The 140,088-nt window shown below is 32.0% G+C and overlaps 12 protein-coding genes, 1 long non-coding RNA gene, 2 other non-coding genes and 2 pseudogenes across 18 annotated transcripts; 6 read left to right on the top strand and 11 right to left on the bottom strand.

The window, feature by feature from the left end:
* Positions 1-9,496: 9,496 nt before the first annotated feature.
* On the bottom strand, positions 9,497-16,400 carry LOC112704142 (cullin-1). Its single transcript, XM_025755676.3, has 20 exons — positions 15,951-16,400; positions 15,657-15,834; positions 15,404-15,503; positions 14,002-14,187; positions 13,780-13,827; positions 13,500-13,703; positions 13,333-13,410; positions 12,916-13,005; positions 12,737-12,817; positions 12,559-12,621; positions 12,155-12,190; positions 11,988-12,074; positions 11,760-11,909; positions 11,609-11,664; positions 11,392-11,512; positions 11,152-11,313; positions 10,890-11,033; positions 10,532-10,750; positions 10,251-10,418; positions 9,497-10,166 (listed from the first exon to the last, which is right to left on the bottom strand). Exons 2-20 carry the CDS (start codon positions 15,794-15,796, stop codon positions 10,065-10,067), a joined length of 2,235 nt encoding a protein of 744 aa, XP_025611461.1. The 5' UTR covers positions 15,797-15,834; positions 15,951-16,400; the 3' UTR covers positions 9,497-10,064.
* Positions 16,401-28,892: 12,492 nt separating this feature from the next.
* On the top strand, positions 28,893-32,376 carry LOC112704317 (uncharacterized). Its single transcript, XR_003154959.3, has 4 exons — positions 28,893-29,339; positions 29,443-29,513; positions 29,593-29,711; positions 31,168-32,376. It is a non-coding gene; the product is annotated as an uncharacterized lncRNA (long non-coding RNA).
* A 663-nt stretch (positions 32,377-33,039) lies between these two features.
* LOC112704153 (cullin-like protein 3) lies at positions 33,040-36,159 on the bottom strand. The gene is made up of 6 exons (XM_025755686.3): positions 35,856-36,159; positions 35,531-35,630; positions 35,260-35,445; positions 34,950-35,000; positions 34,639-34,848; positions 33,040-33,664 (listed from the first exon to the last, which is right to left on the bottom strand). Exons 1-6 carry the CDS (start codon positions 36,095-36,097, stop codon positions 33,173-33,175), a joined length of 1,281 nt encoding a protein of 426 aa, XP_025611471.1. The 5' UTR covers positions 36,098-36,159; the 3' UTR covers positions 33,040-33,172.
* A 12,747-nt stretch (positions 36,160-48,906) lies between these two features.
* Positions 48,907-49,296, bottom strand: LOC112704301 (nuclear transcription factor Y subunit B-5-like). The gene has a single exon (XM_025755708.2). The coding sequence runs from the start codon at positions 49,294-49,296 to the stop codon at positions 48,907-48,909; it is 390 nt and encodes a 129-aa protein (XP_025611493.1).
* A 5,975-nt stretch (positions 49,297-55,271) lies between these two features.
* Positions 55,272-59,909, bottom strand: LOC112704187 (cullin-1). The gene is given in 12 exon segments (XM_025755703.3): positions 55,272-56,036; positions 56,121-56,207; positions 56,401-56,424; positions 56,426-56,464; positions 56,556-56,636; positions 56,734-56,823; positions 57,038-57,115; positions 57,205-57,408; positions 57,483-57,530; positions 57,705-57,890; positions 59,037-59,136; positions 59,764-59,909. Coding segments are annotated over 12 exon segments (1,326 nt in total). The 5' UTR covers positions 59,904-59,909; the 3' UTR covers positions 55,272-55,787.
* Positions 59,910-60,652: 743 nt separating this feature from the next.
* Positions 60,653-61,798, bottom strand: LOC112760087 (uncharacterized). The gene has a single exon (XM_025808095.1). It carries the CDS (start codon positions 61,796-61,798, stop codon positions 60,653-60,655), a length of 1,146 nt encoding a protein of 381 aa, XP_025663880.1.
* Positions 61,799-61,912: 114 nt separating this feature from the next.
* On the top strand, positions 61,913-61,985 carry TRNAF-GAA (transfer RNA phenylalanine (anticodon GAA)). The gene has a single exon. It is a non-coding gene; the product is annotated as a tRNA-Phe (tRNA).
* A 779-nt stretch (positions 61,986-62,764) lies between these two features.
* Positions 62,765-66,489, bottom strand: LOC114925068 (cullin-1-like; annotated as a pseudogene).
* Positions 65,084-69,206, bottom strand: LOC114924203 (uncharacterized). The gene is made up of 4 exons (XM_072208082.1): positions 68,098-69,206; positions 67,096-67,276; positions 66,430-66,502; positions 65,084-65,250 (listed from the first exon to the last, which is right to left on the bottom strand). Exons 1-2 carry the CDS (start codon positions 69,204-69,206, stop codon positions 67,225-67,227), a joined length of 1,161 nt encoding a protein of 386 aa, XP_072064183.1. The 3' UTR covers positions 65,084-65,250; positions 66,430-66,502; positions 67,096-67,224.
* Positions 69,207-69,575: 369 nt separating this feature from the next.
* On the bottom strand, positions 69,576-70,419 carry LOC112704285 (cullin-1). The gene is made up of 2 exons (XM_025755707.3): positions 70,285-70,419; positions 69,576-70,202 (listed from the first exon to the last, which is right to left on the bottom strand). The coding sequence occupies exons 1-2, from the start codon at positions 70,417-70,419 to the stop codon at positions 69,849-69,851; spliced, it is 489 nt and encodes a 162-aa protein (XP_025611492.1). The 3' UTR covers positions 69,576-69,848.
* Positions 69,576-75,374, bottom strand: LOC112704269 (cullin-1-like; annotated as a pseudogene).
* Positions 75,375-75,658: 284 nt separating this feature from the next.
* On the bottom strand, positions 75,659-76,969 carry LOC112704166 (uncharacterized). The gene has a single exon (XM_025755695.3). The coding sequence runs from the start codon at positions 76,927-76,929 to the stop codon at positions 75,787-75,789; it is 1,143 nt and encodes a 380-aa protein (XP_025611480.2). The 5' UTR covers positions 76,930-76,969; the 3' UTR covers positions 75,659-75,786.
* Positions 76,970-77,041: 72 nt separating this feature from the next.
* On the top strand, positions 77,042-77,114 carry TRNAF-GAA (transfer RNA phenylalanine (anticodon GAA)). Its single transcript has one exon. It is a non-coding gene; the product is annotated as a tRNA-Phe (tRNA).
* Positions 77,115-77,153: 39 nt separating this feature from the next.
* Positions 77,154-79,943, top strand: LOC112704233 (COMPASS-like H3K4 histone methylase component WDR5A). Of its 3 annotated transcripts, none has more exons than XM_025755705.2 (3): positions 77,154-77,379; positions 77,904-78,622; positions 79,246-79,943. In XM_025755705.2, exons 2-3 carry the CDS (start codon positions 77,951-77,953, stop codon positions 79,537-79,539), a joined length of 966 nt encoding a protein of 321 aa, XP_025611490.1. In that variant the 5' UTR covers positions 77,154-77,379; positions 77,904-77,950; the 3' UTR covers positions 79,540-79,943. The 3 variants fall into 3 exon arrangements, with proteins under 3 accessions (XP_025611490.1, XP_025611489.1, XP_025611491.1); XM_025755704.2 differs by having other exon boundaries at positions 77,779-78,622; XM_025755706.3 differs by having other exon boundaries at positions 77,169-77,379; positions 77,897-78,622.
* Positions 79,944-85,810: 5,867 nt separating this feature from the next.
* LOC112704131 (uncharacterized) lies at positions 85,811-90,674 on the top strand. 2 transcript variants are annotated; one of them, XM_072207825.1, is made up of 5 exons: positions 86,012-86,148; positions 86,374-86,427; positions 86,702-86,784; positions 87,141-87,965; positions 88,279-90,674. In XM_072207825.1, the coding sequence occupies exons 4-5, from the start codon at positions 87,591-87,593 to the stop codon at positions 90,151-90,153; spliced, it is 2,250 nt and encodes a 749-aa protein (XP_072063926.1). In that variant the 5' UTR covers positions 86,012-86,148; positions 86,374-86,427; positions 86,702-86,784; positions 87,141-87,590; the 3' UTR covers positions 90,154-90,674. The 2 variants fall into 2 exon arrangements, with proteins under 2 accessions (XP_025611457.1, XP_072063926.1); XM_025755672.2 differs by lacking the exon at positions 86,702-86,784 and having other exon boundaries at positions 85,811-86,148.
* A 1,161-nt stretch (positions 90,675-91,835) lies between these two features.
* On the top strand, positions 91,836-93,406 carry LOC112704123 (uncharacterized). Its single transcript, XM_025755667.2, has 3 exons — positions 91,836-92,079; positions 92,294-92,418; positions 92,839-93,406. Exons 1-3 carry the CDS (start codon positions 91,929-91,931, stop codon positions 93,127-93,129), a joined length of 567 nt encoding a protein of 188 aa, XP_025611452.1. The 5' UTR covers positions 91,836-91,928; the 3' UTR covers positions 93,130-93,406.
* An 88-nt stretch (positions 93,407-93,494) lies between these two features.
* LOC112704114 (mitochondrial thiamine diphosphate carrier 2) lies at positions 93,495-96,744 on the bottom strand. Its single transcript, XM_025755660.3, has 8 exons — positions 96,499-96,744; positions 96,122-96,286; positions 95,908-96,024; positions 95,698-95,809; positions 95,203-95,330; positions 94,541-94,693; positions 94,293-94,430; positions 93,495-94,079 (listed from the first exon to the last, which is right to left on the bottom strand). Exons 2-8 carry the CDS (start codon positions 96,236-96,238, stop codon positions 93,867-93,869), a joined length of 978 nt encoding a protein of 325 aa, XP_025611445.1. The 5' UTR covers positions 96,239-96,286; positions 96,499-96,744; the 3' UTR covers positions 93,495-93,866.
* Positions 96,745-140,088: the final 43,344 nt, after the last annotated feature.

Raw genomic sequence — 140,088 nt, 5'->3', positions numbered from 1 at the left:
GTTACCCACTGCCTATCAGCAAGGTTGCTGCTGAAATTCCTCCCACAATTATGCTCATTGAACAAAGTTTTTACCTGATAACATCCATGTGCACTATTCCATGATGTCAATATTAGCCATGAACAATTTTCACTTGCACAGGCTGCCCTGACCCTCTGCTTCTCATTCTTCAGATACATAACATCTTTACCCTCATATACAAAATAATCCTTCAGCGCACTCTTGAATGCTTCCATTGTAGTGAAGGTTTGTCCAACTTTAAATTCAACCTCCCCGTACTCAGTTTCTTCATTAAAGGCATCATATGCAGTCCTCCCTTCATCCTCAGATGACACTGGGCTGTTGAAAGCTTCACTTTCATAATCATATGGCTTGTCATAATCCGAATCCAATTCCTCAATAGTTGGCCCAACACTCCCGGATGTGCCACCCAAACTAATTCCAATGCCACTTAAACCACCACCTATAGTGTCATTCTTACTTCCATTATACCTTTCATCTCTCAGAATATGTTTTCTTCTAGTGCCCTTATACTTCTTAGAAGGCCTTTTTTGGACAGAATTTTTCTTAGCTGTGTCCATACTATCCTTTCCACCTGAACCAACCCCAACCTCCACATTTTGGCCAGTCTTATCTTTAACTTTTGGGCCATGTCTAGCTTTCTTTTTAGGTGAAAGTCTCTTCTTCTTCTTCTGAATATTTTTTTCCTTTTCCAAACTCTCATCACTGCTGTCTGTATCCTCAAAATCAGAAGGAGGAGGCTTATAAGGCTCATCTTCTGTGGTCTCGTATCCATCATCTGAAGATGATGATGATTCACTCAGCACAACATTATCACGCTCCACACCATCATCAACAACTTCAGGGACATCTATCGGGTGATCAAAGTAAAGATAAAATTCATTTTTACCCTTATTTCTCTTCTGAGCATTCCTCAGTTCGTTTATCTCAGCATCACCTTTAATAACATGTAGCCCAGTTTCCATGTCATCAGCAGTGTTGTCAAACCAATACATCTCCTTATATGTTGTATACCCTAACTCCTTAAATAAAATTTCTAGATCAAAAAAGTTAATATAGTCTAAATCCATGGGTGGATATTTATGTACTTTTCCATTAACATAACATAATACCCCCTCTGAATTTCTCTTGAAACTTTCTCCATGATAAAATACTGGAACAACCATAAAATCATCCATCTGAGACAAACAAAATAAATGATATTTTATATTACAACCTCTATATAAATAATTGTGATTTTAATTGAGTACATATATATTTTAATTGAGTACATGTAGTTAAAGTAGGTATATATTCTAATGAAGTATTACATATATGGAGACACAAGAAAAAAATTTCAACATCACTACTATGCATGATGTAATATAGTCAAAGTATGTAGGTATATATTTACTGGTTTGTTGTTTCACGAAAAAATCAAATTTTAATAGAGTACATAAACATTTGCTAAGGTATATATTTGCCTTAAACTTTAATAGAAAATTGCTGTGAACTCTTTTATAAACACTAATCATAACAATGTTTATATATATATATAATATTAAAATTTGAATAAAGATAATATATCTGTCAGATTTGTTGTTATATACAGAGTTTGTGATTTTAATACAAGCAAATCGATGCATTTTAAACTCACTTGTAAACTGTATATGAATTCCATTGAACCCTATTTTCTATATGAATTCCATTGCAGGAAGGGAAAACATCTATCTCTCTTGATGGCAAAATCTCCCAAAATTAGCAACATTGAGCCCTAACCAAACTCTATCTTTGTTAGGCGACACCAAGCCAGAAAACAAAAAATGCAAACACTCAAAAACTCAAAACTAATTAAACAATACACAATGTAACTAATATTTTATTTGAATAATCTGTTACTTATCTTGAAGACTTGCACAAGAAAGGTCTGTCAACGTCGTCAGGGAGTCCGTTAGTAGTGCCGTCTGAAGCTTCACTTGGAGCGTTGTCAGCAACACTGTCAGCGTCTTACTCAGCTCCACAGCCAGGTAGAGCGTTGTCGTTTTGTCGTCTTCAGAGAGTCTTCAGAGGGAACATGAAAAGATTGTGGGTTTTCTGTAATTAGGAGAAAGGGAAGAAGGGTTAAATGGAAACCCAAGGCATGTACTCTACGCACCATTTTAATCACCCAACACAAAACGACATCGTATTTGGGAGAAAGAGACAGATCGACCCCTGTCCATTTTTAAATTGACAGCTTGGCACTTCAAGGACACTTGGCAGCCAGCTCATCACCGTTAAGTAACACGTATGCTTATTCCGGTTGTTTTCAACGCCGGAAGGCACAGAAGGACTGCTATGTCTCACGGAATGCAAAGACAGGGACCGGAACGTACCTTTTTTTTGGACAGGGATCGCTTTGTCCTTATGAAAATTGGACAGGGACCGGGTTGGGTGTTTACTCTATGATTAACGACCGTTCAGTTTGATGTTGATATTTCACTTCAAAATTTGCCGACTTATGTAAAGATCGTATCATTGGTACTTAGTAGTATCATATATTCGTAGACTAAATTTTTATAATGGTTCCTCATTTTTATGATTTTTGTTATTTTAGTCCTTAAAATTTAAAATTTATTATATTGGTCTTTCAGATTCAATTTTAAGCACCATATTGGGTTCTAGACGCTTTTCAACATTGAATCAATGAGCTAATTTTGACTTGTTATACTAGATACATAGCTAAATAGCATCTTTTCGTTTCAGCTCTTAAATAAGACGAAAAAAATGTCATTTTGAAAAATAAAGAAAGATATAATAATTTGTACATCATATAAATTCTTTGTCTTTTTTCCATTTTTGTTTTGTTTAAATGCCAAAATAAAACGATGCTGTTTAGCCTTATGTCTAGCATGGCAAGTTAGAGCCAATTCAACACTTAGTTTGCTGATTCAGTACTAGAAAGGGTTTAAGGACTAATATGGTGTCTGTTACCTAGATTATTTTTTTTATTTGTATTTTTTTATATAGTAGGAGTATACATAGTATATAAGGGGTTATAACTCAAATATTTTTTAAGGGATTTTTCATTCTTTTCAAAATGAGAACAACTTATTCTTTTTCCTCTCTCAGTCCCTTCTGGCCATCAACATCACAGCTTGAATAGCTTAGGGCATGAAGTTTTCTTCATGGTGCGGTGAGCGTGGAAAGCAATCAAGCTGTGAATCTAGTTGCCAATTTTGCCATTTTCTTTCTTTTCCTAATTTTTCTTTCGAAATTTTCTTTTCCCTTTTCTTACCTCTTCCTTTAGACTCACCCAATAGAGTTTGATGAGAGGCTATTTCACAAGATTCTTTCTTGTTTGAACATAGCTGTTCCGATCAACGAGTTAAAAGGAAGAAGATCTGGATCCCCATTATTCTGTGATTCATTGATTTCTCAACAATGGCTGACAATCAGAGCAACGCAGTACAGATGGATGTAAACGCATTAGCCAATCTCCTCCATCAACTCACTACTCTTCAGTCTCAGATTTCGAAGAACAACACAAGTCCAATTCAAGATCAATCAAGCCCTTATTTTATCCATCCGGGAGAAAATCCAGGTACACCGATTATTTCAATCGTGTTAACACCTAACAATTATGGTAGTTGGAGTCATGCTATGATTAGAGCACTGAGTTCGAAGAACAAATTGAAATTTATTGATGGTACCATAAGAAAACCTGAGAATAATAATGTTGAATCTGAGGCATGAGAAAGATGCAACAATTTGATTGTTTCTTGGATCAATCTTTCATTAAGTCCTGGAATTCGTGATAGTGTTATGTGGAACAATGTTGCTGTTGATTTGTGGGAGGAACTTAAGCACAGGTACTACCAAGGGGACAGGTTCAGAATTGCAGAACTCCAGGAGGAACTTTTTGCCATCAAGCAAGGTGATCTGACCATCACTGATTATTACACAAGGCTCAAACAGATTTGGGAGGAGCTCAACAATTTCAGATCCATTCCAAACTGTGTCGGATGTGCAGAATCATGCTCTTGCGGACTATCAAAAATAAGAGAATACAGAGATGAAGATCAAGTAGTCAGACTTTTGAGAGGATTGAACGAACAATACTCTACCGTCAGATCACAAATCATGCTCATGTCACCCCTACCAGATCTAAACACAGTATTTTCTATGCTAACACAGCAAGAGAGACAGTTGACCAACATGGACAACAATAAAATTTTGTTCAATTCCACTCAAAATACAACTACATCACAAGTGCTTAATTCCTCATCTAATAAAGGCAGAGGAAGAGGGCGAGGGAGATTAAGTCAAGGTGGTAGAGGGCGTGGAGCTAAGATAGTATGTTCTTATTGCAACAAACTTGGCCACATAGAAGATGTGTGCTATAAGAAACATGGGTACCCCTCCCATTTCCAGCAGCGGCAGCAACATCCCACCACAATTGCTAATGTACTCAATGATAAACACCCCCAGCTCAATTGCCTCCAAGAGAACATTGGAATGTCAAGCTCTGAATTCACTCCAGAACAAAAATCTGCCTTGTTGGAGCTGATCAAAGGCAAAAGTGTGCAGCAACAACCTCATAATGCAAATCAGGTTAATTCTATTCAGACCTCCACTCCAGGTAAAATCATTGTATTACAATTTAATACAAGAATTATGAGTATTATAACTCCAAAATCTGCACTATGGGTCATTGACTCTGGTGCGACAGATCATGTGACTTTTGACTTAAAAGATTTTGCAAGTTTTCAAAATATTGCTCCAATAAATGTGATATTGCCAAATGGAACCAAAACTGTGAGCACCATTGTTGGCACAATCATATTTTCTAAAAAAAATTTTCTCAAAAATGTTTTGTACATTCCCTCCTTTGATTTCAAATTGATTTCTGTGTCAAAATTAACCTCAAATTTACATTGTCAAATGTTAATCAATGATAAGTGTTGTGAGATACAGGATCAATCCACATCGAAGATGATTGGCATTGCTAAGTGCGGAGATGGGCTATATACAATGAGTAGAGAAATAGAATGCTTTCACCTTCAATCCCCTTCAATAAAGCAAGCTTCATTGGCAGCAGCTTCTACCACTACTCATAACATAGCATCTTCACAAACTGAGCATAACAAAATTTGGCATCTTAGATTAGGACATATACCTATGCATAGACTAATTTTAATGAAAAAAGATTATCCTTTTATAGATTGCACTGCTTCAACATTTCCTTGTGACTCATGTCATTTTGCAAAACAAAAGAAGCTATCTTTTGATCTTAGCACAACTGAAATAAAGAATTGTTTTGATTTAGTTCATATGGATATCTGGGGTCCCATTTCTGTCCCTTCCAATGAAGGACATAGATATTTTTTGACTGTGGTGGATGGCAAGAGTAGATTTACTTGGACTTTTTTTATGAAAACAAAATCTGAGGCATCACAATTGGTTATTAACTTTGTAAATTTTGTCAAAGTACAATTTGAAAAACAAGTTAAGTGTATAAGAACTGACAATGGACCAGAATTCACTCTAAAGTCCTATTTTGCATCAACTGGCATTCTACACCAAACTTCTTGTGTAGAAACACCAGAGCAAAATGGAATTGTAGAGAGAAAACACCAGCACATTTTAGGTGTTGCTCGAGCACTGTTATTTCAATCAGGAATTCCACTTTGTTTTTGGCAATACGCAGTTGCTCACGCTATTCACCTAATTAATAGGCTGCCCAGTATTAAATTGGATAATGTCAGTCCTTATAAGGTTTTGTATGGTACATTACCCAATCTTTCAGATTTAAGAGTATTTGGTTCTCTTGCATATGCCTCCACGTTAACAAATTCAAGAACAAAATTGGACCCAAGAGCTAGAAAAGCAGCATTTCTCGGTTTCAAATTTGGAACAAAGGGTTTTCGACTTATTGATTTGAAGTCAAAAGAAATTTTCATATCTAGAAATGTAACTTTCTATGAAACTCATTTTCCATTTTCACATTCCACAAGCACTGAAACTATGACACCCACTCTTCTTCCACAATGCATTGACATTTTTCAATATGATACACCATCCACACATCATTTGCCATCACCTACACATACCAAACTCACAGATTCAACTGTAGATCTCTCAAGCTCAATGCATTCACCTATTTCCTCACATACCATTGCACCCACTAGCACCCCACACACCAACACTGCACCTGCATCACAAAACTACATCATCCCGCATGACTGCATCACTAGAAAATCTGAAAGGGTCAAGAGATCACCTGCTTATTTGAAGGACTACCATTGTATGATAACCCACACAACGCATCCTAGCAACTTTGCCAACTCTAACACTTTATATCCTATCTCACAATATTTATCATATGATAAACTAAACCCAGAATATAAGTCTCTTTCTCTAGCTATCACCTCAAATTCAGAACCTAGCACCTATGAGGAAGCGGCTGCACATGAATGCTGGAGAAAGGCAATACAAGCTGAATTAGCAGCTCTGGATCAGAATAGAACTTGGTGTCTCACTGAACTCCCAAAAGGCAAGAAGGCTGTGGGTTGCAAATGGATTTTTCGGGTGAAATTCAATCCCGATGGCACCATAGAAAGGCACAAAGCCAGGCTAGTTGCAAAAGGATTCACTCAAGTGCAAGGAGTGGATTATGGTGATACATTTAGTCCAGTTGTCAAAATGACTACTCTACGAGTAATATTGGCATTGGCAGCGGCAAAGAAATGGCATTTGAAACAGCTGGACGTCAACACTGCCTTCCTTCATGGAGATTTGGACAAGGAAGTTTACATGCGGATACCACCCGGTTTGGATGTGTCACAACCAGGTTTGGTCTGCAAATTACAAAAGTCTCTATATGGACTTAAGCAAGCTAGCAGGCAATGGAATATTAAGCTCACTCAGACTCTTGTTGATGCTGGTTATAAGCAGTTTTTTTATGATCATTCTCTCTTCATCAAGAAATCTTCTGAAGGCTTCACTGCCATCCTAGTATATGTGGATGATTTGGTTTTAACTGGTGATAACATTGGTGAAATCAATTCCATCAAGCAGATTTTAGATGACAAGTTTAAAATAAAAGACCTTGGTGATCTCAAGTACTTCTTGGGAATGGAAGTCGCACGCTCCAACTCGGGAATTCACATTTATCAACGGAAGTATGCCATGGACCTTCTTAAGGATTTTGGTTATCTGGATTGCAAGCCTCTCTCCACTCCATTTGATTATAGTCAGAAACTCTCGAAGGAGTCGGGTACCATTTTAACAGACAACACTACTTACAGACAACTCATTGGCCGACTCCTTTACCTCACAAACACTAGACCTGATATCTCCTATGCTGTGGGGCGTTTGAGTCAGTTTTTGGACTGTGCAACCACCTCTCACCTGCAGGCTGCTTTCCGTGTGCTCCGATACTTAAAAGGTAGACCTGCAACTGGTTTATTCTTCTCCTCTACTTCTGATATGCATCTCACCGGATTTGCCGATGCTGACTGGGCTACCTGTGCCGATACTCGTCGCTCTGTTTCTGGTTATTGCTTCATGCTTGGAAGCTCTCTTGTCAGTTGGAAGAGTAAGAAACAAACCACTGTTGCCAAGTCCTCTGCAGAAGCTGAATATAGATCTCTTGCAGCTGCCACTTGTGAAGCTAGCTGGTTGTCTTTCTTAATGGATTTTCTTGGTTTGTCGCTTCAAAAATCTATCACCCTATTCTGTGACAACCAGTCAGCTATTCATATTGCCAACAATCCCATCTTCCATGAAAGAACCAAACACATTGAAGTAGACTGCCACATTGTTCGTGAAAAACATCTATCTGGTCTCATTCATCTTATGCCGGTTCGGTCCCAAGACCAACTTGCTGATTTTCTTACCAAAGCTCTACCACCGGGTCCCTTCTCTACTAATGTTTCCAAGCTAGGATTGTTAGATTTATACAATTCTAGCTTGCGGGAGGGTGTTACCTAGATTATTTTTTTTATTTGTATTTTTTTATATAGTAGGAGTACATAAAGAGTACATAGTATATAAGGGGTTATAACTCAAATATTTTTTAAGGGATTTTTCATTCTTTTCAAAATGAGAACAACTTATTCTTTTTCCTCTCTCAGTCCCTTCTGGCCATCAACATCACAGCTTGAATAGCTTAGGGTATGAAGTTTTCTTCAGTGTCCAAAACTAAATTTCAGGGACTAATATAGGTAATTTTAAATTTGAGTCACTGAAATAGTGAAAACTGTTGGACCACTTTAAAAATTTAATCTATATTCATATGTAAAATTTTATAGAAATCTTTGAAGAGATTAGAAGAGTTTTTTCCTAACTCTAACGAAATACTCTTAACACACATAAAGAAAAAGGCCAATTCACGAATCTAAGTGGTTATTATAACTGATGATCTCTTAAATTTCTATGGAGGGAAGCTAAGCCAACAGCAAAGATTCTTTTTGGTAGCCCAGTTTGACGTCAAGTTATGATTCACATTTTGACTAACTAGTAAGCTCATGTATGAGAATCTTAGCAATGCTTGCGTAAACCTCAAGTTGACACCCCCACTATAAAATATAGACAAGAGAAAATCACAAAAATAAGTGAGTAGTGGGTACTTTAGGCAAGTTTCTTTGGTTTCCTGAATTCGAAAGTGCTACTAACATCATCATGCATAATGATGGATATTTCTATATATTTCCAAACACAAACACCCTTTGGAGAAAGTTTGGAATTGCAATGGAGCTTCAAGCAACTAGGAAAGTGCATGGGTCCCTTTCTCTACTAATGATTGATTCATTGTATAAAAATGAACCAAGACATGGAATTTCCACCTTCATAGCACACCAACTTGTTTGATGCTTGTCTTGATGAGGTAGGTTGTAGGTAACAATACAATCGTTATTCATCTCTACATTCACGACTGAGAATGTAAGATCACATTAATTGAATTGGAACAACCCATGTTTCTTGTCACTAAAATGTGATATGACAAGCGCACTAAAAAGTATCACAACTCACAAGTATTGCTATACGAATACAACCAACATTATTTGTCTTAATGTTAAAAGAGACAAAAAAAAATTCAGTCAAACAGTCTAAATTTATTTTATTTAGTATTTATTTATTATAAAATATATTAAATAAAATTAAAAATAAAAAATTTTAACAATTTTTTACTAATATTTTTTTGTTACTAAATATTTCCATTTAACGAAAGACTTAAAATCCCTTGCTGTGACTGTTACTTTCTTTAACAGCAGTTAAAGGCAAAAGTAGTGTGTGTAGTGTTTTTAATTTTAAGTAATATTGCAAGAAATTGGCTAATATATATCCCAAAAACACATGTTAAATTTACCAATCGAAAATTTTTATAAAAAATATATAAAGTTTAAATTTCGAATGCATAACAGTTAGCTAAATCTATGTTGTAATTTCGTAATATCAAACTCCTGAAGAGGGACGATATATTTGGAAATAAATAAAATGCATAGCCTCAAAATTACAAAGGCAGACAATCTTATAACCATTGTGATAACTGATAAAACTACCTTGTCCTCAAACAACAGAGAAATATGAAAGAGATGATTATAGACAATAAACGTTGAGCACCATGAGCTTTCAATTCAAAGACATGCCCATTCACCTGATAATTTCTGAGCCGACAACCAAAATACAGTTTCATTGGGACTACTGTCGTACAATTCCTCCTCCTTTTTTCATAGGGGGGTGGGGAGAACAAAAATAAACGGACGGGCATTAAATAAGTTATGAGATGGAATTGCAGCATTTGCAAGCAAAAAAAAGAAGGCCAAGGTACCAGCAAGCTAGACCTACTTATGGATTTTGATTACATCGTCCCAACATGAGCACACATCTATAGTAGCGATCCATACCTGGCTGGATATGGAGGAAAATGTACAAGCACTCACGGCTCCTCCTCCAAGGAAATATTCGGAGGAGCCCTTTTTTTTCCTGGCACAAAAGTTCAACCACGATCCTCGATTTTTCATCGGCTACATGCAGCAACCAAGGTAACTGCTTCGTTTGCAGAATAGTTTAAGATCAAATCAAGCCAAGTACTTGAACATATTTGGATTTTCTTTGTCTCTTTCCAAGTAGTCCCGAGAAATCAAATCTTCAATCCGCTTTTTAATTGCCTTGACGTCAGGCTGCATAATTGCATTCAATATCAACAATTCAGGATTTCAAAGAGAAATACATACCAATTTGTTAGGGAAGTGTGTAGTACGAACCTTAAACATGCGACCTAACTGCTCAACACATTCCATGACTAACTGTTGGTATCCCAAAACTTTGCGACTCTTCATAATACGCACAATTGAGGCATCAATAGCATATCTTCTATCCTTGTCAACATCCTCAATTACCTTTTTCTTCTCGTCCACAGGAGGGAGAGGAATCTGCAGAAATGCATCACGGTTCAACTCAAAACCCAGTAAATTGAATAAAGATTAAGATGGCCAAAGAAATAGAAAAGACTAGACATTGGAAATTTTTTTAAAGAAAATTCTACCTTGATCCTCCTCATTTTGTCGGTAAATTTTGAATTGAATTCAAATTCATCTGTAGAAGATATCATTTTTGTGTTTGGTTCTTTGTTAAGAATCTTGTACTTTGCACATGACATAGAGTGAAGCAGTCTAGAAACATCATCATCTGATAGGTTTAACTGAGTCATGATCTCCGAATAACTGAGTCTATCCGAGGAATTGAAAAGAAGCAATGCTGAAGCCTATTAAAAGAAGAGACAACATTGATCAGGAAAAAGAAATCCAATACTACATTGTCAAGATCCAAAAAGTGAAACAATGAACCCGTGAGGGGAAAATGGTATTCTTTTACAGATAAGAAGCATGTGATAAGTAATTAACCTGGTAGGTTGTAACAATCAGCTCCACAGTTTTTGGTTCAAATTTCCCACTTATATTACAGGTACCCAAGGAGTAAATCCATGTAAGCTTTCTGTGCTTTGTTTTAGTTTGATAAAATTCCTTGAAAACTTCAACGCACCTGATCTAAAAATATTAAGAGAGGGCAGCTGTTACTTGTAGACCAAAATCTACTTAATCCAAGTGTACCAAGTATTAGGCACCATGTTACATAGGATGCTTATATGAAGAATACGCAGATTACCATTTCCGCTGGAAGATTGAGATCAAAAGATTTGTAACTGGGCCAGAAGCCAGTAGTCAGAACTGTAACTGTCAAGTCTATTCCAGGGTCTGCATTAGGATTATTGCTTAAATACTCCTCAAAGCTAGTTTGATTCTCCTTTGCCAGTGTCAAGTCTGTAACCTGGAGGGAGCAAAAAGCAACAAAATTTTTAGTTGACCAGCCAAAAAGAGATGAACATGGTATAGGTAAAGAACCTACCATTCCTTCCATCTTTGATGTAAACTGTCCACCACATTGTTGCTTCAATTTTGTCAAAATACTTCTCTCATGATCATCGTTGGCACTCTTGTCAAAAAGAAGTCTTCGAGCAAGCTTCTTCCTGAAAGCAGGCAATTATAATGAAACAATTGCTGAAGAAGAGCCACATCAGCCCAAATAATTAACAACTAATTTTCTTCCTAATTATTTCTTTTACCTATAAAATTCAGCAAACAAATCTTTGTCGCTAATGTAGGCAAGTAGCTTGACCACCTGCAAATCGATTAAAACAGGTTGCAAATACAGATGTCAAAACCAAACACATTTAAGTTAATACAAGTATATGGAACATCAAGAATGACACAAACCTTTTCCAGAGTTTCTTCAATTGCTTCGTCACTCAATTTTTCACTGCCACCTTTCTTAAGAATGTTGTCACAGAATGTGGCAAGCAGTTCAGCGCTGGAGCTCCCAGCAACACCTTTATTGCAAAAGACCTCAAAAGCCTCCTTGAGAGCCTATATTTTAAAACTTTCAGATTTATATGCACATATCAATCCAGCATAACAATTGTAAAATCAATCTGTGATCAGTACCTTGTGGAAAAGAGTATGATTCTGGAAACAGTCATTTACATATGCGAGGTACTTGTCGTGCAGCTCAATCACTTTCCGAACAAAAACCTGAAGAATGAGACCGGGTTCAGTTTCCACAAAAGAAAAAATTGCAATTATATTCATAAATTCAAATTTTTTAGACAAACCTGCTCCTGCAGACCAACGATATCCTTTTTATCTGCCTGTAGAGATTTGCATTTAAACAGATAACAAGTCAGTAATGAATACAAATTGTTCAAAAAGTTGCCGCACGGCAGTAATATTCCATGTAAAATGAGGCAATGGATAAATCAAATTTTCAGGAAAGTAACTTTAAAATTGCATCCTACAACCTAATGTAAACCCAGTGTTGAAAATAATCAGTTCATCTTTCATTTTTTAACAAGAGTCAACAATGGACAAAAAACTTTGAACAGACACTTCAATAACAAGGTCATGCATCAAAGCTAATCATACTAATGCATAATAGCCTTCAATGGTTGGAGCAATAGACAAAATAAACTCAACCAGTAAAAAGCAAAACCAAAATATAACAAGTTCAGTAACAGACCCTTTTGGTACTAGCTGCATCTTCAGCCTGCTTAACCAATACCATACCCTCAGTGGTAACATGCTGGAAAGATTAACAGAAAAAGCATTATAAGCAAGTTAGCAAGAAAAGCCCAATTTTTATTTTACATATGGAGAAAAAGAAGGAATAGCATAGTGATAGGTTCACTACCACCAACCTGCTTAAATATACTGGAAACAGGATCTAAGCCTTTAGGTATTTTAGAAAATAGCCTGAACATCCGTGACAGATCTTCAACCTACACATTTAAAGAAAAATATGAAAACAATATACTCACAGATTAAAGTATTAAAAGAAAAATTGTAACCATAAAAAGCAAAAAGAATTCATGAGTACCTTGTCATCTCTAAGCAAAGCATGACATCCAGAGTGCTCTTTCTCGAGGAGTTGGTTTGCGTACACAGATAACAGCTCATGTTGAACTTTCTAGAAAGATATTCCAAGAAGGAAAAAATAAAAACAAGAGAAATGTTCCGAAACTACAATAAGTGGATTTTTTGTTATCCTTTTGCCAGCATAACAAATAATATTTTAAGAAAAGGATAAATATGGTCCACTTCTTAAAATGGGAAGCGGATATGAAGGTTTTATAACTTAAAAGGGAAAATGCACAAACAGAAAAATTTCGGGGATGAATAATTATTTTTGTCACCGCCCCGCTCTTTTTTTTTTTTTTAGTTGCCTGGCAATACTACACTCAACATGGGTGAAGACCACATTGCTGAAATAGCATGAAAAAAGTCGAGAATAAACCTCTAACAACTTTGGCTCGCTACTGGAGTGCAAATAATGAGCAACCCTATCTTTCTCCCGTTTTAAGCACTCCTCAGCCTGTTATAAAACACATAACATCAAATACAGGTCAGGCAGTAACGTAAATGAGAAACCATGTTACTGCAAGGACAACTGAGAAACCACACCTTGAGCATGTAATCAGGACAAGAATCTTCTAGGATCCAATTAGAAGCCTTCCGAGAGTAATAAGCAGAAGTGTCCTTAAGCATTGCAGTTTCAAAATCATTCTCATAGTGATCCATTTGCCCCATCCCAATTTCAACAAATATATCTAATACATTCTTTAATAAAGCCCGATCAATCTGCTCTCCTTCACGTTCTTGATCAATCTTTAAAACAGATAAGGGTTAGTTATCTAAATTTGTAAGCACTGAAAATCTAGCATAACAAGGAAGAAAAACCTACAAGAGAAATAACTGCATCTCTAACTTTCCCATTTAGCTCCTTGTAAACCTGTAAATAATAAACACACAATTTATTACTTTAGGCAAAAAATGGAATGGCAATAATAGGAAAAACGTCTAATATATAGTAGCACCACAGAACTTGTCTATATTGGTAACATGGAGAAGAGTAGCTAATTGAAAGAATTAACATAACACTATGTAAGGTTCGTCGTAACATTACCAAATCACGGAAGCAAGTTAAGCCAACTTCATTAAGGGGTGGGAGTGACCTCCGGGCAATAAAGTAGCGATCCAAATAATGAAAGAAACGAGAAAGCCACCTAACCATAATTTTATGGTTTGCCCACCTCTTTACAAGTTCTCTCAACATAAATTCATCATGCTTCTCTCTCAAAGAAGGTAATACCTGAACCAATGTGGAAAGAAGTAGCTTAATTGAAGAGAAGCACGGAAAAAAATATTAATACAAGATACAACCATCATAAGTATTGAAATCGTGTGGACATATTTATAGTTGAAATGTACAAGATGAGTCAGGTTTTATACCCCAACTATCAAAAAAGGAAACTTAATCACTATAAATCATATCACCTATCTTGAGAAACCCCATCCATAAAAAAAGATTAGTAGGTTATACAACAAAAAAGAAATCCAGCTTTGAGAAACCTGTCAGCAGTATTGGTCATGAGTTGCAAAATAAATTGAAAGAAGGCACTCATTATTGGCGATGGACAGCTAAAGATGATGCAATCATAGGCCAAATAAGCCGCATCTTTCTTTTCTTTTATGGGTTATTTCTTAGAAACCAATACCAACAGGTTCCAGTGTGGGCATCACACCCCCCTACCACATATACACACCCATCTTGGTTACGAGAGAATGAACTAATTGTAATTTTCTTTACACCTGCCTCAAGAAGAACAAGTAAATCGATCTCTTGTTCAGTTTATGAAATTTTAAGACCTTAGCATTTACCTTATAATAAGTTACGTGGATAAGTTACCCTAGTTACCAATTACGGACCTTACGTTCCTCGTTCCTCTCATTGATCAAACAAAACAAGAGGTAGGCAAAAATTCTTTTTCCAGTCCATCTCTTTGGTTCCTATCAATCTTTTTAATATGTGAAATTTAAGCATTAACTTCATTCCATGTATTTCCTTCTTCACAATGCTTTCACTCATCTCTCTAGCCTAGTATATATCATCCTCTGTATTTGCCCACTGCCGCATCACTGCTGCTACCCACCACTTGTTCTTGGGCAAGATACGTGAGCAGATGCCACTCAACGGCATCCTCTCACTCTCAGCTTATTACCCTCCATTATCTGGCTATAATATGTGATTTGCATTGTGGATGCTGTGGCCAAAGCAGCCTCGCCAACATTTGCTTCCTAGAATCAATAACAATGACCAAACCACTTATCTTAGAGCTACCATGAGACCTATGTCTACATGATACAAATTCTCCATCAGTCCCTAGAGCTTTAGACAGAGACTAAACCATTCAAATTACGCTTATGCTCGCGACCAATGCCAATATACAGCACCTAACCCTAATAAGCAATCAATGATGACCAACCGGAAACAATCTCAAATGACAATGTTATACAGTTATACTCACCGTTGATTGGATGTACTCTTCAAATGCCTCCTTGTACTTGTCATAGAGTTGTTGGGAATAGTCATGAGGAGGCTTTTGGGTGCACATGTTATAGATGGTTCTGCATATCATTATACAAGAATGGAAAAAAAAATAAGTGTCCAAAAGGAAATAAATACACAGAGCCAAATCAACCATGGATGAAATTGAAAAAAAATTAAAAAATTAAAAAAGGCAAAAGATATGCATAAAGAAGAGGGAATGGATGGTTTACGTGTAAAGCATCATGTAGTCCTCGGAGCTGAACTGAGGTTCAGGCAAGCCTTCTAGAATGTTCTTGAGCTTGGTGATGCCCTTCTGCATGAAATCCCATCCCTGCTCCAGGTCGATGGTCTTCCGCTCACTCATCGACATGATGATGAAGATGGCAAGCTTCGAATTTGAAACAAAACCTGAAAACAACAAATGGCGAGGGCAATTGTGCAATGAAATTCCATTCGGTAGAAAATTAGAAATCGGGGAAGGTTGATGCAATCGTGCCATCGGGAGCATGAGAGAAAGAGCAAACCTTGATATGAATCGAAGGGAAACCCTAGGAATCGATGAGAAGGGGGAAAAGGGAGATGATGATGATGATGATGATGATGATGAAGGTGAAGATGACGGAAGAAGATGAAGGAAGAGGAGATTAACTCCGACAGGGCATTGATGAGAAAAATTAACGGAACGGAGCACACTCTCTCGCCCACAATTAACTTATAATTTCTGCTATATTTATACAACTTATAAATATAAATAATAGATAATAAATAATCGTAATCTATTTAGACCTCGATATGAATAAGATTTGATATCAATTAAGATTGGATATATAGAAATCATAGAATCCGTTTTATATGTGTTATTTAATTTTACTCAAACTTATCTTCTTGACTATAAATAAGTCAGGTGTTTACTAACAGGCTACGAATCACCACGAACATTTTGTTAAATTGTTTGTGTCAAATATATTTTGAATATAATATTTGTCCACATTCGATGAATTTACGTATTACGATATTTAATTCTGTCTTAACAAAAAATTAAAAAAACAAATAAATTTAGATATATTTAAATATTATTATGTATCAACGTGTTTAATTTTATCTTTAATATATATTTTTAAATTAAATTTTGAAAATAGTATATATTATTATTTATTAAAATAAAAATATTTTAAAATTTTTATATAATTAAAATAAAATATTAAAAAATTAATTTATACTTTATATATATATATATATATATACGTGTTTCGATTTTCGTATCATGTAGTGTTTGATGTATCAGCGTCTATCTATCATAGCTAATAGGGATATTTAAATTCAAATTGATTTAAATTAAATCGTTCATTCAATTCAATTCACATTGAAAATCAATTAAAACCTTATTAATTTGAATTTAATTAGATTTTGTTTTTTTGTAAATCGCATGAATCAGATCGGATTTCGAATTTACTTTTAAAAACCAATCTAATCCAATTCAAATTGCACAATGTATTATAATATTATTATTTTATTATTATATTTATAATTTTACTTATAATATGTTTAATTTGTTACATATTTTTATATTATTCATATATTATTTTTATTTAATAAATATTTTATGTTCAAAATAAGATTTATTTATTTATTTTAACTAACCTATCATTTTATTTCTGTTTTTATGTTATTGTTGATTTTTCAAAATATTGTTAAGACTTGTTATGTCATGACCAGTTATTTAAAATTTGATATTTAGACTTATTATGTATATTTAACTTTCGTAATTTACAAAATCGCAAATTCAATCTAATTCATCTGCTTAAAATTTGATCGGATTCTTTTTAAAAAATCATCCAATCCAAACTGTATCACAAGTAAAATTAGTGTTCGGATTAAATAATGTTTTCATTGTTTTGACTCAAAATCAATCCAAATCGTACCGCAAACATTTCTAGATACTAATGAGATTCAAGCAAATATCACGTATGTATATTAAAATTAGTTATCAAATTTAATTATTATTATAAAATATATTTTAAAATATTAGAATATATATTAAAAATATATTAAGTTATAGATGTATTTATACATACATAAATATATTATATTGATAGTTGATATATTTTTAAATGATATTTTAATAGTAAATTTTGTTTGTATATTTTATTTTTTTATCTATTTTATTATGTTCATTCATAGTAGTTGTACACTAAAAATTAGTTATTAAATTAGTAATTATATAGAATATATATTGAAATATAAAATATATATTAAAAATAAATTAAAATGATATATATTGATATATAAATATATAATGAATGATTTAGTATTTGATTTTTTGTGTGATATAGTATTTATATACTCTATTAATGTTGGTTATAGTATTTTACATAATTATTGAATGACAATTTTATTCAAGTTAATATATTTTTAAATATTGATTTAAAGATTAACCTAATAATAATTTTTTACTGCATTATTGTCTTAAAAATAAAAAAATATTTTGTTTTCAATTAATTGCATTGGATTTGGATTTGACCAAGAGATTTGTTAAATGGTAAGGGTGAGACCGTGAGAGACTAATTTGGAAGAAAACAATCTTTCAAAATAGCAATCTAAATAAATAATCTGAATGTCTTCTAATCTTGCTAAATAATTAATTTTTTATAAAAAATATAATATATATATATATATATATATATATATATATATAAAACCAGTCATTATATACTTATATATAAATATATATTATTTAATTCAATTTTATTATATATATTATATTTTATTATATATTTTATATAAATAATTAATTTAATAATTGATTATATATATATAACATAATTGGTAAAAATTGTAACCGTAAAAAAAATAATAAAGTGAAATATAAAACCTTAAAATTAAATGAAAAGTGGGCAAAATACTTTACTTTTAAACCAAAATTTAAATAATCATGCATACGGGAAAAAATAAATTAATTAGTTAGTTACTTAATGGGATAGATTTGGTCCTAGTGCATCAAAATTTGAATTTATTAAAAAAAATATTAAATAATTAATTTAAACTACGATAATATTAAAAAGATAAAAAAATTAAAATTTATTTTATTTAATATTTATTAATTATTAAGATAAAATTTAACTAATTTTAATTAAATTTTTGTAGTTACTAAATATTTTGGTTTGAATTAAAGTATACAACAATTTATTAACTAATAATAAACGTTAACTCTTAAATGAGTTGAGATTTACTCGACACACTCTCATGGCACAGGATTCAGTGGTCCAAGAACCTTTGGACCACTTAGTGATCTAAATAGAAAATATGTTTTTAGAGTTTTTTTATCAATTGTTACGTAGTTCTTGAACTAATTTTAATTACAAATCAACTCCATATATTTTATTTAATTATAAAAATAGTTTTTTATTTTATAAATTATTATTTTATCAATTATCAATTATATTTATTAACAATCAAATACAAAAATAACAACCAATTATATTCTCCATTCATCCTAATAATTCCAATTGATTAAAAAATTAACTTTGATCTCGTTACGTTCGTCCATGGCTTCCAAATCGTGTTTCCTTGAAATTCAATCGATTAGTTTTTCAAAACAATCGATTGAATGATAACTCAATCGATTGGTTTACACTATATCACAAAACAATCGATTGAAAGTTGTAAGGTAGAATGGTAAAAAGCTTATACCAATCGATTGTTTATACTTTCCAATCGAATGAATGCCTCAAAACAATCGATTGTTGTTGTTACTCAATCGATTGAATTCACGAAAATAACATGGATTTGCCAAATACAATCGATTGGAAAGTGATGACATTGAAGTTTTAGCCAAATTCAATCGATTGGTATTGTAATCCAATCGATTGGAAGGTGATGAAGTTGAATGTTTTGCCAATTTCAATCGATTGGTAATGGTACATAAAATTTATAAAACGTCAATGATATTTTCTTTTAAATTAATTTATAAAAATTTTTAGATTTGTATCGTATGAAAAGTAAAAAAAAATTATAGTAGAGTAAAACTTAGCTGAAACCAAATAACATAGTGTAACACACATCTTTGATCAATATTAAAAAAAAATTAGCCTAATTATGTACATAAAATCTTAAAAAATACAGTTCTATCTTTTTTAATTAAGTTAGCTTTAAAATACCAATAATGCTTTTTTATGTGCTGCTTTTAATCTAAAATCTTAGAAAAAAATTGATTTAAAATATTATAATGTTATTATATTAGCACAACACTTTATTTTTGTATGATAAATATAAGTACATTTTTATATAAAGTATTTAAAGTATATAAAAATGTACTCCTATTATAAAAAAACATTTAAAAAGTCATTAAATTTTTATATGTTATTAAAATTTAATAAATACAACTACATTTTTATATGTTATTTTTAATTCAATGTACTAATAGGAGTTAAAATTAATTTATATTTAATAATTTTATACTAAAATTAATTTACTATAATTTTGTTTTATACTTCTTTTAGTATATTTTTTTATATTATATAATATTTTTTCTAGTATCTTATTGTACAATGTGTAATTCGAATTACCATTTGATTCGAAATGTGAGTAATTCGAATCAATTTGATTCGAACTTCCTCTACTCACGTGTTCCTACTAATTCGAATTGATACAATTACTTGTATGCAATGGTTGGGAATAATTGGAGCTGTATTGATTCGAATTATTAAGGAATGTAATTCGAATAAAGTTGTTTCAAATTACATTAAAGTGTGCTTTGGTGAATTCTTGTATCAGATTCTTGTTTGGCTTATATGCGTAATAAACTTCTCTCCTTGGCTTAAATACATTTTTTACCCTCAGTTTTATATTAACTCTAAATATATTAAAAGAATTTACTCAATATATTCTAACATTTAACTAATTGCAAACACTTATCCCAAAACATATTTACAAAAATTAGAGCACTGGTTACTAATATTTTAACAAAACTAAATTTGTGCATAACACAAATAAATAAATTAAACATACTTACTACTTGATACGCTGCTACCTTATCAATATCATATACTTTTTGTATTTTTTACTTTGCCTTACTTGAATAAAAGCAAAAGGTACTATTGATCGGCAAAATTAATTTTATAAATTACCAATCTATAAATTAATTTTATGTACTATTATCAATCGATTGAAATTGGCAAAACATTCAACTTCATCACCTTCTATTGGATTATATTACCAATCGATTGAATTTGGCTAAAACTTCAATGTTATCACTTTCCAATCGATTGTATTTGGCAAATCCATGTTATTTTCGTGAATTCAATCGATTGTTTTGAGGCATTTATTCGATTGGAAAGTATAAACAATCGATTAGTATAAGCTTTTTACCATTCTATCTTACAACTTTCAATCGATTGTTTTGTGATATAGTGTAAACCAATCGATTGAGTTATCATTCAATCGATTGTTTTGAAAAACCAATCGATTGAATTTTAGGGAAACACGATTTGGAAGTCATGGACGAACGTAACGAGATCAAAGTTAATTTTTTAATCAATTGGAATTATTAGGATGAATGGAGGATATAATTGGTTGTTATTTTTGTATTTGATTGTTAATAAATATAATAGATAATTGATAAAATAATAATTTATAAAATAAAAAACTATTTTTATAATTAAATAAAATATATGGAGTTGATTTGTAATTAAAATTAGTTCAAAGACTACGTAACAATTGATAAAAAACTCTAAAAACATGTTTTCTACTTGGACCACTAAGTGGTCCAAAGGTTCCTGAACCACCGAATCCTGTGCCCACTCTCATTAGTTACCACAACCCTACCATTGCCACCTCTCTCACCTATGACCACCACCATCAATATCGACGGCAACAACCATCGCTCCTTTCCTCTCACTCTATGCCTGCTACCCCGACACTTGTACCGTTATTGTTGTTGTTTTTGTTTTTCTTTGTCTTTGCCACCTCTTTCACCCTCGTCAATGCACACCACTTCTGTTGCATTACTATCTCCGTCTTTTCTCTTGTTCTCCTACAATTTCAACCAACACTTAAATTCCAATACACACCGTTTTAAGATAAAATTAAAATTTATTTAAAATATAAGAATAAAACTAAATTAAATTACGCTTGTTTCAGAAATATAAATAAATCAAATAAAAAAAATAAATACATATTTTTATTTTTTAGAATAATCTTTCACCCTAAAAAAAGGAAATAAAAGGGGCTCAAGCTCAAACATATCACATTATAGGACAAAATATCCTAATCGTTTGAATATATATATATATATATATATATATATATATATATATATATATATATATATATATATATTATTTATATAAAAATTGATACATATACTTTTTTACAATTAAAGATTGACATCTTATATATCATTCTATTATTATATAAACTTTTTTTTTAGGTTATAAATTTTATAAACTTTTTTTTTCTATTGTATGTCTATATTTAATAATCTTCACTAATATTATCATCTAATTAATATATATTAAGAGTATATATTTAAATAGATCCTGAAAAATTTTGCATTGAATATTTTTATTTTCAAAAAAATTTGACTACATTAAAATACTGAACTTTATAAAAACAATTATTCTTTACACTTACCATAGAAGTCTATACAAGTTATTTTCCTCTAAATTACTATCATGCACACGTCTTACCCACGCACATTTCACGCGCCTCTTAATTTAACAGATTTCAATCAACGCTTGCACGTTCTTCTTCATGCCGTTATTGCATGTTCTCTTTCGTTATCGTCGTCACCAACACCACCATCACCACCTCCTCCTCCTCTTCCTCTTCCTCTTCTTCCTTCTTTTTTCATTGGAATTTCTTCTCCTCCTTCCTTTTCCTCCTTATCTCGTTGTTGAAGATAATGAATAATTCAAGTTCAGATTATCAATTGAACTAAAACGAAATAGATTATTATTTTGAATCCAATCAAGTGCTGAACTGTAGTTAAATTCTAGTTAACTTTTTTGTTAGTAACTTATGATTTTGTAGGTGAATAATATTTTATCGTTGATGGTTTGAATTGAATGTAATGTAAAAGTTATGCATTAAAGAAAATATTTTTCTATATTTGCAGCAAATTTGAGTGTAACATAAAGATATTTGGGTGTAACATAAAGATATTTGGGTGTAACACGAAGATATTTGGGTATATTCTTTAAGAATTTTTGGTGTATGTGTGCTGATAAATTCTACATAATTCAAAACTCTTCTTTTCTTTCCTCCTCATTTTCTGCTGCTTCTTCTTCTTCTTTTTTTATCATCATCATCTTCTTCTTCTTTTTTTTCTTATTCATCTGTTTTTTTTATTTTAACTTCTCAAGTTTCTTCTTCTTTTACTCTTTAAACAATAATAAAAACATAAAAAAAAATCAAACAAAGAAGAAGAAGAAATACATAATGGTACAAAATTACTTGGAAGAGGATGAACTTACATTCATTCAACTAAAAGAAAGAAAGAAATAAGGAAAAGAAGAAGAAAAAAAAAATGCAACCTTAGAGGAAACACTTTTTATGTATTTGCAGCAAATTTGGGTGTAACACAAAGATATTTGGGTGTATTCTTTAAGAATTTTTAGTGTATGTGTGCTGATAAGTTTTGCATAATTCAAAACTCTTCTTCTTCCTCCTTCTCATCTTCTGCTTCTTCTTCTTCTTCTTTTTCATCTTTTGCATAATTCAAAACTCTTATTCTTTAAGAATTTTTAGTGTATGTGTGCTGATAAGTTTTGCATAATTCAAAACTCTTCTTCTTCCTCCTTCTCATCTTCTGCTTCTTCTTCTTCTTCTTTTTCATCATCATTATCATCTTCTTCTTTTTTTCTTATTTTATCTTCTCAAATTTTTCTTGTTTTACTCATTTAACAAGAATGAAAACAAAAAAAATCAAATAAAGAAGAAGAAAAAACACATAATGATACAAAATTATTTGAAAGATGATGAACTTACATTCGTTTAACTAAAAGAAAGAAAGAAATAAAAAAGAAGAAGAAGAAGAAGAAGAAAAATGCAGCATTATTAGAAGAAACACTTTTCTGTATTTGCAGCAAATTTGGGTGTAACACGAAGATATTTGGGTGTATTCTTAAGAATTTTTGGTGTATATGTGCTGATAAGTTCTGCATAATTCAAAACTCTTCCTCTTTCTCCTCCTCATCTTTTGCTACTTCTTTTTCTTCATCTTCTTATTTCATATTTTCATAATTCTTTTTGGGAGAAAAAAATCAAATAAAGAAGAAACGCAAAGAAGAAGGAGAAGAAGAAGTAAGAGGAGGAGAAGGAGAAGAAGTAAGAGGAGGAGAAGGAGGAGAAACGCAAAGCGCGCTTTGAAAACCGCTGAGTAGCGCGTGTTAACACGCTCGTATGGGTGAATATCTTTTTGTTGGGTTTGGCCCAACTTGTATGATTTGTAAACCAAAATGACTTATATATGTAGCACTTCTCTTATAAAAATAAGACATATAAGTCGTTATATTAGTTAAATCTGTTATTTTTATTTGAACAAATTGTTCTTTAAAAAATGTGATGTAAGGACCTATATATCTTATTTTTAAAAAATTCAACTACGTCAACGTAATAAATTTTTTTGGGAGACGAAAATGTCCGATAAAATTTTTTTTAGATACCTATTTAAAAATATATTTTAATTTAATAATAAATTTAAGCAATAATTTTACTAGTATTATCTTCTAATTAATAAATTTATAATAATAATTAAGTTATCTTTTTAAGAAAAAATTATCCTATTATTTTATTATTTTATGTTACATATCAAATAATATATATACATATATATTTGAATTTTTGGAATAAAATTATAAGTTGTAAAGTTATTTGATATTCAACAATATTAAAGGAAATTCATTCAAAAAATACTTAGATTTATTTTAATTTTTTATAATTTTATTTTCTTTAACTTATTATATAAACGATTTTAGAATTTTATTCGACGACAAAAAATATTTTTAGTGAAGTAGAATTTATATGAGGAGAAATGTTATAAGACCAGTAAAATTTATTGTTTTTGGTTAGCAATTAGTCATTAATATTTAAAAGTGTGAAATAAAAATATATTGTTAGATTATTAAGTTAAAATAATTAAACTGATAGTTAAAAATGTTGGATAAAAATAATAAATTTTGTTGGTCTTTGAATTTTTTTTCTTTATATGAGTCAAGTTTTGTTTAAATATTAACAAATATATGAATTTTGTATTTAATTATCAATTTTTTTGTTTAAATTTAATTTATGTATCAAAATCAAATAGAAAACATTTTTCGGTTCTCTTTTTTATATTTTATAAAAAATTCAACTTAAAAAAAATATTTTAATATATATAATAAATTGTCAGAATTAATTTTTATAATATTATACGATAAAATTTATTATAACATAATTTTTTATTTTAACAGTTATATATTATTTTAAAATTAATTATAAAATCAAAACTCTTTTATTATTATTTTAATTATTTAAAAATTGTGTACAAATTTTTTATGGCATTAGTTTTTTGTGTGTATTGTCTATTACACGAGTCTAACTATAGTTGAAATAAAGAAGTGAAGGAAGTTCCTTTGGGAGAATAGTAGAAGACTAGCAGCAGAATGAGTGGGATCATTTATGAGTTCCTACAACGGCAATAATGGAAGATAAATTTTATTATAGATAATGTCTGATACGTAGACATTGAATTCCGACGTTTCTCAGTGTCAAAGTCACAGATTCAATGAGTGTCGGCCACCGCAATAATAATGCCCCAAATTTTTATGGACAATTTGATGAAAAGAAAGTATAGGGAGCACCGCTTTTCCTTTTTTTTTTTAAAATAACTTAGATAATGAATTAAAAAAAGTTAATTTTAATTTTAAAATTTAAATGTTAAATTAATTAAATATAATTTTTATTTTGAATTTGGCTTTTAACCTCTACAAACTCTTCCTCTCACACCTGCCTTGTGTCCTTGCTTCCCACAATCTCCCGGCATCTCTCACGAATCACCGCAAGTGTTTTGGCTTCTTCATGCACCCGCAACTGCCGCACGTATCTGTACTTCATCGCGCCTCTCCAATTGCCGCACGCAGTCCACCAGTCTCGTCACACTTTTATTCTATTCGTCGTTGGAGGCAGCTCAGTCTCATCATGTCGCTGTAAGCAGCCCAACTTTGTCTTCAATCGCGCCACGGTGACTGCCGCACGCAGCCTAGCCTCGTCACACCTCCATCGTGCAAATTTAATACTTGAAATTCAACTAAGTCGGGATTTTTTTCTTTTTTTTTGTTTTCTTGTGAAAATTCTGGTAGAAATAACTATTTTACCAAGCAGACAAAGGACCGTGATTTTTTATTTCTCCAGCTATTTTAGTTGTATAAGTTTTGTATGAGTCTTTTTATTTCTATTTACATTACGGTGAAATTCTTGAAGATTGACTTGCTATTTTTTATTTATTATATACGTCGTTGTAAGCAGCCCAGCTTCGTCCTCCATCGCGCCGCGGTGACTGCCTTTGCCCCCCACCTCCATTGCGCTGATGCAAGCAGCCCAGTTTCTTCCTGCGCATGCAGATGTTTAGTTTTCATGCAAATGGGATATTTATTTTTCATGCAAATAAGATGTTTGTTCTTAATGCGAATGAGATGTTTGTTCGTAATACGGAACGACTCACTTGCACTCGGAGTTGGTGATGGCGGGAGACGCGAGCTCGGGAGCGTTCTCGCTGACGAAGGGGATTGCGTTTATTTTTAATGTGAATGAAATGTTTGTTCTTCATAAAAATGTGATCTTTGTTCTTAATACGGAACGATTCACTTGCACTTGGGGTTGGTGACGACGGAAATTGGGAGCTTTCTCGCCAGAGAGAGGGACTGCGTGCTGGCATAGGTGACGGATGTCTGATTACGGTGAAAAGGAATTTTGGGTTAGAAGAGGGTGTAGAGGGTGTACTTAGTTCAAAGTGAAATTAGGTAAGAGTGGTGGGGTTGGGGTGAAAGTGAAATTGGATGGTAATTGTAAGACCTAGACTTTTGAAAATTTTATTATAAACCAATTTCAAATTCAATTATTTATTTATAACTTTAATCTCAGAAATTTCTTTATTAAAGATAATTAAAGCAAGTTTCGAGTAATTGAATTTGAAAGAAACTAAGATTCTCATCCAATTTTATAATTATTGAGTTATTTTCTAAATTTAAAGATATAACGTAGTAATTATGAAATAATAAAATTTTATATGATTTAATTTAAATAGTTGATATTCTTTATAATTCAATACTTTAAGTTTTAGAAATAAAGAAAATTAATCTTAATATCTTATAATTTTAATTAAAGTATTTGATTTTAAATTAATTAATATTTTGGTACAACAAATAATATTTTAAAATAATTTTTAAGAATTTAATTAGATTTCAAATTAATACGCTATGTCCTAATTTTATAAAATTCTAATTTTGAAGTGAATTCTAATATATATATATATATATATATATATATATATATATATATATTGAAAAGGATAAATAGGTTTTTGATCTTTTGTCCCATGGACATTTATATTTTTGAGGATTTAAAAATACATTTAAGTCCTTCTATCTAATTTGATCCATTTTAAAAACAATCCTACATGTACATTCGTATATCAGTCAGGTCAGTACAACAAAAGTCATGTTTAATATTTTTGTTAGATCTGCCAGACCCAAGTGAATAGTGACCTTAAATAATTTAACCATGTTTTGTGGATATTATTTATTACCTACTTTGTTGATTTTTTTCGATAATGTTAGACAGAAAAAATGTAATAATAGTTTTTGCTCTTTTAAAATATATCATCAGATTTTATTAAGGTTTAAGTACTTTTTTTGTCCCTAAGGTATTGAGTCAAAATCAAAATTATTTTCGATCTTTTTTTTTTATTAAAATCATCCTCAACGTTACAAAACGTTATAAAATCATTCTTTTGTCCAAAAATAATATTTTTCGATAATTTTACCCTTAGACAAAAATTAAAAAATCCTCTATCCTTCACCACTAACCTCTGCATCATCATTACCATGGCCACTGTCACCAGAATAATCATACTTTCTTTTTTTCTATTATCAGTTCTTCATCCTAAATCAGTACCACCTAGCCACTACCTCCAATCCTTTTCTTTTCACCAGAACAACAACAATTTAATAATAATCACCACTTTTTTTCTTTGTGCAACAATTTAACAACAACAACTACTACAAAATAAAATCAATAAAAATTTTATATTAAACAACAATTCAATAATTATTAAGAACAATTTTAAATCCAAAATCAACAACAAAATAAAAAAAGAAAAAAATAAACGAAGATGAAAATAAGAACAACGAAAAAAAAGAGCGCAAGGGAAGAAAATAGCAACAAAAAACTCAAAATCGAAGTGTCTCTTCTGCCCATTTTAAAACTGTTCTACAGCCACAAGCCCATAAATTTCTTCTGTCTTCGATACTCTTGGTGAATTGGGTGAATAAACAAACGTTTCAATTGAAAAATTTATTGACCTATATCGAAATTCAACTTTAAACTGATATCTTTGGGCTTGACATTGAAGAAGGAGACTGAAACTGGAAGGCGAGGCAGACGTCAATAGAGAAAAGGTTGAGGCTGGTGATAGAGAGGGAGAAGAATGTGGAAAAGGAGGCAGGATAGAGGTGGTGGGATGGCAGAAAGGGAAAAAAGAGAAGAGTAAGAAATAAGAAGGAAGAAGGGGGGCATGAGAGGAGTTGGAAGAGAGAGTTGGTAAGAGGAAGGGAATGGTGAGGAAAGACTAGAGGAAAGCGAAGAGATAAGGGGTTGGGAAAGGTTTATTTTATTTTTTAATATTATTTTTAATTAAGGGTAAAATTGTCCGAAAAATATTTTTTATTGACAAAAGAACGATTTTATAACATTCTATAATGTTGAGAATGATTTTAATAAAAAAAGATCGGGGACGATTTTGATTTTGATTTTGACCCAAAATTTCAGTATTTCAGTACCTACGAAAAGTAAGGACACAGGGGACTGAAATTCTTAGAGACGGATACTGAAACTTTAATAACATTTTATAGCTAAAATACCCTCATTTCAATGAATTAATTCCAATTTTATCTTTTGTGCAAATTAAATTAGAGTTTTATTCTTGTTTCAATTTCTGTCTCTCACTTTGCACCAAACAAAATACTGAAATTTATTTCAATCTCTGTCTCTCAATCTCAGTCTTTCGGTCTCTGTCTCTTTATCAAACGCTATCTTAGGGGCGAAAAAATTACTTAACCCTTTTATTAAAATTACCCTACTCTAATTAAACCCAAAATCTCCAAATCAAAACCCTAATTTTTGACTTAACCCGAATCCTAGCCAGTAGCTACCCAACCCCCACACACTCACACAACATACTACCTACACACGCACAGACTCACAACGCATACACTCCACACAAAAGCACACACACACCCCTGAAGAAGAGAGGGAGAGGATCAAAGAAGACAGAGTGCGGGAGGGAAAAGCAGACCTCCTAGCTTGCGATCGCATCGCTGTTCGTGCCATTCCCGAAGAGACCGCGCGAGAGAGAGAGAGTGAGATGCAAAGGAGAGAAGGCCGTGGGTCGCCGTCCATGAAGTCGTTGTCGCCTGTCCATCCACGAGCCACCGCAAAGAGAAAGAGTTGTGTTGCCCAGCCGCGTCGCCATCCAAGAAGTTCGCCTCCGCTACTGTTGTCCGTGCCGCCGTCTGGGTCGCATAGAGGAGGGAGGAGGCGCGCGTATGGTCGCTGCCACGTTTTGTTCCGTCATTGCCTTCGCAGAGGTCTAAGTCGCCGGAGTTTCACGCTGCCTCTGTCGCCCGAAACCCCGTTGCCGTCGCCAAAAAACACTGTCGGTAAGGGGTTTTAAGTTTGGTTTCTATTCTTTTGGGTTCCGGGAATGTTATTGATGCTGCGTGATTCTTACAGTCGCTTTCACTGGGTTTTTGCTCACTGTAGTCGCTTGAAGTTATTGTCGGAGCTACTGCCAGGTCGATTCGGAGTCGCAGCTGATTTGTTTTGTTATTTCAGTAAGTAATTATGTTTTGAAAACCCTTGTGTTAGTATTCTGTTCTGTTTGGTTAATAAATATGAGGTTTGGTAACGTAGGGTCGAGTTCTGGTGGTTACATGTCGCTTTTACGTTATTGAAGGTTGCGGTTGTTGCTGATTTCGGGTTAAGAGAAAAGGTTTTGTTGGCACATTTGGGATATAGTTTCGACAATCGAGGTAGGGACTTTTTCTAAACTCAATTTTATAGTTTGAAATTGTTATAAATGGATATCAATGTGAGAAATACACTTTTAGTGATTATATAAGTCTTTATATTGTGTGGCTGTTTTGGATGAATATGATTATATATTTGATTGGATTATATTTTGGTTTTGATAAATGGACTGTTGTTGAATTGTCTCTTTAAGATTTTGGAAATGAGTTTGACAAGTTGATAATAATTTTATTTTGAATCGGTTTCCTTGAGATATGAAAATGATATGAATGTTTGGATTTATCTTGCTTTTGAACTGATTTGGTTTTAGATGTAAGGTCCTACATCGGTTGGGGAGGAGAACGAAGCATGCCTTATAAGGGTGTGGATACCTCTCCATAGCATGACGCGTTTTGACGAGTGAGTGTGGGGGACTTTGATTATCATGCCTATCGTCAAAGACAAAACCGTGAGGCATTGTGTACCAAAGCGGACAATATCGTGTTAGCGGGTGGTCTGGGCTCTTACAGATGATATCAGAGCCGGAGCCTGGATCGATGTGCTAGCGAGGGCGCTGGGCTCCCTTAGGGGGGTGGATTGTAAGGTCCCACATCGGTTAGGGAGGGGAACGAAGCATGCCTTATAAAGGTGTGGATACCTTTTCCTAGCATGACGCATTTTGACGAGTGAGTGTGGGGGGCTTCGGCTATCATCCCTATCGTCGAAGGCAAAATCGTGAGACCTTGTGTGCCAAAACGGATAATATCGTGCTAGTGGGTGGTCTGGGCTATTACATTAGACCAGTTAAAAAGGGTTGCTGAATGGTTTGGTTGGGACCCGAAAAGGATGACAAAGTCCAAGTTTTAGGAGAGATATTATCGAAATTTTTATAAAAATCTGAGAATATGTTTAAAAGGTTATTTAGAAAGGTTTGGATTTGAGAAATCGTATTATTTGATTTATTAAGAAAATAGTTATGTTTTTTTAGTTTAATTTATTTAAGAAAAGAATTACTTTACGATTTTAAATAACTGAAAAAAAGTATTATGTTCTAATATCGATTTTAAATATAAAAAAGGGCTTATGTTTTTAGTTGGACTTAAGGATTTTGTTCAAAGGAGCTTTTAATGATTTTAAAGGAAATTGGACTTTTGTTTTGATTTAGGAACCTTATTTAGTCGATTTAGTATAGGAAGCAATGATTTTTACGGATCTGTAATGAATTTAAGAAATTAAAATTTGGTGGGTTCCTCCTTAAAATCTTGAGACTTTGCTACGATGGTTAATTTATAAGAGTGAATGATTTTTGAGTCTTTTCAAAAAAAATTCCAATTTGGTATGACTTTGAAGTTGCTGACATTTTCGGAGATTGTTAACAAAAAGAATGGATTTTGATTTTAAAGAAAATTATTTTGAGAAATTAAAAATTGATTATGAGTTTAAGTATGTGGTTGTGAAATGCATTGTTCACCATTGTAGAAATTGTGGCAGTCTCCTGCTTACGTTCGGATGTGAGGGTTGTGGCAGTCTTCCTCTCACGTGACAAGCATTGATTCGAAAAGTTGCTATGTGCCTTCGGCAAGGGCTGTGGCAGTCTTCTGTTTGTCGAGTTAGTGGTGCCAGAGTAGGGGTCGAGGCAGTCTCCCACCTACGTTGAGATGTGAGGGTTGTGGCAGTCTCCCGCTCACATAACCTTTCTGCCGCAAGAGTGAACTCGGTCACTATAACCTGAAGAAAGAGTGTGATGGGCACTATATCTACGGGTAAATAGTGTGCAGGACACTATATCCTTGGTGTAGCAGATTTTCTGTTGCATGAGTGTGCAGGGCACTATATCCCTAGTATGGCAGAAAGGCAACATTCCCGAAGATGTGTTGGGTTGGCATTTTGAACCGACAAGTGATATCACGAGCCAATAGGATAGACATTCATCATATGCATCTATGTGACATTGTTTGGGTGTGCATATTGTAATTTGTTTGCTTATGTGAATAATTATGTTTAACTGCTAATTGTTATACTTGATGTAACTGCTTTGTTTGTATTTGAACTTCTCTACTTGTGTTTGTAACTGAAATTAGTTGGATTGTGGTGAATTGGATGTTGATTGAGTTGTTTGGGTCTGAGGGCGTGATTGATTATGTGATAGACCAGAGATCGTGATTGGTTTGAGTTTTCGGTTTAGTAAAGTATGAAAAATCAAACTGGTTTAGTATAGACTTAATGAACCTATACTTGGAACAGTTTGGTCATTCATACTGTCTAGGAAAACTTTTAATATTTGATACAAAATGTTTTGGGTTTTGAAGAATAAATGAATTTCTCTTTTAAAAAGTATTTCAGATTTTTAAATGTAAACCTTTGGTTTTTGAAACGATATATAAGGCGACAATGGTCACTGTACTCTGAAAACAGTTTTATTTTACGTATCTTATTATAACGATTCTGTAACCCTATAGTGAGAACCAGCGAGAACGATGTTCTCATTCCTTTACAGGTGTTTCTTTTTTGGGATATGGACGAAGAAGTCACGAAGAGTTTATTTCGTTTCTGTTTATATGATGTATTGTATTGTTTTAGATATTATGTTTTTTCCCCGCCTTTATCTTTACACATTTTGTAAAAGGGATAGGATTTGTATTATGTAATGCTTGTGAGTCAATATTATATAATTTTTTATTTATTAATTATATTTTTTGTATAATAATATAAAATATTTATTTATTTCTTATGTAAAATTATTTTTAAAATAATTTAAAAAATATAATTTATAACTTAAAAAAAATATTTTTATTTTATTATTAAAAATTTAATAAACACACTAAAAAATATCTATTTTATTAATAACATCCAAACAAATTTAAAGTGATAAAATAAAAAATTAATTATTTTTAAATTAAGTTAATAAGACTTATATATAATAGAGTTATAAATTAAATAATAATTAATTTATTATTTTATTATTTTATTAACTTTTTTATTTTAAATTATCTAAATTTGTTAGAGAAAAATTCAGTTTGGATAAGTTAATAAATAGTTTTTTTTAACTTATGAAAAGTTATAAAATTTATGTTTGGTGTAAATTTTTAAAATTAAATTATAATTTTTAAAAAAGTTATTTAAGTGTTGATAGAAAAATTTAAAAAATAACTTATGTTATAATAAAAGATTTATTATTTTTTTTAATTAAATATTTTTTAAATTAAAAAATCAAACACAAAATAACATATTTATAAATTATTTTTAATACAAATATTTATTGTTTTATCTTTTTTAAATAAATTAATTAAATTATTTACCCAAATTAAATCTTACTCTACTTACTTGGCCAAGTTTTCACTTCTTTAATGATTTGATTCTGAATTTAATTTTGATATATTAAAATCACATGAAAATCTAATTATATAATTATCTTTTATATTGATAACATAAATAATTATTTAAAATAAACTTTTGCGCTGCGAATGGAAATTAAACTATAGTATTAATATTGGAATGCTTGGGCATGCTCGTTCTTTATCTCTTGTTCCTCTTGAGGGGTTAGTTCTTGCTTAATGTTGAAGATCTTGCGGATTTCACTTTGACTCTTGCCTTTTATCATGTCCCCTATTTTATTGGTTGTGAGATCCAGAAGACTCTTGATGTTTAAGTAGTTTGAAGCCAAAACCAGGTCAAACAGTTTTTCTGGTTGGTCAACCTTCAAGAATTCATCATCCCACTTGGAAGAAGATTCAGATTCAGATTCAGATTCAGTAGTGTGCTTCTTGCAATATTCAATCACCTTCTTCAGTGTTCTGCTATTCACTAAAGAAATTGAAATTTCATCACTAGCAGCAGCAGGATTAGCCTTGATGACATCTTCAATTGTTTGTGACATAACTGCAACTTTATAGTCCACTTCAAACACATCTCCATCAGAACTCACCAATTTTATTCTCTTTGATGAAACTATTGGATTCTCATGTAATTTCTCTTCCTGTATAACCAATTGGATGCATCATTATTCAGTGATTGATTTGATTATGCTTATACAAATATTTTCATTCACTTATTTAGGTTGTGTTTGGAATTAATTATTTTGTTACTTCTTATAGTTTATCAAATTTACAATTAGCTCTTTATATTTTTTTTCTTTTCAATTAAGTTCTTACACCGTTTTTAATTTTGTAATTAGGTCCTTATTAGTGCAAAGACGGTTGGAGTTAACTAAATATTTGTTTCGAAAATTGAATGTATCTACAATTAAAAACTTAATTAGATTTTTGACCATATATGTTTTGGAAAAAATACTTCGTTAATTTTAATGTTTTTGATATGAAAAGAACCTAATTGTAAAATTAAAAATAGCGTAGAGACTCAATTGAAAAAAATAAAAATAAAACTAATTATAAATTTAGTAAAATTATAGAAACCAAACATAGTAATTAAATCTTATGTTTTGACACTATCTATTTGTTTAGTTTTGAAAATAAATATAAAAGATTTGGATCTTCTAAATTTTAGATTTTACTTGAGAGGGTAACGTGATCTCTCACCATTTATTTCATAGGTGAGATCAAGAGAAAATATAAGAAAAAAAAAGTCAAGGATGACAGATCACACTTAACCCAATGAATATCCAACTCGACCCCTGACAATTACTTAGAAAGGACTATGAGGCTCCCAAATAAAAAAAATACCCAACCCAACCTCTGATTTTTACTTTATAGGACTGACTAGCCCCTGTGTAAAAAAAAAAAACATTGACACAAGGGCTAATCAGTCCTATAAAAGTAAAGCTCAGGAGTCGGGTTGATTTTTTTTGTTAAGAGTCTCATTGTCTTTTTCGAGGTAATTGTCATGACCCTTTATGGTTTTTTAAGTGAAAATCTAAAATTTAGATGATCCATATTCAAAATAAAGACACAAGTTTTCTATCTCAAATACCTAAAATTTTGGAAAGAAGGTCACCTTTGGTGTGTGATCCTTAAACTTAAAGGAAGAGCTTGCTATCCAATTTGAAGCTACATCAGAATAGAATGCAACATTGTCTTTAACAAGTCTTTCTACAAAGCCTTGTGCATGGTTTTTGGTTGATCTATCTCCAATCTCTGGGTGGATAGCCACAATGTTGTTAATCAATTTCCAATCCACCTTCTCTCCTGCACTTTCCTCATGAATCTGCATTTGTATAAAATAACCATCATTTGGAACGTTACAATAAGGTTTTAGTGTAGCTATGTGTCTCTATATACATTTGAAAATAGAAAACATAATTATACCATGGATAATATAGCATCCCCTACTTGTTGATTCATCTCATCATCAAATACCTGAGGCACATAAATGAAACATTGGTAATAAAATTGGGAAAGAGCAAAACCAATTTATATAACGAAATCACAAATTTAATTTTCATACACCGTCAGCATAAAAATTTTTCATACAATTAACTAATCGTGTATTGTCACATTATTACTTAAAAAAATTATCTAAACTCATGAATCTGATCAAATAATTGTATACTTTTTACACTATCAATGCATCAAAATTAAACTTTATATATAACATGAGAAAATCATATATTATTACCAAGTCATAGAAAGACAACAAACTTGTTTCTTCAGTAGAAGGGTGCCCAAATCTGGGGAGATAGTATCTGTCAAGATAATGAAAGAATCTTAAGAGCCAGTAAGTCAAAGTTTTGTGATTGGACCATCTTGTGAGTAGTTCTCTCAACAGAATGTCATCTTTCTTTCCTCTCAAAGATGGAAGAACCTAGTGAAAAAAAATAATACAAAAAAACCATTAATTCCAATAATATCAATTATCATGATGCCAACAACAAAAAATTAGACATAACCTTGGAACTAATGTAATCTTCAATGGCCTTCTTGTATTGGAAATAGAGCAGCTTGGCATTCTCTTCTCCAAGTTTCTCAGTACACAATTCATAAACAATTCTAGGCACAAAAATTAAGGACCACCCATACATTATCTTAGAATATCATCAAATTAAAAAATGTAGCATAGTTAAAAAAGAAATTAATTTTGATGCACTCTGACTGTAAATAGCCATCCAAAAGAACGGATATAATTGCACGATTGTATAAAATATTTTACACTATCAGTGCATCAAAATTAAACTCTAAAACAAATTGAGCAGTGAATTAAATTTGGAAGGATGCGTATAATAGGAGATGTAATCTTTGCTTGTGAAAGAATCAAGCCCTTCTGCTACACTGATGGTTCTGTTTATAGCTTTCTGAAGTAAAGACCATGTTTCCTCAAAACTCTTGCTGGAGCTTTTGCATTCTTCCATGGTGGAACTCATAGGTTCAGAATCAGCAGCAACAAAGAGATTGGAAGAGGGAAATAATAATAGGGAAAGAGAAAGAGTTAAGTGCAAAAGGAGATGATGATAGTTCATTTTGACTTTGGTTAAAGAAAATAAATATTAAGAGTTGACTAAACCATTTGATTTATATCTACATTCTACACATCATATATTGCAAGGAAATATCTACGCTCATTAATTTCTTAGCCGCCATGTTTGAAAATTCTAAATAAATATGTTCGTTTATTTTTTTATTCTGGGGTGCTAAAGAATTAGTCCTAGCATAACTTTGAAGTGTTAAAAAATATTTTAACAACAATAAAAGTATTTCGGCAAATAATAACGTGGTAGAAAATAACATAGAGAATACAACACTCTTTAAAAGATAATTTTAAATTTTGCTTTTTTAAGCATATAATTAACCTGATTAACCAGTTGTCGGTGCAAAGTGCAAACACTAACGTTTTTTATTTTGTGTGTGTGTGTGTTATGAAGATAAAAATATTGATGGTGAGTATGGGCCTTACTATAAACCTTTAAGATTTAAGCTGTCTAATACCGTAGGTCATTTTATTTCAAAAGCCCAAAATGTCTTCAAACATATTTATTATTATTGATTTTTATTAGTGACCTTTTGGTTAAATGGTTCGCATAATTGATATACAAATAAAGGTAGAGACTTTTGTGCCCTTTCTATTCGGCATTTATGTATGTATCCAATAATCACGGGACTTGGAAAACCTACAGAACAAAAAGCAATAAAAATTAGTGCTGCCTAACCAAGGAATAACTAATAAGTATTTAGCGGCAAACCCTTAAATGGAGCTCAGTACCGCGACGGATTAGTCCTTGACCTGCCGGGTTGGGGGATACCGTGGGAAACCAAAAAAAAAAAAAAAAAACTAATAAGTATTTAAACGGAGTTCAATATCAAGGCATATTCATTTTTGACCTGGTAAGTTGGAAAATATGGTGAAAAAAAAAATATAAGGGTTGCTGTATAGTTTGGTAGCTTGTTAATTATGTGAACTTTTAATTAAAATATGGTTTAATTATTCTATAAATCTTTATAATTTTATCGAATTTTTAATTAGATCTCTATATTATTTTTTTTAATTAAATCTCTACTGCTACTGTTATAAAAACGTTTAAAATAACAAAATATTCTATTAAAAATTAAAATATTCTAAAGTTAAGGATTCTAAACCTAATTGAAGATACTTAAATATTTTTTAAATTTCAAAATTATCCTTTTCATTTCGATCTTCAATAATTCTACAGGAATTCTTCTCTTAGTACTGAGTAGTGCTTCTTCTTCTCGTCCATCATTGTTCTGCCCTCTGTGTTTAGTGTCATTGTTCCGTCTTCCACCGTTGTGAGACTGTAGCGATCCCACTCAGACTTGTAATGAAGCTTTTGTTCTGTGTTGTCATTGAATTCTTTATTGCGAGCGTTGCACGTTAATTCCGGCATCATTTTGAAAGCGATTCTGTTTATTAGTTGAATGATTTAGATGAAGTTCAATTGGGATGGTTTGTTCAAAGAAGAAGAAAGGATTGTATTTGGATAGAAGTCAAAGAAGGTGAAAAGTGAAGGTTCGTTTTCTTGTCGGCGAAATGGAATGAAAAAGAAAAACGATAAAGAAAGGGTACTCACTTGTGCTTGTGCAATAGCTTTTGTCATTCTTCTTTTTTTTAATATATATTTTTTTATTGTTTGAAACTGAATCTGAACCTGTACTTTTTTGCTCTTTGACCCGCTTTCTGAAAGAGCCTAGTAGCGGAAACAACACAAATATCCAACACAAGAACAATAAGGAAGCACTTACAATACAATATCGCAGTAACTATAACAAGCAAATATAGCAAATAAAACAATAACAAAAACACACCGAGATTTTAACGTGGAAAACCCCTCAATGTGAGAGGTAAAAATCACGGGTCGTCCAGACCAATGAAATAGCTCCACTATAATCAAATGAGGTACAAGAGAGTCTCAAACAAAGCACAAAAACGTGCATATAACCAGCCAAAATATCAAAGCACCAAAGCTCACAAATAAGAAGCAAGAAGATGAAATATACCAAAAAAATAGAGCTACTGTCGAAGCCAATTTCTCCCTCTGTAGACCTCCAATTAAAATCTCCACCGTTCAGAATGAAGAACAAGATGCGAAGAATCTACAGTCTAAATTTCACGTCAATCCAACGGTGAAAAAATGAGAAATTTTTGTTCCAAGATTGCTGCTCTGTATAAAAATAGGAAACCTAATTTCTCTCTTGTGAAACCAATTTCTCTCACTGCAAATCTTCAATCAACATCTTCACCAACCAAAATGAAGAATAAGATGATAGGAACACGTAGTTTAAATTTCAAGCCGATTCAACGATGAACAACTGAGAAACTACCATTTGAAATTTACTGTTTTGGACAAAAATGAAAATTATGTTTTTCCCTTCTTTCTCTCTTTTGGTGGATACTCTCTTTTTCTCAAAAATGACTCTCAAAATGTTGGGCTTGGACCTCACAAAGGAGAGAAAAAATCCAACACTTTCTCCGCATAGATCTGCATCTTCATTGATGCCGCTTGCAATCGCCGCACCAGTCATCTTGCGCACCTTCGTCTTCACCTTTCCCTTCACAACAGCGTCATCGTCGGCGTCGTATCTAGTCGTGCATCGTGCGCCATCATCGCATTGGGTGGTTCTACTGATATGGACGTCGTCGTCTTCTTTAGCCGATTCTGTTCCCCACAATGTATGATATGGAATTGTTGTTTGTGATTTGAATTTGTCATGGTTTTGTTACTAAACTTGGAATTTGGAATTTGTATAATTAAATTGTTGATTCTTGATCGGGAATTGTTGACTGTAATTGTGTTGATAATTTTTTTAAATATAAATTTGTTGTTGTCGACGAGTTTCTCCCTTCCCATCCATTGTTGGTGTCCATTGCTCGTCGCCTCAGATTCTATCTCTGTTCTACTTCATTTTTCTGCTTAATTCTACTTTTGTTTCAGCTTCTGTTTCATTCTGTTTCTACTTTTACTTCTGTTATTGTGTTAAAAATTTTTTATTATAAATTCTGATTATGTGCTTTGTTTGTAATTAACTGATTATGTTATGGTAAAAATTCTGATTTTGATTATGCTAATTTCTGAATTTGTGTTGATTATAGCAAAAATTTTACAATAATGGTAAAAAAGGAGTTTATTGGTAGAGGGAGAGTGGTAACAGAGGAAGAGAATAAGGAGATGGTGAATAAGGTGGAGAACAGCGAAAGTGAAAATTATAAATGTAGAATATGAGTAAATAAACAAATTTACACTTCACTAATATTTTTTAGATGTTTACTGTCAACAGGACTTAATTAAAAAAAAATATAAACACTTAATTAAAAAAATATATAGAAATTTAATTAAAAATTCGATAAAATTATAAAAATTAGAATAATTAAATCTTAAAATATTGAATGATTGAATTTCACTTCGAATAAAGTAGTATCTTACAATGGAAATGAATTCTCTCAATTGTTGAAAAAAATTAAGAGAGTAAAGTGTGATTTATAACCTTTTAACACACACTTTTATATTTTTTCTTAGTTTCACTTATAATAATTAATGATAAGAGATCACACTTTATTATTTTAATTGTTAAAAAAAATTGAGAAGATCCACTCTCCTCACAACATGTTGTTTATCCTTAAGGGAATGATTTATCGAAGTGAAAAAAAAAAGATATTGTGCTTGAGTGCTTGGCAACGATAGATTCCTTAAAAATCAAAGAAATAAGAATAACATTTGGCCATGAAATATGACCACAATATAATATAAAGCTTAATTATTAAAAATTATTAGATTATAATTTGATTAAATATGTTAAAATATCTAATATTTTTAGTTATTTTCATCCAATAACTGCATTTGAATTTTTATCATAAAATATATTGAATTGTTTCAACAAGCAATAATACCATGCATACCGTATCATTTCTTATTTGAAAAAGTAATTATGCTATATATATTTTAAAATTAGTTATTAATATAAAATATATATTAAAATATAAAATATAAAATATATATTAAAAATGATTTAATTAATATCTATATTTATATATAAATATATGATGACTAAATTTAGTGATTAGCTAGTTTTAATATACAATTAGTAGTTTGGTTTAAAAAATAAATAAATTTATATTTGTTTTTTCTTGCCATCAGCACACTATTAGCTTCATAAGGAGCACTAATAATGCGAGTTCTCAAAGTTAATGGTGCGCATGGTGTTTGTTGTCTTCATTGGAATGCAATATAGCATAAGCATATCACTGGATAGTACTAAATTAACAAAGGTTTACTACTAAATTTGTTGCGTGCGTGTCTCTCTTTATATAGAGTGCAATTAATAATTAAGTTGGATTAGTTTTATAATTAATTTATTAATCTATTTAAATAATTATTGCAATTTTAATAATATTTTGTGCATATAATAAATTTATTAATTAATGATAAATCTTAAATGAAGTTTTAATCTGTAATTATATAGTCTTTAACTCCTTATGCTACCGACTTAGGAGGTAGTTTGAAAAAAAAAAAAAATAGTGCAACCAATTGCATGCTAGATATCCCATTAACATCAATGAGAGATGATAGAGAATCCAATGGAAAGCGATGCAATCATTTAAAAAATTATTTTCGGGTAAAACATATTTTTTATTTTTGAAATTTATTAAAAATTTAAAAAATATTTTTAAATTTTATTTTATTTTTATTTTAAAAATTTTTAATTTATATTAAAATATTTTTTATAATAAATTTTTTAAAAAAATTTAGAATCAATTTAATAATAATGTATGACAATTATGTCCGAATAACTTATATTAAAGATTATTCTTATAAAATAGTTATTAAATTATTGATTCTAAATTTTTGAAAAATTAACTATCAGTGATATATTTAATACAAGTCGAATTTTAAGACAAATTTAAAACAAAATAAATTTAATAGTATTTTTAAAATTTTAAAAAATTAAAAAATATATATACTTTATTCTTTATTTTTTAAAGAATTTAATATTAAAGTTATACATGAAAAAATTATATAATTATATAATTAAATTTATTTGTTTAAATCATTATTTTAAGTAATAAATTTAAAAATTAATTATTTATATATAAAATTAAATTAGTATATTTTGGTCTCTTTATGTATGTTTTGGCACTGCTTTATATAACAAAAAAAATATTATTTCTGTCTTTAATGTTTGGGATAAATTTTAAAGTTATTTTTAACATTTAATCTTCTTATTGAGACTTCTTCTTTCTCTTCTTTCGTTGTCCTCTTCTGCGTTTGAGTGGCATTGTACGCACGTGATCTTAGCTTGAAGGACACTCCCTTGAATAAGATTCCTTTGCTCTTTGGTTTTCTTCTCTTCCTTCTTCCCCGTCCTTCCTCTCTTTCGCGTGACTCTCGCTCGCTCCTCTAGCTCTTTCGGCTACGACGGTGGCAGCAGCGATGGCAAGCGGTGGATGTTATCTTATTGTTAGTAATCTATTAGTAGAATTAACGGTAGGATAACATTAAGATGATTTTGAAATGTTAGAAATTTAAATAGGACAAAAATGTTAATGACAAAAACGATATATTACTCTTAAAATAATTACTAAATTAGGTAACATGATAGTAAATTTTAATGGAATGAATTGAATTACGAATTCAAAGTTTTTACTAATGCTTATAGAATGATTAATAGATAATTTTTTAAAAAAGAGAAAAAAAAATATGATACATATACAATAAAATATAAATTATACTTTTTTGTCGTTCATATACCCAATTTTTTAATGTTTAGTTTAATTAAATTTTATTTTTAACTTTTACATAAATTTCATTTTTTTCCTTCAAAAATTTTAATTTTTTTATGAATGATAATGATTTAATTTATTTATTTAATTTTATTTTTAATAAAAAATAATTTTACTTAGAACAAAATTAATGTGATTAAGAGTAAAATAAAAAAATAAAATATTTAAAATAAAAATAATGTGATTAAGAATAATTTATTTAGATGTGATTAAAAAATAATTAAATAATTATTTACTATATAAAATTTGATATTGTTAAAGAATAAAATTAAAATTTATTTTAAAATAAAAATAAAGATTAATTAAATTAAATATTAAAATAATTCGATAAATTAAAAACAAAAGTATAATTTATACTTGATTATATATATACCATACTCTTTTTTTTTCCGTAAGGTTATATATGTATTAATTATTTTATAAATATTTATAATGAATAAAAATTTTAAAGAATAAAATTAAAAAAAATTACTTGAAATGAAAAGTAATGTATATGATTAAGAATAATTTATTTATATATATTTAAAAATAATTAAATAATTATGTATTGTAAAAAATTAATATTATTAAAAAATAAAAAATTATTTTATAATAAAATAAAATATATTTAAATTAAATATTTAAAAATTCGATATATTAGAAATAAAAAATATCATTTAATAATATTTTATATATATATATATATATATATGACTATATATTTTTTTTAATTTTATATTTCATTAAATAAATAATAAACACGTGTCGAATAAAATTAACACATGTTCTTGTTCAGTGAACCTAATTGTAATATATATGTTCATTAGGAAACTCTAATTTTTTTTTCTTATTATTCGTCATCATTAGTTGGCCTCGTTGTTTTGGAGTTGTGTTGACTGTTGACATATAATGAATTATCATAATTGTTAATAATGTGGCTCCAAGTCCTTATTAGAATTATCAATTATGGGTTAAAAGTTAATACTGTAAAGTATGAATGTGGTTTGAAGAAAAGCTTGTTAAATTTAAATAGTTGTCTCAATTAATATTTTTATTATGTTGTATAAAAGAAAAGATTGAACTTCTTTTATTTTCTGTGCCTCTTGATGAGTTCATTCAACTTCATATTAGATAAGATCAAAAAAGTATTTATTTTCTAAAAAATATAAGAGTATTTAATTTAATATTTTGTTTTACATTAATGGCCGAAAAAATTAACCGTGAGTAAACAATGAGACTGTTCCTCCAATTTTTAAACTTGAAGTCAAAACTACCATAGCATTGGTAGCTTACTTCTTCCGAATAGTCTGCGACCAACATTTGCCCAGCTATATATCTATCACACAGAAAATGAGATTGATAATCGGATATACATACTTCAATAATTTTTATGCAATCAGTCAAACATTTTAGTTATTTTTTATCTGTGAGAGAAAATAACATAAAATTTATTGTGTTTTTTTTTTGTGCAATTCCAATGAAGATATAAATGAACGGGATAAGAAAATTGTGACAATATTAAGAAATATGCTAGACAAATATAATAGTTTGGCAAAAAAATTTCGCTATGCAAGAAATAGGTACTAACAGGAAAATTGCACAAACATAAAGTTTAAGTTGATTAGTAAAAGAACTACAGATGACAGGACATACAACTTGCCATCTGCATCTGAAGTGGTTGCATTGATTGTTGGCGATGTCGAACAACTAAGCAAACATAGAGATATTATTATAGAGAGTCAAACTAGATTTGCTGAGATATTGTTGGCTGCATTACCTGTGTATTGTGATGAAGGAATTTTTTCTTTGTGTATGATCATAGGGGTACTGAAAAAACATTTCTCTGGAACCTTAGCTTATGCCTGCTAAGATTCGCTCAAGGGTGATATTGTGTTAAACATTGTTTCAAGTGGTATTGTATCTTTACTTCTTCCCAATGAAAGAACGACACACTCAAGGTTTAAGATACTGTTGAATATAATTAAAGATTCTATATGTAACATCAAACCTGGTTCCCCTCAAGCAATGCTGCTGTTGAAAGCCAAACTTATAATTTGGGATGAGGCTCCAATGGTTAGTAGGTACTACTATGAAGTGCTTGATAAATGTTTAGGTGATATCATGAGGTTTTCTCTAACATATAACAAAGATTTTTCCTATGGAGGAAAAGTAGTTGTACTAGGTAGAGATTTTAGACAAATTCTTTCTGTCGTTTCACGAGAATTGAAACAAGATATCGTTCATTCAACTGTGAATTTGTCTTACCTTTGGAAGTTTTGTCAGGTGCTCAAACTAACAAAAAACATGAGACTCTCTGTAAGGACGACTGTTTTAGATCAAGATGAGATAAAGTAATTTGGTGAGTGGTTATTGAAAGTTTGTGATGGTCTAATATGTGACAATATGGATGGTGAATATGAAATATGTCTTCCAGGAGATATTGTTATTCTTTCTTCGGACCAAGCATTTGATGAGTTGGTTCATTTTTTTTATCCAAATATTTTAGATAACATGTCCTCAAAGGATTTTTCAAAACAAGAACTATACTGGCTCCCATGCTGGACATCGTTGAAGAGGTCACCAACCATCTGATGGCTATCATTCCTAGAGGAAAAAAATATATCTTAATTCGGATTTGATTTGTATTGATGAAGAGAATATGGAGGGTCAACTAGATCTTTATGGTCCTAAATTACTAAATAACATAAATTGCTCTGGTTTGCCTCCACATAAATTAATACTCAAAGTTGGTGTTTCGATGATGTTACCGAGAAATATTGACCAATCCAGTGGTCTTTGTAATGGTACAAGGCTAAAAGTTAGGAAGTTTAGAAATCATGTCATAGAATGTGAAGTCTTAACGGGTAATAATGTTGGTCATATTACTTTGATTTCAAGAATGAATATGGTACCAACAAATAAAATCATCCCAGTTAGATTCCAACGAAGACAGTTCCCATAATAGTATCATTTGTCATGATAATTAATAAGTTTCAGGAATAAACTTTATTTTATGTTGGATTGTACTTGTCCAAATCAGTTTTCATATATGGCCAACTATATATGGCACTTTCAAGAGTTAAGATTAAAGAGAGGTTTAAAAATTTTACTTGTGAATTACGTAGAAATGTCTGCAAATTCAACCATTAATATTATTTACAGAAAAGTTTTTGAAAAAATAGAATTCTAATATATAATTATTTTACTTAAAAAAATATAGAATAATTATTATTCACTATTTTTAAGTTAAAATTTGATTTTAATAATAATTTTATAAATTTTTTAATATAATAATTATTTTGTGTTTTTTTTAAAAATCTAAATATATAAAAAAATTTATTTTTATAAATTTTTTTGTGCTAGCTGAACACGGATTCATATACTAATTTCTTTTAATTTTATATCTCATTAAATTGACAATAAACACATGTCGAACAAAATTAACACATGTCCTTGTTCAATGAATCTAATTGTAATATATATGTTCATTAGAAAACTCTAACTTTTTTTTTATTATTCTTCGTCATCATTAGTTGGCCTCATTGTTTTGGAGTTGTGTTGACTGTTGACATATAATGAATGATCATAATTGTTAATAATGTGGCCCCAAGCCCTTATTAGAATTATCAATTATGAGTTCATGAAAGTGTAGCCTACATATATTTTGTGAAGATACTAGGATGGGTTTTATCTTATGTATCGAAACCCTAGCTAGAAACTAGAAAGTGGCTTTATACCCATTTAATTTTATCAGTGACGGCGAATGAGTATATATATACACAGACTCATTCAATAATTATGTTGGGATGATTATGATATTTTAAAAAATATTATTAAAATAAAAAACATATATATATGGTAGATTTTATCTATTTTTTTAAATTAAAGGTAAATTATTTTTTATAATATATTTAATTATTATTGAATAAAATAAATTATATCATCATGATTAATATTAATTTTTAATTTAATTTAAATTTTGATAATTAAACTAATTAAATATAATTAATTTTTTTAATTATAAGAGTTACAAAAGAGATTTTATTTTATAATTTTTTTAAAATTACACATGTATTAATTAGATCTAACAATACAAAAAAAAATAAAAAATAAAAAAACTAAAAAAAATAAATAAAAAGAAAAATCAATAAAAGGCTTCGTCATAAATATAAAGTAAAAGAAATAGATAAGGTATTAATTGGGTAAGAGTGAATTCAATAGTTATTAATGGAGTTGATATATAAATCGTGTGATTTTGTAGGTATAAGGTTTAAGTGATGGTTTATTATAATTAATTAGTTTAGTTGTTAAAATTAAAATTAAATTAAGAGTTAATTTTAATATTTTGATGATATAATTTATTTTATTCAATAACTATTAAATTTATCATAAAATTTATTTTTTATTTAAGAGAGAATTAGATAGAATTATATATATATATATATATATATATATATATATATATATATATATATATATATATATATATATATATATATATATATGAATTAGGTTAGAAGTGAGAATTACTAGAATGAAACTGGCTTGACATTGCTTGAATAAGAGTGAGGAAGAATATTCTTTCATATTCTACAAGTTAATTAAAGGAAAAGTTTATGGGTCAGCAATTTTATTAAATTCTGGCCAGTATATAATCAGTAAAAGAACAGGGATATTACACATCCATGTAACCATGTAATTAAGTTGGCTCAACACAAAAAAAAATCCAATTCCATTAAATGAAACGTGAAATACACGCGCCAAATACACACGAAATCGCCTAACGCTTCTTCTCCTCACGCTTCTTCTTCTTCTTCTTCTTCTTCTTCTTCTTCTTCTTCTTCTTCTTCTTCTTCTTCTTCTTCTTTTCACGCTCTTTTACTCACGGAGCGTCTTTTTCTTCTTCGCCTTCTTCTTCGCGTTCCTCCTTCTCCTCATTCTCCTCCTTTTTCGCGTTCCTTCTTCTTCAAGTGTTTTCTCCTTATCGTCATTCTTTTGTTGTTGTTGATGCTGTATTTTTTTGTTTTTCCTCCTTCTCTCTGGTGAAGAAGCAGCAGAAGGTGAGAAAGAAGAGTTTTGAATAGTGCAGAATAAACCGAACACAGTACTCATGGTGAACCGAACACAGTACTCATGGAAAACCGAACATAGTACTCATGGTAAACCGAAAACAATACAATTGTATAGTATGGAGTGAACGAAACATGCATAATCCATCCATTATATAAAATTAAATTCAAACAGCTTTCTGCAGAATGAACCGAACATAGTACTCATGGTGAACCGAAAATAATACAATTGTATAGTACTGAATGAACAAAATATAATCCATTATATAAAATCAAATTCAAATATCTCTGCATGCAATTTACATATTATCAATTCAATTCAATTCAATTTAGTACACCTCCGTCCATTTAATTCAATCCAAATTAGCAATTGTATTCCATTCAATTCGATCAAAATTGAATAATCCAAACTTTGTCAGTTTGATTCGTTTCAAAAGAGTAATCCAAATCGCTCTCCTATTTACCAAAAAATTATAAACCCCTAAACACTGAACCCTAAATCCTAAACACTAAAACCAGAACCCTGAACCCATAAACCCTAAATCCCTAAAACCCTAAAACCTAAACTCTAAATCCTACACCCTAAAACCTAAACCCTAAACCCTAAACCCTGAACCCAAACCTTGAACACTAAACTCTAAACCCTAAACCCTAAACCCTAAACTCTGAACCCTACTATAAACCCTAAACCCCTAAAACCCTGAACTCTGAACCCTAAATCCTAGACCCCTAAACCCTAAACACTCAATATTGAACACGGTGAACTGAAATTAATACACGGGACGAACCGAAAGTTTGAAACACACTGAACCCCTGTACACTAAACCCTGAACCCAAAAACTTTAGATCCTAAAACCCTAAACTCTAAAACCTATCGTCATTCTTTTGTTGTTGTTGCTGCTGTATCTTTTTGTCTTTTCCTCCTTCTCTCTCTGGTGAAGAAGTAGTAGAAGGTGAGGAAGAAGAGTTTTGAATAGTGCAGAATGAACCGAACACAGTACTCATGGTGAACCGAAATCTTAGTTATGGTGAACCGAAATCTTAATTACGGTGAAACAATTATATAGTGCTTAGGAAAGAAAACAGAACATATTAGTCTAATTTTTGTTAGACTTCTTTCTGTGGACCGAACCGAAAACATGAAAGTGATGAACCACCTCCTTAGTACTTACCGAATCGAAAAGTTACTCACATTTACTCATAGTTACTCACAATTACTGACACTCACAATTACTCACAGTTACATATTATCAATTCAATTGAATTCAATTCAGATATAAATAACCTCAGTCCATTCAATTCACTTCAAATAAAATTAGAAATTTCATTCCATTAAATTCGATTCAGAATTCAATAATTCAAACCTCATCAAATTGATGCATTTGAGAAGAATCATTAAAATCGCACTCATTCAGTTGATTTGAAGTTTATTCATTCATTGTTTCAATTCAAAAGTGCAGATCAAAGAAGAAAACGAAGAAGAAGATGAATGACGAAGATAATTGCGTTGAATCAATCCAGATCCATAATGCAGAGAAGAAAAACACGAAAGAGGAGAACAGCGAATTTAATTAGGTTGAAGAAGAAGAAGAACGTGAAGAGGTTTACGTTGTATGCAAAAGTTTACGTTGAGAAATGTTGATGATGCAAAATAAGGATTCGTTATATAGGTTATAAGAGACGTGTGTAAAACAAGTGGGGGTGTGGGGCGTGGAGTGAAAGTTACATGGATGTAGAGCTTTTCTCGCAAAAGAAAAGTGAGTAATCCTACATTATTGGATGAAATCTCATACCACTAAAAATATTATTAATGATTACTTAATGGCTACAAATCACAAAAGTTGCTAGTCTTCTAGCACTCTTAAGATAGAGGTATGGCATTTCAGAATTGAAGTAATAATATGATGAACATGCAGATCTAAATTAAGCAGTAGCAATCATTAACCTTATTATTATTAACGATCGGATCAAGTAACATAACAATTCGATCTGTCTATTCATCATCATCATCAAAGGTGCTATTCCGTGTATCTCTTTCTTGATTAATACTATTAGTTCTAGTGTGATGATGGTCAAGATCAAGTTCTCTAAATCTCTGCAAATACCTTGTGATAGGATGAGCATAATCATCGAAGCCAAGAGAGGCCAAAGCGAAGCATATGTCATCTCCATTAACCGTCTTCCTCCGCTCCTTCCGGCACTTGTCGGACGCCTCGCTAGTCACGAAGCTGATGAACTCCGACACGCATTCTTGCATGGTTTCTTTGGCTTCCTTGGAAACCTTGGCGTTGTGGGGAAGAATTTGCTTCATGATTCGACCAACGTTCGCTATTGGCACCAACTTCTCTTGTTCCTTTATGCTACTCTCTCCAATCTCATCCATTCTCTCATCATCATCAATTTCTTTCACTTAACTATATATATATATATAGTAATCCCACTACGTTACCAATAATATTTTTGCCAACTTCTACCAACTCTTATTTATAATTGTGTTTAATGAAAGTGTTTTTATGAATGTGTCTACTAAAAATGTCTTTTTTTATAACTCTATTTAATAGAAGTGTCTTTATAGATATATTTTTCAGATATATCTTTATATATATATATATATATATATATATATATATATTTAAAATATAATAATTAATTATTATTGACAATAAATTGATAGATAATATGTTGGTATCCTATACGTTTCCATATAAATATACATGCATCCCCATATACATGTATACATATATGATGATAACTAGTCTTATTTTAATAAAAAATACTAAAAAACTATCAGAATTTGTTGATTTTAGTCATCAATATTTAAAAATATAAAATTAAATATGTTATTAAATTATTAAATTAAAAAAATTGGATTAATGACTAAATGATGGTTAAAAACAACAAATTTTAATAATCTCTTAATATTTTTTTATTTTTATACGTTCTTTTGTGATTGTTTTGATTGTCATGATTGCTTATCATATCCACTACAAATAGTCACAAAAAAAATCACTATAAATAATTTTTTTCAATTTTATTTTACTCTTTAAAAATAAATTTTCTTTTTTTGTTTGGTGGTTAAAAAGTTTGATTCAGATATAAATTTTTTATTGGTTTAAATTTTTTTAAATTATTTAAATTTTCAGAATTTATATGACTAAAATTTTAGAATTCAATTCTTGTTATAAAATTTAGTTAATACAAATAAAAAAATAAAAAATTCACATAAATTTAAAAATTAAATAAAAAATATATTAGAGATATAATAGATTTATATTAATTAAAGAAAAAATTTTAGGAGTCAGCAATTTTTTAAAAAATTAACCATTATTTAATCATAAAAAAAATTAAATAATCTCACACCATTATTAAATTTAATCTTAGACTATTAAAAATATTACTAATAACCAATTAATGATTACAAAATACAAAAATTACTAACTCTAGCACTCCTCTTAATTAAATTGTCTAAGGTGATAATTAATTGAATGCGGTTTTTTAAGATTATTAGTGTACTAAAATTAGTGATATATATGGGAATAATGGTATGGAGAATTGGGTTGGGTAGAATTGAAAGTGTATGTGGGGTATGTGATGATGATGCAGGTCATGATCAGTTCATAATAATTGAATGGAGTACACAGTCATGTTTTTGGTTGCAAAAAGTAGACAAATCCCACCCGGATAACCTTTCTATCTCATTGGCTTCTTATTTTAATTAATGGACGTTGACAAGGCATTTTTTTAACCTTGCCTACCTAGTCAACACTTTTTCTTTTATCAATATATATACTTAATATTTATAGAAGATTTTAAAATATATAATAATTTTTGTACTGTATATCTTTTGTCAATGTATACGTAAATAATTAATGTGAATTTAAATTATATTGATCATGTATATATAATTATATATAGAATAATAGAATGTTAAAATTTTGGTGTGTTCATTGATATTATATTGAAAAGAGTGAAAATGAAAAAAGAAAATAATATTAGCCTTTTGAAAGTTCTAAGATAGGAGGAATAAATCCATGGGTGTTAGTATATTATAAATAAGAATAAAAGAATGGAATTCACTAAATGATAAAAGTATATATATTTTTCAAAGTTACATTTAACAATAAAGGGTTTGTACTTTGTACTTGTTATAAACACTAGTGGGTGTTAATTAAACTATACTCATCGAAATTTTTTAATTAGTGGATTGAATCATTCTCAACTTATTACACACGAAATTATATTCTTTAATTTTCACATTAGTTTCATTGCATGGCTTTTACTTTTATTTTTATGCATGTGGACGTAGTTAATAACTTATATATGTTTGACTTCTAACGTACGGATATATTTTCAATCTATTAGCAAGACTATATGACTACTAACACAATTTATTATTTTTAATTAGTAGTTAATTAATTAATAATATTATTTAAAATTATTAATTAAAAATGATACTAAACTAAAAATATTAAGTTATTAATTAAAAATATCAACGAATATAAATTAAAATTATATGTTTGTTCTTAAACTTTTCTCTTATACTAATACTATTATTGACATAGAATATAAAAATATATCAAATATTCATAAAATGATGCTTAATCATGGGATACAAAATTTGTTTATAGAAAGTAAAGGCGTAAAATGCTCTAAAATAGTTTATTTAAATGAATTATTGGGATGTGGACACAAACTTTTTTGTAACTTGCCTTTTTTTAAATTTCAATTGTTTTAACTTTTGCTTTTTTAATTTGTTGGTAGCAAAAATGTTTTTTAATTTGTTATTTTTTCTTTTTATAGTTTGTGAAAAAATGTTTAAACGTTTTATTTTGCTATTTACAAGTTGTGAAAAGCATATTATCTCTTGCAATAAAATGTATCAAATACATGCCACATTCTTCTTCTTTTTTTTTTTTCCCAGCAGGCTGCAAAAATCATGTTTCAAGATTAAAAAAAAACAATTTATATATGTGTATTACACCTCATTTATTTTTTTGAGGAGTGTTAACTAAGGAGTCAGCAAGTTTTGTGATGTATAGTTATCAATTAGCTATCATTCGTATTTTTAACAGTATGAGATTATAACTAATGGTGTAAGATTATTTATTTTTTTTGCTGTTAAATGTTGATTAAATTTTAATAAAAATGTTTCCTCCTAAACTTTCTCTTTTTTTTTTATTTAAGAATTACGCCATTATATCCCATTTAAGAATTAATTTGTGTTATAAGCATGCTTATTTATTTATTTTGTTTTAGTAAGGTTATCGTCATTCTACTATACGACAGCGGAGTTTTGTTTTACAAGGTTGTCGAAATTCAGTGGGTGGAATCGGAATGTATGATCCGTACGACGACGGACCAACTGTCAATGAGTTCGTTCCAACTTCCAAGGTCGTTGGGAGTTTTCGATTTCCACTTTTGTTGCACCTTCCAAAATAATCCATTTGGCAGTAAAACATATTAGCAAAAATCATTTTTAATATGGAAATAGAGATGATGTTTTGGTTAAATGTTGATATTTGAAGTGTATTATAATATTGTGAAAATTATTCAACACGTTCTTCATGTGTTTTGACACATCTCTTACGTATTAGCCAAGATATTGCCACGTGTCCAACACACCCCCACCTGTTGGCTAGGATATTGTTATGTGTCCAACACGTCCCCACGTATTGCAACACGCCTTAATTTTTTACCTGCAAAATCTACTTATCTGTAATTATACCAAATAATCTAATTTCCAACAAAAAATTAATATTTTTTTCATATTAAAAAAAATCAGCCTATTATTATCACGTATATTTAAGTAAGTGTGGGATTTATTTCGAATCTTATCTTATACATACAGTAATTTATTAATCAATAAAAAATCTTTAAATAGAATTCTAATTCATGATAGATTAATTTTTTATCTATCAGATTAGAAAATACTACAAAAAACAAAAAAAAAATATTAGCACGTATTTCATCATTTAAATTTGTTAAGACAATTGAGTGGGAATAACATAGTTGTAATTTTCTTTCAGAAAAAAGGACATAGTTGTAATTAAATTCAGAGAAAAAATAATATGTGAAAGTCACACAAAATATGCATGTTTCATTGTTTTTTTCCTTTTGTTATTACTTAAAGCTTGATATATCTTGTATTGGCCATTGGGCATATGCACAAAATTCAGGTCAAATGAGATTAAGACTTCTAAAGAGATACCATCAGTTGCATGTTTTTTTAATGGTGCCGGCTACAGTAGTTTTTTTCTTTTTATTTTTTTTTAAGTTCATTGATGAATGTGTAATTTTCAACAACGTGATAAGTTATGACAATCTGAAAAATTTTCTATATATATTTGGTTCCTGTTTAGTAAATATTTATTTTAAAATGAAAATATACACTAAATACACATAAATATTATTTTTAATCTTTATCTTTATTATTCTCAAATTACCGATGAGAAATTCCAAGGGTATATACACTATGTCGCATATGATTTAATAAAGTAATGACTAATTAACATCAAAGAACAAAAAGCTATTGTAAACTGTCAATAAGTTATAACTCAAATGGTATAATCTTCTCTTCTTATTTAAAAGTTTTAGATTCGAGTCTCACTTCTAATTTTAAAAGAAAAAAAAAAGCTATCATGAACTTAATTCATACATTTTTTATATATATCGGTTCAAATTATTACACAGATAAGTGACTAACACTATGTATTCTCTCATTATCAGTCTTTTAATCTTATAATAATCGAAATAAGAAAGAAATTCACTATAATAATAATAATGATGATGGAGCATGCATGCACATACATTATTGCAAAATGCAAAAAAAAAAAGGCCTTGACGAAGCATTCCTTTGACCCACTATATGAATGCTAGCTAGGCGAACAAGATTGGATTATTTGTCTGGTGGAATTTTGTCAAGAGCGACTTTGTTTTATGCCTCGCAACAGCCTATGACCATAGTCCAACTTTCAAAGTATGCTATAGAGCTCATTGATATTCCTTGATGTTATCGATATTAGTTATCAGTTTTTTGCCTAACACAAAATAGTATAATCACTAATGAATAGAGAAGACATGTCATTTAAGAGAATCATTGATGAATGAAAAAGTATACCTATTTAAGAGGATCATTGATGATTGAAAAAGTATACCTAAATAAAGCTTTGGTTTTTGTCAATTTGTTTGCTGTTATACGACAAAGAAACAGACGACGCAATAAAGCTAAACTCTTAAGACACCTTCACTTAGGTAGCGTTTGGAAGAGAGACAGAAATTGAGAGACTAAAACTGAGAGATAAAAACTAAGAAATAGAGACTGAAATAAGTCTTAATATTGTGTTTGGTATAAAATAAGAGATAGAGACTCAAATAAAAATGAAGCTCTAATTTAATTTGTACAAAGAATAAAATTGAAATTAATTAATTGAAATAAAAGTATTTTAGATATAAAATGTTATTAAAGTTTCAGTCTTTGTCCCTAAAAATTTCAGTTCTTGTGTCCCATTTTTTGGAGGTACTGAAATACTGAAATTTTGAGGAAAGAAACTGAAATTTTAGTATTAATCTCTAAACCAACAAACATAATACTAAGTCTCAATCTCCCAATTTTAGCTACTTGAGAGACCTAAATTGAATCAATCTCAACAACAAGTTTCAGTCTTAGACTTGATTGTAATATCATCGGTTTCATATAAGAAAATTCAACTAATCATGATTGGGTCAGTGAATGTGGTACAAGTTAAGCATACTATGTCTATTTAAGCTACAACAACCGAATAGGCCCAACTTTCATATCCTAGCTCACATGTAAACATTCCATTAACGCTTTCTCATATACCAGATTAAGTGCTTGATTGGTTAACCAAGTTGGGTTGGTCTAATAGTTAGTTCACTAGTCAGCTTAAGTAAGTATTGTGGGTTCAAAATCCACCTTGTCCATACAGCGACCAAATGACCAGCGACAAACCCTTAAATGGAGTTCAGTACCGCGGCGGATTAATCCTTGACCTGCTGGATTAGGGGAAATCGTGAAAAACCAAAAAAAAAAAGTGTCTATTTGGTTTGTCGTTCATCCTTTCCCAATATACATTAAGTTTGCCATGAATGATTTTGGACAATTCTTAGTTGATTCAAATGTGGATTGATTTTTTGCTCTAGACGTACTTTTGGTAAAAGTAACAATTTTTTTGCTTTTCCATCCTTGAGAACCACATTGAAATACTGATAAAATGTTAAATATCTATTTTAACCTGTTATATTAAAAAGTGATAAGTTAAATCTTAAGCTTTTACTTCTTTTTTAATAATTTTGCATTTCAGTAAAATTTTAGATAACATCATCCAAAAAGTATTCATGTTTTAGGAATCATGTTTGACAAAATATGTTCAAACACAAACCACATTGACATTAATCTGATTTTAATCAAAAATGATTTTACAAGTATATTCATACCAACATTCATTTGTAAACGTTAATCCAAACATACTAAGCTTCGCATCCATAATTTCTTGTTGGGAACATCCCAAAGTCTCAAGGATATATGACACATATAGGGTAAAAAATGTTTTTTCTTCCTAATGTTTGTGATTTTTTTTAAGAATATCTCTAATGTTTAATTTTATTCAATTTTGTTCGCTGGGGGGACAACATCCCCATGAATGACGAGCTTCCCAGGGTCGAAGCCGGGCACCCGGCAGTTGAATTTGGGCTTTCAAGTTGGCAACCGCTTGGCCAGAACGGCGCCCAAACCAACTTTCTCAAGCTTAAGTTTCTCCTCCCTGAGCTTCTTGACCTCCACCTCCAGCCTTGCTCTTATCAGCCAAGGCCTCCTTCTCCTGGTTAGCCAACTTGACCAGATCCCTCAGTTTCTGGTTATCCGCCTTCGCCGATTCCAGTTTGGCCTCCGTGGTGAGCTCGGCGTTGGCAGTCTCGGCAGAGTTGACTTTGGCATCCCTCAAAGAACAATACCCTAATTGGTTCACTTCCACTTCCTTCGCAATCTTTTAAACAAGACCTACTAGCTATAAGAATGTTGGCATCAGAGAATGTGGCAAGCAGTTCAGTGCTCCAGCTCCCAGCAACAACTTTATTGCAAAAGACCTCAAAAGACTCCTTCAGAGCCTATATATTTTAAAACTTTCAGATTTATATGCACATATCAATCCACCATAACAATTGTAAGTAAAGTCAATCTCTGATCAATACCCTGTGGAAGAGAGTATGATTCTGGAAACAGTCATTTACATATGACAGGTACTTGTCATGCAGCTCAATCACTTTCTGGACAAAATCCTGAACAACCAGACCAGCTTTAGTTTCCACAATTGCAATTATATTCATAAATTCAAACTTTTCAGACAAACAATATCCTTTTTATCTGCCTGTAGAGATTTGCATTTAACAGGATAAGGAAAACAGGCAATAGACAAAATAAATTCAACCAATAATAAGCAAAACCAAAATATTAACAAGTTCAGTAACAGACCATTTTGGTACTAGCTGCATCTTCCAGCCTGCTTAACCAATACGATACCTTCAGTGATAACATGCTGGAAAATGTTACAAGAAAAAGTTTTACAAGCAAGTTAGCAAGATAAGCCCAATTTTGATTGGCATAGTGATAGGTTCACTACCACCAACCTGCTTAAATATACTGGAAACAGGATCTAAGCCTTCAGGTATTTTAGAAAATAGCCTGAACATCCGTGACAGATCTTCAACCTACACATTTAAGGAAAAATATGACAACATTATACTCACATTAAATTACTAAAAGAAAAATCGTAACCATAACAAGTTAGAAGAATTTCAAGAGTACCTTGCCATCTCTAAGCAAAGCATGACATCCAGAGTGCTCTTTCTGGAGGAGTTGGTTTGCGTACACGGATAGCAGCTCATGTTGAACTTTCTAGAATGATATTCCGAGGAGGAAAAAATAAGACCAAGAGAAATGTTCAGAAACTACAATATGTGAAGACCACATTTTATACCGTCATTGCATCAAAAATTAAACTCTATTTTTGTCACCACCCCACTCTTTCTTTTAGTTGCCTGGCAATACTACACTCAACATGGGTGAAGACCACATTGCTGAAATAGCATGAAAAAGGCCAAGAATAAACCTCTAACAACTTTGGCTCGCTACTGGAGTGCAAATATTGAGCAACTCTATCTTTCTCACGTTTTAAGCACTCCTCAACCTGTTATAAAAGACATAACAACAAATGCAGATCAGGCAGTAATGTAAATGAGAAACCAAGTTACTGCAAGGACAACTGAGAAACCACACCTTGAGCATGTAATCAGGACAAGAATCTTCTAGGATCCAATTAGAAGCCTTTTGAGAGTAATAAGCAGAGGTGTCTTTAAGCATTGCAGATTCAAAATCATTCTCATAGTGATCCATTTTCCCCATCCCAATTTCAACAAATATGTCTAATACATTCTTTAATAAAGTCCGATCAATCTGCTCTCCTTCACGTTCTTGATCAATCTTTAAACAGATAAGGGTTAGTTATCTAAATTTGTAAACACTTAAATCTAACATAACAAGGAAGAAAAACCTACAATAGAAATAACTGCATCTCTAACTTTCCCATTTAGCTCCTTGTAAACCTGTAAATAATAAACGCAAAAATTTATTATGTTACGAAAAAATGGAATGACAATAATAGGAAAAACATCTAATCTGTAGTAGCATTACAAAACTTGTCTATATTTTTAACATGGAGAATAATAGTTAATTGAAAGAATTAACATAACACTATGTAAGATTCGCCGTAACATTACCCAATCATAGAAGCAAGTTAAGCCAACTTCATTAAGGGGTGGGAGTGACCTCCGGGCAACAATGGAGGTTTCCAAATAGCGAAAGAAACGACAAAGCCAACCAACCATAATTTTATGGTTTGCCCACCTCTTTACAAGTTCTCTCAACATAAATTCATCATGCTTCTCTCTCAAAGAAGGTAATACCTGAACCAAAGGGGAAAGAAGTTACTTATTTGAAAAGAAGCACGAAAAAAAAAATAGTAATACAAGATACAACCGTCATAAGTACTGAAATCATGTGGACATATTTACAGTTAAAATGTGCAAGATAAGTCAGATTTTACACCCCATCCATCAAAAAAAGGAAACTCAATCACACTATAAAATATATCACGTATCTTGATGAAAGATTAGTAGGTTATACAACAAAAGGAAACAAAATCACTATAAAATATATCACCTTCTGAATTGCGTCGATACTAGTGCATTTTGAGCTGGAAGCTCAGGCAACTACACTAATCCATTTCAAATCCTTACCTCATACACCCCCTACCAAATATACACATCCATCTTGATGACGAGAGGATGAACTAATGGTATTTTTGTTTACACTGGCCTCAAGAAGAATAAGCAAACCGATCTCTTGTTCAGTTTATTAAATTTTAAGACTCTAGCATTTACCTTATAACGAGTTACATTGATAGGTTAAACTAGTTACCAATACAGACCTTACGTTCCCATTTCCTCTCTAATTGATCAACCAAACAAGAGGTAGGCAAAAATTATTTTTCCAATCCATCTCTTTGGTTCCTATCATATCTTTTTAATAATGTGAAATTTAAGCATTAACTTCATTCCATGTATTTCCTTCTTTGCAATGCTTTCACTCGTCTCTCTAGCCTAGTATATATCATACTCTCTATTTTCCCGCTGCAGCATCACTTCCGCTACCTACAACTTGTTCTTGGGTAAGATACGTGAGCAGATGCCAGTCAATGGCATCCTCTGACTCTCAGCTTATTACCCTACACTATCTGACTATAATATGTGATTTGTATAGTGGCTGCTGGTGGCCAAAGCATTTGTCACCCAGGTTTGCTTCCAAGAATCAATAACAATGACCAAACCAGTTACTCTTAGAACTACCATGAGACCTATGTCTACATGATACAAATTCTCCATCAGTCCCTGGAGCTTTAGAGTTTAGACAGAGACTAAACCATTCAAATTATGCTGGTGATCACAATCAATACCAATATACAGCACCTAGTCACCTACCTAACCCTTATAAGCAATTAATGATGACCAACCGGAAACAATCTCAAATGACAATTTTATAGTTATACTCACCGTTGATTGGATGTACTCTTCAAATACCTCCTTGTACTTGTCATAGAGTTGTTGGGAATAGTTATGAGGAGGCTTTTGGGTGCACATGGTATAGATGGTTCTGCATATCATTATACAAAAATGGTAAAAATAAGTGTTTTGTTGGATTAGCTTTTCTTGTTAAAAAAAAATTCTTTCTTTTTGAACAAAGTACTGTTATTAAGTTTTAAACATGTTAAGATACATCTTAAAAAAAGTTTTTAATTATTTTCTTTTCCAAAAATATCCTTTACCATAATTAATACTATATTAACTTCTAATTTTCCCTCCAAATCCTAAATTTCTCCTTCGAATCCTAATTTCCCTCTACATCTTTATTTATATTTTCCCTCAAAGTTTTCTACACTCATCATCAATTCAATTTAGGACAAAAGAACTTTCTAAAGTACCTTCAATCTCATACAGAAAAAAAGTTGCTTTCATAATTTTCCATACACAAATTTAATCTTGGTTCACTTGCTCTTCTTCAACATCACGTATCTTCTTTTTCATGAATTTTTTTAAAGTTTCAGTTTAAAAATAGGGTCTTTTTTATTGTTTTAAATGTCCAAGGGCTATGCATTCTTCTACTTTCTTTATTTTTTTTTTTTATTCGCCATTTGAAACAAATACACAGAACCAAATCCACCGTGGATGAAATTGAAAAAAGTGAAAGATATGCATCAAGAAGAGGGAATCGATGGTTTACGTGTAAAGCATGATGTAGTCCTCGGAGCTGAAGTGAGGTTCAGGCAAGCCTTCTAGAATATTCTTGAGCTTGGTGATGCCCTTCTGCATGAAGTCCCATCCCTGCTCCAGGTCGATGATCTTCCGCTCACTCGTCGACATGAAGATGAAGATGGCAAGCTGTGGATTTGAAACAAAAGCTGCAAAGAACAAATGGTGAGGGCAATTGCTCAATGCAATTCCATTTGGTACAAAATAGAAATCGGGGAAGGTTGATGCAATTGTGGATTGGGAGCATGAGAGAAAGAGCAAACCTTGATATGGAGTCACAGGGCACACACTCACAACACTCACCTTGAAATTAATCAGAGTTGACTGAAGTCTTTAATTTATATCCACACACCATATTGCAAGGAAACACCTACGCTCAATAATTTCTTAGCTACCACCTGCCAGGTTTGAAATTTCTATAAATCTGTTCCTATATGTTTTTACTTTTTTGAGGGGAGAGAGGGGTCAGGGCCATGTCAATTTACTATGGCTAAAACAAACTGCTTGCTCTGGTTTTGTACAGGCAAATTTTGTTAGGAATTCAAACAAGATTCAATTCCGTAATTCCTTTGAACAAGTCCACTTCTTTGAACAAGAATACACAACAAAACCAACAAACAAGCATGGTGTACAAAGTTATCTCTGAACACAAAATCATTTATACCCCTTGATCAATTACTTATGAACAATCAAGTAACTGATTCGGGTAAGATCTATGTGTAAAATCTAAAATGCTTTCAGCCAAGCAAATGAGACGGTTCAATCAAATTAGTATCCAATCATAGACTAAAGTGACATGAAGAAACAAAAGATTGCTTAACACAAAATTTGGGATCAAGAGTTGACTAACTCAAAAAATGCTAACACCCTCCCTGATATAGTGTTAATAGGCGAGACCTATCTTTCTCCTCAAAACATGTGATACACCTCTTGAGGAACAGCTCCTCAGTCAAAGAAAACGGTGTGATTATGCTAGCATTCTTCTTCATTAAACCATTGGAGAGAAGATATTTGACAACCTTAGCTCTAGGAATAAGCCTCTTCTCCAAACTGTATCCAAAAAGCATCGGTCTAATGCGAAATGCCGAAGAATCCCAGCCGAGATTACTGATCCAAAAGCTCATCACTGCATTGAGTTTGTCCTCGGAACATAGCATAAAATGAGGGTGCCTCCTAAAGGCCTCCGAAAAATCTTGTTCAGACCAGCCCCATTTCTTAAGGACATCAACTTTAGCATCCCATTGGGACTTAGTTACGGACTTTTTGGCCAGCAACACCACACTGAAATTACACTGTGAAGGATCAAACCCCAATTGCTTCACTTCCTCAACTGTTTTCTTCAAATCAGCAGAGGACAGCACAGAAGGCCTAGTTCTAAGCAAATGGTGAATGTTGGCATTGGTCAACCCTTCATCAAGCAGCATTTTCACATTTTGAGGCACACGAACATCAGGAATGGATGATGGGCATCCAGTTAGATAAGCAATGGCTTTAAGATCAGAGGGAGAGAACCTCCTTACCAATTCGTAGAAGGATACTATATGGTTAAGGCTTCGAAGCAAGAAGTTGGGACTCTTTGTGGTCATGAGTACAATGTCAGAGGGAGAAGCACCTTTGGATGCCAAAAATTGAAACTTTGGCAAGATCGCTTTGGTAGGGTCATATGTGAGCACCACGGGAATCTTGCACATGATGGTGGTGGTTTGGGAGAGTGAGAAACCGTGGGCTTTGAAGAAGGAGATGACGGAATCTGGCTTGACGGGGGTGTCAAAGCGAACGCGCTTGTTTGCTCTGAGAGCGTCTTCATGGGAGAAGCCGCACTTGGTGGTGAGGTAGGAGACAGTGAAAGAGTGGTGGTCATCGGAAGTGGAGGTGGTTGAGTGGCGGCTTTTTTGTGGCCGAAGAAGAAGAAGGTAAGATTTTGTGGATGGCGATGGAAGAGGGGGGTTGTGGCTGAGGATGAAGAGAAGAGCTCTTCTAAGAGAGTCATGCTTTGAGTGAAACATCACAATGGAGATTATGTGCGGCAGCTCCTTGGTCAGGTTCGTGTATTTTAAAATTTAAATAAAAACTTAATTTTATGTATTACTATTCTTTTTAATAAAAACTTAATTACCAAAGCGGGGATAGCTCAGTTGGGAGAGCGTCAGACTGAAGATCTGAAGGTCGCGTGTTCGATCCACGCTCACCGCATTATTAATTATCATTGATATTCAAATATTGATCTGAACATGTTTGTTATCAATTTTCAGTTTTTTGGTACACAATGAAAATTACAACCTAACACAAAATAGTATAATGACTAATGAATAGCAAAGACATGCCATTAAAAAGGATCATTCATGAATGAAAAAGTATACCTAAATAAATCTTTGGACTTTGTCAATTTGTTTGCCATTATACGACAAAGAAACAGACGACGCAATAAAGCTAAAATCTGAGAGACAACTTCACTTAACTACTTGAGAGACCTGAATTGAATCAGTCTCAACAGCAAGTTCCAGTCTTGGACATGATTGTAATATCATGGGTCTCATATAAGAAAATTCAACTAATCATGATTGGGTCAGTGAAAGTGGTACAAGTTGGGCCTATTATGTCTATTCAAGCTACAACAACCGAATAGGCTCAACTTTAATATCCTAGCTCACATGTAAACATTCGATTAACCCTTTCTCATATGCCAGATTGAGTGTGTTTGGACCATTTTTAGTTAACTCAATGTGGATTGATTTTTTGCTCTAGGCATACTTTTGTTGAAAGTAACAATTTTTTTGCTTTTCCATCCTTGAGGATTACATTGAAATATTAATAAAATGTTAAATATCTATTTTAACCTGTTATATTGAAAAGTGATCAGTTAAATCTTAAGCTTTTACTTCTTTTTTAGTAATTTTGCATTTCAGTGAAATTTTAGATAACATCATTCAAAAAGTATTCATGTTTTAAAAATCATGTTTGACAATAAAATGTTCAAATACAAACCACATTGACATTAATTTGATTTTAATCAAAAATAATTTTATAAGAAGTACATTCATACTAACATTCCTTTGCAAACTTTAATCCAAACATACTAAGCTTTGCATCCATAACTTCTTGTTGGGATCATCCCAAAGTCTTAAGGATATATGACACACAAAGGGTAAAATATGTTTTTTCTTCCTAATGTTTGTGATTTTTTTTAAGAATACTTCTAACGTTTAATTTCATTCAATTTTGTCCCTAACATTTTTTATTTGGGTCAAAACTACACCTAAAATTACTCAACCTAAAATTTGAGAGACAAAATTGAAAACGTACAGAGATAGTTTTGACACAAAAAAACGTTAAGGACAAAAATTAAATAAAATTAAACATAAAGGATATTTCAAAAAAAAAATTGCAAACGTGAAGTTAAAAAAAAAAACATACTTTACCTGACAAATAAATAAGCAAGAATAAAGAAAACTAAGCAGGTGGAGCATGAGCCGGGGCATCCTCTGGGGGGTCAACATCCCCACGAATGATGAGCTTCCCAGGGTCGAAGCCGTGCACCGGCAGCTGAATTTGGCTTTCAAGTTGGCAACCGGTTGGCCAGAAGGGTGCCCAAATCTTTAAGAATGTTGTCATCAGAGAATGTGGCAAGCAGTTCAGTGCTGGAGCTCCCAGCAACACCTTTATTGCAAAAGACCTCAAAAGACTCCAGAGCCTATATTTTAAAACTTTCAGATTTATATGCACATATCAATCCACCATAACAACTGTAAGTAAAGTCAATTTCTGAGCAATACCCTTTGGAAGAGAGTATGATTCTGGAAACAGTCATTTACATATGACAGGTACTTGTCACGCAGTTCAATCACTTTCCGGTCAAAATCCTGAACAACCAGACCAGATTCAGTTTTCTCTGCCTGTAGAGATTTGCATTTAACAGGATAAGGAAAACAGGCAATAGACAAAATAAACTCAACCAGTAAAAAGCAAAACCAAAATATTAACAACTTCAGTAACAGATCCTTTTAGTACTAGCTGCATCTTCAGCCTGCTTAACCAATACCATACCTTCAGTGATAATATGCTGGAAAATGTTACAAGAAAAAGTTTTATAAGCAAGTTAGCAAGAAAAGCTCAATTTTGATTGGCATAGTGATAGATTCACTACCACCAACCTGCTTAAATACACTGGAAACAAGATCTAAGCCTTCAAGTATTTTAGATAATAGCCTGAACATCCGTGACAGATCTTCAACCAACACATTTAAGGAAAAATATGACAACATTATACTCACATTAAATTACTAAAAGAAAAATCGTAACCATAACAAGTTAGAAGAATTTCAAGAGTACCTTGCCATCTCTAAGCAAAGCATGACATCCAGAGTGCTCTTTCTGGAGGAGTTGGTTTGCGTACACGGATAGCAGCTCATGTTGAACTTTCTAGAATGATATTCCGAGGAGGAAAAAATAAGACCAAGAGAAATGTTCAGAAACTACAATATGTGAAGACCACATTTTATACCGTCATTGCATCAAAAATTAAACTCTATTTTTGTCACCACCCCACTCTTTCTTTTAGTTGCCTGGCAATACTACACTCAACATGGGTGAAGACCACATTGCTGAAATAGCATGAAAAAGGCCAAGAATAAACCTCTAACAACTTTGGCTCGCTACTGGAGTGCAAATAATGAGCAACCCTATCTTTCTCCTGGTTTAAGCACTCCTCAGCCTGTTATAAAAGTCAAATATAGGTCAGGCAGTAATGTAAATGAGAAACCAAGTTACTGCAAGGACAACTGAGAAACCACACCTTGAACATGTAATCAGGACAAGAATCTTCTAGGATCCACTTAGAAGCCTTTTGAGAATAATAAGCAGAGGTGTTTTTAAGCATTGCAGATTCAAAATCATTCTCATAGTGATCCATTTTCCCATCCCAATTTCAACAAATATGTCTAATACATTCTTTAATAAAGTCCGATCAATCTGCTCTCCTTCACGTTCTTGATCAATCTTTAAACAGATAAGGGTTAGTTATCTAAATTTGTAAACACTTAAATCTAACATAACAAGGAAGAAAAACCTACAATAGAAATAACTGCATCTCTAACTTTCCCATCTAGCTCCTTGTAAACCTGTAAATAATAAATGCAAAAATTTATTACGTAATGAAAAAATGGAACGACAACAATAGGAAAAACATCTAATCTGTAGTAGTATTACAAAACTTGTCTATGTTTGTAACATGGAGAAGAGTAGCTAATTCAAAGAATTAACATAACACTATGTAAGGTTTGCTGTAACATTACCCGATCACGGAAGCAAGTTAAGCCAACTTCCTTAAGGGGTGGGAGTGACCTCCGGACAACAAAGTAGCGATCCAAATAGTGAAAGAAACAACAAAGCCACGTAACCATAATTTTATGGTTTGCCCACCTCTGTACAAGTTCTCTCAACATAAATTCATCATGCTTCTCTGTCAAAGAAGGTAATACCCGAACCAAAGGGGAAAGAAGCACGAAAAAAAAAAATATTAATACAAGATACAACCATCATAAGCACTGAGTTCATGTGGACATATTTACAGTTAAAATATACAAGATAAGTCAGGTTTTACACCCCATCCATCAAAAAAGGAAACTCAACCACACTATAAAATATATCACCTATCTTGATGAAAGATTAGTAGGTTATACAACAAAAGGAAACAAAATCACTATAAAATATATCACCTTCTGAATTGCGTCGATACTAGTGCATTTTGAGCTAGAAGCTCAGGCAACTACATTAATCCATATTCAAATCCTTACCTCATACACCCCCTACAAAATATACACACCCATCTTGATGACGAGAGGATGAACTAATGGTAATTTTGTTTAAACTGGCCGCAAGAAGAATAAGTAAACCGATCTCTTGTTCAGTTTATTAAATTTTAAGACTTTAGCATTTACCTCATATGAGTTACCTTGATAGGTTAAACTAGTTACCAATTACAGACCTTACGTTCCCCTTTCCGCTCTCATTGATCAACCAAACAAGAGGTAGGCAAAAATTATTTTTCCATTCCATCTCTTTGGTGCCATATCTTTTTAATATTGTGAAATTTAAGCATTAACTTCATTCCATGTATTTCCTTCTTTGCAATGCTCTCACTCATCTCTCTAGCCTAGTATATATCATCCTCTGTATTTGCCCACTGCAGCATCACTTCCGCTACCTACAACTTGTTCTTGGGCAAGATACGTGAGCAGATGCCAGTCAAGGGCATCCTCTCACTCTTAGCTTATTACCCTCCACTATCTGACTATAATATGTGATTTATATTGTGGCTGCTGTGGCCAAAGCATTTGTCACCCAGGATTGCTTCCTAGAATCAATAACAATGACCAAACCACTTACTCTTAGAACTACCATGAGACCTATGTCTACATGATACAAATTTTCCATCAGTCCCAGGAGCTTTAGAGTTTACACAGAGACTAAAGTACTAAACCATTCAAATTATGCTTGTGATCACAATCAATGCCAATATACAGCACCTAGTCACCTACCTAACCCTTATAGGCAATTAATGATGACCAACCGGAAACAATCTCAAATGACAATGTTATACAGTTATACTCAGCGTTGATTGGATGTACTCTTCAAATACCTCCTTGTACTTGTCATAGAGTTGTTGGGAATAGTCATGAGGAGGCTTTTGGGTGCACATGGTATAGATGGTTCTGCATATCAAGAATGGTAAAAATAAGTGTTTTGTTGGATTAGCTTTTCTTGTTAAAAAAAATAATTCTTTCTTTTTGAACAAAGTACTTTTATTAAGTTTTAAACATGTTAAGATACATCTTAAAAAATTTTTTTAATTATTTTCTTTACCAAAAATATCCTTTACCATAATTAATAATTACAATTTATATTAAATCCTAATTTTCCCTCCAAATCCTAATTTCTTATTTCTCCTTTGAATCCTAAGTTTTCTACACTCATCATCAATTCAATTTAGGACAAAAGAACTTTCTAAAGTACCTTCAATCACATCCAGAAAAAAAGTTGCTTTCATAATTTTCCATACACAAATTTAATCTTGGTTCACTTGCTCTTCTTCAACATCACGTATCTTCTTTTTTATGAATTTTTTTTAAGTTTCATTTTAAAAATAGCGTCTTTTTTATTGTTTTAAATGTCCAAGGGCTATGCATTTTTCTACTTCTTTTTTTTTTATTAGCCATTTGAAATAAATACACAGAGCCAAATCCACCGTGGATGAAATTGAAAAAAGTGAAAGATATGCAAAAAAAAGAGGGAATAGATGGTTTACGCGTAAAGCATCCGGTTGTCCTCGGAGTTGAAGAAAGGTTCAGGCAAGCCTTCTTCTAGAATTATCTTGAGCTTGGTGATGCCCTGCTGAATGAAATCCCATCCCTGCTCCAGGTGGATGATCTTCCGCTCACTCGTCGACATGAAGATGAAGATGGCAAGCTGCGAATCTGAAACAAAACCTGCAAAGAACAAATGCTGAGGGCAATTGCTCAATGAAATTCCATCTGGTATTAAATAGAAAAAGCAAACCTTGATATGAAGGAAGTTAGAGAAAGAAGAGAAGAGTAACTCCGACAGGGGCCCTGTCGAAGTCACAGGGCACACACTCACAACACTCACCTTGACCTTAATCAGAGTTGACTTAAGTCTTTGATTTATATCCACACACCATATTACAAGACTCAGAGTTGACTAAAATCTTTGGACTTTGATTTGTGTCCACACACCATATTGCAAGGAAACACCTACGCTCAATAACTTCTTAGCTCTCACCTGCCAGGTTTGAAATTTCTATAAATATGTTCCTAAATGTTTTTACTTTTTTGAGGGGGGAGGGGCGTGGGGGCCATGTCAATTTACTATGGCTGAAACAAACAGCTTGCTCAGGTTTTGTACAGGCAAATTTTGTTAGGAATTCAAACAACATTCAATTCCATAATTCCTTCAATATATGAACCAGTCCACTTCTTCGAACAAGAATACAAAACAAAACCAACAAACAAGCATGGTGCACAAAGTTATCTCTGAGCACAAAACCATTTATACCCCTTGAGCAACTACTTATGAACAATCAAGTAACTGATTCAGGTAAGATCTATGAGTAAAATCTAAAAAGCTTTCTGCCAAGCAAATGAGACGGTTCAATCAAATTAGTAGAAATTCAATCATAGACTAAAGTGACATGAAGAAACAAAAGATTGCTTAACATAAAATTTGGCATCAAGAGTTGACTAACGCAAAATCCTAACATCCTCCCTGATATAGTGTTAATAGGCGAGACCTATCTTTCTCCTCAAAACATGTGATACACTTCTCGAGGAACAGCTTCTCAGTCAAAGAAAATGGTGTGATTATGCTAGCATTCTTCTTCATCAAACCATTGGAGAGAAGATATTTGATAACCTTAGCTCTAGGAATAAGCCTCTTCTCCAAACTGTATCCAAAAAGCACCGGTCTAATGCGAAACGCTGAAGAATCCCAGCCGAGATTACTGATCCAAAAGCTCATCACTGCATTGAGTTTGTCCTCGGAACGTAGCATAAACTGAGGGTGCCTCCTATAGGCCTCTGAAAAATCTTGTTCGGACCAGCCCCATTTCTTAAGGACATGAACTTTAGCATCCCATCGGGACTTAGTTACGGCCCTTTTGGTGAGCAACACCACACTGAAATAAGACTGTGAAGGATCAAACCCCAATTGCTTCACTTCCTCAACTGTTTTCTTCAAATCAGCAGAAGACAGCACAGAAGGCCTAGTTCTAAGCAAATGGTGAATGTTGGCATTGGTCAACCCTTCATCAAGCAGCATTTTCACATTTTGAGCCACACGAACATCAGCAATGGATGATGGGCATCCAGTTAGATAAGCAATGGCTTTAAGATCAGAGGGAGAGAACCTCCTTACCAATTCGTAGAAGGATACTATATGGTTAAGGCTTCGAAGCAGGAAGTTGGGACTCCTTGTGGTCATGAGTACAATGTCAGAGGGAGAAGCACCTTTGGATGCCAAAAATTGAAACTTTGGCAAGATCGCTTTGGTAGGGTCATATGTGAGCACCACGGGAATCTTGCACATGATGGTGGCGATTTGGGAGAGGGAGAAACCATGGGCTTTGAAGAAGGAGATGACGGAATCTGGCTTGACGGGGGTGTCAAAGCGAACGCGCTTGTTTGCTCTGAGAGCGTCTTCATGGGAGAAGCCGCACTTGGTGGTGAGGTAGGAGACAGTGAAAGAGTGGTGGTAATCGGAAGTGGAGGTGGTTGAGTGGCGGCGTGTTTGTGGCCGAAGAAGAAGAAGGTAAGATTTTGTGGATGGCGATGGAAGAGGGGGGTTGTGGCTGAGGATGAAGAGAAGGGCTCTTGTAAGAGAGTGATGCTTTGAGTGAAACATGACGATGGAGATTGTGTGCGGCAGGCGGCAGCTCCGTGGTCAGGTTCATGTATTTTAAAATTTAAATAAAAGCTTAATTGTATGTATTATTATTTGTTTTGTTAAAATGTTTAACTACAAATGCGGGGATACCTCAGTTGGGAGAGCGTTAGACTGAAAAGTGATCAGTTAAATCTTAAGCTTTTACTTCCTTTTTAGTAATTTTGCATTTAAGTGAAATTTTAGATAACATCATCCAAAAAGTATTCATGTTTTAAAAATCATGTTTGACAAAAAATGTTTAAGTACAAACCACATTGACATTAATCTGATTTTAGTCAAAAATAATTTTACAAGAAGTACATTCATATTAACATTCAGTTGCAAACGTTAATCCAAACATACTAAGCTTTGCATTCATAATTTCTTGTTGGGATCATCCCAAAGTCTTAAGGATATATGACACACAAAGGGTAAAATATATTTTTTTCTACTTAATGTTTGTGATTTTCTTTAAGAATACCTCTAACGTTTAATTTCATTCAATTTTGTCCGCTGAATGACAAGCTTCCCAGGGTCGAAGTCGGACACCAGCAGTTGAATTTGGGCTTTCAAGTTGGCAACTGCTTGGCCGGAAGGGCACCCAAACCAACTTTCTCAAGCTTAAGTTTCTGCTCCCTGAGCGTCTTGACCTCCAACTCCAGCCTTGCTCTTATCTGCCAAGGCCTCCTCCTGGTTGGCCAACTTGACCAGATCCCTCAGTTTCTGGTTATCCGCCTTCACTGATTCCAGTTTGGCCTCCGTGGTGAGCTCGGCGTTGGCAGTCTCGGCAGAGTTGGCTTTGGCATCCCTCAAAGAACAATACCCTAATTGGTTCACTTCCACTTCCTTCACAATCTTTAAACAAGACCTACTAGCTCTAAGAATGTTGTCATCAGAGAATGTGGCAAGCAGTTCAGCGCTCCAGCTCCCACCAACACCTTTATTGTGAAAGACCTCAAAAGACTCCATCAGAGCCTATATTTTAACACTTCCAGATTTATATGCACATATCAATCTACCATAACAATTGTAAGTAAAGTCAATCTCTGATCAATACCCTGTGGAAGAGAGTATGATTCTGGAAACAGTCATTTACATATGACAGGTACTTGTCATGCAGCTCAATCACTTTCCGGACAAAATCCTGAACAACCAGACCAGCTTCAGTTTCCACAATTGCAATTATATTCATAAATTCAAACTTTTCAGACAAACAATATCCTTTTTATCTGCCTGTAGAGATTTGCATTTAACAGGTTAGGAAAACAGGCAATACACAAAATAAACTCAACCAATAACAAGCAAAACCAAAATATTAACAAGTTCAGTAACAGAACCTTTTGGTACTAGCTGCATCTTCAGCCTGCTTAACCAATACCATACCTTCAGTGAAAACATGCTGGAAAATGTAAAACGAAAAAGTTTTATAAGCAAGTTAGCAAGAAAAGCCCAATTTTGATTGGCATAGCAATGCAATAGGTTCACTACCACCAAGTCACCAACCTGCTTAAATATACTGGAAACAGCATCTAAGCCTTCAGGTACTTTAGAAAATAGCCTGAACATCCGTGACAGATCTTCAACCTACACATTTAAGGAAAAATATGACAACATTATACTCGCATAAAATTACTAAAAGAAAAATCGTAACCATAACAAATTAGAAGAATTTCAAGAGTACCTTGCCATCTCTAAGCAAAGCATGACATCCAGAGTGCTCTTTCTGGAGGAGTTGGTTTGCGTACATGGATAGCAGCTCATGTTGAACTTTCTAGAACGATATTCCGAAAAGGAAAAAATAAAACCAAGAGAAATGTTCAGAAACTACAATATGTGAAGACCACATTTTATACTGTGATTGCATCAAAATTAAACTCTTTTTGTCACCACCCACTCTTTCTTTTAGTTGCCTGGCAATACTACACTCAACATGGGTGAAGACCACATTGCTGAAATAGCATGAAAAAGGCCAAGAATAAACCTCTAACAACTTTGGCTCGCTACTGAAGTGCAAATACTGAGCAACTCTATCTTTCTCCCGTTTTAAGCACTCCTCAGCCTGTTATAAAAGACATAACAACAAATGCAGATCAGGCAGTAATGTAAATGAGAAACCAAGTTACTGCAAGAACAACTGAGAAACCACACCTTGAGCATGTAATCAGGACAAGAATCTTCTAGGATCCAATTAGAAGCCTTTTGAGAGTAATAAGCAGAGGTGTCTTTAAGCATTGCAGATTCAAAATCATTCTCATAGTGATCCATTTTCCCCATCCCAATTTCAACAAATACGTATAATACATTCTTTAATAAAGTCCGATCAATCTGCTCTCCTTCACGTTCTTAATCAATCTTTAAACAGATAAGGGTTAGTTATCTAAATTTGTAAACACTTAAATCTAACATAACAAGGAAGAAAAACCTACAATAGAAATAACTGCATCTCTAACTTTCCCATTTAGCTCCTTGTAAACCTGTAAATAATAAACACAAAATTTATTACTTTAGGTAAAAATGGAATGGCAATAATAGGAAAAATGTCTAATATATAGTAGCAATACAGAACTTGTCTATATTAGTAACATGGAGAAGAGTAGCTAATTGAAAGAATTAACATAACACTATGTAAGGTTTGTCGTAACATTACCAAATCACGGAAGCAAGTTAAGCCAACTTCATTAAGGCGTGGGAGTGACCTCCGGGCAATAAAGTGGCAATCCAAAAAATGAAAGAAACGAGAAAGCCACCTAACCATAATTTTATGGTTTGCCCACCTCTTTACAAGTTCTATCAACATAAATTCATCATGCTTCTCTCTCAAAGATGGTAATACCTGAACCAAAGGGGAAAGAAGTTACTTATTTGAAAAGAAGCACGAAAAAAAAAAAAAAGTAATACAAGATACAACCATCATAAATACTGAAATCATGTGGACATATTTACAATTAAAATGTCAGGTTTTACACCCCATCCATCAAAAAAGGAAACTCAATCACACTATAAAATATATCACCTATCTTGATGAAAGATTAGTAGGTTATACAACAAAACGAAACAAAATCACTATAAAATATATCACCTTCTGAATTGCATCGATACTAGTGTATTTTGAGCTGGAAGCTCAGGCAACTACACTAATCCAAATAAAAATCCTTACCTCATACACCCCCTACCAAATATACACACCCATCTTGATGACGAGAGGACAAACTATTGGTATTTTTGTTTACACTGGCCTCAAGAAAAATAAGTGAACCGATCTCTTGTTCAGTTTATTAAATTTTAAGACTTTAGCATTTCCTTATAATCAGTTACAATGATAGGTTAAACTAGTTACCAATTACAGACCTTACATTCCCCTTTCCGCTCTCATTGATCAACCAAACAAGAGGTAGGGAAAAATTATTTTTCCAATCCATCTCTTTGGTTCCATATCTTTTTAATATTGTGAAATTTAAGCATTAACTTCATTCCATGTATTTCCTTCTTTGCAATGCTTTCACTCGTCTCTCTAGCCTAGTATATATCATCCTCGTATTTTCCCACTGCAGCATCACTTGATTCACTTCCGCAGTTCCGCTACCTACAACTTGTTCTTGGGCAAGATTCATGAGCAGATGCCAGTCAATGGCATCCTCTCACTCTCAGCTTATTACCCTCCACTATCTAACTATAATATGTGATTTGTACTGTGGCTGCTGTGGCCAAAGCATTTGTCATCCAGGTTTGCTTCCTAGAATCAATAACAATGACCAAACCACTCACTCTTAGAACTACCATGAGACCTGATGCGTGAGCATCTTTCCTATTTTTCCTAGTGAATTTGCATTTAATTTGTTGAGTTTAATCAAGAATTAAGTATCTTTTAGCCATTATGGATGCTACTTTGATTTGTATGCAATTCTATTTATTTTAGGTAGCATTCGGATGAATTTGATGGAGTTTTCGCAGAAAAAGAGAAGAAGGCAAATGATGCTGTCAATCCTGACCTCTCTGCACTCAAACCTAAATAACTCGAGCTACAGAGGTCAAATGCGAATAATATTTGGATTGAACAGAGAGTTCTGCGGGGGGTGTGCTGGAAGAGTGCCTTGCGCACGAGCAAGCCCACGCGTGCGCGTCACTTGCAGTTTTGGCACCCCACGCGTAAGCATTTAGGACGCGCACGCGTGCATCAGGGAATCGGCGTAAATATGTTTTGAACAGAAAGTTGTGATGACCTGGCGCTGGCATCGTGTGAGAGGCACCAATCGACTCACGCGTACGCATCCTGACGCGTATGTGTCCCTCTCGTTCTCAGACCACACACGCGTGCGCATGCCTGACGCACACGCGTCGCATGCAAATTTTGATTCCTATGCTACGCGCGCACTGCACAACAACAACACACAAGATTGGTTCATGCTGCCAAGCCCAAGTTAGGCGTGGATCCTAGTGAAGCCAAGTGGTCCCCATCCATCAATTGAAGACGTGTTGATTGCTTTAACTAATTCTGATTTAAATTTAAATTTTAAAATAGGAAAAGATATTATTTTAATTTTAGAAATTAGATTTTAAATTAATTAGGATCAGATATAAAAGAGAAAAGAAACTTCTCTTCTAGGATTCGATTCCACTTTTCATTCCACCTCAGCTCAAATTACATGAGACCATGAGACCTATGTCTACATGATACAAATTCTCCATCAGTCCCTGGAGCTTTAGAGTTTAGACAGAGACTAAACCATTCAAATTATGCCGGTGATCACAATCAATACCAATATACAGCACCTAGTCACCTACCTAACCCTTATAAGCAATTAATGATGACCAACCGGAAACAATCTCAAATGACAATGTTATACAGTTATACTCACCGTTGATTGGATGTACTCTTCAAATACCTCCTTGTACTTGTCATAGAGTTGTTGGGAATAGTCATGAGGAGGCCTTTGGGTGCACATGATAATAGATGGTTCTGCATATCATTATACAAGGATGGTAAAAATAAGTGTTTTGTTGGATTAGCTTTTCTTGTTAAAAAAAAAAAATAATTCTTTCTTTTTGAACAAAGTACTTTTATTAAGTTTTAAACATGTTAAGATACATCTTAAAAAAAGTTTTTAATTATTTTCTTTACCAAAAATATCCTATACCATAAGTAATAATTACAATTTATATTAAATCCTAATTTTCCCTCCAAATCCTAATTTCTCCTTCGAATCCTAATTTCCTTCCACATCTATATTTATATTTTCCCTCAAAGTTTTCTACACTCATCATCAATTCAATTTAGGACAAAAGAACTTTCTAAAGTACCTTCAATCTCATACAGAAAAAAAGTTGCTTTCATAATCTTCCATACACAAATTTAATCTTGGTTCACTTGCTCTTCAACTTCACGTATCTTCTTTTTTATGAATTTTTTTAAAGTTTCAGTTTAAAAATAGGGTCTTTTTTATTGTTTTAAATGTCCAAGGGCTATGCATTCTTCTACCTTCTTTATTTTTTTTTATTAAACATTTGAAACAAATACACAGAGCCAAATCCACCGTGGATGAAATTGAAAAAAGTGAAAGATATGCATCAAGAAGAGGGAATAGATGGTTTACGTGTAAAGCATCATGTAGTCCTCGGAGCTGAAGTGAGGTTCAGGCAAGCCTTCTTCTAGAATTATCTTGAGCTTGGTGATGCCCTTCTGCATGAAATCCCATCCCTGCTCCAGGTGGATGATCCTCCACTCACTCGTCGACATGAAGATGAAGATGGCAAGCTGTGAATTTGAAACAAAACCTGCAAAGAACAAATGGTGAGGGCATTTGCTCAATGAAATTCCATTTGGTATTAAATAGAAAGAGCAAACCTTGATATGAAGGAAGAAGATAAAGAAAGACGAGAAGAGTAACTCCGACAGGGCCCTGTCGGAGTCACAGGGCACAGACTCACAACACTCACCTTGACATTAATCAGAGTTGACTTAAGTCTTTGATTTATATCTACACACCATATTGCAAGACTCGGAGTTGACTAAAATCTTTGGACTTTCATTTGTATCCACACACCATATTGCAAGGAAACACCTACGCTCAATAATTTCTTAGCTGCCACCTTCCACCTGCCAGTTTTGAAATTTCTATAAATATGTTCCTAAATGTATTTACTTTTTTGAGGGCGGAAGGGCGTGGGGGCCATGTCAATTTACTATGGCTGAAAAAAACTGCTTGCTCTGGTTTTGTACAGGCAAATTTTGTTAGGAATTCAAACAACATTCAACTCCGTAATTCCTTTGAACAAGTCTACTTCTTTGAACAAGAATACACAACAAAACCAACAAACAAGCATGGTGCACAAAGTTATCTCTGAGCACAAAACCATTTATACCCCTTGAGTAATTACTTATTAACAATCAAGTAACTGATTCAGGTAAGATCTATGAGTAAAATCTAAAAAGCTTTCAGCCAAGCAAATGAGACGGTTCAATCAAATTAGTAGAAATCCAATCATGGACTAAAGTGACATGAAGAAACAAAAGATTGCTTAACACAAAATTTGGCATCAAGAGTTGACTAACTCAAAAATGCTAACATCCTCCCTGATATAGTGTTAATAGGCGAGACCTATCTTTCTCCTCAAAACATGTGACACACTTCTTGAGGAACAGCTCCTCGGTCAAATACAATGGTGTGATTATGCTAGCATTCTTCTTCATCAAACCATTGGAGAGAAGATATTTGATAACCTTAGCTCTAGGAATAAGCCTCTTCTCCAAACTGTATCCAAAAAGCACCGGTCTAATGCGAAGCGCCGAAGAATCCCAGCCGAGATTACTGATCCAAAAGCTCATCACTGCATTGAGTTTGTCCTTGGAACGTAGCATGAATTGAGGGTGCCTCCTATAGGCCTCCGAAAAATCTTGTTCGGACCAGCCCCATTTTTTAAGGACATCAACTTTAGCATCCCACTGGGACTTAGTTATGACCCTTTTGGTCAGCAACACTACACTGAAATAAGACTGTGAAGGATCAAACCCCAATTGCTTCACTTCTTCAACTGTTTTCTTCAAATCAGCAGAGGACAGCAAAGAAGGCCTAGTTCTAAGCAAATGGTGAATGTTGGCATTGGTCAACCCTTCATCAAGCAGCATTTTCACATTTTGAGCCACACGAACATCAGAAAGGGATTGGCATCTAGTTAGATAAGCAGCGGATTTAAGATCAGAGGGAGAGAACCTCCTTACCAATTCGTAGAAGGATACTATATGGTTAAGGCTTCGAAGCAGGAAGCCGGGACTCTTTGTGGTCATGAGTACAATTTCAGAGGGAGAAGCACCTTTGGATGCCAAAAATTGAAACTTTGGCAAGATCGCTTTGATGGGGTCGCGTGTGAGTACCACGGGAATCTTGCACATGATGGTGGTGATTTGGGAGAGGGAGAAACCGTGGGCTTCGAAGAAGGAGATGACGGAATCTGGCTTGACGGGGGTGTCAAAGCGAACGCGCTTGTTCGCTCTGAGAGCATCTTCATGGGAGAAGCCGCACTTGGTGGTGAGGTAGGAGACAGTGAAAGAGTGGTGGTCATCGGGAGTGGAGGTGGTTGAGTGGCGGCGTGCTTGTGGCCGAAGAAGAAGAAGGTAAGATTTTGTGGATGGCGATGGAAGAGGGGGGGTGTGGCCGAGGAAGAAGAGAAGAGCTCTTGTAAGAGAGTGATGCTTAGAATGAAACATTGCAACGGAGATTGTGTGCGGCAGCTCCGTCGTGAGGTTCGTATATTTTAAATAAAAGCTTAATTTTATGTAATATATATTATTATCTGTTGTATTTTTAAAGATATCAAATGCGGGGATAGCTCAGTTGGGAGAGCGTCAGACTGAAGATCTGAAGGTCGCGTGTTCGATCCACGCTCACCGCATTTTTTTATTAGTTAATTTTATTTTATCCTTCAAAAATCAGAATAGAATAGAGAAGATCAAAAGAGAAATCAGAAACCAGTTTCTCCCCCTCTCAGGCTTCCCCTCACTCAGAGCTCTTCCCCATTCTTCCTTGAAAACCCTAGCCTCCACTGCGCCGCTGCTGGTCTCACCGTCGCCGCCAGCTTACCAGTGTTCGCTGCCAGCTTCCCGTCCCCCGTGGTCCGTCGCTCTCCCTCAAATCTCTGGTCACTGCCCTCGCCGAAGGTAATGCCTCGGATGCTCAGTCAGTGCTCGGTGCTTTTTCTTGGTTGATTGGCTCTGCACACTGCTTGATGATAAATTTTAACTCTGTTACTGCCTTGTTCTTGCTTGTTTTGGGCTGATTAACTCTGTTACGGGCTTACTGGTTGATGATAAATTGTTACTGGCTTGTTCTTGCTTTTTTTCCCTTTCCTGTTGTTAGATTTTGTTAAAGTTTCTTGATGATAAATTTTGTGCTCATTGCCTAAATGAATACTTGTAATTTAATCACAAAATGAAACAAATTGTGTATTGAAATATGAACTCGCATAATCATCGTGTTACTGACATTTTCGTAACTATGTCAGAAACCAGGCAATTATCATTTCCGTCTGTGTTAATAGTTAATACCTTTGAATACAGGGAAACACTGAATGATATGTGATTGATCGCTACTACGTCAACTTGAAAGTAATTGTGTGCAAAGTTTAAATGTTGTTAATTTCACTTTATGCTTAATACCAACACGCCTCACTCTTAGAAAACAGAACCCTCAAGTTTTTATTAGAGGAACAATCCACAGACCGAGAGTAAAATGACGACGGAGCCATCGGAATCGTTCAAGCCATACACCCTGTCACAAACCCTAACTGGCCACAAGCGCGCCATCTCCGCCGTCAAGTTCTCCTCCAATGGCCGTCTCCTGGCATCGTCGTCAGCGGACAAGACCCTCCGCACTTACGCCTTCACCAACTCAGACTCTGAGTCCGGCAGCCGCACTCTGTCGCCGATGCAGGAGTATGAGGGCCATGAGCAGGGCGTCTCCGATCTGGCCTTCTCCTCAGACTCTCGATTCTTGGTCTCCGCCTCCGATGACAAGACCCTCCGCCTCTGGGATGTACCCACCGGCTCCCTCATCAAAACCCTCCATGGCCACACCAACTACATCTTCTGTGTTAACTTCAACCCCCAATCGAACATCATTGTTTCTGGTTCCTTCGATGAGACTGTTAGGGTTTGGGACGTTAAGTCCGGTAAGTGTCTTAAGGTCCTTCCAGCACATTCTGACCCTGTCACCGCGGTCGATTTCAACCGCGACGGTTCTCTTATTGTTTCTAGTAGCTACGATGGGCTCTGTAGGATTTGGGATGCCTCCACTGGCCACTGTATGAAGACTCTCATTGACGATGAGAACCCTCCTGTTTCCTTTGTCAAGTTCTCCCCTAATGGCAAGTTCATCCTCGTTGGCACGTTGGACAACACTTTGGTAATTTTCAATTCTGTTCATTCTTTTATTATTTTCCTCAAGATTATAGAAGAATAGTGTTAGTTTTGATCTTGAATGCCGTTGGGTTTTTCAATTTCAGATTTTCAGCCTGAGCTTTTCGAGAATGCTGTGTCTCTTATTGATTAATTGTAGTATGCATATTTGGTCTTAGGAAGAAAAAGCATATATAAAGTTTAACTAGTTTTTTGGGACTTGAGGAATGATGAATGAGATGGTAAGTACTTATGTTTAACTAGTGAATGCACTCATTACTCTAGTCTTTCAAAATTCTAATGGATTGCTTATCATGATAAGTTTCTCTAATGGCTTCTAACTTGTTGCTAATATATATATATATATATATATATATATATGTGTGTGTGTGTGTGTGTGTGTGTGTGTGTGTGTGTGTGTGTGTGTGTGTGTGTGTGTGTGTGTGTGTGTGTGTGTGTGTGTGTAATGGTGTGCCACAAACTTATTAGTTTTTCCTTTTATTTTTCTTCTTCTTAATTGAGGACTAGGTACTAGCCAATGTGCCTTGGATGTTAGCTCAGTTGGCTAAAACTGACTTGTTCAGTTTATTAATCTTTTTTGTGCTTCATTCAATTCTTCTCTCCTTGCAGAGGCTTTGGAACTATTCTACTGGCAAGTTTCTGAAGACCTACACCGGTCATGTTAACTCAAAATATTGCCTTTCATCCGCGTTTTCTATAACAAATGGGAAGTATGTTGTTGGTGGCTCAGAAGATAATTGTATATACTTGTGGGAACTGCAGACAAGGAAAATAGTGCAGAAATTGGAAGGCCATTCTGATACTGTTGTATCCGTCTCGTGTCACCCGATGGAGAACATGATCGCTTCCGGTGCTCTTGGCAATGACAAAACTGTGAAGATCTGGACCCAACAGAAAGACTAATCTTGTGATGAGGACTTCAGGCTATCGTTCAATGGATTAGTGAAAGTTGAGTTTAGGAGAAAGTGACTTGTGATGAAACCCTTAGGTCATGTTGCAGTAGAGTTCACTATTGTATTAAAGAATGATTTCATTTCAAGTTTCAACCATTGTATCGTCACGGAAGTCACTCTTTAAGGGTAATTTGGATGGTAGGTTCAATTAGTTGGGTGTCCCTATCATTTTCTTGTTTATTAAATATGGAAGTTGGGTCTTAAGATAAGTTTCGGATGTAAATAGACAAAACTCGAATGTCTACCCTAATGGATTAATCCCACGGCAGTAGCCACCACTAACTCATTAAGGTTCTTGCAACTTGCTGTTCTGGTGGTGACAATATGAAGAGAAATGAAAAGCTGTTTATCCTACTTTATTAGTTGGGATTATTATGTATGATTCAGTTTTAGAAAATTTAAACAAAAAAAGTGTTTGTGTAAATAAATAAATAAAAATCAAGTTTTCTAAGTTTTACTTCACAATACATTTAACTAAATAGATGTATCTAAGTCAATTGTGATATCCATTGGTTTGAATCAAACAAACATGATACATATACTGTTGCTAAAATGTGCCATTTATAATAGCTTCCATACATTGGTTCTTGATGGTCCCGAATTGGTTTTATTTGATTATTTTTTCTTTTTTTTTAATAATGAAAACACACATACCAAAGCTAAAATCAGTCACAACCTCAGTCTCTTTAGCTCAAAATATTTTATCGCATATTTGTTTTTGTCACGTGCATTTTTTCTTTTTTTATGGAAGTGCATGTTTGATATTATCATTTTTGTTTCTTACATTACAAATTTCATATTGATATCATTATATCAAAGAAATCTGTTTATATCCTTTATGTTTTTGGACCTTATGTTTATTTTTAGAGTAAATGACAAATAGATCCTGACTTTTTATATCAAAGATAAATAAGTGATGGACGAAAAAATTTAAAAGTCTCATATTTTAAAAAGTTAAAAAAAATTGTTTGTTCAATTAATCAGAAACTTATATCTTTAAATTAAAAAATTAAGGACCTATTTTTTTCACTTTTTATTTTTATTATTGAGATTGTGGTGGTGTTTTTAAATAATGTGGAGAAGTGGTGTGTTTTTTTTTGTATAGATAATCACAAAACTGAGGCACAGTTTTGTGTATTTTAATTTTTTTTGTTATACCACAAATCTGACTCATTTTTTTTTTCTACAAAACTGACCCACCAGTTTATTTATCCTTTAAAAAAATTTTCAGCTCATACAAATTTAAGGCTCAAATTTCTCTATTACCCCAAATCTGACCCTAAATTTTGTTTCCAAAAACAAAATTGAGCCTCCGATTTGTAAATTTCAATTTAAAAAAAATTATCTCTATATCTATAAAAAAACACACAATTTTTTTCATAATTGAGCATAACACATTTTAAACTTCCATAACTAAAAAAATTAGCCATTTTTTCCCTTATTTTTATGTCTTTTTGTGTAAAGATTAAACACTAAAGAGAGAGAGAATAGATAGTGTTGGAGGCAGTGATATAAACAAACCGTTCTGTGCATGGATGCCTACCAATGAATGGAGTGGGCCTATTGTTGATTGTACCACTCTGAAAATTACTAAGACTTTTCTTTAGCTGCCAAACCTAACCAAGTTTTGCACAATCATAATGACTACGTTTACATGTCAAAATGTGCCATTTATTTTTCTATTGTACTTGTTAATCAAAGCTTAAGCTAAGAAAACACTTGTACAATTTTAAGACCAAGAAACTTATTTAAATTCATTAAACATTAATGAAAAATAAATAAATTTCAAATAACTCATCATGAAGTAAAAAGAAAAAAGAGTTTGGAGGTACAAATTTTTATACATTAACAGAATAAAAACAACTTCATATTGTTATCCAATAAGTTTTAAAAAATTGCAACATCTTAATAGATAATTACCACTTCTATTATCACTTGGCAATCTGGCGTGATTTTATAATATTTTGAATTTTATTACTTGAACATGTATAGTTTATGTAAAAGTTAATCTCCATTATGTTTTTTAATTATATAATTCATTATATACGTTTTTCACTCATTAAGTAAAATAGGAGTAAATTTTGATACAATATATCAAATTTAATTATTTTGAAAATTTTCATTTTCCATTTTTTATAAATATAGTAAGCCATATATATTACAATAATATGCTTCTTTTTATTAGGGACGCTGTATTATTATTATTATTTGACGTGTTATTTATTTTTCTTCAAAGAAGGGCGGGACGTGTAAAAACTATAAACTGAGTTCAAGCGTTCAACCATGTGACTTTTGTATTAAAATTTTATTAACAGAAGAGCGAATTTCCATGAAGAGCATTATTAATTATTTTTTATGAGTAATGTTATATTTTTAATTTTTTTATAAATTAATTCCAACTAAATTAAACAATAAAATTTAAAATAATAATGATCATAATTAATTTTTATTATATTAGATTAATTTAGTTAAATTTAGTTAACAAAAGGATTTAGATGTATAGACTATTTAAATAATGGATATAAAAAGTAAGTTGATGATAATATTATTGTGTAGTTTTTTTAGACGTTTGTCCGCGTTATTAACCCAAAAAAAAAAGGTATACTTAAAGTCATTTTTCTAAAATTCTCATTAAGATATATTCAACTCAAAAGAAGTATACTAACAATGTAAGGATTATTTTATGGTGAGTTTTATGGTGTAGAAAGAAAAAAATTTCTATACCTATAGATATGTGTTGGTTTATTGGAGAGCTTGACAAGTGTTTAAAGGGGGACAAAATCTGTACTCTTTGCAGGAGAAGTACAAAGGCCTTGTTTTTTCTACAAGTGGTTAGGTCAAAATTTTGATTGACTAATTATACTAATTAAAATTAAATTTAGTAAGATGATAAACCTCACCACAAAATTATTTTTTTATCGATCTTTAACAACTACAATAAAAGGCTTCAGTTTATATATTTTATTTTGTTTGAACTTTGAATCATTTTAATCTTTTAATAAACTAACTTATTATTTTTATTTTTAATCCATATTTATTATTGTTATTACTATTATAGTAAACTTTGTTAAATCCAAATAAAAATTTAATTATTTTGTTGGTTTCTATAATTTTGCAAAATTTTTAATTAGGTCTTTATATTTTTTTAATTTGGTTTTTGCATTAATTTTTTTAATTAGGTCCTTTTTTACCGTATAGAGACTCAATTAAAAAAACTTTAGAGCAAAGACTCAATTAAAAAAAAATATAAAAACTTAATTAAAAATTTTATAAAATTATAAAAATCAATGGAATAAATAAGCTCCAAATAAAAAATATATTCATTGTGTTATATTGTAAGCCAAAATACAATTGTAATGTATTCCAGAAATATGACTCACATATTACATAATTAGTCATACTAACAATATCCATTTGTAATTAATTTTTTTTTATATTATGAGCAATACATACTTAATGATCTTTTTATTATTAAAATAAAATAAATTACACTAATTTTTGCTAGCATCTAAATTCACTAAATACGTTTAATTAAATTAAAAGTTAACAATAAAAAATATTATTTATTATATTGTTATTTACAATTTTTAAATTTTGTGATGGTAAACATACTTTTAAGACAATTTAATAATATAAAACTTATGACACAAATATTTTTTTTATTAGATATCATACAACCCTTTATTTTTAAACAATATTGCCATATAAAATAATTTACTATATATTTTGTAAATAAAAAATAAGTTTAGATTAAATGGTTAATAGCTTAAACTGAGTCGTTATTTTTCGAACAATAATAAAACAGAAATTCAATTTATGATGAGGTCTATTATTATGTCAACATAATTAGTCATAATGAAAATAATTACTTACTTAAATTCTATATAAAAAAGAGAATTTTTTTATATCATTCCTACAAAGAGTATAAATTTTGTCTCCTTCTTTAAACACTTGTCAAACTCTCTAATGAGCCAACACATATCTATAGCTGTAGAAATTTTTTTCTTTCTACACCATAGAACTCACCTTATTTTATTCTATGCAACTAAATTTTCCTATATCATAATTTTTTAAATAATAAGCGTGAGCATTAAATATTGGAACGGAGTAATTATGAACTTTGTTCCTTGAAATATTTTTAGATATTAAATAGGTTGTTGTTGTGGTTTCACATTGCTGGTTCTTAATTTTTTTTTTTTTATATTTAATAGTTCCTTGGAAGTTAAAGATGTGATATCAATTTGGCTCTTATTATATAAGCCACAGGCGACATCAAATATATCTCAAGTTTTATTCTAGAAAGAATATTGGATTTATTTGATATATATCATCACGTGAATCTTTTAACAAAATTTTATATCTTCGGAAAGTTAATATACATAGAGATTAACTTTGAGAGTATATCTTTTACATCTGAAATAATAGAGTTTGAGAGGTAGAATAATTGATATGTAATTATGTACACATATTATTTGAAGAATTAATATATCAAAATAAAAATAAATTGAGAAGCCTCACGTGGAGTAGAAGTAGATAATTCTCACCTTATAATAACGCAAAAATAATAATGAAAGCTCCATCTCCCGATCGTATTCGTATATAGTAGATATACTATAATAGATTAATATCCATATTCTGCTGCTAATTTATTTATTTATTTATTTCATGTGTTTTCTTCTATAGGCAAAACTGGTGAGGGGTATTTTGGTGAATTCATTAGACGTCCCAATTATGGCCACGTAAACGCGCTACATGTAAGGGGTATGACACTGTGGGCTGTGGGGCTTTAGGTTTAAAGTTTAAACTATGTTTAATTAGGTGAATTATTTGAGTAATTAATTAAAAGAATTTCAAATCTAGAAACTTTCAGTAAAAATTAAGATATTTAAATTTTAAAATATGGGATTTTAAATTTTATTTATAGGGAAATAAATATTAGATTCCCGTTTTTACTCTGTTAAAAATAATGTTAAATTGTCTTAAAAATTGAAATACAATATTTTGTGGACGAAGATATAATCTAATTATTGTATTCAAGTCATATGCTTAATAGTATAACTAACAATTGTTTTTTCTAAACATAATATTTTGAAACTTATGAAAATTAATTACATACAGCATTATTTAACGTTTCTTATGCTTGATTCTTTTAAAAAAATTAAAATATTTTATCTAAATAAACATTTAATATATCTATTATTCACATTATTTAATATTTTTATTATCTATCTATATTTTTTCTTTCTTTTATCTCGTTATCTTTTTACACTTTACATGTAAAATATCATAACGGTTATGTTTGAAGAACGACATCCACGTATATATTTTCGTTATGTTTTACAAACTTGGATGGATAAAAAAAATTAGATGTTAACATTTTAAAAAAATAAAAAATTTAAATATATTTTTTAATCTTCAAAAATTTAAATATTTGTAGAACAAAATGTTAGGAATTTATTTGTGTGTTTTTTTTAAGGAAAAACAAGATTTTGATGGATCAAACCGTTTAAAAGGATAAGACTACCAGATCCAGTTGCTAGTTGGGATTAGTTATTATCTCTCTCGGATGAAGTATGTAATTATTAATATATCGTTAATGAAGATTTGAAAATATGTTCAACGCTTACCTATTAACTAATGTCTTGAGTTGAGTTTCCTGACACACTGTACACATTACAAGAAAATAAAATCTTACTTTATACATTTCCATTTTACTGACAAATATTTTAAATATATCCTCCTAAAAACACTAGTTAAAATATATAATAATATTTTTACAAAATTTAAGTAGTTAAAATTATATATAATTAAATTACAATTATAATGTATTTATTTATAAAATTAAAAAATTTGTTACTAAACGTTTATATATGTAAGCATATATTGAATAGAATATTATAATAAAAAAGAGACAACAATTAATAAAATTTGAGTCAATAAATTATAGTTTAAATGGTATAATTTTTTATTTTTGTCTAAAAATTTTAAATTTAAATTTTATTCTTCTTTTAAAAAAATAAAAATTTAAATATAATATAAAATTAATAATTAAAAATTATTAAATAATTTGACTAATTTCATTAAATTTTTATGTAATAATTTTTAATTATTAATTTCACGTAAAATTGACCTAACTAAAATTTCACCAAAAAATTAACAAAGGTTGAGAAGTGGGAGGGATGAGAACTACAAATGGCAACGGCGAAGCAATTTCACGCAGTAGGATCTCCTCTTCTCACTCTCACTCACCACACTCTCTATGATTGGAATCGGAATCTCCATTGCCACGTGTCACTCCGTTTCTCACGCGCCATAAGCGCGTCCCGACCCCTTTCTCTCTCCAAACTCGTACTACTATTTTTTATTATTCTATAATATTATTCATATTAATATATATATAATATATCTCTATTTTCTGTGTTGTGTGTGCATATCAATCAGCGTGCGTGAGGAGGAGAAGAAGAAGAAGAAGAAGGTGTTTGGTTTGGTGAGAGAACACAGTCATCTTCAATTCAACCTTCTTCGTAGCCATGAAACCTCTTCTTCTTTGTTAACGCAGGTACCACCACCACTCTCTTTCTCTCTCTACTTTGTGTGCACGACTTCGTATTTTATTATAATATAATAATAATAATAATAATAATATGTATAGATTAGTGTTTTTTTCTGTGTGTTGTTATTATTTTTGGTTCATCATCAAAAACTATGCTTTCTTCACGTTTTCTTTATTTCCAATCTGCAACTTGGCCAATCGGTGCGTAACCACCACGACCCGTTTTTGCAGCTTCGTTTCTTCATGTGGGTCTCACCGACTGCTGCTGCTGCTTCTTCCATGGAGGTAACCGCTTCCGCTAACTCCCAATCTTCTCTCTCTATCTCTCTCTATCTCGTTGTACGGTCTTTCTTAATGTACTTGCTGCTGCTCTCTTATCGTAGTAAATAATAACTCGAATTTTCTTGGATCATATTGGATTTCTCACTGTGGAACCTGTGCCTCTGCTTGTCTTTTTCTTGCTGCTTCTTTCTTTTTTTTTATTTAATATATATAAAAATATATATAATATTTTTATGTCGTGTTCTTCTACTTGTGCCTTGCTGAGGTCGTGTTTCAGCTTTGAGTGTTGGTGGTTTCGTAGAGATTGTGTTGCTTTCGGCATTCAAGAGTAATGTAGCTAATGGGTTCTCATGCATTTGTGTAAAGTCTTCAACTTTTCCTCTCCTTTCGTATCTTACTTCATGAAACGGATCTGGTTCATTTATCTCAGCTTCTGCTTGCTTGTCATAAATTAATATAACATCTCTACTCCTTATTACGGTTTATTATTATGATGTAGAGGTGGTTTGGTTGGTATGAGATTCATGTATATATAGTTAAGAAATAAAAAATGAAAAATTGGAGACTCTGCTTGAGCTGAATTAGTTCAAGTTTCATTCTTAAATGCTGGTGTTTAATTTACTTTATCTTGACCAATTCTCTTTCTTTTTTTTTTTTCAAGAAAAATATGTATACATATATATGTCGATGAGATTTGTGTTCAAATTTTGTTGCAGGTGGATGAGGTGCAAGTGAATAAACTTGTGAATTGTGTAGATGAGCAGGCAGATGAGCAATCACTTACTCCAGAATTTTCTGATGATTATGACAATTTCGGTGATCCAGATGTGTTTCCTCGAGTGGGCCAGGAGTACCAGGTCGAGATTCCATCACTGATATCAAATTCTGATTATTCCTGGTTACAAAAGAATTCACATGAGGCAGAAAGCACAGTTAGTGCTCTCCATGCATTTCGAGTAGGATTACCCATCCCATTGATTCGGCTTACAAATGAAGTTGGAAACTATAATCATGATCATCTGAAAAATGCATGCAAGTCATCAACTGGAGTTGGCAAGAAAATTGAATCTTCAAAACTTGAATGCGTCAAAGAGACTCAGGGTGGTCCGGACTATGAAAAACTGAATCCGAAGCTCGAGGTGACTGACAGCACATTGGTGGATAGAATGGAATTGGGAAATCCCAATGTTAAGCAAGAGACGAAGCACGGAGTGAAAGACCTTCGTCTGGTTCCGGGGGCTGCAAGTGACACCTGGAATGAAATTGAAGAGAGCAGTTTTATCCTTGGATTATATATATTTGGGAAGAATCTTGTTCAAGTGAAGAAATTCATTGGCAATAAGAAGATGGGTGATATATTGTCATTCTATTATGGGAAATTTTACAAGTCTGACAGATATCAAAGATGGTCTGGTTGCAGGAAAATGAGAAGCAGAAAATGCATTTTTGGGCAAAAGATTTTCACAGGACCAAGGCAACAAGAACTTTTGTCTCGTTTGTTACCCAACATATCAGATGAATGCCGCAATAAATTACATGAGGTACTGATTTATGTTTTTACCTCATTTCTTCACTGTCATGGATGAGATCTATCAGTTGTTTATTCCTCAGTGAAACATTAGTTTGATAGCAAAGATGTTATTTCTGTTGAGGATTGGGTTTACTTTCAAAGCCATAATTTCTTTCGAAAAAATTTGTAGTAGATCACTTATACCGACTTGGAAAGTCTTTATCTAATGAACCTCAGTAGTTGTATGAAAGCCATCTTGATGAGTTTGCTGCCTCTTAATTTATAATTATATTATATTTACTAGGAATGTCTTATAATTATATTCAAATTGAATTACTTGGTAGGTGTCAAAGACATTTGTAGAGGGGAAAATACTTCTAGAAGATTATGTTTTAACTTTAAAGGCCTTAGTGGGGCTCAAAGTTCTCGTTGAGGCAGTAGGAATTGGTAAAGGGAAGGAAGATCTAACAGGTCTCGCTGTAGATTCTATGAAGTCCACTCAGGGACTTCCTCTTCGCCCAGAAATACCAGTTGGCAAAGCATGTTCAATGCTTACATCTGGGGAAATAATAAGCTTTCTAACTGGTGATTTCAGATTAAGCAAGGCTCGGACCAGTGATCTATTTTGGGAAGCTGTTTGGCCTCGTTTACTTGCAAGGGGATGGCACTCTGAGCAGCCAAGTTGTTACAATTATGCTGTTTCGTCCAAGAATGCTCTGGTCTTCCTTGTCCCTGGAGTCAAAAAGTTTTCAAGGAAACTAGTGAAGGGAAATCACTATTTTGATTCTGTCAGTGATGTCTTGGGTAAAGTTGCTTCTGATCCTGAGCTAATTGAACTTGAGAAAGTTGCAGATAATGGTTGCACTGAGAGGGATGGGAATGGGTGGTGTGAAGAAACAAAATTAGACAGGGAGAATTCCCCTGATCAGCCACGCCATTGCTATCTCAAGGTAAAACCTCCAAACCGCAGCATGGATGGAATGAAATTTACTGTTGTAGACACAAGTCTGGTTAGAGAAAAGATGAAAATGGTGAGAGAAGTGAGAAGCTTACCATTTGAAGTTTTAAGAAGTTCTGCTTTTGAAAATGATTCAGATACTTCAGAGGAACAAACAAATGAATCGGAATCTGTCAACACCATGTACTATGATAGGAAGAAGGCTGGAGGCGGAATTTCTTCGGACTTGCATGGTGTAGAAAGCAATCCTTCTAAAGGGGAGCTTTCGATAAGCAGCATGGATTCTACTGCTCTATCTGCTGCCTCCAAGGACCAGAAGACAGACTTACCCAATAACACACAGAGAAGAGATGGTATGAAGTGCCAATCGCTACAGAGAATGATATCTGACAACAAAATAGATTTAGTCCCCGCTGCAAAAAGACGGCGGAGATTAACTGCGTGTAGCCGTCCAAAGAAAAATGTCAACACAGCTAGTTTGTTTATAGTTCCCAGAGTAAAACAAGAGGAGGCTAGTTTCTATCCTGACACCCCGAAACAAAGTGCGAATGTAACTGCCGGTTTATTTTTCACTCCAGCTGTAAAACAAGAGAAGGCCAGTGATCATGCTTATAACTCTGGACTTTGTGAGAATGTTCCTTCAATTAAAATTCCACCTCAGGAAAGTAACTCATTATTTGGTCTTCCAACCCAGGGGAATGAGACACTAGCAGGTCCAGTGTCAAATTCCAGCTCAATTATCAGCACAGAAGCTATTCCTGCTACTAGTTCTTCAGGTACCAAGGATCGACATGAGAAACCTCTGCTGCGGACTCTAATTGACCTTAATTTACCTGTTGCGCCTGAAGTTCAAGGCGATGAAACTTCTGAGAATGAAGCTTCTGACGTGCAGCAAAAGAACACAAGCAAGGAATTAGAAGAGCTCAGTGTAGCAACAGTCTCCAAACCTGTGGATCACTCTTACCATCAGCCTGACATACAAACCAGGAGACAGAGCACAAGAAACCGCCCTCCCACAGCAAAGGTGCTGGAAGCTTTAGCATTTGGATATCTTGACAGAAAGGAGAAGCGAAGTCGTCGGGATTACCACCAAGACAGTTCCAGACCTCCCCGACGTCGCAAAGCGGCAGGTTCTGGCAGTGGTGTCACAGGTCTTGAAAAAGATGAAAAAGCAAATGTTGTCTATAATGGTAATGGTAACGATAACAGCAGCAGTAACAGCAATGTGTTATGTACAGACTTCAAGTCTACTGAAGGATAAAAGGAACCGAGTGTCCAAGCTTCTTTTATGACTGACAATGGAGAATAATACTTCCTTGATTTTGTGCCCTGGATGATTGATTATTGTTGCCAGTTTGGTGGGGTCAAACATCAGAAGGAAGGTTTCAGTTTTACAGCTTTAGAGATGTGAAGAATTTCCATGGGGAATGTTACCATTAACTGCAAAGAGAGACATAGAGATCCCTCAGGTCTCTTTGCACTCAAACAAGATCTGAGAAAGTGCTTTCTTTCAAGTCTCTGGAGTTGAAGTTCTATGCTGTGTTCCCACCTGTCAATACACACTGCAAGACAATGCACATTATGATTCTAGTTTCCTTCTTTTTCTTCTCTTTTGTTCATTATAGTTACATGTTTAACCTTGCCAATTCTGTCAAATGAGGACAGAATGAAGGAAAATGGAGTGGTTTTCAGAAGGCTTTTCCCCTCTTTGGGTGTGTCCTCCTGAATGATTACTCCAAATATTCATTATACATGCATATATGAAGTGATTCTCATTCACAATTACTTGCCTCTTGTTACTAGTGATTTGCCTTCCCCTCTTGGATTCCAATAATGGATTGGAGGGAATGAAAGGGGTATTTTACATAGATAAATATACTTTTCCTTACACATTGAGTAGATACATTTTCTTCAACCTTTTTGTGCAGTCCTAATCCAAGTTCCTATTACATTATTTGAGAGTTGAGACTATCATCAGGAGCTGAATTGTTTACCTTATCCAGAAAATTTTGTGCACTATCTTATTTGACACACTGTTTCAAAACAACCGTTAGTTTTCTATTGTGCTTTTGCGACACTTGTTCGTTTAATTTGTCCTTTATGATCTGCTCTTTATTTATTTATTTATTTTTAATGTTTCCGTTCCCCAACTAACTTTCGGTCACAAACATAATAAATTGTGTCGCTTCCAAGTGTAAGGAGGATTAATTGGATTGCACATTTCAACCAGATATTGTGTGCTACTTGTAGTTGTAAGTTGAGTTTTGTGTAATAATGAATGTCTCCATCGTTGTTGTTCCCTCAACAACGGAGCCACTTGTCACTTGTCACATACTTTCGTAGCGGAATTCATTACTACATTTTTTTTTATCTCCCCCTTCTCGTAAAATCAGTTTACCAAATTACCAAAATTATTTATCTCTAAAAACTAAGTACTGTAAAATTTTTAACATTGTAAACTTATTTAGACTTTTTTATTTACCAATTTAAATTAAAATACATAAATTTATCAATTTGTGTATTTTAGTTGTGTTATCGCTGACAAAAAAAGGTGAAAACAAAAATTAAAAAAAGGTGAATAATTTTTTTTGCATTTTTGTTATTGCTGCCAACGAAAATAGACAAAAAAAAAGAGAGGAGAGAAAAAATGATTGTTATCATTGTCAATTGAATTATGTGCAAATAAAGAGGGGATGATAATAATTTATTAATTTTCTCTCTCCTATGCTCATTTTTACTGGAAAAAATGTGGAAGAAAAAAATTGCTCAACTTTAATTGGCAACATCAACGTAAACATTGTAATTTTTATATTCGTTTTTTTCATAGAAAACACAATTAAATGTTTAAAATTGTGTATTACGATTTATTTGAATAAATGAGTAATTTATTTTATTTAAATAAAAAACTAACTTATTCATACTGAATAATAAAATTCATAAAATAAGTATAAATAAATTAAACAAATAGTCGCAATAGGAAGGTTTAAGAGGCGAGACATAAAGGAAAGTGCATTTGAAGCGGTGAGAGGGTGAGAGATGGGTCAGGCATTTCGTCGAGCATCTGGAAGAATACGAGCTTCCTCCGAAGCCGATATTCCCAAACCTAAGAAGGTCGTCGATCCACCGCCGCCACGGAAGGTGGATGTTTCCAAGGCCACCGCACAACCGCAGGACACACTAAACGCCGGTAAGTTACTTTAAAGATTTGCGGTTCCCAGAAATTTAGCTCCTTTAGTTTTGTTTCTTACTTAGAAACCATACAAGGTGCTCTGTATTCAGCAGTTATTATTTTTTTTTACCTTTTTTCTTTTTAATTGTGGATTTTGACTCTGCGAACTGTGAATTTGTGATCCCTAAATGGGGTTGTTTGATGGCATTGGTGGTGGTTGTGTTCGTTTAAGATGGTGGCTCTAAAGTTAACTTGGAGAATGTTCTGGAAGAAAGAGATCCAAAATACGATGCCATGCTTGGTCAAATGCTTGGTAGAATTACTGCAAAACCTGGGGGGAAACCCGAAATGGGTGAGGTCAGTTTCTTTTCCATTTTAATTCCATGCAAAACTTGTTAATACTGCTTCATCATCAACAATGGAATTAACATTGCGTATGATACAGAAATACAAAATTAAGAGTATAAATAGGAATAGCTTCATAGTGATTGGTTTATTAGTGAATTGTTATCATTGAGTTTTGATTCATTGATTCTTCTCTATGAACTGTTACTCAGTTCTCCCTATTGAGCTTGGGTTCATTCTTACTCTTGACATAGTCAGATTCTAGTTTGTTTGAGTCTTCATTTGAATCTACCAAGTTTGTTAAGGCACTTAGTACTCTAAAATTTACCGAGTTCATAGTGAATAACACAGCTTGAATGATCTAAGCATTGCTCATTGCTGCAAAATTTATTGTGTGGCAGCCTCATCATGCTGATGATAATGTTTTTACAGGCTTTTGTGGTAGAGAAATCTAAGAGGCCTATGCCAAAGTTGCGAGATACAAAACCGGATTCTGGTAGGTATGAAGAAAGGCCTGTTCCTACAGGCAATTTGAATGTGGCTCAGTTGCGCCATATCTTCCTCTTGCATGAGGGCAGGGATGAAGATCACAGAGGACCAATGGACGTCCACAAGATTGCTGAAAAGTTCCGGATTGAAGCCGTGCAGATTCAGAGGATCTTCCAGTTCCTGTCACTCCCTCCGGAAAATAGCAACCAAGAAAAAAACAAATCATCAAGATAAAGCTCTACAAGCATAGCTAACAGGTTTGTTTGACAGGGGATAGCTTTGAGTGCATTTGTGGGAGGATGAGTTTCAATAAGGGTTTGGTATGACCAACAATGTTCTTTGTTCTTTCTTCTATGCTACCAAGTTTTAGTGGCAACATTTTTTTCATTCAAAGCTCTAAAGTCTTAACAGCAGCAGCTTAAGCTATCTTACTCTGTAAGATACTGTACTTGTAATGTAATTTCTTATAGGAGAGTTACCTGAAATATATGGTTAGATTTCTTTCTTTTTACTCACAGGTTAGTAGCATTAATCTATTCTGTAGAACACAGTATGCAAAATAATCTGCATAGCTGAGGTCTCAAACGAGAAACGATAACTAGCGCTTCAATTTACCTCTTCAAATTCAAATCTAATGTAACACATGGATAGGTGTATCATATTGTAAATTTACATTTGCAATTCAAGAAAAACATTAGTTAGAACAACCACACCTCATTCAGGCAAGGCTATATAATTCAGTTCCCAAAAACAAAAAGGTAAACACGTATTGATGTATGCTAAGATCCTCCTTCATCCTAAGTTTCCTCCATCTAAAGGAACATTACTCTTATGAACTACCGGTGTAACCAAAATCAATTAGGTCATCCCTCGTGCTTTCTTCCTATTCTATGAGGGAATCAACCTCATATTTCAAAAATGAATGGGTAATTAAAAAAAATGAAAAGAAAAAGAAGTGTGGAAATTCAAGTTTAAAGGGACTCTAGCCAATCAGAAGTCAACTCATATGCAACAAATGTTACAGCCCCAGCTGGTGCGGCTTTAACGGTTGATGGTATTATCCCCTTGTATAGACCGGCCCAACCTTCCGACCGTATTATCTGGCTCAAGGCATCAAACATATTCCTGTATGCATGAAGCTCAACTCTTGCTCCATATCTTGGATGCCTCTGAAGCCCCTCAATCTGTAGCAAACAGAGTAAAATTAATAATTACATCAACATAACGTATGCAACAACAAAACATTTAGCTTTCTAATTTCTTCAATATCCTCAACATGTTTCAGAATGACACAGCTTGCATATGCACCAGTGGTTATCACAAGTTAACATTCTAAAATTTAATTATTTTGATGTAATGATAACAGAAGTAATAATTGAAATGGGCAGAAGTTTTACCTGAAACCTTTTCTTGACTACATCAAGCGGATGACAGACAAGTTTTGCACATGTTCCAGCTGCCAACCCACAAACGAAAAGTTCGAAGCTAGAGAGGTTACCTCCTGTGGTGGTATTGGAATATCTATGGTTCCAAGCCTACAATTTCATACAATGCTTAATAAATTAATAATCAGAACCAATGAATGCGGATCATAATTATGTCAACTATTAAGTAAGAAATTTTAAATATGGCAACTGAAATTTACCATGGCCCAACGCTTAAATGTATCATAGGTGCCAAATTGTAGGCCTGCATAAGGTATAATCTCAACTAGCGTCGGTGACAATCCAGCATACAAGCCTTTGTAACCTCGAGTCTGGACAATATCAAGATATGCTGACCTCATGTTTGGATACACCTGATGGTTTGGCAAGATATTAGCAAGCAATTGCAATGTGAAATAATTTCGAAAGGGCCAAAACAACATCGGAGATCAGTACATCAGAACAAAGCAGAGAAGAAGAGCAAAAACAGCATATTCATGTTAACAGAAAACAAAATTCACAGGAAGGGATAAATAGAGAATGTTCAAGAATTCATTAATGAAGGCTTTGGCTTCGCCCAATGCAACAAAACAGGATATAAGACGACAAACTAAATTTGGCAGTATAACTATAATTAGACAAGAAGGAATGGGGAATCAATGGGGAGAAGCCAGAAGCACACTCTTTGCAACGGGTAAAAAGAACAAACAAAATAGAACAATGCCAACTTAAAATTTTAAGCATATCATGGTAAGGAAAAATGCATATCAGCTGGCAGAGGGTGTTCAAAAACAAGACCAGTTATTTGATTCACTAGCCTTCAAAGCACTTAAGTATTACACAGGTTAACTTTGAAATTGCATTATAACCTTGTTTCCTATACCTTTGGCTCCCCCTGAGAAGCTAATATGGTTCGGAGAAGATCAAACGGGTAAGACCCTATTGTAGCTGCACATCCAGCTAATGCCCCACTGACATAGGACAGATAAGGGCTCAAACTACTGTGATCCTCTGCAGCCAACAGAAAAAGAAACCAATGAACAATATAGACCAAGAATTGGATAAGGTATGAGATATTTCCTGACAAGTAATTGCATCCCTAAAACGTACACCATGCATGGGCAAAGATTTTTCTTGCATACAAACACACATTAACCGACAACATCCTCCTACTCAATAAAGCCTCGCACAAAGTACATTTGGTAAAATCAAATCCAGCGACATATCCGCAAGAGTTTCAACAGTTCATGAAACAATAATTTAGAAGTTGTATAAGTGATAATGACATGATAACTGATAAAACACCGCCTAAGTCTTCAAAGAAATACTTTGCTAATAAAGCGAGTATATTGCAACACTGAGTAATAAAGTAAAATACCTGACTTGGAAGAACCAGAGGCAAGAGTTTTCAACTTATGTAAAACTGTAAACTGTATAGCTGTATATGGCATAACCATAAGCAATGCCGGTACATTCCCCCGCCAAAAACCCTGTAAATTTATCATAGAAACTTATGCTGATAAGTGATAACTTAAAAGAGAAAATGCACTTGAACAGAATTGGATAAACTGTGCGCTATTGTTTAGACCTGAAAACCTTCTTCTCTGAAAATATCTTTAGATGCTTGAAATATACCAGTGTATTTTGATGGTGCAGCAAGATCCTTGCGTAGTAAAGCCCATGAAGATGTGGGCTCTAGTTGAACCTATCATTGCCAATGAATATGAATATTGAATAAAACATCATTTTTTGAGGGAAATAAAATAAACTTGAAAGGAGGCAACGACAAAAGAATAAACTACCTGGAACCTAATCTTAATAACATCGAGGGGAGAGGTTACTGTCCTTGAAATTCCACCGGAAATTGCCCCAGCAGAGGAATCAATAATGGCACGCTTCAATTGACTATGCTCCTCCATTGCCACAAACACCTTCCCTCTCCCTTCCTTCTAAGACTACACTATAACCTGCAATGTGCATAAACCCTATTAAACGAAACTTGCATAGCCCATAGCCATATACAACATTGTTCAATGCTTGATGTAACGAAAAGAGAAGCAAATCCACGATTCTTCGTTAGCTGAAATCCCTTCAAATTAGGGGTTCCTTTCCATTTTAATGAAAAGGGCAAAATCGGAACGGTAAAAAAATTCAAGCTTTAGGATCGGCGGTAACGTACCTGCAGAGGAAGATAAAGAAGGTGGGCAATCAAGAAGAGAACCCACATTACGGAGAGAGAGAGAGAGAGAGAGATTGCAGAAAGGGTTTTATAATTAAATTAATTAATTAATAATTAATTAACAATTTGCCGCCTTATTTGATTGAGATTGCAGGAATTTAGCGGAGACAGGGATTTCAGGGCGCAATTTTTTTGCCTTTCTTTTGTGGCATGTAGTGTACTTTCGCAATTAAAACGAGAGATTTTAGCTTCACAATTTTTATTTTTATAATATATACTTTTAGAATTTAAGATTGAACATTGATGTGCCTCTTTGGTAAGTAACGTATAATCTTTGATTTTATCGCAATTAAATTCCAAAAGTCATATGTGTTTTATAGTATAAATTAGTGTATATTTATTTTTCTATATTTATGTCTGAATTTTTTTACGATATTTTTTAACTTGATAAGTTAAAAAATAATTTATCGTAAATTAAAAATTTAAACTTATTTAAATAAACTAATAATAAGTTAATCATTAAATTAATTTAAATTGATTCTAAAATATATTTCTAAAATAAGTTATTCATGAATATATTTACTTTATATAAAATAATTTCATATATTTTTTGTTATTTATACTTTATAATTTTATATTATAATATAAAAAAAGCTTGGCAATAAGCATTCAAGCATTATCATATAAAAAACTCAGCATCCAATCTCATTCGAGTTATAACCAAACATTTTTATAAAAGCTCAATTTATCTACACAGTTACACAAATTAAGTTTAGGAGATATGTGTTGGAATAAATTAATTTATTAATTCAGATCATTCATATTGGGTCATCAAAAATATATCATAATGCAGAAACGTACCTTTATTTATAAGAGTCAGAAATTAATGAAAGGATTTGAATCTTGTGGTTATTTCGATCTTCATCAACCAAAGTCTTCTGTATTCTTAGGTGACTGAACTGCAACTCTTTTGATGAAGAAAGAGCAACAAATGCGGCTTTGGTATATTGGAGACCGAAACCCTAAAGGTCTATTTATATTTGAGCATAGCACCCATTAAACCCCAAATCTCAAATAAAATAGTATCTAAAATCCAAAAGATAATATATCTAAAATAAAAAAAAGATAATTATCTAAGGAACAAAATATAATATCTGGTTTTATTCTCATTTAATTCCAAATCAAAAGTAATAATGACTTAGTGTGTGTTTGGATTACAGTTTACAAACGGGAGTTTGTATAAAATTGATTTGCAAACTTGATTTTGATGAAAAGTAAGTTTGTATTAAAGTGATTTATGTTTGGCTATCTTTATATTAAAATGGATTATAATAAAATAAATATTATTTGGAGTATACTATTCAAAATTACTTTTAGATGAAAAATTACTAAAATAGACATCAACTTAAATAATTTTTATATTATCCAGTTATTTTAATTTAGATATTTGAATAATTTTATTAATTAATTTTATAATAAAATTAATATTTATTTATTAAAATAAAAATAACATATAAAAATTAGCAAAATATATTTTATATTAAAAATAAGAAATATGAATTATATATATAAGAGTATTTAATCAAATATATTACATTTTTTCAAATTTTAAATATTAACGTGAAAATGTTAATTTAGTATTTTTTTTTACATCGTATTTTTGTTTTAATACTCTCAATAATCTGATTCTTAATATTATTTTGGAATTCAACGTTTATGATTTTATTAATACCTATGATTAATTTTTTATTTAATTTATCTTTTTTTAATGGGATCATAATTTATATTATAAAAAAATTACAATAAAAAATTATATATACCAAAATTATAATTATACAAAAAATACTAAAAATAATAAAATTAAATATTTATCCTGGAAGAGATGGAAACAAATCTAAAAGTTTTTGATGATGTATTTTATATAGTATATTTTTAGTTGTTTTAGTACTCTTTTTTAGTACCTATAGTTTTTTACTATTATTATTATTATTTATGGTTAATTTTTTTTAATTTACTTTACCTAATGTGATCAATAAATCATATTTTGAAAAGATAATAATAAATATAATATACAAAAATCACAATTATAAGAGTGTATAATGTCAAATAAAAATTTAACAACAAAATAAAAATAATAAATAAAAGAAAAAGAGAGTTCATACAAAGAGAAATAATAAGAATTCCATAAATAATCCAATAACATGTCTTAAGGATAAAATTGGTAAAGAAAAAATAGATGTTTAGTGTAAATGGCTAAAAGCTCGTTAGTGAAACGCAGAAGCTAGAAATTGTTGCTTCTGGCAAACTTGGGTTTGACATCAAAATTACTTCTGCGTTTGCCAAATCAAAAGTTAGCCAAACAAAAAATTGAAACTTTCAATAAGCTTAAACGTATTTTTTCTCTTCAAACGGGTTTGTCAAACACACCCTTATTTAATTTAGCATTTATAATAATAAATGAGATCACCATTATATAAGTCATTTAATTTGAAATAGCATAATTTGTTATTATAATTAATATATGTATTGCCCACAAACAATTTATGAAATTAAAATAATTTCCTAACAATCTCCCACTTGGGCTATACATATATTCTTTCTTGACATAATCACACTTTATAAACTTTATGCACGTATCTGAATGCTATTTCTCTCGTTACTTTAACAATCTGGTCTGTCTCATACATTAGATATGGAACTACCGCAACTTTTATCACATTAATGTCGTGACTAAACCACGACAATCACCATCCTAATATACTCAACGATATAGATCAAATTTGGATGAGTAATATGGAAATTACATGCCAAGTGATCTCATGCATGTCTATTTTCAACTTGTCAAACTTTAAAACTTTATTGAGATCAAACACAATACAAATATTGCAAAACGAACATTTCACATTAAATAAATCATCAACTTAATTCTGCAGAAAAATAGCTCAATATCTGTCATAGGACATATAGCATAAAATAAACTCCCACCAAACCAAGGCATCACAAATATTGACACCCATCCGAGTTGTATGCTCATGAAAGACTTTAGGGATCAATTCCTTGGTTAGTGAGTCTGCTAGCATATACTCTGTTCCTATATGTTTTATGAAAATTTATTTTTTTTAACATTTCTCCTTGACAACTAAGAACTTGATGTCTGTATGCTTCGATTTTGTCAAGCTCTTATTTTTATTGGAGTATAGTACTGCTGACTTATTGTCACAAAATATCTTTAATGACATTTCAATGTCATCTACTATACGAAGTTCAGTGACAAAGTTTCGCAACCATATGTCATGAAATCGAAACCAGAGTACCTAATGATCTCTAAATTTTCTGATCTCCGATAAGTAAGCATGTAATCCTTTATTCTCTTTAAATAATGCATTTCACGTTTAACAGTTATTCAATGATCTATGCCTGGATTGCTCAAGTATCTACCCAACACTCCCACTATAAATGATATATCGGGACGTGTGCAGATTTGAGCATACATTAAGCTCCCTAGTACTGATGCATAAGGTTTATCATGCATTGTTGTCATCTCAACATCATTTTTAGGACATTGCTTGAGACTGAACTTGTCTCCTTTAGTTACGAGTGTGTCCATTGGTCTACATCTTTCCATGACATATCTACTTAAATTTTTTTTTTGCTATAGTTCTTTTGTGATAATCCAAGAATACCTTGAAAGCGATCTCTTAGTATCTCGATTCTTAATACAAAAGAGGCATCACTAAGATCTTTCATTTCGAATTTGTTCGATAGAAATTTCTTAGTTTCATGCAACAAGCCTATATCGTTACTAGCAAGTAGAATGTCATCAACATGTAAGACCAAAAAAGATGTATTTACTCCCACTGAACTTGTGGTATATAGACTCATCTATGATATTTACCTCAAAACCATGAGGTAATGACTTGATGAACTTGTGATACCATTGACGGAAAACTTGTTTGAGACCATAGATGGATTTTCTCCTTTCTCTATTGGATCTCCTTAATGACATTTCTTGAGGTTGTTGAGCTTGCTCTATGGGTTGGAGTTGAGGAGAATTCTCATTATTTTTCGGTATTGTATCAGTATCTTGAGCAACAACAATATTCTCATTGTTCTCTTGTACTATAACTGGATCTACAGCAGAATTCTCATTGTGCTTTTGTACTATAACTGTATCTTGAACAATAATAGGCACAAGATCCTTATCATTGTCAGTTATAAAATTCTCATCAAAAGCAACATTCCTAATATTTCCTTTCCCCCCAAACTCAACATCTCTCGCATTTCCCGTTTCAAAATAGACCTTGATGCAAGATTGTAAAACTTGTACACCTATGAACGCTCAGTGTAACCAACAAAGTAGTAATTATTTGTCCTTGAGTCCAATTTTCTTTCATGCGGCCTATAAAGTTGTGCCTCAGTTGGACATCCCCAAATATGCAAATGCTTTATACTGGGCCTTTTCCCAGTCCAAATTTCATATGGGGTTTGTTAACTGCTTTGCTTGGCATCCTATTAAGGATGTACACTGCAGTCTTTAAGGCTTATCTCCAGAGTGATTCAGGTAAGGATGAATGACCAATCATACTTCTCACCATGTTCTTAAGAGTTCGGTTCCTTCGCTTTGTAACACCATTCATGCTAGGTTTGTCTGGCATGGTGTATTGCGGAACCATACCACACTCCTCTAGGAGAAGAGCGAAAAGTCCGGGACGTTGCTCACCTGAACCGTCATATCTTCTGTAGTATTCACCACCACAATCAGATTTGACAGCTTTAATTTTCTTTCCAAGTTGAAGTTCAACTTCACCTTTGAAAGATTTGAAAATATCCAAGGCTTGGGACTTTTCATGAATTAAATATAGATACCCGTAACGAGAGTAATCATCTATGAACATAATAAAGTACCGTTGTCCATTCCAAGAGACATTAGAGAATGGGCCACATATAATAGTATGTATCAGTTCTAAGACATCTTTAGCTCTCTCGGCACCTACTTTTCTTTCGTTTGTCATTTTCCCCTTTATGCACTCAATGCAGACTTTAAAATCCGCTAAATTTAGGGGTCCAAGAATTTCATCTGACATGTGCCTCTGAATTCTCTGTTTAGAGATGTGGCCTAGGCGTTTGTGCCATAATGATGCCGAATTCTTATTTAGTTTTTGTTTTGTACCTGTTTGTAATATTTCATTATTATAGGAATTTAAGTCAATCCTATATAGATTATCCACCAAATGACCAGAGAAAATATTATTCGACTTATAAAAGAGACTGACTTTATTGTCTCCGAACGAACAAAAATAACATGATTTGTCCAAACAAGAAATAGAAACCAAATTCTGTCTAAATGATGGTACATAAAATGTCTCTAATAAATCCAAGTAAAATCCACTCGTGGAACATAATCTAAAGATTCCTATAACTTCGACTGCAACTATATTGTCGTCTGTCACATAGATGTATCTTTTCGCATCACTTGGCGGTCGGCTCTACAAGCAACCCGGCATAGTAACACTTACATAAGTAGTAGCAGCAGAATCTACTCACCAAATATCAACAGGTGCATAACTTAAACTAGACTCAAAACAAACGAAAGTAAGAATTATACCCTTCTTTACACGCCAAGTGGCATATTTGGTACAATCCTTCTTCATGTGTCCCACCTTCTTACAGAAGAAACAAGTTGAAACTTGATCTTATTTCTTAGCCTTTTTCTACTGAGAAGGCACATCCACAGTAGTATCACACTTTCTTTTATACTAAGAAGAGGAAGCCATGTGAGCACTTTCAGTCTTATCTTGCTGTAGCCTCTCTTCTTCTTGCACACTGTGAGATATAAGCTCATTTAAGGACCAAGTATCCTTTAGAGTGTTATAACTCACTTTGAATTGCCCAAAGTTTGTAGGAAGGGAAATCAAAATGAAATGCACGAGTAAGTCTTCAGACAACTCTAACTTTAGTGCTTTCAATTTTGAAGCAAGATGAGACATTTTCATAATGTACTCTCTTATGTTCCATTTACCTTTATACCTCATGGAGACAAGTTTGGTCAAAAGACTACTTGCCTCCACCTTTTCATTCTTAGTAAAGAATTTTTCAATATCCTTTAGAAACTATTTGACATCTTTATCCTCAGTAATTGAGCTCCGAAACGACTCAGAATTGAGCGTTTCATGATTATAATGCTCATTCGATTGGATTTCTCCCACTTCTCTATTTTAACCTCATTGAGATTTTTCGGGGTGGAAGTGGGTTTCACCTCTCGAAGAGCTATATCTAGATCCATACAATCGAGGACAATCTCTACGGTATCCTTCCGAACTTTAAAGTTTGAACCATTCAGCATAGGAATACTGCTAATTTGTGCAGAAACATTGGTAGCTAAAGCCATAGTTTCTGGATTAGAACAAATGAACATGCAGTAAACATTAGTTAAATAATGGGAAAAATCCGTATTGAGATATCTAGGATAACATTAATTTTCAATCTTTGGATAGAAAATTAACTGTAAGTGATACTCTCATTGCAGTAATCAAATATTGTCAAAATTTCTGTCACACATTAAACCTTTCTTTGGACCGACTTAATGCGCACATGAAGACTTAAAATTCGCAACCTATTTATTACCGCATATATTTTCTATTAGTTGGCTAAACAATAATCTTCTTTTGGGCCGATTATTGACCGCATAATTAATAGAAAATAAACAAAAGTGTGCAATGCTTATTATTTGGCCAAACAACAAACTTCCTTTGTGCCGATTATTGTTCGCATAAATAATCAGCATTACTTTATTCTTAATTAGTTACCCAAATATGTATTTACTATCAATATGTGTATATAATTCGGCAAAATATAGACATTTCTTTGACCTGAACATTCGCATGAATTATATCTCGTCATATTCCTTATATTTTGAATAAATCAATTTTCACAAAGAGGCTAATTTGGTAGTATAATGTCCAATCAATTTATTTTAAAACCAAATCTTTATAAAATAGATGGGTATAATAATCCAAATTGTTACTAGTTTTCTTATGTAACAATTAATTTTTATTATTATTATTATTAATATGTACACATAAACTTGGCCAAATATAAATCTTTTTTTAGATTAATTAATATTTGTATAAATGACATATACATATTAATCCTTATTTTTTAAGAAAATAATCCATTAATTTTATATCAAACTAATGGCACACACCATTAAATTTGAGACAATTATAATTTAATAAATACAAAATACATATATTCAATTAATATATTAATTGTCATACTTGACGTAACAGGATTAAAATTTATAAAATTTTCTTCAGAACCTCGTGATATATATAAATTCACAGTATTACGTCAATTTCATAAGGGCAACAAGAATCAAGGATTTCATATAATTGAATGATAATTATAATAATAATAATACGATCGAATGTCTCTCATATATATATATATATATATATATATATATATATATATATATATATATATATATATATATATATATATATATATATATATATATATATATAATTTTTTTTATTCAATGTATATAATATCATTCCATTAATAGATATTGAAATCCACTCTTAGCCAAGAAAATAGAAACCTTATGTCCACAAATTTAAATCGAAAAATCGAATACAAACAAAAAATAAATTTATTATTTTTTAATAATTTAATTATAGATGACTCTGATACCATTTGTTAGGATAAATAAATTTATTAATTCAGATCATCCATATTGAATCATAAAAAACATATCATAATGTAGATACGCTATCTTTACTTATAAGAGTAAAAAATTGATGGAAGGATTTGGATATTGTAGTTCTTTCGATCTTCTTCAACCAAAAGCTTCTGTATTCCTAGGTGGATGAACCGTAACTTTTTTGATGGGAAAAGAGTAACAAATGCGGCTTTAGTATATTAGGAACCGAAACCTGAAGGTCTATCTATATTTGAGCATGACACCCATTAAACCCTAAAATTCAAATAAAATAGTATGTAAAGCCCAAAAGATAATATATCTAAAATCTAAAAAAAGATAATTATCTAAAAAATAAAAGATAATATCTAAAAAATACTTGCTATAATTTTTTACATTATAATTGTAAATTTGTCACTTCTTATTTTTTAATTATATTATTTGTAGCTGATTTTATTTGCTGTTGAAAGAACATGATGTATTATTGCTTAGTCGTAGCAAAAAGAAAAGTAAAAGTGATAAAGAAAAAAAAGGAAAGAAAGAAAGAAAAAGTAGTGAATTATTAGCTTTATTTGCAGGTCTTGCCATACATTAAGATTGTTATTTGCTTCGTTTTTATAACAACTTGAGCACCTTCAGTGGACACAATTTCTCTCGAGAAGCAGTGCAAATAAACTTTGTAAAAGTTGTTTTGGAATCTAAAATTGTATGGCTATCTTTTGTGTTTATTCTTACTAGGAATTAGACCAGAATTAAGATGTGTATGCTTCTTCTTTTCCCTTTCCAATTATGTGTTTGATGAAGAAATAATTGACTCCCGTGTATATTTAATAAAAATTACATTTTAGGGTGGTTGCGGTAAATATATAATTTTAAAGTAATGTTTTTCAATATTTGAAAATACTTTTAATTTTTTGAAAAATAAAAAAAATATTTAAAAAATATAACAAAAAGTGACATTAAATTTAACAATCCTGTTTTAAGTATTATCAAATTTGTATTTTATGGTTATAATAATAATAATAATTAGATTTTACCTTAATAAATTAAAATACTTAGGTTAAACGGATGAATATAAACTGATAATATTATTCAGTCTTGTATGCGAGTATGTTGATTTTTAACCTTGGATGAAACCATTACATACACTTGGCCTCTTTTATTATTATATTTTTTTACTGTTCAGCTGTCATAATTTTGTCTTAATTAATCAGGTTTCAATTCTGGTTGTGTACCTAACTATAATGGGTGAATATTCTTGAAAATAACTTAAATAATATCCCCTAATTTTTTTTAGAAATGAAAAAAAATTGTGTGTAATTCAATATCACAGTTAATTAGTGTATTTTTCTTTGATATGAATTTTAATTTTTTTATTTTAAATAACAAATTGATCTTTAGATTTGAGAGATTATCCCGTCAAATTTTATACTGCACAAATCAAAGAGTTCGATTTGTGATAAAGTAAATTTTTTTTACTGTAAAACAAATTGGAGGGTCTGATTAGCATGTTTAAAAATTTTTTCAACACTTAAATACAAATTTAAAGGTCAAATTTGTATATTTAAAAAATTTTAAAGTAAAAAAAAAATTTGACCTTCATATTTCATATTTATAAAAAAATAAAAATCATAAGTCTAACCCTTAAATTTGTATATTTACAAAAAAAATTAAATTTCACAAATTTGACTTTCATATTTATAGTATCCAAACAAGAAAATAATACACCAAATTTTCACATGGTTAGAAAACACCACTAAAACTACAGCACTAAAAATAAAAAAACGAATAATATCAAGTACTCAAATCGATTTTGCGTTGGCTCATAATATTTTATTAATATATATTATCATTAGGTGAATTCTATCAAACTCTCTCTTAAATAAAAGATAAATTATCTTCTATAACATATTTAATAACTATTGGATAAAATAAATGATGCCATCATGATTAATATTAACTCTTAATTTATCTGAATTTTGACAACTAAACTAATTAAATATAGTAAAACTTTTGTTTTTGTAAATTATAAGAATTACAAAAGAGATATTATTTTATAATTTTTAAAACCACATATATATTAATTAGATCTAACAATACAAAAAGAAAAAATTAAAAAACTAAAAAGAACAAAAAAAAATCAAAAGGCCAAATCACAAATTTAAAATAATAAAAAAATAAATAAGGTGTTAATTGAGTAAAGGTAAATTCCATAATTATTCATAGAATTTATATAAAAATTATGTGATTTTAAAGGTATGAAGTTTAAGTAGTTTTACTATAATTAATTAGTTTGGTTATTGAAATTCAAGTTAAATTAAGAGTTAATATTAACTATCTTCATGACATGATTTATTTTATCTAATAATTATTAAATTTATCATAAAAAATAATTTACCCTTTATTTAAGAAAAAATCGGATAGAATTTACCTTATCATTATTATTTTAGTATTTGTGTACATAGGCTATTTTTTTCATATGAAAATAATTATGATAAAATAGACGTGTATCAAATATTTATGTTGTTATAATGTCAATCAAAATCGCAACCTATGTTTTGCTTTTTCACTTTGTATTTTTTTTTTTGTTTATGAAACAAATCAATCGCAACCTACGTTTTAGAATTGTCAGCTTTTTCTTTTTTTTTCAAATAAGTAAAACGCAAGTTGTGTTTTTAAAATGGTCTTTTTTGTTTGAAATACCAAACATAGGTTGCTTTTTAAATGTGTAGAATTTTTGTACCAAAAACTACTAAATGCAACTTGCATTTTGTACAAAAAAATATTCTAATTGAGAGACTTGCCTATAAATACGAAATTCAATTCATCCAGACTTGTACCTCACTTCTACTCTCATTCCTCTTTCTTTCATATATTTTATACTTGTGATTTTTTTTTTTACAATTAGTTGTATAAAAAAAAAGTCAGATTAGGTGAAGTTGAGGTTATGGAAGGTATTGTAAATTTGCGAGTGTATTATAACGGTGAGATTATACTAAACACACACGAAAGAGTGACTTTTGTTTGTGAATGTCCATTTTCATTTTCTATTCCATGCACCACGAGTTTTGTAGAGTTGCAAAATGATCTTTGTGAGAATATACAAAGTCACATTTCGAAAATGGTGAGCAATATTTTATACAGGAATCCTATACAAGTATTTGGTGGGCTGATACAGTTTCAAATAATGTCCATCACTGACAATGCATGTATATAATTATCAACAGACTCGATTTCATGTGCCAATGATAGAGTTGTACGTTGAGTTTGAACAACATACGGGGCTGGACGCGGTTGGCAAAGAGGTCAATGTTGATGAGCTCGGGGATATATAATGGGAAGAAGATAACAACGACAATGAAGAGGAGTTCGAAACCAAGTACGAAGTCAATGACGAAAACGATGACGAAAATCTGGCAGACAATTTGGCGGTGCATTGAGTGGATTATGTTGAGTGGTGCCTAGTTAATTCTTTTGGTGCGAAAGTGGGCGGTGAATTGAAGACAAAGTTGTCTTCTTGTCTTCATTCACTTTATAATTGATATCAAGGTGCAGATGAAGGGAACCAAGATGATACCCTCTCCCAACTGAGTGCAAGTGATAAAGCCAAAGACATTTATGATATAGGGTTATATCGTCGATCAACTAGTTGCAAATCCAATCTTAAATCTGAGCTTGATCGTTATTTGAATGAAGACTGTGAGTCAGATGATAAGCTTTTGGATATTCTAGGATGGTAGAAGGCTAACTCGAATTGATTTTTCGTCCTAGCAAATATGGCCACTGGACATATTGGCTATACCAGTTTCAACAGTAGCTTCCGAGTCTGCTTTTAGTATGGGAAGAAGAATCATTGATCAATATCATAGCTCATTGACTCCTAAGATAGTAGAAGCCCTTGTATGTACCAAAGATTGGCTTAAAGAATACTTTTTCTCTTCTCTTGCACTTGAGAATTTCAAAGAGTTTGAAAGGGTCAAGTAAGGTAAATTGAATAAAATTAATTATGTAGATTCAAATGATGAATAAATTTAATTAAATTATTCTGTTAGTCTTTATAATTTTTTTAAATTTATAATTATATTTTTTTTGTGCAGATTTAATTTTATCAAAGGACATTACTTGTTCAGTTGGTCCAGATTCAATTGCGCTTGAAGATAACTAGAAAGTCTTGATTGTTTATGTTTTCTTTAGTTATGTACTAAATACTTAGGTGGTAAAGATATTAGACTTGCTTTTTCATATATGGTTAGACTTGCTTATGTTTATGTTTATGTTTATGCTTATGTTTATGTTGGTTTGTTTGAGGCACAACTTATAGCAGTTACAATGTCATTTTTGGATGGAAATATTGGTGTCAACAATTATAGCAGTTGGAATGTCATTTTTTAGCCTCAATGGGATTATATCCACAGTGAATTTCTTGTATAGTTTGGGGATGCTGTTGGAATTTTGCATCATTTCTTTGGCTTAGGAGAAAATTTTTATCATTGAAGAGGCCTTTTGAAGTGCCATTGGGAATGAAGGGTTTGATCCTAATGTGCCTTATACCTTCTTTATATTTGGTGTATGTGATAAGTGTTGCCATCTAAAGTTTAGAAAAGTAATTACTATTTATAATAGAAGGGATTTCATTATTTACAAATGTTACTTGTATTATTTAGAAAAAAATTAATTTTTAGATTAAAAAATCAATTTAAAAAAAGGTAAAAATTTGGGTTTTTGTATATGAAAAAATTAATTTTTGTGTAAAAAATGATTTTTAGGTGTAAAAATCAATTTTTGGTATAAAAACTAGTTTTTTGGTGTAAAAATCGATTTTTTGGTAAAAACCAGTTTTTATACAGTTATTTTTTAAAATCGGTTTTATTTTAATACCCGATTAAAAACCGATTTTAAATTTTACTAACCGGTTAATAACCAGTTTTATAATGAAAAACCAATTTAGTTAATAATCAAGACTATATTTTTGGTTAACCAAAAAATTGATTTGGTTTTTGGATTAACCAAACCATGAACACTCCTAGTGGTGCAAAATAAAGCATATGCGATTGTAAATTAGCACTCCTTTAGTGTTTCATCTTTTATGCAAATTCTGAATCTCGCAGTCATGAATGCCCCGAAATTTTCTGAGTATGCGAACATGGGTATGTTATGGTTATTAATTAAAGTTATCACTACTATTTCTTTTATTTTCGTTGATCGACTAACGGTGGTTCGCATGTCATAGGTGAAGGCAATATTGTGGCGGAAGATGGTGAGTTTACTGTCGAAATAGAATTTGGTTCTAGAGAATCGGTGATATCTGCAATCAGAAGCTACACCATCTCTAGAGGAGTTGATTACACGATGTATGAGTTTGAGTCGTAAACATTCTACGCAAAATGCCAGGGTTATCGTGCAGGGTGATTGGCTTATCCAAGTTAGCTTGATTCAAAAGAAAGGTTGTTGGGAGATCAGGAGATATAATGGCAAACACATGTACATCATGGGGACGATTTCACAAGATCATGCCAAGTTGAACTCAGACACAATTGCAGATGCTATTAGGTCGTTGGTTGAAGCAGACCCGTCGATAAAAGTGAAGTCTATTATTGCAAAAGTTTAATCTAAGTTTAACTACATTGTAAGTTACCGCAAGGTTTGGTTGGCAAAGTAGAAATCTATCGCAAAATTTTTTTTATAATTAGAAAGTTTCTTACCAGACTCTGCCAGTATAGTTGAAAGTAATGACTGCGAAGATGTCAAGATCTTGTATTTAAATATAAACATTTTTCGATTATTGTGAGAGTGAGAAAGTTTAAGGTGTAAGAGTTTTTCATTGCATTTTTAAAGCTTCTATCTATATATTATTATAGCATTTAGACACTGTAAATTATTAATGCAGATTAATAACACACACCTATACAAAAAATATAAAACCATTGGTGCACTTTTAATAATTAACCACAATAATAACGGTCACAATAATAATAATATATTAATAATAATAGTTAATAATATGTTCAAAAAATAATAATAAGAATATAAGAATGATATAATAAAAATATATCATTATCATTTGAACTCTTTCGAATAATAAATATTATTATTCACATATTAATAATAATAAATTATTATTGTCATGATAAACTGCATTACAAAAAATTTAATAATATATTAATTAATAATTATAATTATTAATCATATATATAACGAAAACACTAATAAAATAATAATAATAATAATAATAATAATAATAATAATAATAATAATAATAATAATAATAATAATAATAATAACATTAACAGCCGTAGCATTTTTTAGTTATTAAAAATAATAATTAATCTATTAAAAGCATTAATATATTAATAATAATAGTTAATAATATATTAAAAATTAATAACACGAATAAAATAACGATATAATAATAATGCCATTATTGTTATATTCTTCCAAATAACAATATATTTTTAAAATATTTTTATTAATATATTAATAATAATAAATTATAATTGTTATGATAACCAGTATTATAAAAATTAATATATATACTAATGATAACAATAATTACTCATCTTCTTCTTCACCACCACCACCACCACCACCACCACCACCACCACCACCACCAATAATAATAATAATAATAATAATAATAATAATAATAATAAAATTAACGGTTAAAACATAAATAAATAAATTTATTTATTATAATAATATAAAAAACACTTATTTATTGAGAATGATTTAGATACTTAATAATATGTTTTTGAGGTAGTATAAAATCACAAACAATTTTTTCTCTTAATTTTACTCTCTCTCTTTTCTGCTATTCTTCTTCCCCCTTCCTTACAAACAAACGCTGAAATTCTCCCTCCCTTGTAAACCAAAATGCTAAAACCCTCACTAAAGTGAAACAACCACACTTTCTCTCCCCAAACTTGCGTTTTTTGCATTATAAAACACCTTTTTAAATTTCTTCTACAATACGTGTCAGACATGCAACTTTGCACCCTGCCAATTGCAAGTTGCAACTTATTTTTGCCCACCTACCAAACGCTGGTCGCATTTGAGCAGTTCTAAAATTGTCAAACGCCAATTTTGTCTGCATGCAAAGGATATGGGACACATTTCGGTGGTACCTGCTTCTCCCTCCATGCCAAATGCATCTTGTATTTTGCGGCAATTTTTTTTCTATTTCACAGTGACTTACGTTTTGTAGATTTTTAAACATACATATCCACATATATGTGAATAACACACCATGCAAGATAGCGGCGGATATTTAGCGGCGGTTTTTTCCAACCGCTGCTAAATAGAATCTGCTAGCGGTTCTTGTGGCAGATTTTGAGGAGGCTACCAATTACCAAATGATCTCATTTTGTAGCGGTTTTGTTGTAACCGCTGCAAAATGCCGAGTAGGTGAATACTTAGATAATCGTTTTGCAGCGGTTCTTGTGGCGGATTTGGAGGAGGCTACCAAATGATCTCATTTTGCAATGGTTTTGCTGTAACTGCCGCAAAATATCGAGTTGGTGAATACTTAGATACTCGTTTTGCAGCGGTTTTCTTCTAACGCTGCAATATTATTTTTAACTTGAATTTTTTTTGTTTAAACATTGCCTTGTTAAAACTATTTTAGTCCTCGCTATTTTTTTTACTGAAAAACATGTTTCAAACACTCCAACTTAATGCATTAAATAAATTTTCAATTTCGTGTTACATAAAAAATAATTCATTAATTAAAAAAATATTTATAAATGAATAACAAAAAACAAATTTACGAATCAGGTTTTCTCTTGTACTATCAACGCATTTTGAGTTTGTATTCAAGCATAAATGGTAACAAAAAAAAAACAAGTGAATGTCCGAATTCATAAAGTCAAAATAAAGTTCAATAGAGCATAAAAATCAGAATTACTAAAGTAGACAAACAAGTATTGAGTCAAAATTTCTCATCAACATCGTATTGACCTGGCCAGAAATACTCTGTCACAAATCTACTGCAGTCAAGTGATAAAGAATCTGATAAGTCATCTCCAAATTATGGCAACTTGTTCAGATCGAAACCTCTTTTTTGCAGCATGTACATCATCTTCTCTATGTTGGGTGTATAAAGTTTTATTGTCTTCTTCTGAAACCTTATTGAGCTCAACATTCCTGGAGATGTCATATCCACCGGAGGTAATAGCATCTAAATCATCTTCTGAATCAATGTCTACTCCATCTAGAGTGTCATCAATTATTTCGCCTGAATATTCAAGTGACACTGAATATATGAACATGCAACCAACAACATAAATCTACTTAAAAGAAAATGGTAACTTCCAGGTCATTAAAGTGTAATTAAGAAAAAAAATTGCGGAATTATGGGAAGATAACTTCCAAAATTAACAAATACAAAATTAACTATTATCATCTCCTTCGTCGGTAGTTTGGACAGATTTTTTGGAAAGAAGCTCTCTAATAGCATGTTCTATATACTTTAATTCCTCTTTTGAAGCAATCTCCAACTTAACAACATGCAAATTATTAAAGCGCGTCTGCATCATAATAAAATGTATAGTTGATGGTCTTTTTTGTAAAGCATATTGTGTCTCTGTGATTCACTTTCTATGCTATAAATTTATTTCTAACCTTTAATTCAACAAGTATGTCTTTAGAGGTCCTACCAGCTACAAATGTCACAAAAACATACCCAAATTTCTCCTCGTACATTGTTTCCCATTCATGAAGTTCCTACAAATTTTAGCATGAACGTAACAACTATCATTGGTCAAATGTTGTAAGAATATATCAACTTAAAATACTTATTATTCAAATAATGTTTAACTCAAGTTTTTAAGGGTGTGGCTAATGAACAGACCTACACAGTAGCTTCGTTCGCTGTTTTCAAGTATTCATTAGAACAAGATCGTCCTGATATAGCCTCCAACCAAGACCTAACATTCAACTTATGGGACCATATGTCTCTGGAAACCGTAATTGCATGTTCCAATGAAGAGAATGGAGAGGCCATAGCCATTTCGTTAGTGAATGTTATGCCTGCACAGCATGATGAGAAATCCTCCATTTTTATTTCTCCTGTTACAACACCATTTTATGTTAACCATATTGGTCAATGATAACAATATTGTAATTCAACGCAATTTACTCGATATCATAATTTTCTTTATTGGAGATTAAGAACAACAACAATGATGATGACAACAACAAAGCCTTGAAAACCAACTTTTGCTTAGGGGTGAGCACGGGTCAATTTGGTTCGGATTCATGATAAAATTAGAACTGAACCGATTAAAATATAATTGGTTCGTTTTGGTTTGGATTTACATTTTTTGTATATGTATCTGAACCAAACCAAACCGATTAAGAACGGATTGGTTCGGTTCGGGTAATTGGGTACCCGATAACTTTGAAATTCATAAAAAAACCAAATTTTTATCTTAAAAATTCAACAAGTACAATAACCATGTACCATCAACAGAAATAATCCAAACATGTTAAACACCAAATACATTAAAAACTAAACTCATTAAAAATCCAAACATATTAATAGCGAATAATCTTTTTCTAATGGAAAAGTCATATATATATTTTTTATTTTTTATTTAATTAATATATATCGGGTTTGCAGGTTGGTTCAGGTTTCGCACCCACAGAACCGATACCCAAACCACAAATACGAAAACACAAATAGTAATGTAACCAGTAAACTGCGTACATCATAAACACTGTTAAACTTATTAAACACACACATATACCCTATAAATGATGTACATGTTTTTCATATTTTCACTATGCCACATCATCGATGTTATCAGAAACATCTTGTATTGGGTCTTCTATATCATCATCCCTTGTAAACTATAAATCACTGATGTCACCTGCTGCTGACATGTTCAACCCGGGCTGTGGAGAAAAAACTGCTTCAACTTCTTTATTCTCTCCTCCCATGTCATACAAGTCTCGTGGTTTTACATGAACCACTACACTCCATTCTTGATCTACTTCATTACGTACATATTACACGAGATGAGATTCTGATGTCAATATGTACGGTTCATCCTCTTTTCGATCACCGGTGTAAATTGGATGAATGAAATTAACGCTGGTAAGCCCAGATGGTCTTGTTTGATGCCTTTGCTCGTAGTTGTATCAGCACAAATACATCTGAACAAAATCACTGTGAAATGGCAGCTGTAGTTCAATTCGATTATGTCCACAATTTTTTCATAATATGGAACACTACCAACAGCCACTCTATTGTCACGCATGCTTGAATAACTTCTTGTATTGGTTGAGACATAAACTCCACTATTTTGGGTTTTCAGCCCGTCTTCTTTTGTAAAAAGTCTAAACTTGTACCCATTGATGTTGTACGCCCCAAAATGTCTTGCCTGAAGCATGGGATCACATGCCAGTTACTTCATTTATAGTACTGTCCATTGGAACCTGGCACCATAAATTAGAGTTTGTTCGTATAAAACATTGGAATTCGTAATTTATAATTCTAGGGCACAAATAAGTTGGTCAGATTAAATTTCTATGAACCTCACGATTGAACCAGCAAGAAAATTCTGCATGCACAACACGGTCTATCTTAGATTGCGACCTTGTTTGATGCCGTAATTTTCGCTTTGTTTCTGCCCTACAAGAAATTAGTCCAACGACAGAAGGTTTGAAATGGGTTATAATCGTGCTTAATGATTACATGTGCATACTTACTCAATAAATGGAACGACGGCCTCGCAATTGACTAGCACATGATGATGTGTCTGATCTCTTTCCATCGGGGTTAGTCCAAAATGTGAAACAGCCCCTGAAGCTTTTCCAATTTTTGGGAACATAGTTTTTCCTGTATTGTTTGTAATATCAACAGGTTGATCATCAACTCGCACTAATCTGTTGATTCTAGTCTCAATATTATCCAAATAACTGGAGCAAAATGTCAAAATCTCCTCAGATAAATAGACTTCCGCAATTGAGCCTTTTGTTTGTGTCCTGTTATGCATGTATTGCTTCAATCATCCTAAGTACCTTTTATATAAATACGACATAATGCTTAGTATATACGTAACGAGACAAAATAAATATATTAAAGGCGTTTAGTAGCAAGCTAACCTTTCTATTGGATACATCCACCGATAATGTACCGGGCCACCAAGTTTTAGTTTATCAACAAGATGCACCGTAAGGTGAACCATGACAGTGAAAAAGGATGGAGGAAAAATCATTTCCATCTGACACAGAGTTTGCACAACATGATTCTGAAGGCCACCAAGCTGCATAGGATTTACAGCTTTCCCACAGAGTTCTCAGAAAAATGAAGACAAATTCGTAATTACATTCGACACCGGACTCGGCAATGCATTCTTCACCAAAATTGGAAGTAATTATTCCATTAGAATGTGGTAGTCGTGACTTTTCAACCCATACAACTTGCGCTGTCGGATGTCAACACAACGAGCAATATTGCTCGAGTAACCATCTGGAAAGAACAGTTCTGTAGAGTCTTCAGGAATACATCCTTCTGTGGATTCGACATTGTGAAGATTGCTGAAGGATATTTACCACCTTCGTCTGGCCACAATTCAGACCTTATGCCCATGCTTTGTAAATCTTTGCGAGCTTTAAGATTGTCTTTTGATTTGACACTATCGCTTAAGATAGTGAAGACCACATTGTCACAAATATTTTTCTCTATATGCATCACATCAAGGTTATGACGCAACATGTGATCCTTCCAGTACGGAAGTTCAAAGAACACACTCCTCTTTTTTTGTTGGATGAAAACATGACTCGAAAATTATAAAGTCTAATTTAAACAACTGTTCATAAATAAAATAAGTGATAAAAATTAGACATAAGATTTAAACTTCTTGTTATTTGGTACAAAAATAAATATAATAAAAAAATCATTGTTTCCATATATAGTAACAGAAAATTCAACTTTTTTATTTTCTAGAGCTGTTTATTTTTTTAGTTTTCATCTTTAATTTTTAACTTTAGTTTAATTTTGTTAATAAAAAAAGTACTAATATCAGCTGACTTTAATTTTCAACTTCTATTCTAAATGAAATTATGTGACTTCGTAGTTTGTATGCATTATATAATAAAAAAATACTTATAATAGAAAAAAATAAAACTTATTTGTTCGTTACATTTATAGGAGTATAGATGATTAACATAAGAGTTATGAGACATTTTTTTCTATCTTATCTTAAAGATATATGTGGTAGTAACTATTTATAATTAAAGAGAACATAAAAAGATTAAAAATATGAGGCAGCTTAGATAATAATAAATTCTTTAATAATATGTATAATAAAAAAATTCTTTAAAATGATGTAATTCACCATAAATTTTTTTAGGATAAATATGACATTATTTATTTATTTATTCAGTTTGTTGGTTACAAATCATCAATAGAGTGACTTCTAGTTATTACTCAGTGGAGGAATACAACAAAGACATAAAAATTTAAGACAAACTATTTAATTAAGTATTAAAATATTTATAATCTAGGATTAATATTTTAATTAAAAAATGAATACATTAAATATTAATTCAATATGTCAAATAATATCGATTTTCATTAATAACTGACCATTTCATAAAAATAAATGATAAGGACAAACATGGGAAATATTATTATGAAAAACCAAAAAGGGGACTAATAAAGCTAAGATATTCTAAATAATACAAAATATACACAAAGCTCAATACTCACCTTATGTTTGTAGCTCAAAGATGCTAAAATAATAGTCTGAAATATATATAAAAAAGAAGTAAAAGAGTTAGTAAACAAAAAATTACTTCCAAAAAATTTATCTCTTCATCAAAATATTTCCAACAAGTTTTATCATGAAAAATAATTTAAGATGATTATATTCGAAACAATAATTTAGGAATAATTAAACTTAAATAACATATTTCACATACAACAAACATAAAAATAAAAAAAAAGTTCGTCAATATAAAACGTCCACAAAACTAATTTATTATTTCTCCTTATATAGAACATAAATAATCAAAAAATAAAAATTGAAGCCTTCATTAAAATTTTTAGTAAAAGATATTTATAAACATTAGGTAATTAACCAAAAATTGGTAAAAGATGACATATTTTCTTTTTTCTTGTATTTTTAAATATACTCGGTAAAACAGAAAAATTAGATATTTTAAAAACCGAAATTGAACCGGCCGAGAAATGATAAAACAAACCGAACCGTGATCCGACCGGTTTTTTGAAGGGACATCAAAACATTGCCGTTTCAGCCTCCAGTTAGCCCTAATTACATCCCATTCCCTCCAGATGAGGAGATCCATATTTCATAGGTCAGAGCGCCGCTCTCACGTGAAGGGCTCCTCCCAATCTCTTCCAGCGCGTCGTCCCTCACCTCCGTCCTGCCACCTCCACGTGCTACCGCCGTCGTCCCTCAGGTCGCTCCCTTCCCCTCCGTCGCAACCCTCCTTCCCTTCCATTAAGCAGCCACCGTGGGAACCTCAAAGCCTCCCTCGTGCACCCACGCCGCCGCTAGCTCTGTTCGTCACTTGGTCCGAAAGTGCTCCACCATTGCTCCTTGCCTTGGTCACTCGGTGGCTCTGTCTCCCCTCCATCAACGTTGACGGAATCTTCGAGCTTCCAGGTATTTTTTTTAAGATATGAAGGTTTGATTAACTTATTGAGTAACTATTGCAGTGTTGCATGTCTCTGTATCCATAATGAGTATTATTGAAAAAAAATTTATTTTGTGAAGCTCTATGCTGTGAAGTGTGTGAAGCTATGTTGCATGTCTTTGATATACTGAAATGTGATTTACTGATATGTTAATTTTCTGAGTTGTAAAGTGTGAACTGATCGAACTAGAAATTACTTAACTAAACTGTGAACTTTGTTTAATAATAATGGTTGTTTACTGAGCTGATTTTTCATTGTTTACGTAACTGAATTTTATTGTTTGTTGAATAATTGGGAATAATCTTGAATAATTTTGAATAATTTTGGATAAACATGTGGTTCATTATTATGACAAACCAATAAAATTAATAACTTACAAAAGAGACTAAAAATGTACTAATAACTTAGTATTCACTTAATTCATGTAGGTGAAACATATAAAAAATGAGCAAAAGAGTTAATATATTAAAAAGAAAAGAATAATCTTCTAAAAATTTACGCCTTCAAGGAAACATTTTAAAAAATTTTACATTCAAATATAAGTTAAAAATATTGTATTCAAAACAATAACGGAGGAAAATAATAATAATAATAAAATATATCTTAAACACCATTAAAAAAAACTCAAGAGGATCAGGGATATAAAACGGTTTTAACCTCAATTAATAGTCTCTCCTTAAATAGAATAGAAATAATCAAGAAAAAAAATGAAAACGGAAAATATAGAATAAAACAACCAAAATGGTCATACAAATGAAAAAAATCAGTTTACAAACTCTATTACGAGGATTTTTACTTACTTGAAAAATTATGAACAACGAATATTTGAGTGTACACATTGGAAAAAAGATTAGCATCTAACACTGAAAATAGTGGTACTTGGGTGAATGTGTAGTTGAAAAATGATATAAACGAAAATCACCAGAAGATTGTTGTTGGCTCCTAACATTTGAAAAGAAGAAGATTTGAGATATTGAGTTTACAATTATTTGAGATGAAATATGTTATTATATAGACTACCAAACACCTTTAAAATATAATTAATAATCAAGTTTGTTTTGAAGATAAGAAAAAAAAAAGCGAATTTGCCATCCTTCACTGCATTTACAGTCACTTTTTGAACTGACAGAATTTCTTCGGTTACAATTAATTAAATAAAAGGATAAATTAATTATATAAAAGGATAAATTAATTAGAAGGAGAAACGGGCTACTCAAATCCGATAACTTAATTTTGAAATCCATAAGCTAGTTAACTAAACGGCGGAAAATCTAATTGAGATCAAATTGTTAGGATTTCAAAAAATCACCCAATATTTTAGCAGTCACTGTATCCCGTCTTCTTAACCTACTCCGCGCCTCCTTCACCCCAAACGAAAGCAACCTGAGACAGCTTAAACCCCAGATCACAAACCCTTCTAAGTGTAACGTATAGCCTCCAGTCAGCTTCATCCTCCATAGCACCACCACTCATTAACACCGAACTGCCTTCTGTTGCTGTTGCTGCACATCGTGCGTGTCGTCAGCCCTTGCTCCTTGGAAGGTCGCCCCATCTTCGTCGTTTGGAAGTCCTGGAGAGATCAATGTAGCAGCCTCCGTAGTAATATTCATGGCTTATTTTTTAATTTTCGTCTTCTCTTCAGATTTTTTTCCCTTAGAACAATTTTTTTGCTCCATAAACAAGTTTCGTTCTGGAAACCCTGTTCCCTCTCACCTAATCATGTATTCTTCTCTGCTTTGAGTTGTTGATGTCATAAGTATTCTTTTGTTGCTTATTCCTTAGAAAGTGTAATTACTCTTCTCCGTGCATTCAAATTCTCTTAGTAAACTAACGTTTAAAGTTTGTTCCCTCTGTTAGAAAATGACGTGACTTCTTGTATGGAGTTGACTGTTAAGGAAGCATTAGCACTTTCTCCTGGAAAGAAGATCATACTCCGACATAACAGAAAGTTGCAACAAGTTGGTCAGGCAGCGGGCCTATTGAGCGGGTTCTTGGGGACATTGGGAGTTGATTTTCAACAGTTACCAATTTGTGAAAAAAGTTGAAAGACAATGAACAAGGCTTTCAAGGAGCATGCGTTTGACCAGGTTAAGGTAATGTTTAAGTTTGTTGATAAAGTAAGGTGTTACTAATGCTTGGTGTAAAAAGCTTTTTTTTCTATTAAATGAACAGTACAAGAGAAAGATTAAGACGCACACACATGATATCGACCATACAAATTTTATAGAATATCGATAAATATCTAAGCACTTTTTTGTTTAGTGTAAATTGCACTACGTTATTATATAGCTTAGTCCCCAATTAATCCGGTCCTTCATGTATAGCAATGTAAGTAATAATTATAGTAATAATAATAACAATAATAATGATAAAACTTATAAACCTCATGAGAATGTTAAAGCTGCTCCTATTGTAAACAATTAGAGAGTGACTAGCTATTATTTATGACTTTCGGTTAAACAAAAATGTCAGAAGAAAATAAATATGGAACACATTTGCACAAGTTGAATTAGAGAAGAATAGTGCATATTGGGTTTCTTTTTTTTCACTGCTTTGAATTTTGTTGCCGATAATTGTTCATGTCTAATGATGTGTCTTTTGATAATATGCAAGTCTGTTTCAAGTGGTTAATTATTATATGTTTTCTTTATGTTAATTTTTGGTTTGATCCTCCTCAACCTTCCCGACCAAAAATCCCTTCACCTTTCAACTTTGTTATTGTTGTCCCTGCCTGTAGAAAGCTATTGTAGAAGAGATTCAGCCTGATTCCTTTGAAGGTTGTGTTGGGCTTAGAGAAGAGGGGTTGAATCTATGTCTTTCTTTTTAAGTTGCTGTTATGACCCTTTTAAACAAAATTACAATTCTGATTCTGTTTGAACTCAGCAGCGGAAATTTATGAGACAATTTATTTTTGTCTCACGAATATCAGAAAACAGAACTTAGCAGAGAAGAGAAAAACGAACACTAGTATGTATCCTGGTTTGGTTGCCTTGTGCCATGCAACCTACATCCAGTCTCCTCCACAATTATGGAAGAATTTCACTATAGTTAATAGAATTACATACACCAATTTCACACTCAAGTTCTATCCGAACTTGACATTGGCTATGCTAACTCCTAACTATTTACTCTTAGTGCTAACCCAACTAAGAAAGGGATACCAAACAGGTACAAGATTCAAGACACTTAGCCACCTTAAAGAAATCAGAAAAATAACTCTAGGCTTTTCTCTCAAGTGTATCACTCAGCCTTTTTCCACTCTTGGCTTTTACTTGAGCTTTCTCACAATGCCTTTTCTCACAAGAAATTACGGAAAGATAAACTTGGAAAAGTACATTACAATCAGTAAAACATGAAGGAGATTGATTTCATCAGCAGCCTCTTTGCTATGTGCAAAACCAGATTCGCAAACCTCAGATGCAGTTCTTCAGTATTGGCTGAATGCTTCTTTGAAAGAGAGTATTATCGAAGTAGAGGAACTTTACAGAACTCAACTCACAAACTCTGGTTCTATCTCCTTGCCTCTGAAAGAACAGCAAGCTTCTTTTTATCTCTTTGCATGTTGCTTGGTTCTTCTTCCAAGGTCAACACCTTGAGCCTTGAGCTTCACCAACCCACATGTTCACTTTTCCTCTTTAATCCTCAGAGTAGAAACTTTCCCTCTGACTTCCTCATCTTGATCGAAAGTCACAAAGCAGTACCCATAGAAATCTTCTCATGGTCAACTTGATCTTAGCCATTGAAAAACTACTTGGTCCCCAAGTATCACTTGTGACCTTAGATGTGATGCAGAATAGGGCAGAGAACAACTTTCCCTTGAATACCATTTTCGGATAGAGCAGAGAGTTGGGAAGAAGAGATGAGACCGAGTTGTATGTATGAGGAAAAGATTTACCCATAGCCTAAGCTTGATTTGGTTTGGATTTGTTGAGATGACTTCTGCCTTTCAAGCTTAGTTTCTCTTTCTTGCTTCTTTGGTGATTTGCTTGGTGAAGAAACTCTTTCACTCTCGTTCTCTTTCTTACTTTTTTGAAGCTGATTTGACTTGGTCAAAGAGAAGAGATACGTTGCACATTTTGGAAGAGTGAAGAATTCAATCTTACAAGAGAAGCTTTGTGGGATGGATACGGACTTGGATCGGTTTGGTTCATGTAACCCGTTTGGCCCATCTGATTTCTTTGGCTTCTATCTTTTTGCTTTTTCTTGGGCTTCTGATTTTTGCTTTCAGCCCAATCATCCTTGCTGATTGCTTTTTATTCCATTTAGGCTATTGAAATTTTGGCCTGCAATAATAAACAATTAGTAAAAATAAATACAATTAATCAACACCAATTATTTATTTTGCCCAAAAATAATGTTTGTCATCACTAATTAATTTAGTTAATTTCTTAACTCAACATCCTTTAATACGATTTGATGGTTCTTTTACCAAAAAGTTTTAACAGATTGTATTGGTTACTAAAATCATTATTTAATGAAGTGATATATACTTGATCACTACTAAGCTGGTCCAGCAAGGGGGATTCGGTTCATATCTTGAAGGTGATTAGGCATGCTTATATTGGATGTGATTCTTGCTCTTTATATGGTTATATTGGTTGTGAAACTTGCATTTTGAACTTAGCCTTTAGGATAAAGTTTTCATGGTGGAAAGTTCTCAATCATATTTGTTTGTGTGTTGATTTGATCACTCGTGTATAAAGTTCTATGATGTAGAATGGATGTGGAGTTAAAGTTAATGGTTACAATGATGGTGTGAAAGCATTGATGTCAAGATCTTTATCATCTTTATTGTGTTCTCTTATGATCTGAACTACTTGTAGCGAGTCTTTCACTATGAGGATGATGGAAGAGGGAGAATAAAGCGGGGAATGAATAGGAAGATTCTGGAGGAACGCAAGAAATCATTTGTTCCATAATGTTTATGACAAAGAATTGACTTTTGAGGAAAACCTCAAGCGTAAGCCAGTAGGAATAGATGCAAATCACTAAAAAATATTTATTGAATATCGGTTGAAGGAGGACACATAGGTAACAAATATTGAGTTGGTATTTCATTGTATTTGATTTTAAATTGTCATGAATTACTACTAAATATGCTAAATTTATTGTTATAGTGGAAAAACTACTACCCAAAAGTTTTTTCACCTAATCATTTTTTGTGTTTCCTTAAGTTGTAGATGGCTGACTTGTAGACCATTAACATTGTAGTAATTTATCTCGATAACATTTATGTTTGTCGTTTTGTTCGTAGGAGAAGTGTAGAAAAAATGCCATTAATCGTTCAAAGTAATTGTACACACATACAGGAGGTTCTAAAACAATGGCAAGAAAAAGACATGAAGAAGTAATTAATTTAGATTCAGTTCCATAATTTTGACTTGTTTTTGGTAATATAGTGTTGTCTGTTATATGATTGTGTCTTGATGATTGTTATAGGAGCAACGATAGGGAAGACCTATTGGTAGAGGAGAGATATGGGCTATGAGTCATAAAAAAAAGAATGGTTCGTATATGAATGAAGATGCGTGTGTTGTTGGGGTAAATCATGTTCTTTACTTTTTCAAATTTCTTTTTGCAATTAATACCATTGAATTTAAATTAGTGTAAATCCGGATCTTGCATGTCTGCAGGAAGCAATTGAATTTATTGAGAGCCAAGACCCCTCAAGCAAGGAATTCTCACAGAATGATTCCCTTGCACAAGTGCTTGGAAATGAGCACCCAGGAAGAGCTCGTGGACTCGGTTTCGATCCATGTCCTTCTCAGTGTTTTCATAACATTCCATAGCAGTCTGACTATGGTGTGCAGATTGAGGAGTATCAGATGGAGATTGTAAAACTTAAGGCGGAGGCAGCATAACTCAAGGCAGCAGTAGAACTCAAGGCAGTAGCAGCAGAAGAAAGGGAAAAGAGACAGAGAATGGAGGCAGAGGCAGCAGAGGAGAAGGCAAAAATACAGACAATAAAAAATTTGTTAAGATACATAATCCAACAACAAGGAGGTAATTTGCCACCTGAAATAGCTACAAATCTGGATTCTTTGAGAAGTACATCGACCTCATCCCATGCAAGATGATGTGCGGCACTAATGATCTGAATGATCAATGTTAGAATCTGAATACTTTTTAATTGTTCACTGTCCTAATGACTTTTGAGATATTTATTTGTAGTTTTTTTGGTGACTTTATTTGTAGTTTACAGTTATACTGTCTATTGAATTCAAATTACTATTATAATGATTCACTTTTGCATATATATTTTTGTTCTGTTTCGTGTGGTTTAGTTTGATTGGTTGTTGGTTGTTACAATAAATTAAAGCAACTGAGTGGAAGAACGTATAAAGAATAAAAGAATTGGCATATATTATTATAAATTCAGATTTAAAAAAAAAGAGTAACTCTACATTTGGCAGCGGTTTTTAATCCGCCGCTATATCTTAACAAAATTTGTCAACAGATGGCATTTTGTAGCGGTTAACAACTGCTGCCATCTCCAAGCAGTCCTATTTACGATTTTGTAGCGGATAGAACTGCTGCAAAATACCATTTAGCAGCGGTTATACCAGCGGTTACTATTAACCACTGCTAAAGATTTAGCCGCACGCTATCTTTCAGCGGGTATATCAACCGCTGCTAAACATTTGACAGCGATTAAAAACCACTGCTAATCGTGTTCATAACCACTGCTATTTGTCGGATGTAGTGTAATGATGCATCAATATACTTATATTATACTATTTTTTATTCTATTTTAAAATTAATTTCTGACGTACATACATGAGCATATCTCTCTTATATTATCTAATTTTCAGCCTTTGTTTAACATCGTTCATCGCCAAGCAATAGAACTTTATTAATTAATCAAAGTTTGATTAATAATTGGCTTAGCTTAGAAAAGAAAAAACTGTCAACACTTTCTATTTCTACAGGTTGGTCTACTTAGTGTTGGTCTCCTATTCTATCTAAGATCCTCCAAAATAAGAATAAATAATATTTGTATTAGGATAAAATGGTTTCCTCTAATAATAAGAGCAAAACTCCTCCTCGATCCCTAACCATTTATAAAAAAAGATTTGGCGCTTTCTGACCATTAAAAAATAACAATGCGGTCCTTAATGTAACACCCTACCATACAGAGCTTTACGCTTAAATCGTAAAACAGAGGTGGTGTGGTATTATGACCTCTAAAATAAAATATGTATATATATAATAGCAGAAGAATTATAATATGATAGGAGCCTTGAAGAATAGAGAAAATAAAAATTGCGAAATGAAAACACAATGCTCAAGGAACGAGTTAACTTGCGTGCTAAGAAAACTATAACTATTGAACATAAGATTATGGAAAAGTAGGAACAGAGTGCCAAAGATACAAAATAACAAGCTCCTAACTCAGCCTGCAAAGTCAAGACTGGCCAGAGAATATACACACATATATACATATATATACATATCCAAAACCCAAATGTACATAAACAAAATCCTACCTCTCCATAAACCTCTAAGAGGATAAAAAAGAATAAGTTATGCGAAGAGAAAACTAAGTACATATATATACATCACTGTACAGCAAAACAACCTAGTAACCACTCTACTTCAAGAGTCCAGACGCCTAACGAGATGCCTCTCGACTTGCATCTGAAAAACAACAACATAGTATGGAATGAGAACCGGAGGTTCTCAGTATGGTAAAGGTGCCACACATAAAATATATAAGGTCCTGGGAATGCCAGAGGCAATCCTAGAATGCCGACACTCAAATTATAGAGCTTAAAGTATTAAACAGGAGCCATAAAAGGTGGTTTTCTAAGAATATTTAAACCTAACTTAACTTAACCTTAAATCTAAGTCCCATACTACCATTCCTCCATACCTCCAACTCCATCATGCATTTTCACAGACAAATAGACATATAAAGGTAAACACAAGAAGGTTACAATTATTGCAGGTAACAGATACGCATTTAACATGGCAAGTACATATAGGCACACCCAATTAAAACACAAGCAAGTAGTTCAAGTAATATGCATATGATGCATGCCTGTCCTATGGCTGATGAAGCTCATCTGTCGGTTATCCAGCCAACCCGACAAATTTGAATTGTACTTAGACTGTCTCCCGACGTACATCCCTAAGAGTCTATGCATAGCTTTTTCTCAAATAATCAATATTGCTCAATGGGGGGTAACATTCCCGGAAATTTATATAGTGTCCGATCACACTTACGTCGTAGGGTCAACAGAGTATCAAGTTTTCAACCTGGTACACGTGGTGGCAAGTCACGGCACTTTATCCAGGGAATCTCGTATCTCAGATTGTTCAAATTCATAAGCCATATGAATAATTTAATTATAATTCATCAACGTCCACATCATTCTCAATCGCATCTCATCCATCATCATACATCAATCATACTCAATCATTATCCTTCATTATCACAACTCCCATTCCGTCCATCAATAGTTCCAATTCAAAGCATAATTCATTCTTTTCTAAATGAATCAAACTTAAAACATACTTATTTTCTTAATAACTCAAAATCAAACCATATAACCTTTGAATCTAAATCTTTTTAAATAATCATCTAAATAAAATCTCTAATTTTTATAAAATTTCGGCAGCATCTCCTCTAAAACTCAGACTTTGCCACCCTTTTCGAGTCCAAACTTGCATTCTTTCAATTCAACATGCCCTTCCTCATCATCATAACAATCACCACAATAAATCTACCTTAGATCATACAATATTCAAATCCAACAACCAAAACTCAACTAAGAATTATAGTTCACAAATCCTAGGCTTTTAACACAAAATACCTCATTATCACAACAACCTCCACAATAGTTATACCTCAAATTAATAATTCACCAAATCATAAGTTAATCAACAAGCACCAAACCAACCATGTTCATCAACAGGATACTAAGTATTAAATATACACATGCAATCCAACTTATCCTATGGTCATCTAGCCTAAGTTTTCACAGAACATTATATATTAAATACAAGAAACCTAAACCATACATTGGCCGATTTCCACGTAACGACCAAAGCAAATTATTTAAAACCAAGGCAGCCCCTTCAAAATTTAACTAATCAGCTTCCTCCAAGTTCCAATATTCACAATTTCAAACTCCAATTATTTATTCACAACCTAATACACATTCATAACACATATATATCCAATTTAATACTCAAAGCTCAAATTTAATAAAATTAAAATAAAATTATTTTATCCTCACCTTACCCAAACTTCACATAAGTAAGAGTGAATATTTTTCTTAAGCGAATTGGATCCTAAAACATCAGAAATCAAAGAAATTTAATATCCCTACTTAATTTTTCAAAATTGGGGGAAGAGATGGCTGGGAACAGAAAAATGAGTTACCTATAAAATTGTTCTTGTAGAATGTAGAGCTTGACGCGGTGGTCGCGTGGCTGCGAACGGTGCGGCGATTGGAGCTTGGACGGAGAAGTTACGGGAAATCGAATTCATCGTAAACGTATTTCTCTTCTTCTCTTCCCTGGGAGGCTTGCTGCGTCATTGAGGGAAATGAAGAGAAAGAAGAACCCGTGGCTCTTTTTAATTGTTGGACTAATTGGGCCCATAGCTCGGTTTGGGCCCGGCTCAATCGGTTCAGTCTGTTCAGTCCAATTTTGGACCGTTTTTTTCGAAATTAGTGTCAAAATTCTCGTTTCGATGAGCTTTATCCTAATTTAATATTATTTTTGCATTTCTAATCTTTTTTATTAAAAACTAATTTACTGACTAATTATCCACTAATTTATCAGGATTTACACTTAATCATTCTCTTCGTATGACCAAAAAGACCCTTTATTGGTACTTCCGGTTACTTTTTACCCGAAAACTGACAAGAGGGTCCTTTCGATCACACGGAGAGAATGGATAAAGACCGTATTGTTATTTTCTAATGGTCAGGAGGCGCCAAGTCTTTTTCTAGATGGTTAGAGACCGGGTAGGGATTTTACTTAAAATTGAATACAAAGAAAATCAGTTGATTTTTTATTCAATTTCTTGATGCAACAAGAAAGAAATACCTCAATCTAATTTGTTCACTGGTTTGGAAATTAAATCGAAAAAACTCACTCAATTTTAGGTTAAATAAAGAAAACTCTAAATCCTCTGACATAAAATTCAAATTAGTTACTAAATAAACAAAATTAAAATACATAAAATTAAATTGAAATTAATTCATCATATTACGAACATTTGGATGAAGCAAATAATCACTTCTAAAAATCTAAAAAAAAAATTTAGTCTTTATGTATAACCCTACTATTAAAATTATGGTTGATGAATTTAATTCCACTAATAAAAAAGCAGTTTAATTTTTCTAGAAAAAGGTGTATGGAATAATAATCTTGAACTAATTTTTTTTTAGGTTCAACAATATAGAACATACATGTCGTTGTTAAAACCCTGAATCCAAGATATAATAATGCTTAATCAACCTAAATAATGATCACTTTTGTATTAAGTCTCGTTGTTAATGATCTCGTGCTATCTATTAAACTCAATGTTGTTTGCTCTCCGTCCACATGTAAAATATGGCAGAATGCATTAGATGCCAATCTTAAAATAATATTTTTTTATTATTTTCCAATTCATTTATGACTTTTTATTGTTAGTAGTATAAAATTTTGGTGGTCTATAATGACATAATTATTTTGGTGTAGTCTAATAATAAAAATCTCAGTTTTGGGCTTTAACTTTTATTATTTATGGACATACAGTTGAATTTTAAGTAAAATTTCTCTCCAGTCTCTAACCATTTAGAAAAGGACCTGTTAAGAGGGTCCTTTTAATCACACGGAGAGAATGGAGAAGGATCGTATTATTATTTTTTAATGGTCAAAAGGCGCCAGGTTTTTTTCATAAATGATTAGGGACCGAAAAATTTTACTCTGATAATAATAACACACAAGTCATGAAAAAATGGCAATAAATAATAGAATTATAGGAACATGTTGCCATGATCTTTAATACACTCTAATATTACTTTGAATTTACTTAATCTCAAGAGTTAAGACCAAGTCAATTTAATTTTTAATATTTAATAAAAAAAATTAAAAATATAAAAAAATACAAAAGAAATGAAGTTTTGGTAGAAAGAATATTTTATTACTTAAGTATTTATTATAAATGACTCACGCATCTAAACTCTAATTCACACCTTTATTTATAGTCGTTCACCTTTTTAATAGATAGTTAAAATTAAATATAATCAAGCATCTAGATTGATCATCTAGAACCTTCATTATAAATGTCTATTCTACCATATTTTTCTAATAATTTTAAATTATTCTATATTATTCTTCATACTTCTATACACATCCACATTCTTTTAGAATATTCTATGATCTTTTAGAATTTTCTAGAATCTTTTAAGATATTTTAAGACTTTCTAGAATATTTTAAAATATTTTAAAACTATTTAGAATATTTTTAAACATTCAAAAAAATTATTTAAATACTGTTAAATTTAAATTTTTAACATTTACTGTAACAATGTGATGAAGAAAAAATAATAAAAAAATATACGAATTCTTTTTAATATATAGTTAAATACTTATTTAGAATAGAGAAATCTTTAGGACTATTAAATTTTAGTATTTTTAGTAATTATTTTACTAGTATAAATATTAAATTATTTTTAATAAATAAATTTTATTAATTTATGTATATAAATTTTAAAAATATGAATATAAATTATATTAATTTATATGTGTAAAATTTTAATAAATATAAATATAAATTATATATTTTTTGTGTATAAAATATATATAAATATAAATATAAATTATTATTAATTAAAATACTGACAAAAAATAATAATATTTATTAATTATATAATATTATTATATAAAATAATGTGTCATTTTATTTTTAGTAACTTTTAAATTTGATTATACACTACTTGTATAATAAGTATCAAAGACGGTGGATCTGAAGTGGGAAGACAAGCAACCGGCATACACGGATGGTGGGCCCTCTGACATAAAATAGTACGGTGAAGATAATATTTTATAATTTATTTTATTTAATATTTATTAATTATCGTGATAATTAATAAATATTAAATAAAATAAGTTCGGACTATTTTTTTTTTCAACATTACTTTTTATAAAAATAGTTTTACACTCAAATCAACTTTTAATCTTAGAGTACACTCACACACACCGTACCGCATCTATACACAGATAAGAATTTTATCTATTATTTTATTATCGTCAAAATTTAAATTCGAATATAATATATTAAAAGACTAACTCAACCAAAATTTCAACTGCATCGAGGGGATTTAGCTGGGACACGATTTGAATTCTCCCAGGCTGGTTGTGGACCTGAGGATCTGTACTTAAGCCGAGGTGCAATCCCAGTTGGGTGGTTTGGGCCATTTCATAACACTATATAATTGTCCTAAATAATATAATTGTTTTTGAGACTTGTATGAAGGTGTGTCTAGCTACCGATGATAAATTCATTGAAGAAAGACCCAATTCAGCTTGTCTATTTTCACAAAAAGCAACTCGATCTTTGAAAAAAAAACCATTACGGTCTTTAACAATATTATTATTTTGAAAAAAAAGTTTCTGTAATTTGTAGTGGTGGTTTTAATCCTACAAATTATTAATAAATTTATTTTTAAAAATTTATTTGCCAACGAAAGCTGAGTGAAAAAGAATTATCAACGAAGTGGTATTGCAAGAAAAGAAAGGAATTAAAATACAAAGATTTTTTAAAAAGAAAAAATAGCATCACACAATAAATGAGAAAAAAAATAATTATGTTGATGATATTAGTGCTAGTATTAATGGTAGTAAAAAAGATAATGATAATAATAAAGTTTCATTGCTCAACAAACATAATAGAGGTAGAAGTTATAACGATAAAAAAAATGATAATAATACTAATAGTAAATAATCATATTGTTAAAAAGAATTTCGTCTGAGTTTAAAATTCTAAAAATTATAAATAAATTTACATAAAATTAATTTTTGTTATTATTTAATAAATTTTTTAATAGAAAAATCATATTATTCTAAAATAAAAAAATTAAAGATCTAAGTATCCTTTTTTTAAACACTTTATCCTTCATAAAAATAAAAAGAATTAGACTAAATCTTACTCAGAAATTTATATTATGTTAAAATAATAATTTTAGGAGTTAAAATATTCTTTTTTTAGTAAAAAATCATATTGTCTCTCGTATAAATTAAAAAAAAGACCGAATTAAATTTTTATTTTAAATTTAACAATGACTTACACTTGAATGCAATAACTTGAATGCAATAAGTTAAGTCGGCTGCTTTCGATATTTTTATCAGAATAACCATCACATGATGGATATTATTGCGATGAGAAAGTATAAGCAACTAATAGAGTATTTGTACAATGTGTACAATGGGGTTTAGGAATGTTCGATTTAATAGAATATCATATGTTTATTATCCCTGATATTCAGATGGTTATTCTGGATAGTATGAGTGTATTGTGTTTGAGAAATTAATAATATTTTACTTTGGATATTCATTTTTTAACTCATATTAAGTCAAACAAATAATCCATTGTATACATTATATAAATATTCTATTGAGTCTTTAGCGAAATTTTATTGCAATATTATTAGTGAAACTGCAATATCATGGAATTTATTATCGAAACCCTAGCTAGCTAGCTAGCTACTACTTGGCTACTTGGCTACTTGCATTGGCCACTGGTTTCAGTGGCAATAACGAGAGAGATCGATGAGATGGTGGATTCATTTGGGTTACTTGTTACTACCACAATTCAACTCTGCTTTCAGATGCATAAATACAAACAATACTTTTCTTGTATGTAGAACCAAAATTGTATGTATTAAGATATAAGATGTCCTAATAATAGCATTAATAATACATAAATGTTAGACTAACTATTTTTTTTCTAACAAAATTTAATTAGGTCAAATTTATGTACTCTAACTCTTTCTAGATTTAAATACGTTCTATTTTTTTCTTTATCTTTATTATTATCATTATCATCATCGTCTGATCTCTTATTTTTCTATCTTCTTTTTCTTTTTCTCCTTTTTTTCTATTTTATTTTTTGTTTCTCTCTCTCACAAAATAAAAAAACAAGAAGAAAAAAATATATACAACAAAAAAGAAAAAGACTAAGAGTAAAAAAAGAAAAAATGGTTTTTTATTTGGCCATCTTCTTTATTATCCTCCTCTCTTCTTCGTCATGCGATGACTTAGTCGCTCTTAGCATCATCGTCGCAAATGGTTACATGGTCTCGACTGATGGCTCGCTAGCTTTATTTTCGTCGTTCGTAAACGGTTGCTTGATCCTCTTCAAGCGCGTCCTCTCTCTCCTTGGAATCTCTACGGATCGTCACCGCCGTGAACTAATCCTCTTTTGAATTTATTCTCTATTCGAGATCACTTTGCCACCATAGTCCTTTCACACTTGTCGTGTCTCCGGTAAGCCATTCCTTCTTCAGTTTCACTTCCTAAGATTCTGAGCTGAGTTTGTGTACTAGATTCTGAGTTAAGATTGTGTTTTGAGTTTGGATTGTTGCTGATTTGGATAATGAGTTTGTATCTTTTGTTTAAGTTTTCTATTTTCGAATTTTCTGGGTTTTGGATTCTAAGTTTTTTATTGTTAAATACTTGATTATAATTCTTTATTGATATTTTTTGTGATTCTGAATTTTTGATTGTTGAATACTTAATTAGAAGTGTTTGTTGATGTTCTTTTGTAATTCTAAATTCTGTGTTTTGGATTCTAAATTTTTTATTATTAAATATTTGATTAGAAGTGTTTTGTTGATATTCTTTGTGATTTTGAATTTTGGGTTTTGGATTCTGAATATTTTTTATTATTGAATATTTGATTAGAAGTATTTGTTGCCGTTCTTTGTGATTCTGAATTCTGAGTTTTGGATTGAATTTGTGATTCTAAATTCTTTATTATTGGTATGATAGGATATAGATATTAATTAATAACCTATTAACATATTAAACCGGTCCAACCATGTTTTGATTCTGGTTGGACTATTGAACCAGTTACTTGATCGGTTTATTGATTGGTTCAATTTTCGCAACCTTGGCTCTAACACATCATTTAGTTAGAAATAACACTGAATTTTTTGGTAAATGACACAATAAATCTTTAAAGAACTACAAGTTTAGAACCTTCAGAATTTTTGGTTAAAATTTTTTTATATCATGGTTAAAAATTTTTGATACTGTTTTTATTTTTGACAACTTCTAATTGGTTAAGAAATTTAATATGTTACGGTTAAGAAATTTCGGTGCCACAATTAAAAAATTTTCTGCGTCATGATTAAAAACTTCCAATGTTATTTTTTCTCATAAATCCTGCACAATTTAAAAGTCTCTCTACTATCTTCTTCAACATCTTCTTCTTCTTTTTCTTCTTAATCTTATCCTTCTTGTTTCACATTCTCATAACTCTTCTTGTGTTATCTTGTCACAGATAAAAAATTTCAATATCAAAATTAAAATATTTTTTGTATCACACTTAAAAAGTTTCGGCATTATTTCTCTAATAAATTCTGTATGCACAATTCAAAGCTCTTCCTCCTCTATTATCATCTTTTTTTCTTCTTCATCTTCTCTTTTTTGTTTGGGTAATTCACCTAAATAAAACAAATGAACCAAATATTTATCCAAATACAACAATTGAAAACTAACTACTTACTTGTCCTATTTTTATTCTATGTAAACCGTGGAACCCCTTTCACTTTTTAACAAAATCATGTAAACCGTGGTATCTCTTCCACGATTTACAAAGAGAAATTTGTGAACTTCCACTGTTTATGAAGAGGTATATATACATAATCCACGAGACCGAATGACATATTATATTGTTGGGTGTTAGAGTTGTTGGAGGTGAGAGCATTTGGGAGAGAATCCGGAGGCATCGAGACTCTAGCATGGTAGGGTCATGGAAAACTAAGATCGTATGTACCGATTGAACGGTGTTGCTCACGTGGCTGAAAACATCAATCAAGAGATTAGTTTTTTATATGTTAAAATTTCATTAGTAAGGAGTTAAATTTTTTTTGTTAATTTATTTGTTAGAATGTTATGCATGCTTTGTGTAATTCGTAAATAATTTATAGTGTAGTGATTTGTACGTTAAATTTTGATTAGTATCGAATTAATTTTTTTATTAATGAACCATATTTTTTTAAAATTTGATTAGTGTTGAATTAATTTTTTCGTTAATGAACTGTATATTTTTAAAATTTGATTAGTGTCGAAATAATTTTTTCCCATATGTTGTAGCCGACTAGGTGTATTTGTAGTGTTAGGAGAAAACAGAATATGCTTCTACATAAACGGATCAGGCCGTACTTAGAAACTGCGGGTCTGTATCACTTGGCTAGACTGAACAGTCATTGGTTCTGGGTTGATGAGCCTCTGCTTAGCGCATTCATTGAGAGGTGGCGTCCTGAGATGCACACCTTCCTATATATCGTTTGGAGAATGTACGATCACTCTGCAAGATGTGGCGTATCTGCTATGTTTATCTGTTGATGGGGAGGCCGTTAATGGGTGCCTCACTGACTTTGAACAGTTCATGGACAATGGAAGACTAGCGTGGAAGTGGTTTTAGGAATTATTCGGCGAGCTACCGCCACCAAATAAAGTCAAGAAGATGACGGTTCACTTCACATGGTTCCATGAGAGGTTTCGGGTGCTCCCATTAGATACGAGTGAGGAGAGAGTGCGTGTATACGCACGTGCTTACATTATGATGTGCTGTCGACTCAGCTATTTGGGGACAAGAATGTGAACTGGGTTCACCTTCGATGGTTTCCATTTGTGGCGTCGATGGACGACTTGGAAAAATACAGCTGTGGATCAGCTACACTGGCCTAATCGTATAGATGTATGTGTCGGGTGACAAATAGAAATGTCATTAATTTGGTGGACCACTTTAGCTACTGCTGTCCTGGATTTTCTGGAGGTTTCCCACGCTGAGACCTAGTGGTTTTGACATGTTTGGATTTCCGCTAGCCTCTAGGTATGGATTAATGTTTTGTGAAACAGAAATGCCTATTTTGATATACTATCATTTTCTATCCAATGCTTACAACGAATATTGTAGATGGGCAACATATCTACCGACTTCCGATGCCAGGGAGCAAAGAGTGGTGTCAATTCGTCTTTCTTTAGACAGATTTCATGATTGAGACGTAAGTTGTGTTATTGCTGTTTATCGAATCCACATACTAGCCTTCTCAATCTCTATATATATGTGCTATTGCTTTCTGCTTTGTCATCCAAACCTTCCTGTAACTAGGCCTGAATCCATAATTTGCTTCTGTTGCTTCCTGCAACACCTTTATCGTAACCGCAGCATCCGGTCTAACCAACGGATAGAACCTCACACAGATAACGTGGTAATCAAGCTGTCAGTGGTCGCTCGAAATCGAGGTAGCCAAGCAAGTGTGTGAACCGTTATACCTTCTGACCTCCCAAGTGCCCTTTTGTGCACGATGCGAGATGCGAATCAATCAAATGCATCCTTTGTCGAACTCCTTGCATTTTCCATGATACTTCAGATGATCTGACTCTAAGACCCTGTACTCAATACCTCGACAGATGCTATAATCCTTCACATTCAAAATAGATTTATCTTTATTCTGGAATGATTGTCCAATTTAAAATTCTGTAGAAGAACCCCCAACGACAGCATCTCCGTCCGGCTGTTGCCCCATAGCCTCCAAGTTTAGAGTCGAAAAGTGCGGAGGGTACTGTTGTATGCCGGAACTTGATGGGTCATGCTGTGTACGTAGATTGGCACCTGTATCATCATCATTGTCCCCAATTATATCAACTCCTGGTCTAAATCATCCTCCTGCATTGCATTCTCAACTCGATCAGATTTCTCCAACCCTACAATATCAGGAATAATGCCAGGACCACTAGCCACCTCAACTGTCTGATGTTGGACTGAATGGTTCTTGAATGTTACAGAATCAACTGTATCCGTATGATCTAAATCAACTGCAAAGGAAGGAGATGCAACGGATGGACGAGCTAGTGCAACTGCAGCCATCAAACTAAAAGCACCGCCCATGGCAGTCGACTGAGGGTTTAGAGCTGATGCCCCAGAACTGTCGACACCAACTTTCAACTTCGCATACAACTTGTGTATTCTGATCTCTGAAAAACTCCTACAACAATGAAACAGAACCCGAAGATCTTCATTGGACGCTATCACAAACGTATCATACTTCACACCGGTTTGCACAACTGCGATTGTGATCTTATAAAATAACTTCTTCACCTACTTGCTCTCAAATACCCCAAGCTTCTGCAATATGCTATTCTTTAGATCTGACAGTGTATTCGATGAAGTGATAAATACACTCAAGTATTCTCTGTTATTGAACTTCACACTGTATCTCTTGCTTTTATGAATTTTTCCAAAGCAATGCACTAGCACTAGGAAACTCTCTTCCTCAATTGCCATTGTAAAAATAATACTCTTCTATACAATTGATTTTACCGAGTATATATAGAGTTTTTACTCCTCATAAACCGTGGAAGGGGTACCATGGTTTACATGTTTTTGTTAAAAAGTCGAAGGGACTCCATGGTTTACATAGAATAAAAATAGGATAAGTAAGTAATCAATTTTCAATTGTTACATTTAGATAAATATTTGATCCATTTGTTTTATTTAGGTGAATTGCTTTTTTATTTTATTTTCTTATAATCCTTCTTATTTTGCCCCTTTAATTAGAACAAAAAAAAAAAAAGAAATCAAATAAAGAATAAAAAGAAATAAAAAATGTTGCGATAATACCGAAGGAGCAGGAGGAGAAGAAATAAAATAAAAAAAGAAATATAAATAGATCATTGACCTTTTGGCCTATGGGTATTTAAGTCCTCAAATATTTGAAAATACATTTAAATCTCTAACATTTTCAAAATCTGGACACATTGATCCCTATTGCTCACTTGAGTTTGTTAAACCCAATGGAAAAAATTAAACGTGACTTTCATTGTATTGACCTGGCCGATACGGATATCCACGTGAAAGAGTTTTTAAAATGGAACAAATTAGAATCAGGAGTCGGTGTGTCCAAATTTTGAGAATGTCAGAGATTTAAATATATTTTCAAATTTTTAAAAACTTAAATGTTTGCACATAAAAAAGTCAGAAATTAAATATGCAGCAATAATAGCAACAATAAAAGAACAACAATAAAAAAAATGCGTGAAAAAAATATGCAAAAGAAGTGTGTGATTGAATAATATTGTATAAGATTTTTTTTATTTTCTAATTTTAGTGTGCTTAAACCTACAGTGTTTTTAGGTCGTTTGTTAGCTATTATTATTATTATTATTATTATTATTATTATTATTATTATTATTATTATTATTATTATTATTATAAAATACAATTTACTTTATATAATGAAATTTTATAAATGAATTAAAAGTTAAGAAAGTAATTATTGTTAGGATGTAAATACAGTCACGTTTTGTTTTTATGTTATTCACGAACTTTCTTGCACAAAAGATAAATTAAGAAAATAATTAAAATTTTTAAAGATATAAAAATATTTTATAAAATTATTTTTATAATTTTTTTAAATAATCTCTTTAAATATTTTTTTGTATCTTTTAGTTTTTTTATTGTTTTATTATTACCTTTTTTATTTCACTTATCATAATCACCTTGTTGAGTAGGACATAATTGATGAGGTGGACAAATGATCTCTCTTAAGATTCATCACACCGTATAAAGTCATCCTAGCCATCAAAATTAAGTAATCAAAATCTTCATATATAAGTTTTGATAACTTAATTTTTTTTCATTTTTTTATTTGATAGTAAAAGAAATAATGAATACGACAAGAAAGCTCACTTAAAATTGAAATGGCCGTATAGGAGAATTGATCCAACATTCCTTATGTTTACTGCTTTATTCTCCGAATCAATGTAAATCCCTCCTTCCCTTAGCTTAATTTTTAATCAAATTATGGCATAAAACCTAACAATCAATAAGTAAATAAACCATTCCCCTTTTTCTTCCTTTAATCTTATTCCTTTCTATCATCACAAAATTCCTCACCGTTCGTTTCATGTCCCTAGTTTTGGAAAACTCTAGTTAATTTTGTTAGGTTTAGTTACTCGGTTGATTTTTATAGTTTTATTAAATTTATAATTAAATTTTTATATATACTTTTAATTGAATTTTTATATTATTTTTAATTTTATAATTAAATTTTTATTAGTGTAATTAAAATTATTATAGTTAACAAAATACTTTTTTATAAATTAAAAATATCTACAATTAAGATTTAATTATATCTTTGATCACATATTTTTTAGAAGAATATTCTGTTAATTTTAATATTTTTGATACGAAACAGACCTAATAATTACAAAATTAAAAATAGTGTAAGAACCCAATTGAAAAAAAAAGTATAGGAATCTAATTAAAAATTTGATAAAACTATAGAGATTAACAAAATAATTAACCATTTTATTATTATTAAGTAGAGAAAAAATATTACATAACATATATATGTGAAAAATATTAATTTTGCTACACATCTAAGTGTTTTTATCAATCAATTTCAATCAAGATAGTTCAAAGTTCAAACACAATAAAAACTACTCACACAACGTGGCCGCGTGAATCACACACTTCTTCGCATTTATTTTTGTTCTTTGCATGTTTTCTTCTCGTCATCGTTCTTTTTTCTATTGTTGTTGTTGCATTTTTTTATTTCTTCTTTTGTTATTTCTTCCGGTGGTTATTGCAATATTTTTTATTTTATTTTTTTTATTCTTGTTAAGAGGATAAAATAAGAAGAGTTATGAAAAGGAAAAACAAAAAGAAAAAGATGAAAAAAAGAAGAATATGATGATGGAGAAAAAGAGAATGAGGAGAGAAGATTTTGACTTGTGCAAAATTTATCAAAAAAATAGCACTAAATTTTTTTAACCATGACATATAAATATTAATTTTGACACTGAAATTTATTAACCGTAACACAAGTTCTTATTAAGAGAGTGAAATAAGAAGAATTATGAGAATGTTAAGGAGGAGGAGGAGGAGGTGGTGGTAGTGGAAGACAAAACTGGTTTTGAATGTTTAGAAAATAGCACCAAATTTTTTTAACTATGACATATAAATATTAATTTTGACTCTGAAATTTATTAACCGTAACATAAATTCTTGTTAAGAGAGTGAAATAAGAAGAATGATGAGAATGTTAAGGAGGAGGAGGAGGAGGAGGAGGAGGAGGAGGAGGAGGAGGAGGAGGAGGAGGAGGAGGAGGAGGAGGAGGAGGAGGAGGAGGAGGAGGAGGAGGAGGAGGAGGAGGAGGAGGAGGAGGAGGAGGAGGAGGAGGAGGAGGAGGAGGAGGAAGACAAAACTGGTTTTAAATGTTTAAAATTTATTAGAAGAATTGTACCGAATTTTTTTAATTATGACATGGGAAATTTCTTAATTTTAACACCGAATTTTCTTAACTGTAACATAGAAAATTTCTTAAGTAATTTTTATTATCATTGAATTAATTGAGTAGTATTAAACTCATATATAAGAGGTCTAGTAATTTTTTTATTATCAACTAACAAAATACATTTGAATTATTTTGTTGGTTGAGTGAGTTAAGATTTTGAATTTGTAGTTCTTTAAAGATTTTTTGAGTCATTTATCGAAAATTCTGGTGTCATTTTTAACTGATTTCTTGTGTCATTAACAAAAAATTCATGTGTTACTTTTGCTATCATTAAACTAATCGTGTGATATTAAACTAAGAAGAAGATTATGATAATAATGACGATGATGATGATAATGAAGGAGGAAAAAGAGGAAAAAGAAAGAAAAGAATAATTTAAAGAAGAAATTAAAGAAGAAGATGGAAGAGAACGAGGTGGAAGAAGAAGAAAAAGTAAGAGGTTGAAGAGGAAGAGATGATGGCGATGTTAATGATAATCAAGATGAAAAAAGAGGAGGAGAAGGAGAAAGAAAAAGAAGAAGAAGAAGAAGAAGAAGAAAAAGAATTAGAATGAAAATATAAAAAATACGCGTATGTAAATTTAACTTCCAATTCGGTAAGTCAAGAACTAATTTATCGTGATTATGAGCTCCATTTAAGGGTTTAATGTTGGCTAATGAATTGCTGGTTTGTTGTATTCACAATGCGAGATTTAA

This window comes from Arachis hypogaea, chromosome 1 (genome assembly GCF_003086295.3).
Source record: "Arachis hypogaea cultivar Tifrunner chromosome 1, arahy.Tifrunner.gnm2.J5K5, whole genome shotgun sequence".
Taxonomy (NCBI): Eukaryota; Viridiplantae; Streptophyta; class Magnoliopsida; order Fabales; family Fabaceae; genus Arachis; species Arachis hypogaea.
This window is presented reverse-complemented; position numbering and strand designations above follow the sequence as displayed.

What these genes read in the sequence shown, in the direction of transcription:
- LOC112704142 (XM_025755676.3), bottom strand. Translation starts at nt 15,796, where the DNA reads ATGTCGATGAGTGAGCGGAAGACCATCGACCTGGAGCAGGGATGGGAT. An exon ending in GAGATGCAGTTATTTCTCTT is followed by an intron (nt 13,704 to 13,779) that starts GTAGGTTTTTCT and finishes TCTGTTTTAAAG; the next exon opens with ATTGATCAAGAACGTGAAGG. An exon ending in GCGAGCCAAAGTTGTTAGAG is followed by an intron (nt 13,006 to 13,332) that starts GTTTATTCTCGA and finishes ATATCTTTCTAG; the next exon opens with AAAGTTCAACATGAGCTGTT.
- LOC112704153 (XM_025755686.3), bottom strand. Translation starts at nt 36,097, where the DNA reads ATGAACTATCATCATCTCCTTTTGCACTTAACTCTTTCTCTTTCCCTA. An exon ending in TGTTGTCTTTCTATGACTTG is followed by an intron (nt 35,001 to 35,259) that starts GTAATAATATAT and finishes TATGTGCCTCAG; the next exon opens with GTATTTGATGATGAGATGAA. An exon ending in GGGATGCTATATTATCCATG is followed by an intron (nt 34,849 to 34,949) that starts GTATAATTATGT and finishes ATACAAATGCAG; the next exon opens with ATTCATGAGGAAAGTGCAGG.
- LOC112704301 (XM_025755708.2), bottom strand. Translation starts at nt 49,296, where the DNA reads ATGGATGAGATTGGAGAGAGTAGCATAAAGGAACAAGAGAAGTTGGTG.
- LOC112760087 (XM_025808095.1), bottom strand. Translation starts at nt 61,798, where the DNA reads ATGTTTCACTCAAAGCATGACTCTCTTAGAAGAGCTCTTCTCTTCATC.
- LOC114924203 (XM_072208082.1), bottom strand. Translation starts at nt 69,206, where the DNA reads ATGTTTCACTCAAAGCATCACTCTCTTACAAGAGCCCTTCTCTTCATC. An exon ending in TGTTTTGAGGAGAAAGATAG is followed by an intron (nt 67,277 to 68,097) that starts GTCTCGCCTATT and finishes TGTTCTTTGCAG; the next exon opens with GTTTTGTTTCAGATTCGCAG.
- LOC112704285 (XM_025755707.3), bottom strand. Translation starts at nt 70,419, where the DNA reads ATGAATATAATTGCAATTGTGGAAACTGAAGCTGGTCTGGTTGTTCAG. An exon ending in ATCATACTCTCTTCCACAGG is followed by an intron (nt 70,203 to 70,284) that starts GTATTGATCAGA and finishes GTTAAAATATAG; the next exon opens with GCTCTGATGGAGTCTTTTGA.
- LOC112704166 (XM_025755695.3), bottom strand. Translation starts at nt 76,929, where the DNA reads ATGTTTCATTCTAAGCATCACTCTCTTACAAGAGCTCTTCTCTTCTTC.
- LOC112704233 (XM_025755705.2), top strand. Translation starts at nt 77,951, where the DNA reads ATGACGACGGAGCCATCGGAATCGTTCAAGCCATACACCCTGTCACAA. An exon ending in GCACGTTGGACAACACTTTG is followed by an intron (nt 78,623 to 79,245) that starts GTAATTTTCAAT and finishes CTCTCCTTGCAG; the next exon opens with AGGCTTTGGAACTATTCTAC.
- LOC112704131 (XM_025755672.2), top strand. Translation starts at nt 86,386, where the DNA reads ATGTGGGTCTCACCGACTGCTGCTGCTGCTTCTTCCATGGAG. An exon ending in CTGCTGCTTCTTCCATGGAG is followed by an intron (nt 86,428 to 87,140) that starts GTAACCGCTTCC and finishes ATTTTGTTGCAG; the next exon opens with GTGGATGAGGTGCAAGTGAA. An exon ending in GCCGCAATAAATTACATGAG is followed by an intron (nt 87,966 to 88,278) that starts GTACTGATTTAT and finishes ATTACTTGGTAG; the next exon opens with GTGTCAAAGACATTTGTAGA.
- LOC112704123 (XM_025755667.2), top strand. Translation starts at nt 91,929, where the DNA reads ATGGGTCAGGCATTTCGTCGAGCATCTGGAAGAATACGAGCTTCCTCC. An exon ending in GCAGGACACACTAAACGCCG is followed by an intron (nt 92,080 to 92,293) that starts GTAAGTTACTTT and finishes TGTTCGTTTAAG; the next exon opens with ATGGTGGCTCTAAAGTTAAC. An exon ending in GGAAACCCGAAATGGGTGAG is followed by an intron (nt 92,419 to 92,838) that starts GTCAGTTTCTTT and finishes ATGTTTTTACAG; the next exon opens with GCTTTTGTGGTAGAGAAATC.
- LOC112704114 (XM_025755660.3), bottom strand. Translation starts at nt 96,238, where the DNA reads ATGGAGGAGCATAGTCAATTGAAGCGTGCCATTATTGATTCCTCTGCT. An exon ending in CTTCTCAGGGGGAGCCAAAG is followed by an intron (nt 94,694 to 95,202) that starts GTATAGGAAACA and finishes CCAAACCATCAG; the next exon opens with GTGTATCCAAACATGAGGTC. An exon ending in TAGTCAAGAAAAGGTTTCAG is followed by an intron (nt 94,080 to 94,292) that starts GTAAAACTTCTG and finishes TGTTTGCTACAG; the next exon opens with ATTGAGGGGCTTCAGAGGCA.